General features: G+C 39.6%; 2 protein-coding genes across 2 annotated transcripts; both read right to left on the bottom strand.

Annotated features, from left to right (window-relative positions):
- Positions 1-18,435: 18,435 nt before the first annotated feature.
- On the bottom strand, positions 18,436-32,868 carry MSMO1 (methylsterol monooxygenase 1). Its single transcript, XM_079772600.1, has 6 exons — positions 32,732-32,868; positions 27,504-27,789; positions 23,919-24,067; positions 23,058-23,184; positions 21,215-21,369; positions 18,436-19,425 (listed from the first exon to the last, which is right to left on the bottom strand). Exons 2-6 carry the CDS (start codon positions 27,756-27,758, stop codon positions 19,233-19,235), a joined length of 879 nt encoding a protein of 292 aa, XP_079628726.1. The 5' UTR covers positions 27,759-27,789; positions 32,732-32,868; the 3' UTR covers positions 18,436-19,232.
- A 2,208-nt stretch (positions 32,869-35,076) lies between these two features.
- On the bottom strand, positions 35,077-116,676 carry KLHL2 (kelch like family member 2). The gene is made up of 15 exons (XM_079772550.1): positions 116,344-116,676; positions 102,940-103,065; positions 95,001-95,107; positions 88,345-88,466; positions 70,354-70,516; positions 63,741-63,850; positions 60,201-60,317; positions 58,317-58,466; positions 53,169-53,286; positions 45,548-45,745; positions 44,758-44,859; positions 43,379-43,507; positions 42,247-42,387; positions 37,344-37,487; positions 35,077-36,197 (listed from the first exon to the last, which is right to left on the bottom strand). The coding sequence occupies exons 1-15, from the start codon at positions 116,367-116,369 to the stop codon at positions 36,169-36,171; spliced, it is 1,782 nt and encodes a 593-aa protein (XP_079628676.1). The 5' UTR covers positions 116,370-116,676; the 3' UTR covers positions 35,077-36,168.
- Between the last annotated feature and the right edge of the window lie 10,004 nt (positions 116,677-126,680).

Raw genomic sequence — 126,680 nt, 5'->3', positions numbered from 1 at the left:
CGTTGTATTTACGCACGTTCCTGGATTCTTCCAGAAAAAATATATATAAAGTACAAGTCTGGGGGTGCGCTAGACAAAGGATTTAGTTTGGTATTAAGATTAAGTCTTTCAGGAACAGCTTATCTGGGTGGTTCAGAGTCTCTTACCGGGTTGTAACCAAGATGTTGGCCAGGACCACAGTCAGCTGAAGCTTGATTAGGGCTGGAGAACCTTCTTCCAAGAAAAAAGAAAGAGATTAAATCCTATTATAGAAAGAAAACTCTGATCATGAGAGATAATATCTCCATTCCCCTCTCAAAGTTACTATAACAATATAAATTCATTCACAGCTTTAATACGCAGCCTTTAGAGGGGATTGATGCTCCTGGAGCAACTCTGGAGCAGAAGTCATTTTGCTGAGGTGCTGTTTGGATTCAAGAACAGCACAAATCTAAACAAATAAATAACGCATTGGTAGTTCCACCGGGCAGGAAAAAACAAAACTTTTCTCTTGGAATAGGATCCAGATATTTAAATGATTTCATTGGATTTTTTTTTTTTAATGTTGCTATAGAGGCTGGCTCCCATCCCCACTGACTGTCTCCATTTCCCGCAGCTGCATGGATCTTCTTTGGGGGTATTTTGGGGAAAGCTGCCACTATAAAGACATGCCACTCAGTTGAATTTGGATCCAACCATGTTCCTTGTCAATGCAGGCAGAGCTAAGAACTGTGTGTTTTCCGCCATGACTAGCCTGTGTTTGATTACATGGTCCAGAAGTTTGAACCAGAGTTATAATTATGCTTCTAAAATCAAGCCCAAAAGAGCAACCTTGGAAACCTACAAAAAGAAAACAGAGTAGCTAAAAACCAATAACTTCAGAAATTGGAAGGCTAAGCTTTTCATGTTAGCTGTTTAAGGTCACCACACTCGTTTGTGGCTCGGTGGGCCGTATCAACTAGTAACTACACACGTAAACAACATATTATTCATTGAAGTCCTGTGCTGCCCTTCAGCTGTCTCTTTAAACAAAGGGTGTGTTTTCTATTTTCTCTCACATCTCAAGTTTAACAGAACAACGTTCTAATCCAAGCTCTATTGTTTTCAGAGATTGCTCAATAACTTCATCTGAAAATGAGGGACGCTGAGCATTCCATGAAATAGTGCCTGCAGGGGGAGGGCACAAGAGAAGTGAGTGGTCAATAGATGGAAGCCTTCTGTGTCCTTTCACTCCTTGTTGGGACAAACTCCCCAATCACTGTACCCTCTTACTGCCCACTGCAGTGCCCGTCCAGGCATTGCTGCTTCAGAATCCTTCCTCCTGCCTTCTGAACTCCAAACACCAGTGCCCGTCATTCCTTGTTAGCACTGAAGAAATTCTCTTAGCCAACCCCCGTTCACACTCTGAAGTGCACTGACGGATGCCCATGTACCTGACCAGGGCTGGGGCGGCTCTCTCATTTCTTTCTTTTCTCTCATCACTGCATTGTATACATACCAAGGGTCAGTCAGGCATGTCACCAAAATGTTCATACCACTTTTACTTGTACCTGTGTGATAAAAATTTAGGTAAACTGATAAATACAAGGGTAGAAAAAAAGTTGAATGCTTTTGGAAACACTTTAATATTTAAAATCAAATTAGGTATAGATGAGAAAACAGTGAAAGGCTGAGAAAAACTCATCAAAGTCTCTCAAGATTCTGTTCTTAAGTTGGTTAAAAAACCTGTCCTTTTGCCCGGCCTGTCTTGCTCAGTGGTTGAGCATCAACATATGAACCAGGAGGTCACGGTTTGATTCCCAGTCAGGACACATGCTGGGGTTGAAGGCTCAATCCCCAGTAGGAGGCGTGCAAGAGGCAGCACATCATTGATGTTTCTACCTCTCTCTCCCTCTACCTTCCTCTCTGAAATAAAAAAATATATATATTTTTTAAAACTTGCCCCCTCTAATTTGAAGAAACTAAAATTGATAATGATAGAAAATGCATTATGATTTTTTAAAAAGGCCATGTTGCTACAACCAGCAACCAACCAATGGATGAGTATATGCTTATGTTTTAAGTTAAAAGAAATTATTAAAATTGTGCTTGGACACGTTATGTTTTTTCAAATATATTTTTATTGATTTCAGAGAGGAAGGGAGAGGGAAAGAGAGATAGAAAGATCAATGATAAAAAAGAATCATTCATCGGCTGCCTCTTGCACTCCCTTTCTGGGGATCGAACCCACAACCCGGGCCTGTGCCCTGACAGAGAATCAAACGGTGACCTCCTGGTTCATAGGTCGATGCCCAAGCACTGAGCCACACCAGCTTATAATCTCTTCTTTCACTGTTTTGTTTTGTTTTTTCCATTAACCAACCCACTACCTATTCCAGTTGTACCACTTAGCGGGTAGATATTTACCATAGCAGACAGGTAACAACGAAATGCATTCTGAGCCTGCTGCTTGAATCAGCTGGGCAGCACTTCATTGACAAGTATCACTGCCTGCATTTCTGATTACCAACTCAAATTAAATGTGGTGCAAAGGGTTTATCATTGTTTTTCTACAGCTCTACCCTGTACCAATACTCTGTATCCCAGTGGCCACCCCAGTCTTACTGACCTTACAACCATACTGCCCAACAAAAATATAATATGAGCCATATATGTAATTGTACATTTTCTAGAAGCTATGTTTAAAAAGGAAAAGGTGAAATTAATTTTGATAATAAATTTTGTTTAACTCCAAATATCTCAAATATTATCATTTTAACTTGTAATCAATATAAAATGTATTACTGGAATATTTTTTCATGTTGTCTTTAAAATCTGTTGCATAATTTACAACATAGCATATCAGTGCAATTCAGATTAGCCATATGTCAAGTGCTAGTAGCCACACATGACTAGTGACAACTGTATTGGACAGCTGACAAATCTTGCTATTCTTATATTCTTATTTTCTAAAATGATTCCTTCTGCTTTATCTTCAGTTACTAACCAGCTATTTCTTGCCTGGACTGTGCCAACATCCTCCCCTGGAGATTACTCCTCTCCATCACTGGTTAAGACCACCTTCCCCATCATTCACTTTGATTACATTACCCACCCTCCTGTGATGTCCATCATTCAGTGGATCAGAACCAGAGCTGTGACCCTCTTCCTTAGGAAATCTTGCTTTTGCAGCTCCTCCTGCTTCTTTCCCAACTTCATTCTATCTCTCAAGCTCTTACTTCCAATTCCTGCACCACCATCCTCTAAACTACAACCATATTTATGTCTACACTAGAAGCCCAGTGCATGAAATTCGTGCACTGGGGGGTGTCCCTCAGCCCAGCCTGCACCCTCTCCAATCTGGGACCACTCGCTTGCCTGCCAGCCTGATTGCCCCCAACCACTCCCCTGACGACCCAATTGATGCCTAACTGCTCCCCTGCTGGCCCAGTCGCCCCCAGCTGCCCTTCCCTGCCGACCTGATTGCCCACAACTGCCCTCCCCTGCTGGCCATCTTGTGGTGGCCATCTTGTGATGACGTGGGGGTGGCCATCTTGTGATGATGTGAAGGCGTCACACGAGGGCACGAGGGCCACCTAGGCTTTTATTAGTATAGATGATCCTTACCTCCTAAGCTGTCTTTCCTCCTCCCAAAACCAACTTTATTCCCGAGACCCTGTTTCTATGCTCCTCTTCACCAGGCAATCTTACTCTCTCCTATTCTTTAAGGTCCTCTTTCTCTTCTTGCATTTCCCCCTTTGCACAATTCTCTCCTCTTGAAAAACAAAACAAAACAGAAATTCTCACTTGAATTCACTTTCCCCATTAATTTATCATCCAAACATCTCAACTTTCTCACCTCTCATTCAACTTTTACTCTGTAAGTTCTACTCATCTAGTAATACTTAATACTCGTTGACCTTTCTGGGGCTTCCTCGAGGCCCACACTTGGCCTTTCGTTCTGCTCCATCTTCATACTCTGACTCATGGTTTCAATTGTTATCTCTCTGCTCCCTATTCAGAGCTCCCAAGATTCAGAATCTTATATCCATCCCATCCCACTTAGAGACAGAGACCAGCCTGACTTGTGTGTTTGCCTCCACGGTCTAGCACAGTGAGGGGCACAGTCAGAGGTGCTCATTGTGTCTACAGATGAATGAATGAATTAGTAAAATCTGCTTCCAGCTTCCTTCTAACCATGGCACTCAGAATTTCCCAATGGTTTTAATACTCTGCTTATTCAAGAAGCTCCTCTGCTCCCACAGTCTCCTGCAGATCCCTTTCCTGACGTAACCTGACAACCAGTTTCCTCTTCACTCATCAACCACATTTGCCAAGCTGCTTTGCATGTCACATAAGTCACTTGCCAAGTTTCTTATTTTATCTGTGTAATTATTCAATGTACTTCTTATTTCTGTCTACATTCTTTTTTGTCTGTACTATAATTTTAAATCTACCACGCCACAGATACAATATTCAGAAGAGAAAACTGGATTTTCTATTATGCTCTTACCTTTAGAAATTAAATTACTGAAATGAAAATCAAATAGCCAATTTCCATTAAATGAACACTTCAGTGAATGATTGGTTTTCCCTTCAGCTGCTGGAAGCTGACCAACACAAACAATGCATAACAACTTTATGATGTAAAATGCTAACAATTTATGGTGCTCAGGAATATTAAGTATTATGTACATGTACAAAGAAGTATGGGAACTTTTCATTATAAATAATAACCATACCTTATCTATTATGTTACTTTTCAGTCTGATATTTCTTGTAGCTTTTTAAATCTCAAGTATCCAAGAAAGAAAGCTGTTCACCTCTTTGTTTTATACAACACACAAGACATCAAGGTAAAACAGTCTTTTATATGTAAAAGCTGCTCATTTCCCTGGTTACAAATATATAGGAATATATAGGAATATATATATAGGAATCTCTATATCCTATTCAATATACATAATAGCATAACAAAAAAGTAAAATAAAAAGTAACATTTATAAAATATTTCAGTGTTTACAGGCTGTTTCTAACTTTATAAATGTATGTAAACATGTTGTGTCCACACATATGTGTTAAAGAGTCTCCTGCTTTGACCAACACTTTGGAAGCCTCTCTGCTTCTAGATAAATTGACCAAGGTCCTGATGAGGTCAAAATTAAGGTTAATTAATGATGCATGTACACAAAATAGTCAATAGAGGATATAAAGTACAACATATGGAATATAGTCAATAATATTGTAATAGTTATGTGTAGTGCCAGGTGAGTATGAGAATTATTGGGAGATCAATTTGTGAATTATATAATTGTCTAACCACTATGCTATATACCTGAAACTAATATAAAATAATATTGAATGTCAACTGTAATTGAAAAGTAAAAATTTTTTAAATGATTCATATATCGAGAGAAAAATAACAAGTAACAAATCTCTTACTCATTACCAAGACTGCACCCTTAACATCAAAGAAGCTTTGTGGATGACAACAACCCCAACCCCATTGAATGAATGACAGCTAAAATCATCCTAGAGGTGGGTAAGTGGTCAATCTCATAATTATTTACAAAAAAAAAAAAAAAAAGAGGAAATAAAGAGAAATACAACACATTCATCAAGAGGATGCTCAAGCACTATTCATCAATAACTATGAGTTTAACATAGTACCATTACATAATTATCACTGTTGTGCACTTCAGTGTGGACTGATCAAAGTCTTTGAAGTTAAACCAGGATTCTCCTAAACCCTAAACACAACACTTACTTTGGCCATTTTGTTGAAAAGTAACTCATATGGAGATTTGCTCCAAGTTAATGAAGATGGCTTGGTTTGCTCCACACTTGGTTGCTTGATTTTCTCCAGGGTTGTTGGAAGCCAATTCCAGCATGTCAGCAGGGCTGAAATCATCTGGAGAAGGCTGAGGGCATTTCACCAAACCTGAAAAGGATGCACAAAATGATTGCTTGCTGCCAGACAGCTGAGGGCATCTTAATCTACATGTTATTGCCTCCTCCTGGCCAAACACCTGAACAGCTATAGGCAAATTCTCCAATCTGACAATGGATTCTGTGTACCAAACCCTGGCCTTTGAAGTGTATATCTACCTTGCCTTAGGACAATTTGTGCTAATAAAAAGCAAGGGGTCCTGAGACAAGAGAGAACCTGGTTTCTTCAGCCAAACTCCTCTGGCCCCCCAAGTGCCTTCCAAAATTATGTTTCATCTCTGTACTCTTATTTAGTTTACACACAGCACTTCTCCAGATTCCTGAACCCTTCTATATGCTGGATCAAGACCACCGGCATTACAGGGTCCTGCATCCAGAGATATGTAACTTGGGAGAGGGCAGAATCCAATATATTACTCAGTTGATGAGGGGCCAGGAGGTGCCAGGACTGACCAGCAGACCCTGAACAATGGATGAATGATTACCCTGACACACATTTCTGTGAAAGAGAGGTTAAGGGACTGCTTGGCTATAGGAACTAAGCAGCCCTGTTCATCTGCCTCCTTAGGCTTTTATTGTAACAACAACTTGAACTAAAATCAACCTCTAGATACAATCAGCAGGGTAAGCATCCTTGAGAAAACACCTGCATCTGTAGTGTCTTTCAAACAAGGATGTTTTAAAGTCTAAACATAAAGACTCTAGTAAAATACCCATGGTAGATGCACAGTAGAGTATTAGTGGGTTAGTCTCAGCTTAGGGGACTACTTTTGTCTTCTCATGAGTGATTTAATGGATTCTCTTTCAGGGTAGGATTTGTGTAAGAGAAGAAGATGGGGCCAGCAGGGGAGGGGGAGGACAAAGAGACAGAGAGAGAAAGGAAGAGGAAAAAATAAGAGGAAGAAGAGAAGAAAGGCATTTGTAAACCAGTAATATCTCTATTCAAGAGCCTTAGGAACTTTATAAATTTCATCTACTTTGGTGTGGATAAGTCTGGGAAATTTTCCTTCCTTATAAATGAGTAGTCCTAAATCAAATTGAGGAATCTCTATATCCTATTCAATATACATAATAGCATAACAAAAAAGTAAAATAAAAAGTAACATTTATAAAATATTTCAGTGTTTACAGGCTGTTTCTAACTTCATTCTTGCAATAACTCCATTTTATTTGCACATTTCACAGAGAATTCACAGAGGTTACATTCCAAAGCAAAGATACATGGGGTCAGAGAGAAATATGATTAACTCAAAGATAATGTTTTAGAATTACTCCATTTAGTTTTTTGGATCTGAGCTAATTCTATTTTAGGAAAACATACTATAAATTGAACATCTTACTATGTTAATAGGAGCCAACAGTGAATTGAATTTCTATGTCCTCTTCCCATCTGTGAAGAAATTATTAGTCCTGTACCTTTACCAACTATAAAATGTGATGTCTCTAACAACTATAAAATGCGGTGGTGGTGTTCATCAGATTTAACTTAAAATTATATACTCTGCTATTTAAAAACAAGATACCAAAAATGGGATAAAAAAGATAATATAATAATTTATGAAATGCTGTGCTAGGCCCTACTAGCTAGGGGAATGTATTGCTTTATAGGGCTTAATTTTTCCACTAATTGATATACCCATGTTTGGGAATAAAGTTACCAAATGAAAATCAAATGCCACACTCTCATCAAATGTCACAAAGGATGACTTGTTTTCTCTTTAGCTATGAGATGTTGGCCAACTTATAAATTTAAAAAACTTGTAAATAAATAAGACCTTTATTTATAGTGTGAGTTAAGTTGCACAGAAATCTATGGTGATAACTCTAAATATTACACACATGTGCACAGTAGTAAACTAATCTTTCATTATAATCAATAATCATATCTACTTGGATCTTTAATACTCTGGTCAAAGGCTGGATCACTGCTCATGCCCACTCCTACTCCTCCCCCTCACCCCCTGCCAAAAATAATAATAATAAAAAATAATCAGCTTTTCCTCCTAGGCTACTTCATCTCAGAAATGGCCTCATTATGTATTCATTTAATAAAATTTCAATTTACACCCTTAATCTGCCTCCTTTCCCCATGCCCCCATATCAGCACTTTCTATATATATTCCACCCCTTATTGCCAAGGCCATTGCCAGTACCCTAATCTAAGCCACCATCTTTTTCTCACTTGGACCATTGCAATCGCTTCCTAACTCATCTCCCTGCTTCTACACTTGCCCCCTACAATTTATTATTCACATAGCAGCCCATTTTCAAAATACAAATCAGATTATAGCACTCCTCTACTTAAAACTTTCCAGCAGCTTTCCAATGTTCTTGGAACAAAATCCCAACCTCTTACCATGGTTTTCAGTCTTATGAAATCTATCTCCTGCCTACCTCTCCCATCTCCTCAAGTACCACTCTCTCAGGCTCTGATGTGCAGTAGGCACTCCCAAGTACTACCTATCATATCTTCCTATTCATTTACCTCATCATGCTGATTACAAAATAATGTTTCTTCACTTATGTTTTTTTCTTTTCCTTCTAGAAGATGAGCACCTTGAGAGTAACCCATAAAAGAGAGTCTATAATTACTTGTTAAAAAAATTGGGACATATGTCCTAACATTTTAATTTGAGACTATAAGAATTATATGCCTTTTAAAATTTAAAGATATTTTAAAAATAACCAATATATCTCTAAAAGAATATTATTCCTAATAACCTTAATATCTTTGAACTAGTCATTGTACTAACTATTGGCTTTAATCTTCCACCTTCTGAACACATTTTACGAATAAGAAGACTAAGATTTAGAGGTTAAATAATGTGTACACTGTCCTATATAATAAAAGCCTAATATGCTAAATGTCCAGTCATCTGGCCGTCTGTTCAACCAATCAAAGTGTAATATGCAAATGACATGCTAAGGCTGCTCAACTGCTCACTATGACATGCACTGACCACCAGGGGGCAGACGCTCCAATGGATAGGTTAGCTTGCTGCTGTGGTCTGGCTGAGAGGGACTGAGCCCTCCCTCAGTCCCTCCCCAACTGCCCAACCTCCCTCGTTCCTCCCCAGCCCCAATTGTGCACTGGTGGGGACCCTCGGCCTGGCCTGCGCCCTCTCCCAATCCGGGACCCCTAGGGGGATGTTGGAGAGCCAGTTTTGGCCCGATCCCACGGGCCTCTAGTAATAAATAAGAAGTGATAAAGTCAGAATGATGGAGACACAAAGCATTATTTCCATGGTATATTGCAGAGCTTCTAATTCATTCTTAGTCATTCAGCTAAGTTTTATTTAGAACCTACTATATGTCAGGTATTTGGTAGTTACTGGGTGGGATGTGGTCGGTGAGGAATATAAAATGGATTAGCATATAGATCCTGCCAAAGAGGTGCTCAGAGTTCAGTCTCCAGTGTAGAGACTCAAGGCTGCCTTGTTCAATGACAAGTGTGTTCTCTCGGTAGAACCCATCACCACGCATAGGAAAACTTATTTCAATTGGGATTTAGCAGAAATGAAGTCTGGAAAAAACACACGCTGTTAAAAGTGACTTGGTGAGTATTTTAAAAACTTTGAACAAAATATATACAATAGATGTCCTAGAACTAGATTGGTTAAATAATCAGTTCACAGATTCAGAACACACCACACCCCAGCTTCTTGGAAACCCACTTTTGGCGAGAAGTGTTACCACGCACACTGAGTCATTACATCTTCCTGGTTGTGTAAAGAATTTAGGTTCGGCTGACACACTGCTCAGAATTCTCATGAAGGATTCCTCCAGGTTTCAACATTTTACTTGTTCTGTCTCTTTCCTTGCCTCAGCAAATAGTCTGACTCCTTGACTTGGCTTATAATTAACATAACACTTTCAGAAACTCTAATAGCCCAGCTGCTGTCCCTTCTTTAATCTAGTTTCACCTCTTCCTAGGAACTAGTTTCTTATCTCCTTATCTTGTTCAAGCTGCTTCCCAACCCCTCTGGTATTCATTATCCATTGAGTTCATCCATCCCTGGATGTCTATGACTGATCTATGCTTGGTTGGATAGCCAACAGCAGTGGTTCTCACCCTTTCTAATGCCGCGACCCTTTCATACAGTTCCTCATGTTGTGGTGACCCCCAACCATAAAATTATTTTCGTTGCTACTTCATAACTGTAATTTTGCTACTGTTATGAATTGTAATGTAAACATCTGTGTTTTCCAATAGTCTTAGGCGACCCCTGTGAAAGGGTCGTTCGACCCCCAAAGGGGTCGCGACCCACAGGTTGAGAACCTCTGGCCAACAGAGGCCAAGGCAACAGCACCACCTGGGAAAGAGGCCCAAATGGTTCCTTGAAGTGATGGGGATTACCTAGAAGAGGAAATAGAGAGCAAGTGAGAATCAATCACAGGTGCTCTGATGGAAAATAAGCCATAAATCCCCATGGTCCTCCATTCTTCCACCTGGGCTTGCCTCTTGTTCATGCCTTACAGCAGGGAAGCTCCCTCGTCTAAAATGCTTCAGAAACAAGCATCAGGAGCCAGCTTTATTTCTCCAGCTTCGCTCACCATCGTCCCATTCATGCAGTATGTGTGGTAGTCCATACTCTCTTACCACCAGTTCTCAGCACAAGCTGTTCCCTTTACTTGAATTACTCTTTCCTTTCTGCTCTCCTCCCTCCATTTCTGAGTAACTTTTGCTGTCGAGGTCTCAGATTAAACATAACTTCCTACAAGAACTTTCCCTAACAGCCTCCAATAAGCAAGAAAGATCCTGCTGCTATGTGATCCCAAACTCTCTTGTGCCTCTGTTCCTTCTCAGAGATTTTAGATAATTACCTATCAACCATGATCTCCCATAGACTAGAAACGCTGAGAGTAGTAATCATGTCTCTCACGCCCCCTAGTGTAGCCTAGTACCTGGCAGAGTTCATACATTGAAACTAATCCAATATTTATTGCTGAATGCATATATAAAGAGAGATCAAGTTATGCTCCTCAGTTAATATCTGATACTCCATCATTTAAGTCGAGCCTCAACAATTCAAAAACAACTGGCTCAAAATCAACATTTATTCAGCTGAACTCTTTTGAGCTTGAGGAAGAACCCATCACCACTGCCTACTTCTGTCGGTTCACATGGAAACACACCTTGTAACCAAAGGAAACCTGGAATATAGCTCTACTGACTTCAAGTCTTGAGCAAGGGAACCAGTCAAGACTTGCTTTGTTGCAACTAAAATAAACTAAATTCAAAATGGTATAATAAGAAGAAAGAAAAGGGAGAGAGGAAGGACCCTTGTTAATTTATGTAAAGAGAGCTGGCCTCTTTCCCAGTTCTTCCCAGGACTCCGCCAGCATTAGGAGTCTCCACCTGTCTAGCCATCCACCTAGGTTACTTTCTTGCCTCAACCTCTGTGTTAGCTTCAATCTATTCAGTGAGAGGAACATTCACAGGGTTTTCTATAGACACTTTCAGCACTCTCTCAATGTTCATACATAAAATCCCAAAGAGCCCTGGCCAGTGTGTCTTGGTTGGCTGGAGTGTACACTGAAAGGTGGTGGTTCGATTCCTGGTCAGGGCACATATCAGGTTTCAGATTTGATCCCCGGCTGAGGTGTGAGTAGGAGACAAACTATCGATCTCTCTCTCTCTCTCTCTCTCTCCTTCTCCCTCTCTCTAAAATATCAATAACTTTTTTTTAACCCCAAAGAAAGATTTTGGGATCAACCTGGCTGACTTGGGACAGGTCCCTATTCTCAGGCTAATCACTGGAGATAAGAAAATGGGGTATTATGATAGATTATACCTATAATTTGAGATCTAAAAGACAAGAACAAGTAAAATTTCAAACAGAATATCTCTAAAGGCAAGAAACATAGGTAAAGATACATTATTTCACCAAGCACATATTCAATCTATCTTACCTAATAATAGAGAAACATGTAAATTGACTGCACCTTCGCTATGCCCACAGCCAATCAGAGTGAGTATGCAAATTAAGCCGAAAACATGGCGGCAGCCCCGCCCCCTAGCCGCTCCAGGCCTGTGGGAGTCGAAGAAGTCACGCGTTAGCGCCTGAGGCTGGCTGCAGCCACGGAGACCAAGAAGCCGTCTGCCCCGTGATCCCAGGCTGCAGCCAACCTCAGAAGCCTCACATCTGCCTGCCCCACGTCCTGGGGAGACGGAGAAACCGGGCCCCAGCGCCTGAGGCTGGTGTGGCCCGGGAGACGAAGAAGCCACCTGCCCCATGTCTGCCTGCCCACGTCCTAGGGGAGACTGAGAAACCGGGTTATGAATTTCCATGTGCAGTCAACCAAAGCAGATGATCCTCAGTACCTGAGGCTGGGTGCGGCCCGGAAGAAGAAGAAACCGCCTGCCCTGTGATCCCAGGCTACAGCCAGCTGGAGAAGCCGCCCGCCCCATGTCCACCTGCCCCATGTCCTGGGGGAGACTGAGAAACCGGGCCCCAGCGCCTGAGGGTGGATACGATCTGGGAGACAAAGAAACCTCCTGCCCCCTGATCCCAGGCCTCAGCCAGCTGGAGAAGCTGCTCGCCCCACATCCTGGGGGAGATGGAGAAACCGGGCCCCAGTACCTGAGGCTGGCTGCAGCCCGGGACATGAAGAAGCCGCCTGCCCTATGATCCCAGGCTGCAGCTAGCCGAAGTCGCCCCCACTGCATCCCAGGGAAGATGGAGAAGCCACCCACCTGTGGTCCAGGCACCAGCACCTGCAGCTGGCTACAGCCTAGTAGACGGAGAAGCCACCTACCCCGCAGTCCCAGGCACCAGCACCTGCGGCTGGCTGTGGCCAGGGAGACAGAGAAGCCGCCCACCCTGCGGTCCTAGGTGCCAGCACTTGCGGCTACAGCACAGGCAAAGCCACCTGCCCTCCATCCCCTGAGGCTGCAGCCAGCCTGTGCACCTATGGCTGACCAGAGGGAGGGAAGCCCGGATCCTGGGTGCCTGTGGTTGGCTGGAGGAGGGAATCCTGGGTACCGGGTGCGGGCCGAGGCAGAGGTGGTTAGGGGCAATCAAGCCAGCAGGGGAGCAGTTAGGGACAATCAGGCTGGCAGGCAGAAGCAGTTAGGGGCATTCAGGCAGGCAGGGGAGCGGTTAGGAGCCAGCAATTCTGAATTGTGAGAGGGATGTCCAACTGCCGGTTATCCCACGAGGGGTCCAAGATTGGAGAGAGTGCAGGCAAGGCTGAGGGACACCCTCCCCACTGACCCCCGTGCATGAATTTCATGCACTGGGCCTCTAAGTATATATATATATATAAGCCTAAGTGACTGAATAAGCAGTTGCTATGACACACACTGACCACAAGGGGACAGACGCTCAATGCAGGAACTGCCCCTGGTAATCAGTGTGCTCCCATAGCCAACCTCCCGTGGCTGGCTAACCTCCCGCCGTCCCTCCCCCCCCCCCCCCAGGCCAGCTGCCCCGATGGCCCTGATCGGGGTGGGCTGGCCAACCCACCTTCCATGGCCCATCCCCCTGGCCGGCCCGATCGCCCTGATTGCAGGCCAGGCTGAGGGACCCCACCTGTGCACAAATTTGTGCACTGAGCCTCTAGTCTATAAAAATATCATCTTTTTCCAGACTTTTAGACTTCTTAATATGCTTCTTAGACTAGAGTTGTGCTTTTAAATAATGTTCATTATATAAGTAAAGGTCAAGATATTTTGGTGACTTTTTAAATTCTCACCTGTGGATATGTTTATTTATGAGAGAGAGGGAGAGAGAGAGAGATTGAGAAAGAGGGAGAGACATTGATGTGAGAAAGAAACATCAATCAGTTGCCTCTGATACACTCCAGGACAGGGGGTCAAACCCGTAACCTAGGTGTGTGCCCTGACCAGGAATTGAATCTGCAACCTTTTGATGTATGAACCAATGCTCCAACTAACTGAGCCACCTGGCAGGGCTTTTAGTGACTTATTTTTATCTTTCTTTGTTTTGTAAAAGAACCACTTTCCTCAACCATCCCTTGAGGGGTCCCAGATTGGAGAGGGTGCAGGCTAAAATTAAATGTTAATCATTGCCAAATTCTCAATCGGGGCTGTTCAGGCTATAAGCAAAGCTGTGGAGCTCAAAGGCTGCCATATTAAAAGGAATATTTCTTTCTTTTTTGTTAATCCTCACCAGAGGATATTTTTCCTTTTTTTTTTTTTTTGAGAGAGAGAGAGAGTGGAAGGGAGGGGGAGAGACAGAGAGAGAGAAACATCCATGTGAGAGAGACACATATATTGGTTGCCTCCTGCACACGCCCCCACCAGGGCCAGGATTGAGCCTGCAACAGAGATATGTGCTCTTGACCAGGAACTGAACCCTTCAGTCTGCAGGCTAACGCTATACACTGAGACAAACTGGCTAGAGCAAAAGGGAATATTTATTAACAATGAAGTCTCAAAATGCTGTTGCCATCCTATTTTTTCCCCTCACTACACTGAATTAATGCTTTCAAAACAATTATTAGTCAATCCTCACAGTCTTGTGTAAGAAATTTTAATGTGTAAGCTTAGTGCAGTAAACTAAGGGATGGCTAGAGATTTACCCTTAGACTAAATGGTAAAAATAAACTGGAATAGAATGAACATAATTTAAGAAGATCATCCACTTTGATAAACTAAATTATCTAGAGGAATGGACACCTGGACCCAGGTTATTTTATGCTTTCAATCCAGCAGAGTACTTCTCAGAGCAGGAAAACCAATTTAACAGATATTAGAAGATTCTGTAAAATAAAACATGTTTCATTTGGACTAAACTAAAAAAAAAAAAAACTGATAAAATGGCTGATAAACACCATTTCAATGTAAAATTTCCAATCAAGTTGAAAAAAATTTTAAAGTCTTTGTTCTTTAATAAATCTGCTAAGTTATTGTACTATGAACTACTAGTTATTTTAAGTTTAAATGTGCATTCGGTGCTTAATCAATTTATTTTATTATCTTTACACACATCTTACAGAAAAAAATATTTGTAAAAGCTGTATTTATCATTGGTATGCACATGGAAAAATACGTTTTCAAAGAAATGGATAAATATGGCTTCAAAGTTTCCGTTTCCTTGACAGTCCACTTAATAAAATATTGGTGAATTAATTCAGAAAAAACGAAACATTGGATGCCTTCTTTAATTTGCAGCTTTTTGCGGCTGCTGTTTCTATTATGTGTTAGGCACTTGGCCTGTTTTTGTTGTTGTTGTTGTTGTTGTTGTTGCTGTTTTGATAGCTGTGTTTAATCCTTGAAACCTTACAAGGTAAGCATTAATATTCCCATTTTACAGACAAGGAAACAGAGACTCAATTAGGCAACCTGCCCAAGGCCACCAGGCAGGCCACTCAGAAGACAGCAGCCTGGCTCCACATTGAAGTCTATGCAGCTCCTGTGCTGTCTCTTTAGGCCTCACAGCTTCAAGCAAAACAAATGTCATGAGCTGGCAATTAACTACGACTGCCTGGTGAATTTCCTTTCCAGGGCTCAGCTCCAAGTCCCTTTTCATGTCTATTATAAAAAGGAGATTCATGTCTAGGTAGATGACTAAATTAAATGGCCTTTAAGGTCATTTTGAAGGACACAGAAACATTCTGAAATTTCAAAAACCTTGGAAAATATCCACTTTTTTCAGGTAAGTGTTCAAGCTAACAGCAGGTGAAAAATATTATCTCTCTGTATTAGTGTTAGTCTTTTTTTTTTTTTTAATATATTTTATTGATTTTTTACAGAGAGGAAGAGAGAGGGATAGAGAGTTAGAAACATCGATCAGCTGCCTCTTGCACACCCCCTACTGGGGATGTGCCCGCAACCAAGGTACATGCCCTTGACCGGAATCGAACCTGGGACCTTTCAGTCCGCAGGCCGACGCTCTATCCACTGAGCCAAACCGGTTTCGGCTAGTGTTAGTCTTTTATAAACATATTTTTTTATTGATTTCAGAGAGGAAGGGAGAGAGAAAGAGATGGAAACATCAATGATGAGAATCATTGATTGGCTGCTTCCTGCGCACCCTACACTGGAATTTGCAACCTGGGCATGTGCCCTGACAGGGTTCGGGGAATCGAACCGTGACCTCCTGGTTCATAGGTCGATGCTCAATCACTGAGCCATAGAGAGAATGAGGTATGTTTTTTGGTTAATCTTCACCCAAGGATATTTTCCCATTGATTTTTAGGGAGAGTGGGAGGGGGAAAGACAGAGAGAAACATCAAATTAGGGAGGAACTTGCAACCAAGGTACACTGCCTTTGACTGAAATTGAACCTGGGACCCTTTGGTCCTCAGCCAATGCTCTATCCACTGAGCCAAACCAGGTAGGGTGATGGTGAGTTTTGTAATAAAGAACCAAGATTCTAGCATCATGGTCTATTATACATTTTTAAAAATATGTTCATAATACTTCTTAAGGGTTGAAATGTGTTTCCCCAAGATAGTCAAGTCCTACATGTACCCAGCTATATTTAATAAAGCTGCTCTACACTAGACCTCTATATTTACTTAAACTATTTTGTGTATCATTGCTAGATTTTAAACTATTCCTGGTTATTTTAAATATTAGTCAAAATATGAGATAGAAAAGATAATATGCTTTTCCATGTGCAGTCAACCAAAGCAGAGTAAAATGAGACCATTAACTTCTCTGCAATTTGTTTGCCAATAATTCAGCCTAAGATTGTCTATAAATGTTTGGGTATTAATAATCTACTAAAATTCTTCAGCTTTTCAGACATATTTTGCTATTAATTCAGGCATCCTCCACTGTGCAGCTGAACTTTAAATGAAGACAAAATGTTTGTTGAATAGTCATGTAGAAGAAATCTTCTTTCCCTTTGCCGTAATCATAAATTTGACTAAGCTTGCCTTCAGTGGCTCATCACAGGCAAAGCCTCATGTCACTACATGGGAAATTTATTAGTCAGGATAATCTGGATTCAGTTGTTAAACCAGCTAAAAATTTAACTATTCCTGGTCAAAAGTGGAAAACTATATTCCTAGTCAAAACTGATAAAGGAGGTACACAAGTTTTTGATCCAGGTAGTAATTACATGGTTGTGATCATTCATCAATCTGTGTGCCTTTCTGTTTGTAAAATACACTTCAATTAAAAATTTGACATGGTATTGCAAAATACTGAAAACCAGCACTGCAATCTCATTCAAAACTGTACAAAGTCTTCAGGTCACAGGTCCCTTCCCCTAATCTGTATGGTCCGTCACCCCTCCCATGGCATCAGATTTATTCTGTAGAGAAATTGAACAGAAGAGGCTCAGGACTCTTCAGATACTGGGAAAGCCCTTGGTGAGGTGGGCATAAATCTGCAAACAGGGATTCTGTGAAAGGGCACCTACTAAACTGGGGAATCTTAAGCCACCTTTTCATACTTGATTCCCAGAATTGATGGCATCTGGGCATATTCTTCCCCAGATACAGGAAGGTAACTCTCTGGAGAAACTGAACCTGAATCCAACCTACAGAAAAAGACAAAGTCTGAAATTACTAACGTGCTGCCTGATCATCTTAAATGGCTTCCCAATCACATTTGCAAATTCTTTCCCTCCTCAGCAATTCATTTGAACTTGGAAACTTCAAAGTTCATTTAAGGCTAATAGGCTCTTGACTAAGTATCTCCTCCTATTAGGATGTTTCCTTTTTATTTTTATTGATTTCAGAGAGGAAGGGAGAGGGAGATAGAAACATCCATGATGAGAATCATGGACCGGCTGCCTCCTGGACGCCCCCTACCGGGGATGGAGCTCACAATCTGGGCATGTGCCCTTGACAGAAAATCAAACTCGGGACCCTTCAGTCCGAAGGCTGACTCTATCTACTGAGCCAAACCGGCTAAGGCTGGTTTCCTCTTAACAACTATTTTGCTTCCTTTCAAAAAGAAGGGAGCCCTAGCTGGTTTGGCTCAGTGGATAGAGCAGCAACCTGCAGTCCAAAGGATCCCGGATTCAATTCCGGTCAAGGGCACATACCTCAGTTGCAGGCTCAATCCCTGGTCTGGGTTCATGCAGGAGGCAACCAATAGATGTATTTCTCTCACATGGATGTCTTTGTTTTTCCCTCTCTCTTATACTCTCCCTAAAATCAATATCCTTAGGTGAGGAATAAATAAATAAATAAATGAATGAATGAATGAATGAATGAATGGAAAAGGAACTTACCAGAAAAATAATTCTAAATTTCAAAATAACGATTCAGTAAGTTAGAATTATCAACTTTCGATTTGAGTTAGAATCTACATAAGGGAGATTAAATCTGCCCTAAAAAGTTTCTCTCTATTCTTCCATACATTTTCTAAGTACAGAAAAAAACTGCTTCAATACCCTCTACTGAAACAGGTAAATGGAATTTCCCACAACACACAGTCCGATAAATACATATTGAAACTAAAGAAAAGTTTAGCAAATAAAACACTTACAAAAAAATAAAATCATTCCTTTTATTGCAAAACAATAATTTAACGATCTCTGTGCTTTTCCTTATAATAATAAAATAAGAAGTGACAGCTGATGTTCAAAACTGGAAACCAGGTAATCAGACAAAAAAACAGACATTTATTTTAATAGCTCAAAGTGCAAATACAAGTCAGTTCACAAAGTTTCAAGATACAGCTTTAAGTGTAATAAAAACCTGATTTACAAAAATTAAAGGGTAAAGAGCAGAAATAAAGCTTCATTTTTTTAAAAAAAATTCAAGAAGCATGAAAACCTTTAGACAAAAATATTCCATATACATCAATTCAGAAATACCCTAATTTACAGAGGCCAGTAGTACATTGGAATCCCAAAGGCCTTCTAAAAGAAAGAAAATCACCTCAAACTGGTCAGCTCCAGAGAAGATTGGAAATTCTTGGTGCTGGCTAGTCCTAATTTTGCAGCCTCATTCAAATTGTATCAATTGATGTCATTCAACCTATGATATTTTGATCTTTAGGCAAACTCTAAAAAATGTCACAAGTTCAATATAAGGCCAACATCCACTATTAATAGTTTTTGAAGTGGTCTCTATATATTTAAAGGATTTAAAGAGCTATTTTCACTTCAGGCCTATGGTGTTACTGGGGAAAAGACACAGATTAATACTTCTTCTAAAACTTAAAACCTTTTGGTAAGGTTAACAACATGGCCTTTAAAACTTCCTTACTTATTCCTACACATACAGAACTGGAATGGAAAGTAGAAAAAGTTCCCACTAGGAAGTAAAGGTTGTTAATTTTTAAAATCACTCAGCGGCCAAGACACATGTTTATTTCTGCTCCCCAGAAGCAATGTTAGCTACTAGTTTTAATTCAGGAAGATCTATATCTTCAGGAAGATTTACATAAGTATTTATTCAGTCTTTTTCCCAATCTTCATCTTTTCAGTGTAGGCAACAAATTGAGTGTCTGTTCCAAAAATTCTGTCCCACCATGTGAATGTTGAAGCATAGTTTCCAATGAAGTTCATGTGGTGAAAGTCATGATGCCGAGAGCCAGCATAGAAAGGGATGAGGTTTAAAGGGTTGAGAGGAATATCATAACCACTGCAATAAAATTAATAAAGATTATGAAGCAATAATTGACACTTTCATTGATAGTCATATGTTTGTTAACTAATTCAAACAACATTCCACTTTACCTAGGTCACTTTATTTCTGACATGTTTACAAAAGACACAAACAACAGAAAATTGTGCAAATTCTAGAAAACACTAAGACATTTTTTAAAATGTAAAAGAAAATCTATGAAAATTATATGTTATCAGGAGATGAAAGAGAGGCATTATAGTAATGAATAGATTTTTCACAAATTCTTTTTCTTTTCTGTTTTAGAGGAGGAGCTTTCTTACCATAGCCTTTGGGGGAAAATTATATGAAATCAGTATCAAATCTATGCTTGATGGACCTGCGAATCACTATTACAACTTCTTTTACTTTAGTCAATGACTAGTTGGAATTAAATGTACCAGAATTAATGAAAATACGAGTGTGCTTTCTGTAGTTGGAGGGACACATGTGATTTTAAAAGAATATAATTTAGAGTATCCTCCTTTTTCCTAATATATATATGAAATCTGACAGACAGAATTATACCAGTCCAAATCACCCCAATCTCTCTCTTTAGAAGGCTGAGAGGGAATAAGAGAGAAAAGAACAATGAAACGAAAGAAAGAATGTAAGAGACATCACTCATAATTTATCTACAGAAGAATATTCTCTGCCTAGAATTAGAAGCATTGCTTTGCTAATTTAGTGGTTTAAAAATAATTCTTAGAATTTAATATTCTGCTTTCATGGGTATAGTAATAAGTCCCAGGTGAAAATGCAATGAATGTATAATTTTAAAATAATAAAAAATTAGAATATTAGGCATATTAAAAGGCATTAAATATAAATAACTTACCACAAAATATATTCCAATCGATAGAAAAAAGGTGAAATAATATTAAAAGCAGTGATTTCATCAGTGTTAGGCAGTGAGACTAGAAATATTCTTATTCAGTGAAGGCTAAATGATTCAATGTTTTTTTTCAAATAAGAGGCTTAGATTCATTACAGAAAAATAAAGTAATTGCTAATCCTGAATTATGGTATTTAACCAAATCTTTAAAAAAACCACACAAATAGTTTCAGTTGAACAGTGTTTCAGAAAGACCTAAGCAAGGTGTGAAACTCAAGAGTCATAAAAATGACTCATTTTACTACAGGAAAATTAAAACTAGAAAAGAATCATCGGAAGTAAAAATTCAAATGGCAGATGCAGAGAAATATTGAGAACATATATAGCCAATAAAGCTTACACAAACCAATAAGTTTTAAGACCTATAACAGAAAAATAGGAAAAGGACATAAAAAAGTAACTCAAAGAAGAAAAAATACTATTGGTTAATAAGCACACAAACTGATGCACAGCCTCATGGGTCCCTGGAGAAATACACACCGACATAGCACTCAAAGCTCTTTGCTCTCTTATTGACAAGCATGAAAAAGACTGTACTGCCCAGGTTTGGAAGGGTGTTGAGGGAGGAAAAGAATTCTTACATATTTCTGCTGGGAATGTAAACAGGGACCCTTTTAAAGAGCAGCTTTGGAGTACCCGTCAAAATTTCATTTCGTTTAACCAAAAGAACTTATTCTCCCTGTAAAAATGACCACAGCCATAGACAGGGATATAAAAAAAAATCTAACCAATCATTATGTTTCTTGTTTTCTTAAAAAAAAATAGCAATATTAACAAGATTAACTTCTATTAGCCTACTTAAATATAATCTTATGACCATGAAAATAAAGACATTTTATGATACCTCATGCCAGAACAGAAACTAGAGCTCACCTGTGGACATCAATAGTTTCCATCAAACGAACGGTCACCCATGCCCAGAGAAGAATTACATGATCACAAAAAAGCATGATTCCAATGAAAAACCCAGTTCCAAGAATTAGGGTTTCCAGGGGATGTGCATATTCAGCCTCCATTCCAAATGGAGCCTAAAATAAAGAACAATTCCTTAATGTATTGGGATGGTTAATGTTATACATCAGCTTGGCTATAGTGCCCAGTTGCTTGGGCAATCAATCTGGATGTTGCTGTGAAGGTATTTTTTAGATGTGGCTAACATTTAAATCACATTACCCTTCATCTAACCAGTTGAAGGCCTTAGAACAGTGGTTCTCAACCTTTCTAACGCCGCAACCCTTTAGTACAGTTCCTCATGTTGTGGTGACCCCCAACCATAAAATTATTTTTGTTGCTACTTCATAACTGTAATTTTGCTACTGTTAATGAATCGTAATGTAAATATCTGTGTTTTCTGATGGTCTTTCGCGACCCACAGGTTGAGAACCGCTGCTGTAGAGCCTAAGACCATCGGAAAATACATATACTTACATTACGATTCATAACAGTAGCAAAATTACAGTTATGAAGTAGCAACAAAAATAATTTTATGGTTGGGGGTCACCACAACATGAGGAACTGTACTAAAGGGTTGTGGCATTAGAAAGGTTAAGAACCACAGCCTTAGAAACAAAGACTTAAGGTTTCAGAGGAAGGAGTTCTAAAGACTGCAATACAGAAACTCTGCTTGAGTTCCTAGCCTGCCGCCCTGTGGAATTCAGATACAAGACTGGAACATCAACTCTACCTCTATTTCCAGCCTGTGGTCTCCCTGTAGATTTCAGACTTGCCAGCCCCACAATCTGAGTGTGTATGTATATTTCCTATTCTTTCTTTTTCTCTGGAGAACCCGTATACATATATTCTAATTTATTTATGAATATAGTTTTATAAATATATTGTTTCTATATATAAAATAGTATATCTAGCCATACATATGTAAATAATAACAATAATTCTCAATTTAAAAAAAAATTAGTTCCTACCAAATATCAAAAGGTCTAGTAGGGATGCCCTTAAAAATTTCTTAATGTCTTTGATGGTTTAAGATAAAAGCATTAAACATTGACTTCAACTCTAATTTTGGTTTATGCATTTGAATTTGTATCCAGAAAGGAATACTTTCCCTAGCTGGTTTGGCTCAGTGGATAGAGTGTCAATCTACGGACCAAAGGGTCCCGGGTTTGAATCCAGTCAAGGGCATGTGCCTCATTTGCAAGCTCCTCCCCGGCCCGGGCCCTGGTCATGGCTTGTGCGGGAGGCAACCAATCGGTGTGTTTCTCTCACACCGATGTTTCTCTCTGCCTCTCCCTCTCTCTAAAAATCAATGGAAAAATATCCTTGGGTAAGGATTAACAACAAAAAAAGACAGAAAAGGAATAGTTGATTTAGAATACTAATGTAGAACATAATAGAACCAGTTTGACAAATCTACGTCAAAAGCAGTTTTGATTAAAAAAAAAAAAAAGTCACTATTTTTAAGGCTCATAAATACAGAGAACAGACTGCTGGTTGCCAGAGGGGATGGAGGTTGGGGAACTGGGTGAAAAAGGTGAAGAGATTGAGGAGTGCAGATTGGTAGTTACAAAATAGTCATGGATATATAAAGTACAGCCTAAGAAATATAGTTAATAATATTATAATAATGATGTATGGTGCCAGGTAGGTACTAGAAATATCAAGGGGAACACTTTGTCAAGTATATGATTTTCTAACCCCATGCGCACACCATGACGTTTTGCCTCTAATAGAAAAAAGATTAAATATAATCCTAACATACCTGAAACTCATGATGAACTTTATGAATATACTTATATATTTTTTTGTGGTGTAAGAGCCTGTGTAGGAAATAGTGCCAGGTATCCTCAATCACTGCACAACCAAAGCATCTTGCCAAAAGCATATACCTATAAGATGAAAACACTATCATGAGTATGAAGTACAATCTAGACTTTGTATCACTGCTTGAGATATACATAAAACCAAATACCTACTTTACAGTTTGATCTAATTGGATATATTGATAAATAAATTCTCAAGTGTTTAGACACAAGGTAGCTATATTATACCACCCAGAAGAGTTGAACAGAACAGACTGGCCACTACATCAATTCTAACTCATTCAAAAAAAAAAACCCACACAAATCACAGGTATAAAATCAATCAAGAAACAAAATTCATACCCAGAGAATCAACGATAGGCTGCCTCCTGCATGCCTCCACTGGAGATCAAGCCCACAACCTGACCAGGAATTGAACCGTGACCTCCTGGTTCATGGGTCGACACTCAACCACTGAGCCACACCGGCCGGGCAACACTTTTTTATAAACCTCTCAAACTATTCTCAATGTTTTCATTCACTTTAGATTTAAAATGTAATTTTTTTCTTAGTATAAGCACCTTCAAATAAAGTATTGCACTAAAATACTAGTAGAGAAAGACCTAAAAATGGTAATATTCTAAGTTTCTACTACGATTTACTTTTCTCCATTTTATTTACTTCCAAAGTTTAGAACAAATGAACATTAAACAAATAAAGAAAAAAGATAAACATTAAGGATATTTTAATTGGACAGCAAACCGTGACTGAGCAAACAAATCAAATCTTTACATATTAAAGTATTGTTTATATCTACATACCATCTTGGCATTCTTTCCCACCCATAAGGAATGTTGAAATACTCTGTAAAATAGTAAGTTCCACAAATCAAAGGAAGCTGGATACAAAAGTGATTAAAGAGAAGTACTTTAAAGCATTTCCATTGGTTTTCCCATGTTTCTGGTTTATCCTATGGAGAAAAAGCACAAATATTTAGTGTTAGTCTGTTATCAGTAGGTTAGCCTGGTATCCAGAAGTAAATTCCTAATTTTTTCTCTAATGGTTAATGAGACCTTAATTCTGTTACTTAATTCTGTTTTGTGAATTCTATATTATAGTTACTATGTTACAGTAACTAAAGCCCAGGAATCACAACATCCTCCCCTCTAAATTCTTGACAACTACCATCACCAATTTAGGTGAAGAAGTTGTGAATAAACAAACTCTCGAATAACGAATGTAACATCTCAAACCTAAGAAGCATCACAGAATGAATAACTCTCCAGTCTTCCCTGCCCACAGATCATTCACTTCTCGTATCAGAAATGTCAGAGAAGAAATGTGTTATGCAAAGATTATGGTTGGGTCTTCCAACTATTGAAGCAATTGTATCAGCAGCATTGAAAGCCATTACTACACAGGCAAATTGATGCTTGCAGACATTTGGCAGTTTTCACTCCCCAAAATTAGTGCACTTTTATTTGTATACAATAACAGAATTATAAACTCTCTGAGCTGGAAGAACTTCAGAGATGTGTCCAGTGGTTTCCAATGGAGAGTAACTGTCCACAGAAGTTCTAAGATTAAAGTCAAAATGAGTGAGATCAATGTAGTAAAATGTTCACTTAAATCTCATCAGGATACCTACTCACCTAGCAACTCATTTTAAAAAACTAAATTTATTCAATTTAATGGGCTACACTTACAAAGGAAAATTGTTTTTGGTTTTATAAAAAGGTGATGCTAATAGTTACTACTTTGTTTTAAACGTCCTTACTTAAAAATTCAGAAAGGTGCTGATGGAATTTTTTTCAACTGACCCACAATATCTCAAGTATGGGAAATATTGTTCAGCAGAAGCCCAAAGAGGTCCACTACCTTGCCCAGAATGAGATAGGAACTGGGACTAACTAAAATCTAGGTCTCCAGTTCTGTTCTTGAAATTCTTTAAGAGTTATCTTCCTTGACCAAAAAAAAAGGAAAAGGAAAAGCATTAAATTGAGAAGCAATCCAGAAATCCAGAGTACTGGGTGGTCTCTAATCTCAGGGACACCACTAAGCAGTTATAAGTCAGTTTTATTAACAATAAAATGAGGAAATTAGATGAGATCATTTATAATTGTCTATTTCTGTTCTGAACATTATCACCCTACTCCTCCAAACTTTCAGTCTGTGATTGGGGACAAAATAAATGGGAGATTCCGGCTTGGGCCTGCAATGGCACTGTTTCCTATAGAAACTATGTTTAACAGACGTAATATCCTTACTAGAATCTGATACCTATGTAGTATAGAAATTAACACAAAAATTAATCAACTATAAAATCACTCACTATACTGTTTAAAGTATACACAAATTTCTTTAAAAGATAGTTAATCAAAAACTCACACGTAGTGGAATATCAGAGTTTACCATATAGTACTTTATATATAACTGCACCCTAATATGAAAATATATTAGGCCATAGACTTCAGGAAGAATATTTTTAGTATGTGTATACATATATATAGTAGTATCTATACTAATAAAATAATATGCTAATTAGACCGGGTGACCTATGGACGTCCTTCCAGACAAAGCCATGGTGGTGGGGCAAAGGCACAGGCGGTTAGGGGTGATCAGGCTGGGGGGGGGCAGTTGAGCAGGGCGAGCAGGGCGGCAGTTGGGGGGGCAAGCAGGCTGGCGGGGGCGTAGGCAATTGGGAGCAAGCTGGCCAGCAGGGGTGGGCATTTGGGGGCAATCAGGCAGGTGAGTGGTTAGGAGTCAGCGGTCCCGGATTGCAAGAAAGATGTCCGACTACTGGTTTAGGGTTGTACATCCCCCGAGGGGTTCCAGATTGGAGAGGGTGCAGGCTAGGCTGAGGCACACCCCCACTCCCCCCCTCCGTGCATGATTTTCATGCACCGGGCCACTAGAGTGTGTGTGTGTGTGTGTGTGTCTGTGAAGAAAATTCCTAGAGAATTATTAAAATGTGTGACTTTGTAAAAAGAAATAGATTCTACAAGGTATATTTTATTACTTGTTTATTCCTATAAAATTAATTCATAAATCTGTAAGTAACTTGCAGTGATTTTTTTTTAACTTGTTTTTAAATCCCGGCATATTGTGAGAACTTCTACTGATTTACCATTTCAATTTATTTTAGTATCAAAAAAGCTCAAAGCTTTTTGGTTATAAAACTTAAAGGAAGAAATGCTGAGGACAGACGTGAGGCCACACTACCCAGCCTTTTAATCTGTTTATAAATAACTACCAGTAATCAACTACTGTAGATGATTGCTTATCCTTTCTTTGGCCATATTTTACTTTCAAACCAATCATAAAACAATGACTGGAAAAGGTTTTCCTCTCTTTGAAAAGGTTAACACCTCTGACCAAAGACTCAACTATACAAGGATATAATGAATCAGCCATATGAACAAAGCAATGGGTGATACAGGGCGGCCTGAGTTAACACCCATGAGAACGAACTTAAGACATCCAAACTGAATCCTCCCTTTCAAGGCAGGACATTTTATAAAAAGCATTTTGGAACTTCTGTGTCCTCACTTTAGGGTAACAGTATACTCTCTCTTGGGCCACATTCCTTTTTATTCCTTCCCCCGTTTACTTTTGTTGTTCTGTCCTTTGGCTTGGAGTCCACAGGCACCTGACCCCTTGTACTTATCCCCAGAGAAGATTAATACCAGTATTGGCTTAAAGTGAGACTCACTGGGAGAGGCAATGAAACTGAGACTGTGAGAGACAGTGTGCATTGATTGCCAACCCACACAGATTCAGTGAGTGCAAATTTGTCTCTATAGATAAACACTCTCAACATATCTACTCTCTACCAAGGCTATGTGTGCCCTTAAAAATAGTTTGGCATGATATATATATATATTTTTTTTTTTTTTTGAGAGAGAAACAGTGACTTGTTCCACTTATTTATGCATTCATGTTGCTTCCTGTATGTGCTCTGACCTGAGATCAAACCCCCTTGGCATATCGGGACGATGCTCTAATCCAATTGAATTACCTGGCCAGGGCCTGGCATGACTTTTTAGAAAAGTAAACAGTAAGCATTAGAAACTATCATAGGTTCACCAAATACTGATAAATCCTTTCTTTAATAAGCTGGTCCAGATTCTTTCCTGGGAGCTATCAACTCATTAAGTACTTTTTAATTCTGATTACTTGTTGAAATAATAATAGTTTAGATTTACTGTGTTAAGTAAAATATTATTTTAAAATTAATTTTCCTATTTCTTTTCATGTATTATAATAGTAAATTTTAAATTTCATATGTGGCTTAATTATATTTCTATTGACAGACCTGATCTAGAGTCTCTCAAAATAAAGTTACAATTACTTTAAAAATATTCAACACTAATGATAATATTCCATTGCAAGTCCATCATACTCACCTTTTGAATTTTGTACTTTTTCATGTAAGGTATAAATTGAAACAAAAACCCAGGTAAACAGAACAAGAAATAAAGGGCCTCGTGAACTATCAGGGATCCCCATGTTGCTATCTGGAACTTTGTATAATTGTCCAACATATAGTTCCAAGCATTCTTAAATGGTTCTTGTAGAGGATTCTCAGGTAAAAGTGAATCTACATACTCCACAGCCAAGGATGCTGAACTAAAGATGCTGACACTTTCATTTGTTGCCATTTTTCAAATCTCTGCACACGGCCTTTTAATTCTGTAAATATAAATAAGTACACAAATAAATAAGCAAATTAAACAATTCTAAGAAAGTAGTTTTCAAAATACATCTTCAAATAATTTTAAAAATAACAATTAGTAGCACTAATTTCTCGGGTCCTAAACACGTAGTTAAAAAAAAAAAAAAGTTTACTGGATGTCATCACCACCTTCATTTGTAGATACTGCTTTAAAAGCCACATGTTAACTTTCCAGAGTAGGATCAAAGAGAACAACAGTGGATAACGAATTTCAAGCTATCCTTAAAGAGGCTTATCAGTGTGGTCCCCATGGAAAAACTTGTCATTTCAGTGGGGAGTTTAAAAGTGTCACTTAACACCAAAAGAACCTATAAAGAAAAAGCCTGCCAAATATGACTACACAACAATTATTTACTTCTGATTGAGGAAGAAAAAGATAACCTATAATAATAAAAGTGTAATATGCTAATTAGACCATACGACCTTCTGGATGAAGTCAGGGTTGGGAGGGAAGCCCAGGTCCTAGGTGGCGGAGGGAAGCCGGGGGAAGGAAGGCCTACTCTTGCACGATTTCGTGCATCGGGCCTCAAGTTATAAATAAAGTCAAAGATCAAATGACATATTCGAAAAATAACTCTACCACTTATGACAAAGGGCTATAAGGAAAAGTCAAAGGCCATTAAAACTGGTTCACAGAAGAGTAAATGCAAATGCTCACTAAAAAAACAAGCAGTTCAATTGGACTCAAATAAGGAAATGTACCCTAAAACAAAAATCTTTACGTTAAATAGGGCTCAGTACCCAGTACTGGTGAGGATGATAGTTTGAAGAAACAGGAATCATTACACATTGGTGATGGAGTGTGTGTGGGGGAAATCACAGTATCTATCACAATTCAAAATGAATACACCCTTTGACCCAGCAAGTTTCTCACTCAAGTGTACAAAGACTGGTGCACTAAGGCTGAAGGAAGTGCTGACTGTAATAGCAAAAACAAAGAGAAAAGTAACAAAATAAAAACAAGTCCACCAACAAGAAATAAGTTAATAAATTCTAAGTCCTTCCATAGAGCATTATACAGCCACTTAAAAGTAAGTTCTTTATGTTCTACATAGAAAGATATCTAAGAGTCAGTGTTAAGCCTTGGCCAAAGTGGCTCAGTTGGTTGAGCATCATCCCATGCACCAAAAGGCCACTGGTTTGATTCCCAGTCAGGGCACATGCCAAGTTGCAAGCTCCATCCCTGCCTGGTATGGGTGTATATGTGGGAGGCAGCTGATCGATGTTTCTCTCTCTCCCTAAAATCAATAAAAACTATTTTTTAAAAAAGATTAAGTATTAAGTGAAACAGCAAGTTGCACAATATATATAGCAAGATCCCCACTTATGTTTTTGTAAAAAAAAATATGTATTTTATCTATGTACTTTCATGTGTATATATGTACATACAGAGACATACACACACAAATATAGAAAATGAACGGAAGGATGCACAGGGAACAATTTAGAGTAGTGATCTTTAGGGAAAGGGATCAATAGGTATTAGGGGGTGTGTGTGTGCACACCCCTATTATGCACACACAATGAGGGGTTGCTATGAAGGAGAGGAAGGAAATTTTACTTATTTTATAACTTCTTACAGTTTTTTTCAGGAGCATGTTTACTTATAAAATAAATAAGCTTAATAAGTTACCAAATAAAAAAATAGGGAAACTTATGAAGAATATCACTCTTTTAAAAATGCTCACTGCTATTCCTGATTAATGAATAATGATGGACGGACCAATAAATATTTGACACCTCAGAAGCATTCTTATTAGTGTTTAAAATGCTTCCCACCCCAGTTTACCTCTTATCCTACTCCTCATAGAGGATATTGGGAAGCTTAGCCAACTTCCTCAGGTCTGACTTCACTTTGCATCCTTATTCTTTTGTCTGACTAATTCTCAAATGACTTATACCATGGAGACTATTGTGTTACACCCTGTGCGTGCCAAGCTCAAAATTTCTCTTAGGTCACTCACCCACTCCTCTAAGACTGACTAGGCTGTGTTAACTGACCTCATCAAGAACTCACCCATCACTCACTTTACCTTTTTCATCTTTTGTCTTTCCCTCTTCATAGAGTCTATCCCCCTTCAAGTTTAAAAACATATCCAAGTCTTCTTTCTTGAGGAAAGCTTTTCTAACTTCTATCACCTTTCCCCCAAGCCAATGTCCCATTTCTCTTTCTTTGAACCAACCAATCAACTTCTTTCTTAAAGAATTCAATAGCCTCTGACGGCTTAATTCTCACCCACACAACTTGCTCAACTACTTGTAATCTAGCTCCTAAATCATGTCAAAATCTCTTCAAAGATCTTCTATATTGCAAAATAAAATTCCAATCTTGTTTTCATGAGGTCACACTAGCTGTGTGACTTTGAGCAAGTTATGTAATTTCTCTGAGCCTGTTTTATCATCTGCAAAATATAAAGAATAGTAACTAGATAGAGGGAATCTTTTCCCAATGTCAAATCACCACAATGTACACTTAACATATCTTACAATTTTATCTGTCAATTACACCTCAAGAAAGCTGAAAAGGAAGGGAAAAGGAATAACAACAGTTCTTCCAATGAGTTCAAGAAAGAATGCATGTGAAACACTTAGCACAGGACCTGACACACAGTAATTCTAAGAAGCTACCAGTTATTGAGCATGTTCTATGTGCCAGGAACTGTATTCTAAGTGTGCTACATGTCCTCTATATATTAAAGACTTTAATCCTTACCACACTTTCATGAACTAGGTACTTTCATTATTCCCATTTTCTAAATGAAAAACTCAGGTTCAGAAAGATCATGCAACTTTCCCAAGTTACCAAAATGCTAAGTGGAGAAGCATATGCTCTCATCCATTAAGCTCTACTTTAATCATACATAATAATGCACACAATAAATATTATAGTAAGAGGAGAATTATTCCTACAGTTTACCCGTCTCCTGAAAGAGTATTCTATACAGGCTGTCTTCCTTTTCCCACGTCCCATTTACTCTCCAGCAACTACAGTCAGCTTTCTATTCTCATCATCACACTGAACTTACTCTTACTGAAGTCACTAAGGATCTTCTAGCTGCCACATCCAGCATACATTTCTTTGAGTTTATTTTATTTAACCAGTCTGGAAGATTTGGTACTTCTCTCCTTGAAATACTTTCCTTCCTTGGTTCTTGGAATTCCCAGGTATTCACTCCGACTGAATTTGTGCTACCAGCTGCAGCCACTGTGCTAGCGTCTGCTCTCACCTCTGACTTCACAAACATAAAATCTAGTGAGGAAATCAAGGAATTCACCAGACTATCATAAAAGTATGTGATGAGAACAATAAAGCGTTAGAAACACTGAGTGCTATGAGAACACGGAGGACCAGAAAGAGTTCCTAGAGAAAAACGATACTATCAAAACTGGACCTGGAGCATGATGGGAGGAGACCAGATTAAAAGAGAGTGAAATGGGGTGAAGTGGGAGGGAATAAGAGGATGCTTAGGTTAGAGGGAACTTCCAAAGACTAAACCAGGACATGAGCAAGAAGACAGCACTTTCTGGTTTGGTATGTTTGTGGTATAGCTTTTAAGAAAGGAAGACTTGAGCGTTGAGGCTGGAAAGCTTCCAATGATGCTTTCCTTACTCCTTTTTTTCTAGTATTCTTAACTATTTCCTGTTTTTAAAATCTCCTAATATCCAAAAATCTCTATTTCCAGCCCTCTCCCCTAAACTCCAGGTTCTACTTATCCAGGCCAGCTCCAAGGAGGCAGTCCAGAGGCACACAGAACTCAACACATCCCCAAGTTCGGCAGCTGCGCCTCAGAGCCCGGTCCAGATCCTCCCTAATTCTGTGAACTGCACCTTCACCTGGTGAGTCATCGCCGACAGAGTGCTCCGCGTCTTTCCCATCACTGCTAACTAGGGTAAAAGTCTTCTAACTCTCCCACTCAACACAGGGACACCTGCTTCAACTGACATTCCGGAGCGTGCCCTCCATCCACAAGAGGGGAAAACGGGCAAACTGCTGTCAACCGAACAAAAGCAAAATATAGGAAGGAAATAAAGAGGAGAGGGGAAGGGAAATCGTGGATTTCCTTTTGCTTTTTTTCTCTCCTCCTTGGACAACCGGATGGACTGTAAACCTGCTCTGAGCAGACTGACCAGGTCCTCAGAAAAAAACAAAAAATAAATAAATTTAGTTCCTTGTGGACTCTTTGAGAAACCTCGAAGTTTCTCTTGACCACCGTCAGCTAATGTCGTACCCTTTACCTCCGTAGGTAAACCCAGATTGCACCGGGTCCCCCATCTGGACTTGCCCTGCCTCCGGCTGGCCCTTCCGAACCCGACTTCTAGGGCACATGCCGGGGTCTATGGACACCGGAGAGTCAACCCTCGCACAACACTTCAAGTTCAAACAAGTGCCTGCCCTAGGAATGAAAGACCGAGGCCTTCAGCGGTGCACACCAAACAAAACGGCCCCGCCAGGCCTGTCCACTCTTCATGTCTCCTCCTCCCCAGCCTACACTTACAACTTCCACGACATCTGACTTCTCATGGCTCCTGTTGCTTCATTCCTCCCTGCCCACGGGAACAGCAGCCCTTTGCCCGCGGCGGCCGCGTTCCCACTCCTACCCACCCGCCAGTAACCTCCGCTCAGACGCCCTTCCCGGCCCCACTACCCCCATCGCACCGACACCCAGATCTCATCTCCCCTGCAATGCTTCCGTCTTGTAAAGCTTTCACCCTGTGCGGTAACTACCGTCCACCTCCAGTCTCCGGGGGACCGTACACTCTGAAAGGGCGAGAAACAAGCCTCAGCGCAGATCCATCACCATCTTTCCTCCGGCCCTGAGCGCGCACCCACGCCCGACCTCGCTCCCCTCAACCCCGCAGCGTTCAGGGCCGGATCCCCGACAATCCCCCCTTCCTCACCTCCGAGCCTCTCTTCCGGTTCCCTCTCCAGGATGCTCGCCCGGAGACTGCCGCTCACCGTATTCAACCTGGTGCTGGGGCCCAGGCAGGAACCCGCCTCCCCGGGTGAGGGAGTGTGGAGCGGCTCTTGCTGTGGTTATTGGCTTGCGAGGGCTCCCGTCCCGCCTTCTCCGTGCTGTGATTGGTCGGTATGGTTGCCGGCATCGTGCGACTCGCGCAAGCGAATCACTGGCGGTCCCAGCCATTGGCTCCCCGGATGGAGTGAGGATAGTAAGACCCACACGCCCAGCCAGTGATTGGCGCCGCAGCGCGCCTGGAGGCGGGGCAGAACCAGAGGGGACGGCCCTGACACCGCTACGTGCGGGCCGGGAGGAGTCGTCGCCATAGCAACTCGGGATTCCTCCAGCACTTTAGCGGGTGCGGGCACCGTTCCCGGGGAGGCAGGTTTATTAGCATATCACTCTGTAAGATTATGCTATCCTTTTACCTAATAAAATAAGCCTCCTAACTCATCATCAATTTAGATGATAAATACTTGGGTGCTCATGCTATTAGTTTTATAAGGAGAAAATAAACCTGTTTTAAAAGCAAAAAAATATATATATACATATATGTGTGTGTGTGTGTGTGTGTGTACACACACACACACACACACACACACACATATATGTATATATATATTTTTTTGCTTTTCCACACACACACACACACACACATATATGTATATATATATTTTTTTGCTTTTAAAACAGGTTTATTTTCTCCTTATAAAACTAATAGCATATATATATACATATATATATATATATATATATATATATATATATATATATATATATATATATAACCTCAAATAATTACATTAAATGACCTATTGAATTTGGTTTTTTTAACCCTCACCACAGGGCATTTTTGCCATTGATTTTCAGGTAGAGTGGAGGGGGAGGTGGGAGACACACACCCATGGATTGGTTGCCTGCCGAAGCACCCCAACCTGGGCTGGGGATCGAACTCACAGCCAAGGTATGTGCCCTTGAATCCAATCACAACCCTTTGATCCGCAGGCCAACACTCTAACCACTGGGAAAACTGGCCAGGCCAGTATTTTCCAAGTGCTGCTGAAATTTGTATGTGAAAAATGAAGATTTGAGTCTTGGCATACTTGATATTGGAGTGTTAATTTCTGAAGCAGTTGATCAACAGGTTACTTCTTGTGGTCTCGGGTCATTGGCAGAGGGGAGGGTTTTTGCATTGTCATCTTTTGTACCAGGATCTAGATCAGACTGTTTAGGTGTGGTTCACGGTGAGTGGAGCTTTGGAAACAGTTGTATTTAATCCCTTTGGGGGTTAGACTATGCTCTGGGAAGTGCCCGTCCCTTCCTACTCCAAACATCTCTCCAATGGCCAGACAGTATGTTTATGTTGCCCCAAATTCAACATAGGAATTTGAGGAAGACATAATCCCCAAAGTAATGGTATGAGGCACGGGAGCCTTTTGGAGGTGATTAGGTCAGGGGGGACTAAGAGTCCTTATGAATGGGATCAGTGCTCTGATGAAATTGACCACAGAAATTCCCATAGGTGCGAAGACACAGCAAAAAGACAGTCCGTGAACCAGGAAGTGGGTTCTCACTAGACACTGAATCTGCTGGTGCCTTGATCCTGAAATTCTCAGCTTCCAGAATTGTGAGAAATGCAATTTTTGTTGTTATATAAAATGAATAAAAAAATATTGTTCTATGTTTAAATGTGAATACTCTATATTAAATAGGTATTATATCACAGTTATAAATCTTTCCTCCCAAGTGTTCTAGCAACAAGCTCATGCTAACCTTTTAAATTCCTCTCCTGAGGAATAGCCACCATATCCCATCACTTCCCGGCCTTCTCGCTTTCTTCTCTGCCCCTCTTGTGTCCAGCACCTCACCTGTCCACCCCGCTCCCCAACTCCCGTTTCCTTAATTCCTTTTATTTTATATCAAAATTAGTTTCTTTAGAGTATATATTTTTTTCTTTGATTTTTTTTTGGTTCAATGCTATTTGTGTTATCTTTACCTTGTGTCCTGCCCATTTGAGGGACAGAGGAATATAAAAACTTAAAATATCACCAGTCCTTGGGAGACTTCTCCTTGATAGTTGAGGTAACTTTTTCTTGGAGAACAATTTTCAGTGACTTCAGTTATTGATTTAACAGACTCGCCTAAGACGTTACTTTGGCAACAAATAAAAAGTATTGATTTGTGAAGTTAGAAAATGCAAATTTTACAAAAGAACAGAGAAACTGAGCAGGCAACTTTCTTAAAATCAAACTAAATAGATAAAAATTAAGGACAATGTAAAACAAATAATATACAAACTTTTATTCAAAGGTAATTCCAGAAAGACATGTTTTGGTCATTTTTAAAGTGAGATTAATTGAAGACCTCAGAAAAATTTTATCTGATCAGCACACATGGCTACTCACAGAAAGTTCTCTCTTCTGGTAATAGCTGCTAAATTTATACACATGGAAAAAATTCTTAAGACCATGCAAATTCAATTGAATTCCATACATTCATTATATTCATCAAAAACCTGCAGTAATGATCATGCCAAAGTGTTACTTTAAGAAAAAAATTAAAAATACACACCGAAAACATGACCAAGATTAAACCAAAGGAAGGAAATAATAAATAAGCATAATTTACATTTTATTTTTAAAAAGTTTGGCATCACACATATTCAAGTGTGTTACACCATGTTCATTCCTCAGAAGTGGCATTTTAAAGTGTTAAGCATTGTTAAATATCAAAAAATACAACTCTGTTTTACAATGTAGTACTGGCATAATTCAAAGTACTGTGCCAATTATAAATAGTATAATCAAGTTTCAAACATCTTTTCAAACATATTTAAAGGAAAGCATATACACACACAGTTATATGCACACCATTTATTATACTCATGTAATCAAAGAATTTTATAAAAGCAAACAGTTTTATCCCTCAACTAGTTTGTATACTTACATAGAATTTAATACCTGTCCAAAGATTTTCAGTTCCTGTGTATACAGATTTTTAGGAGAAGGAATAAAGAAAAAATTAATTTTACAACACATATTCTTTTGTCCTCCTTCACAAAATAATCCATAGTCGTTCAAGGTTGATAATTAGTCTTTATGAAAGCAACTGTTGTCTAAAGACTGAAGAGTAAGTACTGCAGTCCAGATTTTTTATTAAAATTCAGTCAGCTGCTGCTCATTGCAGAAAAAGCCTACACGGTGCTTCTACCAAAAATAATCTTCAGAATCTGAGGCCTCTAAAGGCAGCCGATCTTATTTTCTGCGGAGACTTAAAGTGCAGCTACAAGTGGAGAAGTGCTGGATTCTCAAGTCACTTCAGAAATACTTGTTGAAGTCTGTTTCTCATGTATAAATATGCCAGAAATGTCCTTCGGGCTCATAACGGTTTATCAATAACTGTGACCCCTAAGCAAAGAAATGAAGAAATAAAACAGAAGTTACAGGCAGCATTCTGTATATCTGAGAAAATACTGAATTCTTTATTACTCAAGCAACAGGGTCTGAACAAATCATGCTGTATCAAAAGTACTATCATTTTAATTTAAATTGCAGTGAAATCTGTTTAGTTATAGACCAAAACGTCAGACTATTTAATCCAGATTACTCTTTTGCTCTTTGTAGTTACAAAGAAGGAAAAATAAATTTACTCAGGAGATACTAAAATCCACCTAACACCCAAAGGGCACAAAGAAACTTTCAGGGGTGATTAATACTTATTTTCATTATTTTGACTATGGTATTGGTTTCATGGGTATATACATATGTCAAAACTAATAAAACTGTATGCTTAAATATATGCTGTTTTTCCTATGTCAATTAGATATCAATGAAACTTAAAAAATTTTTCCTAATTTTCAGTCATGTTCTGGAATCCTATTATATATAGTTCTATTAGATGTTGTTTGGATGATACATAAACAATAGTGATGGTTAATTAGTATAAACTTCTTTTTTCTCCAACACTGGATCAATATTAGCATGTTCTAGAATCATTCTAATATTTAAAGTGATATAAATTCCTGTCATCAGAGTAATTAATATGAAACATACAGTTTTGGAGGCTCATCATTATATTTAATAAAGAGAATTACCATTTCTCTTACTAAGAGCATGGACAAAAATTATATTTTATAATTCAACCAGTGCTATTCTAAGTAAGAAAAATTATTTCACTATAATACTATCACACATGCCCTGCCAGGGGGATGTTGTAGGGGTCAAATTTCTTGTGTATCTGAGTAACGAAAGCCTCGCTACAGAGTGAATTCCACTCCACTGCACACAGATATTAGCCATGTTAAGTTTTAGTATATGATCCTGCAATGGAAAGACTTATAATTTTAAATACAAAGGATTGTAGAATGATAAAAGAATACCACTGCTTTATTTCAGAAAATACACATCCAATATTGTTTTAAGAACAAGAAATAAAATATACTTTGAGAAAAGACTTTCTTCTTATAACATTAAAAATTTTTAATGTGAAAATCATAATGGTGTTAATTTTCTATGTTGTAATAGAAGACTGTAAGAAAAGTAGACAATTATTACCTGCATAACTTCTCCCTGTGCTCATACAAGATGACACAACTGTCCATTTATCAGTTGTTGGGTTATAATATTCTACTGATGCCAAGTTACAGGAGCCATCATCCCCTCCAACTACATATAACAGACCATTGACAGCACAAACGCCTTTAAAAAAATTGGAGAAAAAAGCAATTATTTTAAAAATTTAGATGAATATGAATATCCCTGCACATTTGGTGAGGTGATCTAGAAACACTTCCTTAAAGGAGGCAAGAAAAGAAAATGGTGAAGAGAGAAGGAATTGTTTTTATATGGGAGAGTCTAATACCACTTCTAAGCTCCTATTGTGTCATTTATGCAGTAGCTGCTTTATTTTTTATATTTTTAAATTCAGATTTGCTGTTTCTTTTGTCTCTTTTGTTTTTGTGTTTGCTTTTTTAATTTTTATTGATTTCAGATAGGAAGGGAAAGAGAGAGAGAGAAACATCAATGATGAGAATCATTGGTTGGCTGCCTCTTGCACGCCTCCTACTGGGGATCAAGCCCGAAACCCAGGCACATGCCCTTGACCAGGATCAAACCTGGGACCCTTCAGTCCGCAGGTCGATGGTCTATCCACTGAGCCAAACCGGCGAGGGCTAGCTGCTTTATTTTTGCATACTTTATTTAATCTTCACAATAATCTTACTTATAGGTTAGAAACAATGTTAATCCACACTTTATTATTAAAAATAAAAAAATTAGGGTCAAATAAGTTTGGTAACTCAAAGTCAACTTGTTAAGGAAACCTAAGGAAAAACTATAGAGGGTATCTCAAAAAACATGTATACACACTTTAATAGCTGATGGCTCAATTGATATTTTTTTCTTTTCATCTAGACTAAGCTTTGAACAAAGGAAACTCATCCTAAAATGCTACAGGAAGTTTGAAAATGCAGTTTAAGTACTAACACTGCCTTTATAATTGTGTAGACATTTTTTGGGGACAGAGGGTATATACACACTTTAACATCTGATAACTCAATTTTTACTCCTTTTCATGTTTAACCGATTTGAAATAATGGGAGAAGCCAGACTAAGCTTTGAACAAATAAAATTTATCCACTAGACTTTTTTATGGGGATACATAAAAGATAAAGTTTATGGTACAAAACCAGCAATAGTTGATTAATTTGAGGGCATACAAATACCGAAAAAAACGATTCTTGATGTTTGCTATTCCATTGCTTCGTATTATCAGCAGTGCCTGGACCAGAATGGTCATCAGTTTGAAAATAGGAGTTGACAAAAATATTATTCACTTCTGTGGATTCTTTCAAATTTTGAAAATGAACTGTATGTTAAAAAACACTGACTTTATAATCATTCAAAGTGTTTATACATTTTTTTTGGATATCCTATGTTTTAGTAGGAGATAAAAATGATTCTAAATTTTAATTACTATACTCACTGGTTATTCTTTCAAAAAGTGAGAGCAATTATTATTTATTTCATTATTATTAGATAACTCATGGGTTATTTTTTTGCAAGAATTTAAAACATTTAAAAAAGTATAAAGAAAAAAAGATCACCTGTAATCCTATACTGCTTAGAATAATGACCATGAAATTGTGATCTCTACTCTTACCAACTGTTTTCTATGCATAAATACTCAGACACTTGTATTAAACCCCAAAGTAGCTCATAATACACATGCTATTTTATTATTCACCCATTTCCTCCAAATAATATACCTTGGACATCTGCCCAAGTTAATAAATATAGATCTCCATAATTTTAAGTGACTGCTTAGTACTCCATGTATGATAATACCATAATTTTATTAATTGTCTTTGATGGACATCAAAAATATTTACTAATGGATATTAAGTTATTCTTAGGTTTTTTTTACTCTTATCAATGATGTAGCAATGAATAAGGATCTCTCTTGCATACTTTTTTTTCATCCTTGTGCAACTATTTTCTTAATATAAATTTTTACAAAAAAATTGCTGAGTTAAAAGATAAACACCTTTATTTCCATCCTATCTAATAAGAGTAATATGCAAATTGACCATACCTCCACTACACCCACAAGCCATACCCACCAGCCAATCAGGAGCAAGTATGCAAATTAACCCAACCAAGATGGCTATGGCCACGAGGGAGCAGGAGGCTTGGGTTTCCGGGGCAATGGAGAAAGCCAAGCTTCCCACACACCCTGGCCAGCTGTGGACTCTACTCAAGGCTACAAAGTTCAATTATAGAAGATAAATAAATCCCAACAAAAATGGCTGCGGCCACTGAGCAAGCTGGAGGCTTGCGTTTCCCCGGCGATGGAGGAAGCCAAACTTTCCGCCCACCCTGGCCTGCCCTAGCCTCTGTTCAAGGCTACAAAGTTTCAATTATAGAAGATAGATAAATCCCAGATACCAGGGCCTCTGCTTGGGTCACCGGGGGGGGTGGGGGTGGGGAGAGGGGGCATGGCCGGCCTGCAAACCACCACAGGCCCCTCGCCCAGGCCACCCCACACCCCAAGGGAGTCCCCACCCTGATCCGGGACACCCTTCAGGGCAAACCAGCCGGCCCCCACTCATGCACCAGGCCGCTATCCTATCTAATAAAAGAGTAATATGCAAATTGACCATCACTCCAACACACAAGATGGCTGCCCCAATGTGGACACAAGATGGCCATCACAAGATGGCCAGCAGGAGAGGGACCAGGTCTACAAGGGAGGGCAGTTATGGGGGATCAGGCCAGCAGGGGAGGGCAGTTGGGAGGGGCCAGGCCTACAAGGAAGGGCAGTTGTGGGTGATCAAGCCTGCAGGGGAGGGCAGTTAGGGGTGACCAGGCCAGCAGAGGAGGGAAGTTTGGGGTGACTGGGCCTGCAGGGAAGGGCAGTTGGGGGGAACCCAGGCCTTCAGGGGAGAGCAGTTGGGAGGGACCAGGCCTGCAGGGGAGGGCAGTTAGGGGTGACCAGGCCTGCAGGGGAGGGCAGTTAGGGGTGACCAGGCCTGCAGGGGAGGGCAGTTAGGGGTGACCAGACCTGCAGGGGAGGGCAGTTAGGGGTGACCAGGCCTGCATTGGAGGGCAGTTAGGGGTGACCAGGCCTGCAGGGGAGGGCAGTTAGGGGCAAACAGGCTGGCAGGGGAGCAGTTAGGCATCAATCAGGCTGGTAGGGGAGTGGTTAGGGGGTGATCAGGCTGGCAGGCAGAAGTGGTTAGGTGCAATCAGGAAGGAAGGCAGGCAGGCGAGTGGTTGGGAGCCAGCAGTCCTGGATTGTGAGAAGGATGTCTGACTGCCCGTTTAGGCCCAATCCTATTGAGAGGGCCTAAACGGGCAGTCGGTCATCCCTCGAGGGGTCCCAGATTGGAGAGGGTGCAGGCTGGGCTGAGGGACACATCTCCCCACCCCCTGTGCACAAATTTCGTGCACCGGGCCTCTAGTATTTTTATAAAGTGTATTTAATAATTCTAAACAAGATTCAGAGCCATTACGAACTAGTACTAAAGGGCATCAAAAAATCTAGAAGAATGCTCACACACTGGTCTTTGTAGTTCCATAGATAGTTTTACTGGTATAATTAATAGATGTTTACAGATTTTTATATTAACAAAATAATGAGCCAACTCTACTTGTATATACAGCATTCAGAAGTGCAAATGGAGTGAATCTTCTGTACTAATACTAAATTGTGTTACTATACTAGTCTCTTGACAGGAAGTAAATTCATTCCATTTTAAAGTAGTTCAAATATTTGAAAGGCCAGAGCAGGGCAATGATTGTTCTACATAGTATGTCCTTATTCTTCTGGCTAGCAGAAATGAGCTTATTTTTATTTGAAAATACAACATGAGTAGAGGAAAATAATAAGATTATTCCAATCTTCAGGAAAATAATAATGAAAGTTCAAATTGCAGTATATGTCCTAATCTAGGAAAGGCATGTGCACATATTACTTTGATTTTTCTAACTTAATACCTATATACTGGGGTCAAGCACTCATTCTACCTATGGCCCAGATCTGTGGGTCTTACCATGATTCTGGATAATCTATAGCTGAGAGGTTTCTAGGACATTACCAAATACAAATGATCGAATGAGGCGCAAGTTCATTGTTGTAGACAGTCCTTGCAGTCCCATTTACTAATATTTAGTTCCCCATAGTAATCACATTTAAATTGAGAAATTAAGAAGAGCATTTTGGAGGGTGTGGAGCATGCATCTTACAACATCATCCAATGGTATATAGTGAGTTTGAGATTCGTCAGGAACATATTTTGGATTATGGGAAATGGCATGAAGATAATGGCATTTTAAACAAGAAAAGCATTTCCCAAAAGACTGGCTTTCCTGAATCTATTTCCATTTCCCTTCCATGGATTTTCTTTTCAAGGAGTTAGTTTCCTAATCTGGAAGACCCCAGTTTTCTTAAAATTATTTGTTGTTGTTTTAGCTTTTCCACTTCATAGAAATCCTGAACCGTATTAGATTAGGGTTAGCTTCTTTGGGCTTCCCTCCAGATTCAGATAAACACTAGCTTTTTAATCCGGTATGAATATTTACTCAACTGGACTAAATTTCCTAAGAACTGGGTTTTGTAGTACGTGATACATGGTAGGCACTCCAAAATGTTTGGGTGAGAAAGAGTGAATCAATGTCAAATAAAGAGGGCTCTTCTTCTAATAGAGTCTCTACATTCATCACCAAAAATAGCCACTAGGACAAACTGTAAGTTAACTGACGTGTCACAACCACCTGCTACGTTCCAGACCCTATACTAAGCATTTAGTATATAGGATTATTACATAAAATTCTGCTTTTAAAGACCTAGTCCATTAGAAAACCCAGATCAACAAAAGAAAAATGGAAACACACAGGGATACTATACAACTGTAAATATAATTCATATATATTTTACAATTGTGAACTAGACAGATACCTGCATTTCTTCTGCACATGTTCATATCTGCAACCTGTCTCCATGCATTGGTGGTGGGATCATATACCTCAACACTTTTTCGCACTAAAGGGCCATCATGACCCCCTACAGCATACAATAAGTTGTTTAACACACCAACACCTATAAAACACAAAGAACCAAACTATAGAATAAAAGGAGCAATAAATTTATAGCATATTAGGGTTTATTCAAATGATTTATAACTAAAAATTTTGAAATTATTATTCATAGTAAAAGTAAGTGGATATTTTTTAAAGTGGATATTAAAAGTATACAACCTAAAAAAGGGAAATAAATAAAAATGGACAAATGAGTATCACAATAAGAACTATTATTCTAAAAAGAGAGGCCATTAATCATTTTGAAAACAACTTTCATGATAAATGCAAAACAGTACTGTTGAGAGAGACTGTTCCCTGAGGTGACTGATGTTGGTGACCCTCTAGTCAGAAGATTACTTCTCATAAATTCCTTCAGGACTGCTGACCCCTCCCCAACACCCCAAATGTGCTGCCTCTTGGAACATGTCTGTAACCCAGCCCAGGCAAACATGTAAGGGGTAGGGGTAGGTCATGCCCCAGTAACCCTATCCATCCTACCCTGTCCTATATAACCCCTTAGTGCCTGCCATGTGGCAGGGAAGGTATCCATGTCCTCTTGCTGCAGCCCAAGACACACCTTGTATGTAACCCCCCTTAATAAACGCGTAGTGCTGGATTATCAACCTCTTTCTTTGGTCTCTCAACCCTGGGAAATTTTACATAACAAGTATTAAAGCACAAAATTTGTAAGAAATGGATATGAAGAGACTTGATGATGAAACAAGTTCTTCATGAGCACTAAAAACAAAAAACTAAAAGAAATGCCAAACAATGTAAATAATTAACTGAAACAGAGAAGAAGCCTTTAAGTAGCACTTGGAAATTTTACAAAGTGAAATTTAAGTGCAGCTACCTACTACTACCTGTGTAATTCAAAGGATACTTTAACAATGTTATTAGAATCAGTATATATTTTCTGAAAACATAAAAATATGTCAGTGAATCATTGCACTTGTTTAATTCTTTTCCATCATTTTCTACTTCAATTGCTAAATGAGGTTCCTATTCACCTGCTCCGCTCCGCCTGGTACTCATTTCTGCTATATAGGCCCACTCATTGGTCGTAGCATTATAGCATTCGACGGTGCTGAGACACTGACGGGAAGCTCCGTCATAACCCCCTACGGCATACAGCAAACCTAAACATGGGATCACAAAGAAAGCCATATTCATACAGAGCTTTTTTTTCAAGTCAGAAGGTAATATATTTCCCTCCATGGTAGCAGAGTTTCCCTTTAAAGTGTTACTGATTTGCCTAATGGTGATATGTAGAGTTACCAAATCATATTATGAAGATCTGAAGAGTATATATTATTGTATTAATGTAACATTTTCATCAGTAATCTGACAGACAGAACAGAAAGTACACTCATTATGTCTTTGGGTAACACTATTTGGTAAGTAAACAATACCCTGGCAAAAAATTAAATATCAAAGTTATCTTAGTAAATTAAAAAAAAAAAGTTAAACCAAGAGTTAGTAACAGTGTAAAATAAAATATTATTTGGCAACAAAAAGAAATGAGGTACCAGTAAATGCTACAGCACAAATGAACCCTGAAAACTGTCTAAGTCAGAGAAGCCAGTCACAAAGGACCAAATCCTGTGAAATGTCCAGAAATGGGAAATTTATACAGAGACAGAAAGTAGAGCAGTGGCTGCTGACAGCTAGAGAGGATGGAGGTGACAGTTAAGGGGAGTAGGGATGCTTTTGAGGGTAATAAAAATGTTCTAAAATGAATTGTGATGGATACATGCTGAACTGTACACTGTAAATGGATGAATTGTATAATAAAGCTGCTAAAGAAAAATAAGGTAGTGCAAAGAATTATATCCATAGTGGGGAGGGCATGGCCACCCAAAAATTTACCCAAGCTGGGGAGAGGGGAGACGCAGAATTCACACCAAAAAAATACTTACAGCCTTTCTTAAACTCTGCTGGGAGACAAAGTACAATAAAAATAAATAATTGTGGCAATCCATCCCTTAAACGTTAAACAGACCTTCTCTAGATATAGAATTTTGCATATGTGCCATCTGATTTGTTCTCCCAAATAACTGCATTAATATCAGTTAACAGTTTTATATAGGTTACATATGCAAAGAGACAGAGAAGGGAGGAAAGAAGAAGAGGGAGACTGACAGAGGGTGTGAGGGTGTAAGAGCGGCTAGAGTGGGCATGGGAGGGCCATATGTAGGTTATATAGACAAGCTAACATTTTTTTAAAAGGATAATTAAAATTTTACAATACTACGTTCCCTTTTAAATGACCACTTGCTTGCCCATTCAGAGACTGGTGTTTAGATTACTGGAAGAACCGAACCGCTCCTAACAACCAAGAAGCCACATGTACCTGAAAACGCTCCCCTGCAGAAGCGTCTGCACCTACCTCCAACAACGCCGACGCCAACACTGCTCCTCCTCGTGTTCATGGGAGCCACGTGAAACCACTCGTTAGACTTTATGTTATACGCTTCCACCGATGATAAGCCTGTAATGAAACACAGTGCTCTTCCTTCCCTCCTCTAGAAAAAATGTAAGGTGGTTGTTCTTTTATACACATGTTGTTAGGAAACAATAGTTCAGGTATGTGAAACTGGGTTAAAATTAAAAGAGAAAAATGATGAATGTCAACATATCGATTAAGTGATAAATAGGAATGACTTCTTTTCCAGAGGGCTCCTACCCAAACTAGTAACATTTATTAGCTTTTTAAACTTAGTGAGATGACTGATACTAATGCATAGAAGGAAATTTTACATACTTAGCACTCTTATATCACTTAAAGCAGTGATGGTCAACCTTTTGAGCTTGGTGTGTCAAACTTCGCCAAAAAACTGAGCATAACTCGGGTAGTGTGTCACTTTGAGGAAAAAACTAACTCCAAGACTCTAGTCGCAAATGTTTCATCCGCAGGAGCAGCAAATGTTTCATCCTCAGCATGCGGCCGCCTCAGCGGCCGCGTGTCATCAGAAATGGCTACGCGTGTCAGTGCTGACACGCGTGTCATAGGTTCGCCATCACTGACTTAAAGAAATTCTTGATGGAATTTTTAAACTTACCTTTATAATACCTGTTAAAATGCTCAGATATCTCATAATTGTGCCATGATTCGCTCTGTAAATGTGATCACTATATTAATTCTAACAGCAATGTGAAAAAAATGCAAAGGAAATCACCTGTACTCCCATCAAAGCCTCCCACGGCATATAACAATCCATTTAATACAGCAGCCCCCAAAGTGCTTCTCCGGTCTCGCATGTTAGCAACACTGGTCCACTGATCTTTCACGGGGTCGTAGGAATCCACAGTGCGGACTCGTAAGGAACCATTAAAGCCACCGACAGCAAAAACCAGCCCAGCCATGTAGACCATGCCTGCAAAAGAAACACAGCAGTTAACGATGACTGTGTGACCACACTACCACCACTACCTAAAGACTGCTTTCAATATGTCTACAGCTGTTATTAGAATAAGTTATTCTTAAGAGAATCCTGACTGAATAAATAAGGTCCTAAGAAATGCTATTCACTCGCAAGACTACATAATGAATAAATGGTCCTCCTTTCTAAGATTATTAAAATGCAATAGGCCTGGCAGATTGAGCATGGACCTATGAATTAGGAGGCCAGGTTTCAACTCCCGGTCGGAGCACATGCCAGGGTTGCAGGCTCGATCCCCAGTAGGGGCTGTGCAGGAGGCAGTCAATCAATGATTCTCATCATTGATGTTTTTCTCCCTCTCCCTTCCTCTCTGAAATCAGTAAAAATGTATTTTTTTTAAATGCTGAGGTCTAGGCTTCTTCAAAGACTTATTTACAGACTTAAAAATTGAGCCAACTCCTCTAACCTGTGTACTTATCCCATCGCTTTCAATTTTGAATCTTCTACTCTATATGTCTGTACTTAATTTGCAGAACGTGCTCCCAGTTTGTCCTGTAGTGGGCTAAATCAGGAGTCAGTAAATTACATCCTGCAGGCTATTTTTATAGAACCGGGGAGCTAAGAATGATTTCACATATTTAAATGGTTGAAAAACAATTTTTAAAAAAGAATGTTCTATGACACATAAAAAAATTATATGAAATTGAAGTTTCAGCATCCATAAATAAAGCTTTATTGGAACACAGCCATACCCATTCATTTATATAGTGTCTATGGCTGTTTTCACACTACATGGACATTTTAGTAATTGTAGCAGAGACCATATAACCCACAAACTCTCTGATTCTGTAAGAAAAAGTGTGCTGATTCCTGGGGCTAATGAGATGTTAGGTGATCTCTGGACAGAAAAACCACATTGCTAAAGTTTTCAACCACCTTTCCACTTCCTGAGCTTTTTCTTCTGTTGTCCTTATCTGAGAAGCACCTCTCACTTAGTGATCTTCAAGTTCAAGCCCCAGCGAAAGTCCCACAATCTCTATGAGGCCTTCCCCAACCACTTGTGCCTGAGGGATTACCTATAGCTCCTGAACCCCTACAGCAAATACACCTATTTTAAGTTTAATAAATCTTATACAGCCTACAATATCATTGCTTTAAATTGTTCAAGTTTTTGTTGTTCTTAAATTCTGTAATGTTTATGTTGCTAGCCCAGTTTGAGGGCAGGCACTGTGCCTCCGTTCTCTCAATCCAGTGGAGAAAACAGGAATCACCAGCGCTAAGTGTTTGACTAGCTCAGTGTTTCATATGATGTGATCAGGCAGGGTGTGCACCACTATCCGCGACTGTCTTACCCTCAGGTGATTTTTCTCCCCAGTCCCCTAAATTACATGGATGTGCAATCCTTTATATGCCATCAAGACGCATGAACACAGATGCCAAAATCCTCAACAATATTCTAGCAAATCAGATCCAGCATTACATCAGAAAGATTATACACCATGACCAAGTAGGATTTATCCCGGGGATGCAAGGATGGTACAATATCCGCAAATCAATATATGTGATACATCACATAAACAAATTGAGAGATAAAAATCACAGTCATATCAATTGATATAGAAAAAGCATTTGACCAAATCCAACACCCTTTCTTGATAAAAACCCTCAGCAAAATGGGAATAGAGGGATCATACCTCAACATAATAAAAGCCTTATATGACAAACCTACAGCCAACATCATACTCAATGGGCAAAAACTAAAATCATTTACCCTAAGAACAGGAATGAGACAGGGATGTCCACTTTCACCACTCCTGTTTGACATAGTACTGGAAGTGCTAGCCATAGCAATTGGACAAGAAAAAGAAATAAAAGGTATCCAAATTGGAAAAGAAGACGTAAAACTGTTATTATTCGCAGATGACATGATACTGTACATAGAAAACCCTAAAGACTCCATCAAAAAATTATTAGACTTAATAAATGAATTTGGCAATGTAGCAGGATACAAAATTAATGCCAAGAAATCTATGATATTTGTATACACCAATAGTGAACTTACAGAAAGAGAAATTATAAAAACAATCCCATTTACCATCACACCAAAAAAATTAAGATACCTAGGAATAAACTTAATTAAGGAGGTAAAGACCTGTACTTGGAAAACTACAGGACACTGAAAAAAGTGACAGAGGAAGACATAAACAGATGGACGAAAATACCGTGTTCATGGATTGGTAGAATTAACATTAAAATGTCTATACTACCCAAAGCAATCTATAAATTCAATGGACTCCCCATTAAAATACCAATGGCATATTTCATAGACCTAGAACGAACTCTCAAAAAATTCATCTGGAATGAAAAAAAGACCACAAATAGCCACAGCAATCCTGAGAAAGAACAACAAAGTAGGAGGAATCTCAATACCAGATATCAAGTTGTATTACAAAGCCACTGCTCTCAAAACAGCCTGGTACTGGCACAAGAACAGACATAGAGACCAATGGAATAGAATAGAGTCCAGAAATCGACCCAAACCACTATGCGCAATTAATATTTGACAAAAGATGCAAGAACATACAATGGAGTCAAGATAGTCTCTTCAATAAATAGTGTTAGGAAAATTGGACAGATACATGCAAAAATAAAATAAAACTAGACCACCAACTTATACCATACACAAAAATAAACTCAAAATGGATAAAGGACTTAACCGTAAGACAGGAAACCATAAAAATATTAGAGGAATCTACAGGCAGCAAAATCTCAGACTTATGCCGAAGCAGTATCTTCACCGATACAGTTCCTAGGGTAATGGAAACTACAGAGAAAATAAACAAATGGGACTACATCAAAATAAGAAGCTTCTGTACAGCAAAAGAAACCATCAACAAAACAACAAGAAAAACTACTACATGGGACAACATATTTGCCAATGTTATCACCGATAAGGGTTAAATCTTCAACATTTACAGGGAACTCATACAACGTAACAAAAGGAAGATAAACAACCCAATAAAAAAATGGGCAATGGACCTAAATAGATGCTTTTTGAAAGAGGACATAAGGAAGGCCCAGAGACGTAAGTAAACATGCTCAAAGTCACTAATCATTGGAGAGATGCAAATCAAAACAACGAGATACCATCGCACACCTGTCAGGATGGCTATCATCAACAAATCAACAAAGACAAGTGCTGGCGAGGATGCGGAGAAAAAGGAACCCTCCTGCACTGCTGGTGGGAATGCAGACTGGTGCAGCCACTGTGGAGAACAGTATGGCGTTTCCTCAAAAAGTTAAAAATGGAATTCCCATTTGACCCATTAATCCCACTTCTAGGAATATATCCCAAGAAGCCAGAAACACCAATGAGAAAGGATATATGCACCCCTATGTTCATAGCAGCACAATTTACAACAGCTAAGATTTGGAAACAGGCAAAGTGCCCATCAGCAGATGAGTGGATTAAAAAACTATGGTACAGCCGAAACCGGTTTGGCTCAGTGGATAGAGCGTTGGCCTGCGGACTGAAAGGTCCCAGGTTCGATTCCGGTCAAGGGCATGTACCTTGGTTGCGGGCATATCCCCAGTGGGGGGGAGGGGGAATGCAGGAGGCAGCTGATCGATGTTTCTGACTCTCTATTCCTCTCCCTTCCTCTCTGTAAAAAAATCAATAAAATATATTTAAAAAACAAAACAAAAAAAAACTAGGGTACATCTACACAATGGAATACTATGCCGCTATAAAAAAGAAGGGACTATTACCTTTTTTACAGCATGGATAGAACTGGAGAGCATTATGCTAAACGAAATAAGCCAGTCGGAGAAAGATAAATATCACATGATCTCACTCATATGTGGGATATAATGATCAACATAATTTGATGAACAAGAATAGATCCAGAGACAAATGGCAGGGGATGAAGGGGGTTAGAAAGCAACCAAAAGACTTGTACGCATGTATATTAGCATAACCAATGGACACAGACACTGGGGCGGTGGGGGCTTGCCCAGGATGGGAATGGCTGGTAGGGCGGGGGGTCAATTGGGGAAAAAGGAGACTTATGTAAAACTTTAGATAATAAAAAAATATATATAAAAACAAAACTGTGGTACATGTACACAATGGAATACTACGATGAGGTAAAAAAGAAGGAATTCTTACCATTTACAACAGCATGGATGGAACTAGAGAGCATTATGCTACACTTATTTGTGGAATATAATGAACAACATAAACTGAACAAAAACAGATCCAGAGACAGAGAAGCATCGATCAGACTGTCAAACCTTAGAGGGAAGGTAGGGGAGTATAGAGGTAAGGGGAAAGAGATCAACCAAAGGATTTGTATGCATGCATATAAGCCTAACCAATGGATACAGACACCAGGGGGGTGAGGGCATGAGTGGGGGTTGGTGAACAATGTGGGGATAAGGACACATATGTAATGTGTCCTTAATCAATAAAGAAAAGAAAAAAAAAGACTCTTCACAATTCAAATAAATCTGTGCATTGACAGCTCCCTTTCTGGGAAAGAAATGATTTTTCAGTCCCTGGTTCAATCAGGAAATGAATACTCAGGCCATTTCCAGGTAAATCGAGAGTGAGGGGAGCTGTGGGCAATGCACTATTTAGGTAGGCAGAGAACTAGCAAATGATTAAGGACAGCCACTAGATTTCCTGAGCAGCCCCGATAGCAGGAAATGGAGTAGATCTCCTCAGAGAGCCTGGGCACTAGTCAGCAGTGACAAAGCAAGCAGCATATTTCAGCACGAAAATGTTCTATATCCAAAATCATAAGTGACACTGGGGAATGTTCACTGTGAATCTGGGCCACTGAAATATTCATTTTATTTTCTCTACAAACAAAACAAAATAAAAATCTATCATAGTGACAGTATGGTATGCTTAGCAAGTGACAAGGAAAAATGAATCAATGAATCAATGTATGACATGAGATTCCCACCCCCCCCCCCAAACATTCTGGGTGGAGAGGGGTTTGAACTAGAAGAACTAGTTCCCCCAAAGTTACAGGGGACCAAAGCTCCCAGACGTGAGAGTAATTTGGCCAAGATTACAGTCAAAGGCATCAGGTCTAATGTGAAGGAGGCGGGGGCCTGATGACATAATAAGGGTGAAATTTACTCACGAGCAGTACACTTTGGAATGGGTCCAGTTCAATGACTTATGGTGCAATGAAAAACAAACTAATTCCTGAAACCAGGAATAAGATATGAATTAAGAAACCAATTATAAATATCATGGAAGATGCCATATCCAACAGTAACAATAAAGATAAAATATATAGCCCTAGCCAGTTTAGCTCAGTGGATAGAGCATCGGCCTGTGGACTCAAGGGTCCCAGGTTCGATTCCGACCAAGGGCATATGCCTGGGTTGCAGGCTTGATTCCCTCCAGTAGGGGGTGTGCAGGAGGCAGCCAATCAATGATTCTCTCTCATCATTGATGTTTCTATCTCTCTCTTTCCCTTCCTCTCTGAAATCAATAAAAAAATAAAAATAAAAAAAGATAAGATATATATAAGAATAAATCTGTCAAGGAACAACCAGAAACCATATGAAGAAAGTGTTAAAATTCTACTGAAGACATAAAAGACACGAGTCCTATCAATATTCCTTCTGACTGGCTTATTTTGCTTAGCATAATATTCTCCTGGTCCCTCGATTCAAGAGACATTCTTCAAAATACCTTCAAAAGAATCAAGGGAATGAAAAACAAGGAAAGACTAAGGAAATGTGACAGACAAGAAGAGACTAAAAAAAATATGACAACATGCAATGTGAAACCCTGAAACAATATGAACATTAATGGGAGAACTGTTAAATATGAATAAAGTCTATAGTTTGGTTAACAGTAATGTACCAATACTGATTTCTTGGTTTTGCAATTGTTTCACAGTTACATAAGAGAGGGAAAGAGTATACCAGATCTCATTGTACTGTATCTACAACTCTTCTATAAGTGTAAAATTATTTCAACACAAAAAGTATGTTTAAAAACATGTATGTATTAAACACACACACAAATACACATACACATATAACTTTGAAGTAAGGCTTTTTTACACAAGAAACAAATTCTTAAGCCCTAGGACAAAACTCTGATGTACAGGACTCCATAAAGTGATAAAAAATGTTATGTGGTAAAAATAACAAGTCAAAAGAAAAAAGGTTAATACAAATAAATATCCACAGCATATATGATAAACAAAAAGGCTATGTTCCTTAACATAGAAATATATCTGTCAAATCACTAAAACAATATAATTTTAAAAAATGACAAAAATCATGAGCTGACAATTCAGAAAGATGTTTAACTTTCCTCGTAATAAAAGAAGTACAAAGAAAAATGAGGTCACATTTTTCACCTATCAGATTGGTGAAGCTCAAAATATTCATGACAAGGTGTTGTTGGGAATGTAAGGAGACTGGTATCTTCATATTTTACTGTTAGTGTAATAATTGGTATATCATCTTAGGATACTTTTTAATTCCAGTTCTAGAGTGTTTTATCTTGCTTTAATATATTAGCATTTGTACACAATGATGCATGTATAAGAAACTCATTTTATCATTGTTTATAACATAATATTATAAACAACCTTAATGTTCAATTAAAACCCAGTAAAATTTGTACTACATCCAGATCCCCCTCCCCCCCAAAAATATTAGACGGTTCTTAAAGAATGTGGTAACTCTATGCTGATATGTAGCAGCCTCCAAGACGTATTGTTAAAAGTACTACCATGACAGAAATGTTCCATTACACTTAGAATTTATTTTGCTATGGGAACTATGAATAAGAGATCCAAATTTGAGCCTCAGGAAGACTCCTTAGAGTTTGCAACTGCCTTTTCTGATTATAGTTTTGCTAAATAAGGTCTATTTTAACAAATGTTTATAAAATGGACGCTGGGAAGAAGGCAACTGTGGCGTAGAGCTAAGTTGGGAATCTCCTAAAACTATAGGTCCCAACCTAAAGATTCTTTCTCAACATGCCAGCAAAAGTCATTAAGAAAATTCCCAGCCATTTAAAAATTTCTCCAGGATCTAAAGTAGATTATGTGTGATCATGTGATTCTGAAACAGAAAGGACCATTACAACTTGTAAATTCTTAAGCTTCAAAAAGTGGATAAACTAGTAAATTTTCAAAAAAAAAATAAAAATACCCAGCAAATTGCCACTTACTACACCTTATACTAGAGAATCAGAAAGATTTGTAAAGATACAGGCAGAGCAGCTATTCACATCAGTGAGTTGTACGAGTCTCCTGAATCACTATTTAACCATATAGCCACTTTATCAAAGCTTTTCTAATAAAGATTTTTCTAATGAATAAAACAAGACCTGAGCAAGAAGCTCCCAATGACCCGGCAGTAGGAAACTGCTTACCTGCCCTGCATCTCCTGGAAGGCAATTCTGCTACTTGGTGCCACCGTTCTTCTTTAAAGTCATAGCATTCCACACTTCTGATAGCCTTTGGTGCCTGGCCGCCAACCACCACCATCAACTGGAAGGGCAGAAAGGTAAGCACTTGAACAAACAACCATTGCACATTCTGGGATTTAAAAAGTCTTACAAAGACACTGATGTGGAGAGTGTTAGGATGAAGATGGAAGGGTGAGCTGGGGGATAACAACCACCTAATCAACATTTAATAAACATCAACAAAGGGGGCACAAGTTAGAACTACAATTCTATTCTGTAGCACATTTAGTCAAAAATAAGGATTTCAGAAACTAAAATAAGTTTCTGATCCTTCAAGCAAAAGCAGTATTTAAGCCAAAAAACAGCAGGCAGTCAGCACTGGCAAGGCTGCAATATGTCATAGGGCTTGCTATAAACCAGATCCTGGCCTTGTAACAATCAGGGATTAGACCTCCACAGTCCAAGAGAGCACACAGAAGTGAAATGTATGTTAGTGGGCAGGTGAGGTGCCAAAGACATCAGGTATTAAAAGAAAGATGGCAAGGGGTGGGGGAACTATTGAAAAAGAGAAGTTGAATTGGAGTTCACAAGAGAGCACAGACTCCTGGGGTGTCAAGTCAAGAGACCTCCCTTGATGCCCCACAAATAAACCAATAGGACAGATAATGGAGATACTAGAAATCATAATGGATGAATGAATGCACAATAATCTAGTGCTAAGAATAAATGAGGTCTACACATTTCTTCAATCAACTCAGTCCAACAACTATTTACTAAGGGTCTATCATCCGTAGTTGTCCAAACTGTGCCAGGTATTATACACAAGAAATATAAGACATGGACGCTTCCTACCAAGAGCTTCTAGGAGACAAGACACATAAAGTTACTCAAGGACAATATACAACTATATATGACGAAAAAGATATAAAATTACTACAGGCATTAGTTGCTACTGCTGATCAGAAAATGGAACACCGCCATAATTTAGTGAAAGGTTCTGGGAGGACTGGAACCTTGTGAGACAGATGGAATTTAGTAGTCACTGTGTTTGTCCTTTACTGAGTACAAGCAGGCACTTTGGCAACACTGAAAACACAGCCTTCTAATCAGAAGAACATAAAAGTTAAGGATGTCGTGTACGAAATACCGTAAAGAATGGCAAAGGACCTTGGGGGAAAGATGAGGTGATGATAGAAAAAACAGATGTTCAAAAGACACCAAAAAAAATCAAACAAACAAAAGATGGAATGAGTCACACATACAAAAAGGGGAGGTCTGCAACCTTGACTGAGCCATGACCTACCTGAACTTAGAACTATAGAAAGATGCACACTCAGAAAACATCATTCCTGAATCAGAGTCAATCCCGTTTCCAAAAAGAAGCCTATTTAGTAACTTATTAACTGGAGAGTAGAAGGAATTTTCAAGGTTTTAAAAAGAAGACAACATAGACCAAATTATATGATTATTTTTTCCCAGATCTGCCACTCTTCTAGTGTTGAATGAAAATAAATAAGAGAAAGAATTGCCAAAGAAAATCTGCACTACCCTCCTATCCAATCACCAAAGGGAAAAAATCACAGAGGTAATATACAACAGTAAGATGAACCCTGTATGTAGGGATTTATGTAAGATCTATCTGTGTATAAACTTCTAAACTCTGCTTGGAGGTTAGACAATAGTTGGCAGAGACTTGGTTAACATCTCTGATAAAAATCAACCTAAAAAAAATTCTGAAGGGAATATTTTTCAAAATAATCATTGAGAAACAATACTGATTCTATTTCTTTGGTTCTTAAGCTTTGAAGCTCATAATTTCCATGTAATAGTCCACTTTTGCAACATCAAAATGAGAATGGAAGGGAAAATGTGCTGCTGAGTACAGAGAATGGTAGTAATATCTGTCCTTCACTCACCCAAGAGAAGAAAACTGAGGTGAGGTTTTGGGACTTCAGAAATCAGAAATAACAGAGACAAGGAAGAATGTTTAATGGGAAGACAAGAGAGCAGGGACAGTTGCATGAGATCAAGAAACTGCTAAAAACCACTGTGGTACTACCATCAAAATAGGTTCCCATGACTTTGACACCCCAGTTATTTGTTAAATATACCTGATCTCATTTGTAAAACACCAGACTACTTATGCTAATTTAAAGGAATAGAGATTTGGGAAGACCTGTTTGTATGGAGAAACTAAATGTGACATACCTGAGGAAGGCAAGGGGTAGGGAGTTAAACATATTCAAGTGACTATCCTGAATGTAGGCCAATTGAACTTTATTCTTTTATTTTCTGCACCTAGCAAATATTAGTTTAAAACCTGTCCCCTAAAAAAAATCAAGTTCCATAATTTCCCAATTGCAAATCTCAATAAATATTCTGAGTAAAACATAAAAAAATATATGCAAAAATAATATTATAGCATTTGTAAAAATACAGATTACAAAGAGAAAAAGAAGCTAACAATGAAATCCAGTAGCAAAACATATATGGTTTTTCATTATAATGCCCAAATCCAAGAGTGCCTTATACAATCCCAATACTGTTTACTGAAGATGCAAACCTAATGTTTCATATAAAAAAAAAAGTCATCCATGAAAATTAGCATGAGTACACGGAATCAGAGCCTAATATAAAAGTACTAAGTCACTGTTGTGATAGAGATATCAAAATGTTGCAATACTTTCCTCAGCACTAATGCCACAGTTGGTCTGATTTGACTGATGATTACTATGAAATATGTAAGCATAAGAAATCAATCTTTGTTTCATTCTTACCTACGTCCTTAGAATTCATCTTGAAAATAACCACTCTAAAATGACAAATGGTGCTGTTGAAAGAGCATCTAACACAAGCACCTTTTCAAAAATACGTGTAGGTAAATAAATTCTGAGACGGATCATGCAAGCACAAAGTCACAGCAATAGTGTAGCTCACTGAGTGCTTTCTGCCACTTCTGCTGCTCCTCCTCCCTAGCCACCCTGAGAAGCAGAATAAAAGAGAACCTCATTGATCAGCATAACCACCACAAAATAAAAGCTAAGAACTGAGAAATCCAAAGGTGTAATATTGGAAGGGCCACTCCAAAGCTACAACTAGAGAAGCCCAGAAACAATGTCAACTTAACAGATGATCACCACTCTAAAAGGAGGAAACAGAATACATGATGGGATTTTGCCAAAAACTTTAGAAGGTTTCAAAAGTGACATGTTTATTTCAGAATTTAAAAAAGAATTAGTTTTTACCCCCAAAATCTGCAGCATAGCTAATGATAGATAAGCTAAAGATTCCATTAGAGGGAATATTTAAGTTAAGAAGAGATCTTTTACAAAGATGAACTGTTTAAAAAGTATTAAAGATAAAGCAAACTATTTAGAAGGAAGTTGAAAAGGCTAGCATTTTAAAAAAGGTCATTTAAATGAGCCAAAACTATGAATACTTTTTATAAATCTATAGATCTAGTTTTAAGAGCAAAAACTGACATTAAATAATATGGACAAATATGAAGTAATGAAGACTTATATAAATGGCTAATTATAAAAGCAGGTAAAAGGGTATTTGGAAAATGTAAACATTTATTAAATCAGCAGACCCAGATGGCATGCATACTAAGGTGTTAAGGGAACTAGCTAATGTACTTACTGAGCCACTTACAATTATTTTTGAAAAATCTTGGAGAACTGAGGAGAGATCAGAAAATTTAAAAAAGGCAAATACCAATTTTCAAAACGGTAGGAAGTGAATGCCTTGTAAATACCTTTAAAATTGATAATAATTGTCAGTAAAATTTAGAATATTTTGAGAAAAGCATTCAAACTTCTAGGTTCCAACAAAATGATGAACAACACACAGAGGGATGTTTAAAAAATCATGCCAAATTAGAATCTATTTCACCCTGAATCTCATCAGACATTATATGCCAAATCACTTCTTTTTGGCTTTGATAATAAACATAATCATATGGACTGAAATGTTCTATAAATGGACTATGTCAGTGAGTGGCTATTTTTAATGAGGTGTCACCAGGCAGAGTGTTAAGGTCTATTCTAAATTAAAATATTTACTAATGATATAGAAAAAGTAAATAGCACACTGGCAAAATATGCTGTTACTTCTAAATTGAGAAGTGTTGTTAACACTGGGCAAAACAAACAAAAAAAATACCATACTGATATAAATTTGAAGCAATTAAAAATGTAGATTCCAAAAATAAAAACTTGAAAAAACACTAAACAAAACATTAAAGTTAAATAATTTAAAGGACATAATTTAATGGAGAGGATAGAGTAATAACTAAAGATGAGGTTAAGAAAACAATGGGTAATAGATTAATTCTTATTTCTTCATCCATCATTGCCCAAACACACACAAGAGCTAAAAGTAAATGCATAAATAAAAGCATGATATCATGGATCATTCTGATTAGACCATACACAAAATGGTGCTTAGAGTGTTGGTCTTCTAGTACCAAAGAGAGGAGGAATTACAACCAGAGAGACAGAAATGATGGAGATTTAAAACAGTAAAACACAAATGGCTTCAATTAAAATATGAAAGTAGAGTATGAAACTTTCATACAGGAAAACATGAACACTGGAAATCTGAAAAATCATATGGGAAATCTACACTGAAATGGCAACATATGATATATGGATGAACCATCAAATCATATACAACAGGGAATAGGATGGAAATGAACTAAACAAGCTGTTTTAACATCCTTAGTTCTAATATGTAATTCTGTGAAATTACTTAGTTTTCAGTTATTATCCACCCCATGTAGCTTACAGAGAATTTCTACCTAGCCTGATTTTCCTTTCTACTATAACTAGAGATAATAAAACTCTACAGGGACAAAACCCAGCTGCCATCTATTCCAGAAGAGTGACATAATGCAGCTTATAAAAATTAAATGAACCAAGCAATCCCCAAACTCCAGAGACAAAATTAATAGAGAAGTTGAATTATATACACAAAGATGAATTTCTAGGTACATTGTCTGTTGCCTGGAAACTAAAACAATAAAGCATGAAAATCCAGATGAGTAAAAATATTAACACCTCACTAAGCCTTTTAGATGAAATAATAACAAGTATAAACAATAGATCCTACTTTGGGAAGGTTCATGGGTGTCCTCAGCCGGGTCCGGACACTCTTCATTAATATACGCTGCTCTGTTGGCAGCAAATGATACTTCATGGCTTCAATGAGGTAATCTTTGCAAGCACTGCTATTCTTGACCAGTGCTTCCTCTTCCACCCTCTGTGAGAAGAAATCACACAACCCCATGAGGGGACAGCTATTTCATAATAAAAACTGCCAAAGAAACAATAGTAAAGAGGAGGAAAAAAAGCAAGTAACTATCCTCTCTAATTCAGTCTAAAAGTTACAGTTAGAATATCACTGAGAGAAATAAATGAAGCCAAAAATATGCTCAAGTCTGCTCTGCAGAGGAAAACATATCCTATATACTAAAAGACTAATATGCAAATCGACCGAACAGCGGAACGACCGGTCGCTATGATGTGCACTGACCACCAGGGGGCAGACACTCAACGCAGGAACTGCCCGCAGGCCACAGGCCAGCCAAGGTGGGTGCCAGTGGGGGCCCCCCCAATCGCCCTGCTGGTCGCCCTGCAGAGGAAGGCGACTGGCGGCGGGGGGGCGGGGCTGGCGAGCAGATGGTGCCAGGTTGGCCAAGGTGGGTGCTGTCGGGGGTGCCCCCTGATCGCCTTGCTGCTCGCCCCACAGATCAGCCGTGATTGCCAACCAGGCCTAGGGACCCTACGCATGCACGAATTTCGTGCATCAGGCCTCTAGTATAAATAATAAAGAACTGTAATGAAAATTATATGTCAATATCAGTTATAGACTAATCTTTAGATAATGTTATATCCACCTATTTCTTATTTTTAACATCAAGCCAAATAGTACCAAAACAAGAAAAAATAATTTGGATGAGTCCTTCAGGAGGGGTAGGCAATAGTAATAAATTAAAGACAACCGTTTCAAACTCAAGATGGCAGCTATTCAGAAAAGGGATTCAAAATACTTTATAACAATGGGCCTACACCACAAATAAGTCTTGTCCTTGCTATCCTTGACCTCAAATGCAGAACAGGTTTTTTCTGTTCATTTTCTTAACAGCAGAGTACCAATGATTTCACAAATCACAAAAAATAATGAGGCTCTGAGAAAACCTAAAATGCTCAAATCTAATCTCTTAATAAAAAATGCTTCTTTAGATGGGTTCAATTATAAAAACGTGGAAATGTACCTAGTAGGATGCCAACAACAAAAAAGTAAACTTAAAATTTGTTTAGAGACTACTAACGACCCATTTATACCTATTTATTTCAAATAACCTGGTTTTTCTCAGCTTGGGAATAAAGATAGAAATCAAAGGCATGCCACTGTGAAATTACAAAGCAGAATTTAACAGTATCGGTATAGAGCAGGCGTCCTCAAACTACGGCCCGCGGGCCACATGCGGGTGTTTTTGCCGTTTTGTTTTATTACTTCAAAATAAGATATGTGCAGTGTGCATAGGAATTTGTTCATAGTGTTTATTTAAACTATAGTCCGGCCCTCCAACGGTCTGAAGGACAGTGAACTGGCCCCCTGTTTAAAAAGTTTGAGGACCCCTGGTAGAGTGTCGAAATTCCACTTCTGCACAGCAATTAGAAGAAGCTATCAAAGGGAAAAAACAAGATGCAGAGCAGCTGGGCAGAGCCATAGGTTTTTATTTACATATGTAAGTCAATGCCCACAAATACCACCTGGATAAGCTCTAGTACTTGTTTACCCAATTAGAGAGAGGGCAAACGAACTTACAAGAATGGGGCTGGCCTAAGAGAGAGCAGACCAAGGACTGCATGTGCCTTGACTGCTCTCTGTCCTTGGCCCCACTCTCACCATTTTGTAACAGGGATCTGCATGCAGTCAGCCCAGCGACACGGTGCCACGTGTATTCATGTGTTCTGCAAATGCTTTTACCTGAACTAAATATTCCCGAGGGAGCAAAGGTAACCGTACATGTTCCATCAGCCGAGCCATAAATTCTTGCCTTACATCCTTGTCGTGGTTTACCCAAGCTATTACTGCTTCAAATACCTTGTGGAAAATATGGGGAAAAGGAAAATAAGTAATGAGTTATGTACCAAGGCAACTGAATAAAATACGATAAGACTACATTTCATAACACAACTTTTGCATATAATCCAAGTTTAACCCATGGCTCAGTTTTTTCCAAAATCCTGACTTGTGATACTTAAAAAGCCATTCACTCGAATTCTTTCCTTTTTTTATTTGTGTTTAGCAAATACTTTATTTTTTCTGGATTTACTGAGATATAATTGATAGATAACATTGTATAAGTTTAAAGTATACAATCTTAAGGTATTGATTTGATATATTTATATATTGCAAAATGATTTATATATTGCCGTAGCTTTTGCTAATACCTCCATCATATAACACAATTACCATTTCTTTTTTTGTGGTGAGGACATTTAAGATCTGCTCTTAGCAACTTTCAAGCATAAAATACAATATAGTTAACTATAATCACCATGCTGTATATTATATCCCCAGAATTTATTCCATCTTTTTATAACTAGAAGTTTGTACACTTTAACCAACATCTTCCCATTTACCTTCCACCCAACCCCTTGTAACCTTCACTCTACTGTTTCAGAGTTCAACTTATTTAGATTCCACATACAACACAAGTGATATTATACAGTATTTGTCTTTCTGTGTGACTTATTTCACTTAGTATTATAACACTCTCAAGTTCCACCCATGTTGTCACAAAAGGTAGCAGTTCCTTTTTTCTCAGGGTTAAACAATATTCCATTGTATATATATACACCACACCTTCTTTATCCATTCATCTGTTGATGGACACTAAATTGTTTCCATTATCTTGGCTATTGTGCATAATGCTGCAATGAACATGGGAGTGCAAATACCTCTTGGAGACCCTGCTTTCATTTTCTTTGGCTATATACCCAGAAATGGGACTGCTGGATCAAGTGGTAGTTCTACTTTTAATTTAATAAGTACTTTAATAGTACTTTATATATTTAGTGAGTACTTTTCATTTGATATTTACTAAGCCAGACAAATGCATGAAGGAGCATCTTGGATATTCCAGACACAGGATGCAATGTGCAGAAAGGCTACAGCCCCAGATATCTGGCTCCAGTAGGACCATGCCAGACATCTGAGGCCCCCGACACTGTAGAGCAGGGACAAGCTGTATATGCCCTGCATGAATTCTGCCCACAGAATTGTAAGCATACTAAGACAGTTATTGTTTTATGTCACTATATTTTAGAGTGGCTTGCTATGCAGCAACAGAAAACCACAAGAGCCTTCATTTCTCTAACGCAAGTATGATGATGGTACTCTCCTAGTGCTTAAGCTTTTTAAAGGTTCTGCATCATTAGGATGAAGTCAATTTTCTTTAATATGCCTGAAAATACATTTTATTATGTCATGTTCCCATCTTATCTCCTACCATTTGGCCAAACATATTCTAAACTCTAATCCTACTGAACCAACTATATGAAATTATTCGTTCACACCTCTTTAAACCTACATGTTCTGTTCTCTCTACCTGGAATGTCCTTCCCTTTCCCACCCATCCTCATTTCCATGGCAAACTCATACTCATTTTTAAAAACTTGAATCATGTATCTGGACCAAGCTGAACTCTCACTACCATCCCCATCACAGGAATAATTAAATACTCCTATAGTACCCTCTACAGCAAGCATGTCAAACTCGCGGCCAAGCCAATATAAGGGTACATAAGAAACGTTTTAATAAAAATTTCATAACTTAATTTTTACAATATCCTGTTATACATAATCCTACCTAATAAAGTAGTAATATGCAAATTGACCACACCTTCGCTATGCCTAAGCCATGCCCACCAGCCAATCAGGGCGAGTATGCAAATTACCCAACAAAGATGGCGGTTAATTTGCATACACTGAGGGACAGGGAGTGAAGACTGAAGACAAGTTAGAAGGAAGAGGGAGGAAAAGCGGAAAGCAAGGTGGCTGCCAGAGGTGGGGCGGGGCAGGGCGGGGCAGGGCAGGGCAGGGCAGAGCGGGGTGGAGCGGGGCGGGTGGCAGAGGCCCGTGGGTGCGGCCGCTTGCAGGATTCTTCCTGCAAATGGGCTACTAGTTATTAATAATGAACTACAACGTTCACTAATGACTGATTACTACAATTGTGTTACATTCATTTCCCTTATGCACCTTACGCACAGGTGCACCATTTCTCTCCACTAATACTGACAGCGAATATTTTAGCAGCTGATTGCCATGTCACTAGTCTTGTACTGACTTGCTTGGTGTGCGCAACAGGAAATACTTCGCTTTTAGAGAACAAGAAGAATAGGTTTATTTGCAGTACACGTATTAATTTGTGCAGTTGTTCAGTGTCTGGTAAGTTAATGCTCAAGAGAAAAATAATTTTATTAAAATATTCTATTATTTTATGTTAACAATTACTCACATATTTCAGCCCTCTGTATTCAGCATATCTCTATCGAAATAAACCTATGTTTCTATGAAAATTGAAGCTTTTGTTTTTTTGTGGCCCACATAAACTTAAACGTTGTTTATTTGGCCCGTGTTAGCCTTTGAGTTTGACATGCTTGCTCTACAGCATTCTGTACTCATTTACCCCACTGGTTGTCCCTCTAATCTATAAGCCAAGAATTCTATTTTGTTCATCTTCTTGTACCTAAGATTCTATGACAGTTTCTGGTATGAGGAATAGAACTAAAGTTTACACAACTTTAGATGCAAAGTACACAAAGAAAAAGTTCCAGTTTTACTTCCTCCAAACATAGTATGTTCACAAACTTTTGTGCCCTGATTCCCCTGGGCTACAAAACCTACCCAAAGGGAAAACCCACTAGGAGAAGCTGCTCCCACCCCGCATAAGAACGGTGCAGGTGGCTGACAAAAACAACCCAAAGCGTGGAGAGACAGAGGCTACAAGCAGATGAGGCACTGCACGGTGCTCTGGAAGGGAGGGCAGAGCCCCGGGAGGGCTGGGGTGTAAGTGACAGGGGACCACTCTAAAGGAAGAGGACAGTCAAGGCTGTTCAGTCTGGAAGCAGCTAAACCTTGACACCCAGGGTAACTTCTTCCAACGTACATGATGGTACAATTACTTTGGTTTGAGAAATATTGCCTTTAGATCACAATTCTTACAGGCATCTAGCTGTGGGAAGAAACCCAGTTCCCAAAAGGCACTTGTTTCAGACAGTTTAATGTGTGCAAGTCCTTCCCATAGAGGTCAAGTACAAAACTCTAATGCCTAACAGTTTTCAAAATCTCCTAAGAGTGAAGAAACAGAGTAATTTACACAGACAATCAACAAATTTCTTAACTTTCAGATCAGAGATCACTGGCTGGCACTACACATACAGGATCACAAAGTTACCGAAGTGAAATAAAGAAAAGAAAAATACGACATCACTATACACTGGGGGGAAATATATATACTTACCTTCTCTTCTGAGGATATGGTAAGTTTGTCGCTTGAGATTAAGCTGCACACTTGTTCAATGCCGAGATTGAGAAATTCTTCACTAAGTACAACATCTGCAAAATGTTGCTCTGTTTGGAGGTTAAAAAGAAAATCTATTAACACCAATATTCCATTATCATACTTTCAAACTGTTGGAAAAAGAAGGGGTTTTGCTTAATCTAATCTAATAATGGAAAAAAAGAACTGTTCTTCCTCAAGGCAAATGATCTCACCGTGGGTGCCAAGACCCCTCAATGGGAAATGAATACTCTCTTCAACAAATAATGCCGGGAAAACTCGATATCCACATGCAAAATAATGGAGGAGGGCTCTTAGGATGAATTTGATTGGTGACTTATGAGCTCCATGAATTTGAATATCCAAACCTCTTCCCAGATTTGGGAAGCTGTCAACCATTTTTCTTTCAATAAGCTTTCTTTCAATAGCCTTCTACTTCTAGAACTCAAATGATTCACAAATTGGTCCTTTTGGTATCCCATAGGTATCAAAGGCTTTCTTACTAATTGTCAATGTTTTTTCTTTTTTCTCCTCTGACTGGAGTTTCAAAGTTCCTGTCTTCAATCTAACTGATTCTGCTTGATCCAATCTGCCACTGATGCTCCCTAGTGCAGTTTTTATTTCATTCACTGAATTCTTCAACTCCAGATTTCTGTTTGGTAAACTTGTCCTTTTGTCATGTACTGTTTTCCTAATTTTGTTGAATTGTCTTTCTGTGTTTTCTTGGAGCTCATTCAGTTTCCGTAAAATAGCTATTTTGAATTCTTTATTGGGTAAATCATAGATCTCCATGTCTTTGGGTTCAGTTACTGGAAGACTGCAGTGACTCTTTTGTGGTTATAGGTCCTTCATTTTATGTTCCTTGGAGATTTGCAATGCTATCTTTGCATTTAAAGTAGTAGTCACTTCCTCCAGTCTTCACTAACTGCCTCCGTGAGAGAGATGCCTTTCAACTGCCCTGTTAAAGATTCTGAGGCTTCCCCTGGGATTCAGTTCATCCATCTCTCTCAAAACATGTAACCTGAAAATGAACTCGATTTCATAGATATGGTCTAATCTGGGCAGAACAAAATGTGACAATCATTTTACACCTTTCGGGACACAATTACATTATCGATTTCTGTTGAATACACTATGAACTAAAACCTTAACATCTTTGGATTGGTTTGGCCAATTGAAGTCTAATATTTGTCACAAAGCTGAGATAAGAAATTCTTTCCTTTTACTAAATGAGTTTTTATTCAGCTTACCATACCTCAGTAAGGTACAGTCAAAATTAGCAGCTATTGTATACTGGCAATACATACACACAAACTAAAATGTAGCTAACAAAGCATTTACTCAAAATGTAATGCTAAAGAGCAAGTCATCTCAGCATTTAGTCTTTTTCCTTTACTTATATCCAGAGTTAGTTCCCATATCCACAATCTTGCTTCAGCCACCTCCTATCTTCATTACACCAGTTCTGTTACCAACCTCATCTATTGTTTCCACTCCTTTCACTCACAAGTTGACAGATTATTCTGTTTCTAGCACAGAGCTTTCATGGTGACACTAGTAATTTGCCTTTAATGGTTTACCACTGTCACTAAGTAAAGCCAACCTAGTTATACTACCATTCAATAATCAATTCCATCTCTCTGAACAAATCCTATCATTGCAAAAGGACATAATTCCCATAAATATGCAAAATGCATTAAATATATATATACACACATATATGCATTCTTCCTTATATAGAACAGAAGGCTTCTCTTTATTCTCTACAGCTGTTGAATGTTCCTGTTTGCTTCCCTTCTGAAAATAAGATAACCTTACCAAGAAATGTAAGACAGCCCTGGCCAGTTTTGCTCAGTGGAAGGGTCTCGGGTTTGATTTCCGTTAAGGGCACTTGTGGGAGGCAACCAGTCAATGTGTCTCTCTCATGTTGATGCTTCTCTCTCTCTTCCTCTCTCTCTCCCTCCCTCCCTTCCACTCTCTAAAGATCAATGGAAAAAATATCCTCAAGTGAGGATTAAAAAAAAAAGAAAGAAATGAAAGACAATCCCTAGGATTTATCATACCAAGTCAGGTCCCTTATCCCAAATTAAGTCAATGAATTCAACAACAGAAGTCCAAAGTTTTGCTTGTTCTGTTTTGTATATACCTGGTGATAAGGTACAAATACTCTGATTTCTAAGCACCTTTTTTATCAAAATTAAATGCCATGTGGGATTTCTTAATTCCTCTGTACTCCACCTAGATTCTCATCTGAGAAGTGAGGGTAAGTGCATGGATAACAACAGTATTTTAGACCCACAAACAGCTCACCTCTGAAAGACAAAGTGTTTGGGGGAAAATAAAGATATCTCTAGTATTCATTTTCCTAATTAATAAAATGTAAGTGTTAGACTAGATAAACGCTAAGGTTCCCTACAAGTGCTAACACTCTATAATTCTTTGATTCTGAATACTATTAGTTTCTAGGGGGAAAAAATGCATTTATGTATCTCTAGCAGTTTCATTAACACAGTTTTGGTGAAACCTGAAAACAGCTCACTCATCTCAGCTAGAAAAACTGTCAACAAAGAAGAGCAGAAATAATGCATGTGGTTTGCTAGGGCATAAATGAGTGCCATAATGAGTGAGAGAATATAAAAATGATTAATCCTTTTAAGAAGTGCCATTCAAGTCTACAGGAATTCAATCTAGAAGTGCTATATATCAAATGCTTTCACAGTTCTCCAAAGAATCTTCTGTATCAGTCAATTAACATTACAATAGACCCTTGAATAATCAGCACCTATTCTTTGGTATGCTGATTATTACTAATATCACACCATCAAGATCAGTAATGCTGTTATTAAAACCACTCTTTCAACATAGAGGGCAGCTTTCAAATGCATGAGCTTGTTTTGACAGGTGTTTACCTCACACAGTGGTTCCTAGACTAAATTATGGAAAGGTGGCACATGATTGAAGTAAATTGATTAAAGAAGAAAATGTTATGAGAACTGCTTTTACAGAAAATAGGGCACAATCTGAATATACTAAATTTAGGTGTGAGTTGACTATTACTGGCCTATAAAAATCCTTGTAAGCAGAGGTTAAATTGTATTGAGCCTGTTATCACCCACAGCCGTTTGGGTAATGCCAGGTACATAAAGAAGGTAGCTAAGAAATGACTGACCATTGGGTCCCGGCTGAGCAGCTAAGAGATAGCTGAGCACAGGTTTATGAAGAAACACAAGCCCGGGAGAAGGGAGGAATATGGTCAGGACAAAAGATGAGACCTTGGAATTCCAAATCCCAACCAGGTCCTTTGTGCCCTGAAACTGTGGTCTAAGGTGGCAAGTATGTTTGTGGAGGAAAGACGGTGGTCACAGGAACTAGGAAAGGGGCAAGAGAGCCAACAGTACAGATGTGGAAGTTGCTGATGGCAGGGGAAATCAAGTACAGCGGGAAAAGGCAATCTAAGCGTCAAGGGCAAGTATGCCTGGAGGCCTAGAGAGAAAACAGGCTGCAGAGAGAATGCTGCAGACTGAAAACCAGCCAGCCAGTGCAGAGCCCAGGATGGTGATATTGACAGAACAATAGACTGGAGGTGATACCCTTTGCCCACCTCCCCAGTACGTTAATATTATCCATGAGTTGACAACTCTTAAAATTGGATAATGAGTATTACTCTATTTTTTATGTGTTGTAGTTTTTCGTAATAAAAGATATTATAAAATATTGCTTGTAAACTTAAGAAATTCAAGCAAATTTAAGATTCTGGAGCAGCTTCCTACCTGGTGAACATGTGGCGATGTGGGTGCACCCCGAGAGGGAATGGAAAAACTCTGTGCCCTTTCCCCATAGCTTGCCCTGTGCATTTCCTCCATCTGGCCTGTTCCTGAGTCATATCCTTTCGTAATAAACTGAATTCTAGGACCTAACTCAAAAGATACAGACTCTGACCTTCAGGCATTCCAGCTCTGGGAGACTTGCTGACCTTCAACAGTAAAATCAGGATGACATGATGCACACCAGACCACTGCTTGACCAGTTTCGGGTCTTTCCTTATCCGAACAGACTATGCTGGTCTGCATGCAGAACTTTTCAACCCTCTCTCCTTAATCTCTCTGTCCTGTTTTCTCTCTCCCTCCTTATAAGCCTCTACCTGCATTGAGATGTTAAGATGGTCATTGGGACAAGAGTCCCCATCTTCTCAGGCTGCTGGCACTTAAATAATCATTATTCCTTACACCAAAAAAAAAAAAAAAAAAAAACCTCAGGAGCATGGTTTAATAGCAGCACATCCTTTAAGACTAGACTTTGATTGAAAAGAGTGCATTCAAAAAGAAAATCCAATTTTTCTTTATAATTTAGCTGAAAGTGACAATAATTTTTCCACAAAAAATCCTTGGCATAATTACAAAGAAGGACTCTAGAAACTAAGATATGGAGGTGTTTTAATATTGATGGAAAACTGTTCATCTTTTATAGCATACTGTAACAAATTTAAGATTTTAAATAAAAGAATTAACAAAATCTGTTTCCTGAAAGCACAGTACATGAGTTTTTTTTCTGATAGAGTAAAACTATGAGATTTAGTAAGTACATCATGTAAACCATGTATGGACATCTTTTGCATTAATCCTGCTTTATTCATTCTCGCCCTAGCCCCTCTCCCCATCTCTTAATAGTCAGTAATGTTTATCAAGCATTTTGGAGACAACTAGCAGCCCAAGGAAGATACAATGTTAAATAGTGATTACTTTATGAAGAAAAATTATCAAAAAATATATATGCTTCCTTGGTTTATCTGATATAAATCACTTAAAACAGGCACATTATGTCTAGTAGTTGATGGATCTTATGGATTTAGAAGAAATATTTTCTGTTTAGCTGAAGAAGAGAATTGGTTGTATGGAAGCACATCAATGGATTCTAATTTGTCTTTGGTTTTTCTTAAAATGCCTCATCCCACGGATTTCATGAATATCATTATACATTACAGGCATTCCCCAACTTACAAAAGGGTTGTGTTCTAAAAGTTTATCTGTAAACAAGCATTCTGGAACTCAGATCACATTTTCCTACTGAAACAATTTTTTAAAGGGCAGTCAGGCCAATCTATAGAAATCTATAAAGCTCAAATTTATTGGACCTATTATGTTTTACTGAAGCACTGTGGCTTTTGGTTTTCAACTAACCACCTTATACCATTATTTCTTGGATAAATGCAAAAGGAGTTCTGTGACTAATTCTCCTTTCCAATGCTCTGCATGTGCATGTGCACGTGCACGTACACATACCCCCAGACTCCCCCACACACATACCCCTTGCCCAGATCCATGTGCCAAAATGTCCCTGACTCATCAAAATAAACACGATGGAGCAGAGTTTAGATGAAGGGCTCTCGCCTTTGAAGGCTAGAAGAAGTAGGGGTTACAGAGCTAATTAAGGGGCAACGGTTACAGAAGGTCCTATAGTAACTGTCCCTATTGGTCTCACGGATACATAGGACTGATGGTGGACTGTAACTTCCACAAGGTTTATCTTCCAGAAAGATGGTTAAAAAAAATACAAACTTCCTAATAATCAATTTTAATGTTTATAAACTCAAAGCAAACTAAGTTATTGGTTACTTTTGTGTTCTTTAGCTACATCCAAAGCTATAACAAGAATCTCTCCTCCCCAGAGAGGGGGATCTGAGGGTCCTACATAGCAACCAATCTATGGCTTCCTTGACAACAGCAACAAGCCCTTCCTCTGCCAAGGGAGAGGATGCCAGCACAAGATCCTAGAAACCACTGTCTAAGGAGAGGGCTGCCTATGTTGGATCTACTTTTCTTTTCTTTTCTTTTTTTTCTTGTTAATCCTCACCTGAGGACATTTTTTCCATTGCTTTTCAAAGAAAGTAGAAGGAGGGGAGGAGAGAGAGAGAGAGAGAGGGAGAGAGAAACATCAATGTGAGAGAGACACATTGACTGGTTGCTTCCCTCATGTGCCCCGACTGGGTGGCGGGAAATGAACCCACAACCCAGATAGGTGCCCTTGACCAGGAATCGAACCCGATACCCTTTGGTAGGCGGGCCGACACTCTTAACCACTGAGCAACATGAACCAGGGCTGGATCTACTTTTCTTTTCTTCCCAGTTTTTTGTTTTTATTGGACTTACTTTTCTACTCCACCCAAAGGCATCTAGATCTTCATTGCTTTAAAGATTTTTAAGCAATAAGGTTGTTTTCGTGTAATCAAGAGGAGGGTGTAAAAAGCCACAGAGATAAAATGACTTCATTTCCTATGCAAACAATGACCATTAATTTGAAAATTTGAAAGACAAATACATAGGGATTTAAAACTTGTATAAAATCAGCTATTCTATTACTTAGGCCCAATACCAATTTATAGTGTTTTTCTTTTCAAGTTCAGAATTTTATGAGCATGATTCAATTATACTGCACTACCATTATAACATTTTAAATGTCTTCTTATAAAGTCCAGATCCAGAAACAGGACATGACTTTCCAGAAATCACTATAGATTCACTTCAAAATTCAAGTTTTCCAGATTCTTCCTGACTCAGCGGAGGTCTATTTGACTTGCCTGCATAGGTGTTGGCCTTGTTCAGGAGGTCTGTGCATGCATGCATATCAGCAAAAGCCCGGATTCCTAAGCAGTTGACAGGGTGAAGCTGAGATTCCAAAAATTCACAGCAAGTCTTCTTCACATCCTGTAACTGTAACAAACCAGCAGCTGGAAGAAGCACCTGCAACACACAAGTAAGCATGGTAAGGCAACTGGCTGGAGGAACACTGTCACTATTTTATTGCTTCTACAGAGGGCACAAGAGGTCCAGCCATAGCTTATGATTTGCATCCAGACCCATACACAAAAAAAGTAATCTAAAGATAATTTGCAACAAAAAGAGTGATGCCTCTTTATATTCCTCATAATTTTTATAGAATCTTTCAAAGGTCCTTTCTTAGTCATAAGACTACAAGAGCAATTAGATCATATTAGATTTAATGGTTCCTTTTATAAGCATACAAAATATTCTTTTGAATTTTAAAAATATAAGCTGTTAGGATGCTAGGGGGTGCTATGGTTCAGTGAAAATGATTTTGTTCCCTTGGTTGGAGCAGTCATAGGATGAGCTTCAGTGATTTGTGGAGCAGGCGTGAGCCCAGAGGAGTACGTACCATAACAAAGCCTCATTTTGCTCATCCACTGTCTGAACGACAAAACAAATTGCTTCCCTTGGGGGTAGCACAATTTTAAATTCAACACTCTCTAGCTATAAGCAGACAGTGTCTCTAGAATGTAATACATGTGCTAAAAAGGAAAACATAAAAGGTAAGTGCCTGGTAACTTTTTAATTAGTTTTTATTTGAATAACTACAAGGAATTTTCTTTAATTATAGGTTATTCTGTAGGATTTAGCTAGTATCTTCACTATAAGTACTATATCCAACACTACAACTGCTTTTCAAATAGATCAATGATGAAAAAGTTTTTCCTTGAAAGTGAATTAGTACAGTGTTATGTTAAGGACCACATTTGAAAGTCAAATTTAGGAGAAAAACTTCATAAAAAGAAGTTCTTGAACATCTGTTTTTCTTTTATAAAAGCCAAAAGGAAAGAAAAAAAACAACCAACCTCAACTGAACAATGGTCAGTTTTAGAAAAGATCACGTTAGCATAAAAATGAAATAAGACCTCCCTAGCTGGGTTGGCTCAGTGGATAGAGCGTCGGCCTGCGGACTGAAAGGTCCTGGGTTCGATTCCAGTCAAGGGCACATGCCCGGCTCGATCCCCAGTGTGAGGAGCGCAAGAGGCAGCCAATCAATGATTCTCTCTCATCACTGATGTTTCTATCTCTCTCTCCCTCTCCCTTCCTCTCTGAAATCAATACAAATATTTTAAAAATAAATAAATAAGACCTAAGTTCCTTCAGTAATTGACTTTCAGATATTCCACCGAAGAAAAAGAAATAATAATTTTGAATATCTTTTACAATTTTCCTAAATGTATGTTAGTCATCCTAAATGTGGGAGAGTGCATCGTGTCTTTCTGTAACACAAACCACTCTATTTTCTTAAAGAAACCATGTAAGTTTTAACTCTCAGATCTATAGACTGTGTATGTGCCCACATGAACTTAATCAAATGGTCATGAATTAAGGACTAAGAGGATAACTTATGTTTCAGTCCAAATCCATAAACTAATATTCGTTTTTTAAAAAAACACACATAAAACAGTATGTATAGGTAATGACTTTTCCTTCTAATTTAAGAAAAATAAAGTGCAAATAATGCTGTTTACAGCCAAACCTTTTGTGTAATATGGATAGTGTGTTTCATTATGTTATGAGAATGAATCTCCATGGAAGACTTTAGTCGAGATAATTTGCAAACTGGAGGATTTCCTACACTGGTATAATTGTGCTCTGAAGCAATGTAAAGTGCATTCCAAGATGCTTAACAAATACAGCCATTTAATTCAACCAATACGAATAGTTAAGAAAGTGGTCTTCAGCGTAAGATTCAATCTCTGTGAAATTTGCACAAATAGCAATGAATACCCATCTAGTCAGCATTTTCCCAGAAACAACACAGTGTAGTACAGTAGTAATCAAATTGTTTGGCAATACAGAAAGAGAGATATTGGGGGGTGGGGGGTGGGGCGGGGGGAAGTGGCTGAGCAGAAACAGGCTCACTCATACATTGCTGGTGGGAATGTATACAGGGGTTGGCAGAAATAGATTTACAGTTGTGAATACATGAAACACAGTTTATTCTTGTATTATTATTTCTTAATTATTGTATTATTTTCCATAAAAACAATTATAAACCTACTCTTGTCCACCCTATATTGGTTCAGCCCTCATGAAGAGCAATTTGTCCATTTCAATTAAAATTACAAATGCCTATATCCTCTGACCCAGCAACTTAACTTACAGGTACACTAACATATGGAGAAAATCTCACATGTACAAGACATTCATTAGAGCATTATTGTGGGTAATAGCAAAAGTTAGAAAAAAAGCCTAAATGTCCATCTTAAAGAGACTGGTTACTTATAACAATCTATTCAATGGACTATTCTGCAGTCATTCAAAATAATAAGAATGGGATATATGAATGAGATAATTTCTAAGATATGTTAAATGGAAAAAAAATCAGTGTTCAGTTCATAGTATACTAACATACACATATAGACCCACATTTACATATGTATCCATCTTTAAAAAAAGGCAGCTACAACGGGCTTTAAAATTTTTTATTCTGAGTAATTTCAACATCACTATCAAACCCAGGTCTACCTTATGAAGAGACTGAAATTTATAAAATTGTAGAATCTCAGATCTGAAGAGGATAAAACAAGTCAGGTAGGCCAGGAATATAAAAGTTATTTATCTGTAGGCCATCAGTCAGAAATTCACAAATAACTTTTTGTTGATGTCAATAATGAGTCAAGTGCCTCCATGCTTGGCAAACATATATTAAATATAATTGAAGTGTTAGTCAAAGGTATAAAACAAGTTTATTCATCTTTTCCTTTTGTCACTAAATCCTTTAAAAATGCCTTGGTTTTATGATGTGATTTTACTAGGACTAAACTTCAACAGCTCATAATTATGAAATTCATGACATACAGCTTCAAATACAATTAATAACTGGTCCAGGCTTACTAACATGACCCCTGGTGACCATCAGTCACTCATGATGAAAACAGGAAAGCAGCTGGGGCCACATCAAATTTCTAATTACTTTGCATATTAGTTGGATAGCCAGCTAAAGAAAAACAAAATAAAAAATGCTCCATGGGGGGGGGGGGGGGGTTGGGAGGGAGGACGGACATATGTAATACTTTCAACAATAAATATATTTTTTTAAATGCTCCAAATTTGAAATGACACATATCCCATAATCAGAACCACTCAAAACAGCTGGCAGCCTATGAGCTTGATACCCTGGAATCAAATAAAACCAAACATCCTACTTATGTCTGATAAAGAAACCAAACACTAGAGAGGCAAACGAGTTGACCAAGTCATGTAGCTGGAGTGGGAAGCTAGGGCTACAATCAAACTCACCAACTCTTCTGTCTATTGTTTGTTCCATTATCTTGAGCCCCTTCTCAAGGTGCAGAATAGAAGTGCTGACCTAAATTCTATTATTCTTTCAGCAAGAGTAATAAAAGATAATAAACACCTCCACAACACTTCTTACAGCAGTTTCCATTTACTGAGTATTTAACTGAGTTAGGCACTGTGCTAAGCACTTGGCAGATAACAATATCTCATTATTCCCATTGTATACAAGTGGATACAGAGGCTTGGAGAAGTTGGGTAACTTGCCCAAGGCCACAGACCTAGTCTAGGACAGGCCTGAGTCTGCTATGAGTACAGTATTAACCAAAGCAGGTAAAATGTTTTTAGAGGACACACAAACATTTCATGTTAATAGTTAGGAATAGGTTTTGCAGTTACCTTCTATTTATTTTAATAATATAAATTATTTCTTCAGTAGATTAAAGCAAAAATTGAGTCAATGTAAAGAAAAACATTATCTATGTAATAGTATCAGCAGTATAGAATACAGCAAAATCATGGAGGTGACACACAAATTATGAACTTTAGAGAGACCTGATTTGGTAGATGATGAAAGGAATTTTGGGGATAAAATAGGCAGGTTTAGGGAATCTATAATCTATAATAATAAAAGTGTAATATGCTAATTAGACCATATGTCCTTCCGGACGAGGCCAGGGCTGTGAGGGAAGCCTGGGTCCCAGGTGCCTGCCAGTGGCCAGAGGGAAGCCCGGGTCCAAGGTGTCAAAGGGAAGCTGGTGCCGGCAGCCGGGGAAGGAAAGCCTACTCTTGCACAAATTTCATGCATCGGGCCTCTAGTTTTAGGAATAAAGAGGGTCCATGGGGTAAGAATGCATAGGTGCGGGCTTAGAGCCACCAGAAAGCATACATTCACAGAGAATAAAAAAGGTGCTCACAGGATAAGGGGAGAGGAAGACATACATTCACAGAAGATAAGGAAAAGCCACAGAGTATGGGGGAAGAAGGAAACAAACTTTCACAGAGGATAGAGAAATGCTGACAAATGGCAGAAAGAGGAAAACAGGAGCTAGAGAAATGTTACAAGATAAGAGGGAGAGAAAGAAGGGAGCACTACATGGGTTTGGGGCTTTGAAGCTGATATTCTACAAAAAGAGTGACCAATTAGAAGAGGATCTATAATAATAAAAGCGTAATATGCAAATCGACCAAACGGCTGAACAGTGGAACAACTGTCCAGACGTCCTTCCAGATAACCTTCCAGACAAAGCCAAGGATGCAGCTGCGGGATGGAGACAGCCACCGGGGCTGCGAGGGAGGGATTGAGGCAGCCGCCACAGCTGCAAAGACCTACTCTTGCATGAATTTCGTGCATCGGGCCTCTAATATATATATATATATATATATATATATATATATATATATATATATATACACACACACACACACACACACACACACACACACACACACACACACATATATGGCTAATATGCTAAGTGTCCGACCATTTGACCGGTATCTATGATGCACACTGACCACCAGGGGGCAGACGCTCAACGCACAGGCATGGAAACATGGAACAGACTGATGAATCCAGAGGGAAGGGGAGAGGGGGGTAGACGAGAAGAGATTAACCAGAGATCTTATATGCATACTAGAGACCCGGTACACAGATTCGGCCTGCAGGGATCAGGCCAAAACCATGCACCGGGCCTCTGACATCCCCTGAGGGTTCCCGGAGTGTGAGAGGATGCAGGCTAGGCCAAGGGACCCCACTGATGCACAAATCTGTACACCAGGCCTCTAGTAGGATCATAAAGTGAGGAAGGGGTCCCATTAGAAGAGAGCATGAAGTGACAAAGAACTACAGCCTTTATAAACCTTAGCAAAAGAGAGCTGAAGTGTTTACCCCCTTGGGATTCCCTCCCTATGTGGGAGTCTGTATTTGCTTCCAATAAATTTCCACCCTTTTCATCTACCACCTTTCATCCCTGCCTTCATTCTTCGAATACATCTGGACAAGGACCCAGGAAAGAAATCACCCTTCCATCCTGCTCAGGAAAACAACCTGAATCAATTGATTCCCTTGAATCAATGAGATTTAGTATTCTAATCTTTCAATATCTGACATCTTCTGATTCCAGAAGTTTCTACATAACACTGGAAAGGAAGAATGTGCTTTAATATTGGACTATCATAATCCCATCACTTATTTTCTATAAAATACCATATTTTCTGGCGTATAAGAAGACTTTTTAACCCAGGAAAATCTTCTATACGCCCAGTCGTCTTATAGGCCGGAAAATACGGTATATTATTAGTAACAAATGTGGGAAACACCTAACATTGTAAAGAGGTGATTTCTTAATTTTCTATTTAGGTCACAAAAATATCTTGGGTACTGTAACCAAGAGGTCTGAAGAATTACAAAAAAATAGGTCTGAAGGATAATTTATGTCTTTAAAACTGATTTTTCTGAGCTCTGTAGAGCAAAGAAACAGTTGAATTAGTGCTGCTTCTTATAGGAGGTGGAATTATATTGATACAGTAAACCTCAGCCACAGAGCATTATGATCTAACTAGAGGCCTGGTGCACGAATTCGTGCACATTGAAAGGAAATTAATTAGAAGGTGGCTGGTGGGGCTATACTGGGTGAGACGAGCTTAACACACCCTGGAGCCACCTCCCGCTGTCCCTCCCTGGCTGGCTACACCTGGGGTGGCGCTGGGGCTCGAAGGGCATCTGCGGACTGAGCAGGGTCCCTCCGGCAGGTGGGGGTCCCTTGGCCTGGCCTGTGGAAATCGGGCCAAACCGTGCACCGGGCCTCCGACATCCCCTCAGGGGTCCCAGAGTGCGAAAGGGCACTCTGCAAAGTTGCTGCCACTGGGCAGCTCCTGCATTGAGCCCCTTAGTGGTCAGTGCACGTCATATTGGCCAGTCCCTTAGCCTTTTATATATATATAGATGGAAAGTTCCCATTGGCTTCATTTTCCATATGCTTCACTGGTATTAACCTTGAGCCTGATGAAAACAACCTTAAGGCACTCTAAGATCCTGAAGTGTATTCCAAAACATCAAAGAAAAAGCAATTATATTTGCTATGTATTCTGAATGTTAATGATATAGTCTAAGAATCAAAAAGTGATTTATTCTCATACAGTGTATATACTGAGGAAGGGAGGGCCACATTCCAAAAGCTAAAACATATCTCTCCAGTCTGTGGAGCCCTAAGAAAAAATGTAAAGCAGTCAGTTTGCCTTGAGGCCCAGCCATCATCACTCCTTCCTGCAGCCTCCTCCCCATAGTAGACCTTGCTGTTCTCACCATGGTCTCAGACACCTTCTGGTCACTACTAATAGCATTGCTCCATTTCATTTGCTTCATAGCACCACTCTCAAAACTGACCTTATGCATTTGCTCCTATGTTTATTGTCTCTCTCCCTGCAAAAGAATATCCACTCTATGATAGTGGGGCCACATCTATTTTACACCTAGGAGAATATCTAGGTGCCTAATAAATGAATCAACCTGAATGTAAATTAATTTGTTACTCTTGTGAATGTTTATATTTTAAGAGATACAATTTTAGATGTCCTTTGACCCAGAAACATAAAGTGGATTCCTAGAATGTATCCATATGAGACTCTGGTGTCCTACTGCAAAGCCTCACCTCCTACTCAAGTTGACACTACAGCTACCAGGTCCAAGTAGGCTTTGATCACCTGTGTGAAGAAGTCACCTACTAGTGACTCACCAAACCCCTACCAAACCTCTCTCTGGCTTCCCACCCAGAATGCACGGAGGATTCACACCTGCCCAATCTGGAAGCTCAGAGGAAATAATGCTTGTCGGACCACTCTTGACTAATCAAGAATAGTCCAAAGAAGATGATAGATAAATACTCCCCTTGGGGCCTTCCTTCGTTCCACGCCGCCCCCTGGAGGTCAGCGCACATCATAGTGAGTGATTGAACTTCCGGTCTCCCAGTCAAACTCCTGAGGGGACACTTTGCATATTAGCCTTTTATATAAATAGACTAGAGGCCCGGTGCACAAAATTCGTGCACGGGGGGTGGTGTCCCTTAGCCCAGCCTGCACCCTCTCCAATCTGGGACCCCTCGAGGGATGTCCGACTGCCCGTTTAGGCCCGATCCTGGTAGGACTGGGCCTAAACGGGCAGTCGGACATCCCTCTCACAATCCAGGACTGCTGGCTCCCAACTGCTTGCCTGCCTGCCTTCCTGATTGCCCCTATCCGCTTCTGCCTGCCAGCCTGATCACCCCCTAACCACTCTGCTGCCAGCCTGTTTGCCCCTAACTGCCCTCCCCTGCAGGCCTGGTCACCCCTAACTGCCCTCCCCTGCAGGCCTGGTCCCCCCCAACTGCTCTCCCCTGCAGGCCTGGATCCCCCCCAACTGCCCTTCCCTGCAGGCCCGGTCGCCCCCAACTTCCCCCCTCTGCCAGCCTGGTCACCCCTAACTGCCCTCCCCTGCAGGCTTGATCACCCACAACTGCCCTCCCTTTCAGGCCTGGTCCCTCCCAACTGCCCTCCCCTGCTGGCCTGATCGCCCACAACTGCCCTCTCTTGCAGGCCTGGTCCCTCCCAACTGCCTTCCCCTGCTGGCCATCTTGTGGCGGCTATCTTGTGTCCACATGAGGGCAGCCATCTTTGACCACATGGGGGCAGCCATCTTGTGTGTTGGAGTGATGGTCAATTTGCATATTACTCTTTTATTAGATAGGATAGAGGCCTGGTGCATGGGTGGGGGCCAGCTGGTTTGCCCTGAAGGGTGTCCTAGATCAGGGTACGGGTCCCCTTGGGGCGTGGGGCGGCCTGGGCGAGGGGCCTGTGGTGGTTTGCAGGCCAGCCATGCCCCCCAGCAACTCAAGCAGAGGCCCTAGTATCTGGGATTTATTTATCTTCTATAATTGAAACTTTGTAGCCTTGAGCGGAGGCCAAGGTAGGCCAGGGCTGCGGAAAGCTTGGCTTCCTCCATTGCTGGGGAAATCCAAGCCTCCTGCTCACTCCGTGGCCGCAGCCATCTTGGTTGGGTTAATTTGCATACTTGCTCCTGATTGGCTGGTGGGTGTGGCTTGTGGGTGTAGTGGAGTGATGGTTAATTTGCATATTACTCTTTTATTAGATAGGATATAAAAGCCTAAGCGACCTGTTACCACCAGTTGACCACTCGACCAGTCGCTATGACGCACACTGACCACCAGGGGACACTCAACACAGATGCTGCCCCATGGTGGTCAATGTGTTCCCACAGCAGGAGCGCAGCTACAGCAGCGTGAGCCTCTCCTGCCTCCATTGCAGCGCCACCACACAGTGGCAGCGGCAGGTGCAGTGGGGCTGGGATGAGCGGGAGCGGCGGCACCCGGCCCTAGCTTGGGCTCCTCCCCGGCTGCCTGCCACTTCACGCACTGCTACATCCCTCAGAGGATGTCAGACTGCCAGTTTTGGCCCGATTCACACAGGGATCAGGCTGAAACCAGCAGTCCAACATCCCCTGAGGGGTCCCAGATTGCAAGAGGGCACAGGCCAGTCTGAGGGACCCCACCGGTTCGTGAATCTGTGCACCGGGCCTCTAGTAGAACAATAAGTAAACTCTACACATTACTCTTCTTGTTCATGTCAATAGCAATATCTTAAGCGCTGGAGAAACATGAAGCAAAAGAACATGGCCAGCTAATTAAACAACTTCAAATGCTATCATTTTGTTAAATAGAAAAAAAATATTTTCTTCTAGATATGTTGATTTCCAACGTAAGGAGACACATAAAAGCCTGCAAATATCGTTCTATGGAGTTGTTTCCTGCAATGAACAAAGAAGTAGGGGGAAAGCTACCACTGATTAGTGAAGACAAGCTGAACATTAACATGGAAGGTAGCCGAGCCAAATGATTAGCACCCGGTGACACTCTTACACCAGCTGCACGTTGTAAAGTAAGATGCTTTCATCCTACTTCATGTTGTTTGACAAGCCAAATTACACATAAGATGTTTCACTTAGACAAGTACACTCCTTCTGCTTGGCTATTAGAATCTGTAGTTTATTTTCAGCTGGGGAGTTTATTTAATCCATTGAGGGAAATAGTTTACATAGTACGTCTTTTAAATCCTGAGCCATAAGCAGTATATTTAGAGAAGATCTGACCAATGGGTCTGAGTGCTCCATATGTAAGATTTCCAGATGTCTATGAAAATATGCAAACATGAAACTAACAACTCAGTCACTGTTAACTTTACAGTAAGTGCAGATTTTTATTAATTTCCAAGCTATTTTATATTCATATCAGAAGCACCTGTTTATTTAAAGTGGAAGGACCTTGGAGCTCCAGTGGCGCAATCGGTTAGCGCGCGGTACTTATAAAGTGGAAGGACCTTGCATACCAGCAAGGACCTGAAAAGAAACAAGGAAATAGCTGTCCAAAGAGCATGCATGAGCAGAGGGAAGAAATTATCCCCACATTTAAAGAAGCTATTTGTCACTGAAGTGAAAAAGTCTCATTGTGAAATATAACCTATAACTTTCATTAGCATACATCTTCTAAAATCGGCATTAGGTCCCCAATTTACAAATAAGTTATGTTTCACAAGTTTATTTTCTCAATTGACTGCTTGATGCTCATTGCACACTTACTCATAGAAACCGTATTACAAACAGTCATAAACTGAAATATCAATGAACATAACACTGCCACCTGACTGCTGTGACCTCAGGGGGTGCAGCGGAGAAGGAAGAAGAAAGTTTCCTTCCTCTTTCTGGGATGTAGGCCTTGCCGAGTACAGTTTTGAAATAGGAAGTGTCTGTCCTTGGCATCCGGCCACCTCACTCGCACTTGCATATCTCACAGTCCTAAACCTCGGCCACCAGGAGCCAGCCCTCTGCTCTGTGCACCCAGCAATGGTTCTCTACTCAGATCTGCCTTTCCTGATTGCAAGGGTTTCATCCTCTAAATACACCTACCTCACCTTCCCTCCCCAACACCCGTACCCAATGTCCATCCCTCGGGATAGCTGCTGCCAGCAAGGTCAGAAAGAAAGCCATCTTATTATTCACTCACAACAATGGTTAACAGCGCATCACCTTCCAGGACAAATCCCTTCCAGAGGTATTTAAAGTTTTAAGAGAGACTAACTCTTACGCAGAATACATCTGTAATTAATGTCATTCCCAACAGTATAAAAATGAAGGGGAAATGCCAAGGAAAAAGTGGGGGCCCTGCCTGAAAGCCACCTCTCCAATATTATCTTTTTACAGCTGTTTTTCCATTATTTTTAACCCAAGGTTTCTCTAAATCTCCAACTTATTCAACAGTGGCTCAAATGTATATTGAAAATAGCACCGACCTTATAGAATGTTGAAAAAATTAAACAACATGGTCAACCATTCAATACAGTGCCTGGCACATGACCAGAGTAGTGCATTAGTTCTAGTTCAAAGATTTGTTTCTTGGATTGAATTGAACATTCAACCCTATGACAATGAATGCCAGGATTTCCTCTCTCCCTCACAAGGTGATATTCTATGCTGGTTCATTCACAATAAACATAGATTGTTTTCTTTTTTGATCAAATATTACCAAAGTCAAAGACATAATCAGGGCCAATTTGGAAAAAAAGAAACACAGAATACAAACATGGGGAAAATACTTGATACCTCACTAATTATCAGACAGATATAAATGAAAATAACGAAAGAGCACATTTGATCACTATAGATACAATTTTTTTTTTTAACAACATCCACTCAGGTCAAGGTATAGTAAGCCTTGGCCCCTAGCACATTTTTTGCTACCATTGTAAACTAGCCAACTCTCCTAGAAAGCAAACAGGCAACTTTCATTATGGGCTACCAAAAACATATATATACTAGAGGCCCGATGCACGACATTCGTGCAAGGGGTTCGGCCCTGGCAGCGGCAGCGGCTTGCCTCTGCCCTCGCAGCCCTGGCTTCGTCCGGAAGGTCGTTCGGCTGTCCGGTCTAATTAGCATATTACGCTTTTATTATTATAGATATAGCTAAAATGCAGTGTCCCCTCAGGAGTTCAAGAAAGGAGGCCCCGGGTGGCAGCCAGCAGCCGGGAAAGGGAGGCCCCAGCAGCCACTAGGGACCCTATCCATGCACAAATTTCGTGCACTGGGCCTCTAGTAAAAGTTGAAAGCCTTTGACCCTGGGAGTATGTTTCTGGAAATCTACCCTGAGAAAATAGTTCACAAATTGAAATAGGCTACAATCCATGAATTTTATTTTAGCATTACTTATAAGGGCGGGGGAAGGGGGTGACAGGAACAACTAAAGATTTAAACAATGCAGAAACACATGCAGCAAAAGCACACTTTACCAACCTTTGCTTATCTACCCACCTGATTAACCAACTCTCCCCATGTCCTCTGTAAAGTATACTCTGTAATATGCGTGCACACTTCTGCCCCATCTGAGTTGCACTTTATTAATTCATACGTGTTGAATTTGCTCACAAATCTGTTTATGACACTTGCACTTGTTATTGAAATTATATAACTTAAATAGATATGTATAATCCAATAAAATGTGAGTGTAAAAAGAGAGCTGTTCCTATGGAGACTAAGTTGATTGCTTTATAATCACTTGACCAATGTGTTAATGCAAAAAGAAATGTTTTAATCAAATTAGACATGTGAGTAAGGAAACAGAAATTGTGTAATTTGAAGATGACTTCACACTGATATTTCTTTTTAAGTCTCAGTTCTTGCTGTACTTAAAAAAAAACTAGAAAAAGAGAATTGATGCATTATTATGATGTGGTATGTGTGTAAGAAAGAGTAGCTGACCATACTTAGTTTTACAAGAAAAGATTGGCATGCAATTGTACGGTTACATGTTTTAGGTTAATATAAAATATTTAGCCTGGCTGGCGTGGTTCAGTGATTGAGCGTCAACCTATGAACCAGGAGGTCACAGTTCGATTCTGGTGAGGGTATGTGCCTGGGTTGTGGGCCCGTTCCCCAGTGTCGGACATCCCCAGTGTGGGATGTGCAGGAGGCAAATAATCAATGATTCTCTCTCGTCACTGGTGTTTCTAACTCTCTATCTCCCTCTCCCTTCCTCTCTGAAATCAATAAAAGTGTATTTTTTTAAAAGAAAGAAAATAAAAATATTCAGAGTATACAGTACATGTATTATTTTTTAAGTGGTTTCTCCACTTTACAGCCTTTTTTGATTAAGTGGTCAACCATATCAACAGGCCTCCTACCAAGGGAGTCCCTCCCTGGGGTGCCCTGCTTTTAGGAATGACTCATGGTTTAAAACACTATAAACCAACATACTACTGGCACTTCCTGTCTACAACAAACAAAACCAACCTGTTCTACACCACCAATAAAATGGACACACTATGTTGAATTTTCTACTGTACTGAGATTGTGCTCCTTACCAAAAATTATTTTTAAAGGTCTCTTGGAAAACTCTCATTTAAATACTGTTCCTTTTCTAAAAGGATGAGATTTCCTGCCTCAAATCATTTCAATTTATGCAACATATAAGTTTCATGAACTGTTTAAAACTCATCCATTCAAAATTACAAGATGCTTATTAAAATCCTCTGAGATGATAAAAGTTCTAATATAGATAGAACCTGTGGCTGAACACTCAAAACACTTGGGCATAAGAGCATTTACTTACATTTTTCATTGTCTATTAACATCCTTACCTTTGTTTTTCACACTGACATCAAGTGAAAAGCTTGTACCTACTTTTAGCAAGCCAAAACAAATACCCAAAGCTGAGAAGTAAAAACATATGTTACAAAACCACAAATTTAGCAATGAAGTAAATGTTTTTAAAAATTCCAAGCTCCTTTAGAATTTTCCAAAAATGTTCATCAGCACACCAAATAAAGAAAAGTAAATTTTCAATAATTTTTGGAAAATAAAAAATACTTTTTAGTTATGAAAGTATTTTTATTTTTGAATTTATAAGCTCTCTTTTTAAGCAACACTAGTTAATTACAACTTAATAGTTGTTGTCTGATTTGAACTAATAAACCTTCAGAGCTTCCTCATTTGCAAAATAGAATAATACCTACTTAATTTGGTAGTGAATATGTAAAATGCCTAGCACATAGCTGAAAATAAACCCATGTGAAAACTCTTCAGATGTATATAAAGCCAAGTATTCTTAATATTGAGGGACACAGAGAAACAACCAAGTACATGAATTCTCTCAAAGTGTGAGCAAACCTTGTGATATGCTTACGTGCACTTGACTTGGGAAAGGATCCAGTTTTTCTTCAGATTCTCAAAGGAGTTCATGACCCCAAGAAGTTTAAAAGCCTGCTTGATAGTTGCCTTTGGCTTTATTTCCTCTGTCCCCAGATTCATAAAGTTTACAAAATTTGACTGAAAACTCTAGAAACAAGCTAAATTTAAGTTACTCATAGCAACAACAACAAAAAGTTCAATTAAAAGCATGGTCATGGTAAGATCTGTATTCTCCTTTTATTTCTCTCTTAAAAATAAACTTATCTGTGAAGCTGCACCACAGCAACAACTGTGGCAATTCATCTGCCACCCAGAGGAATGTGTGATAAGGACTCAAAATCCAGGGTGTTGTAGCCCTCCAAAAGATATGTTACCCCAAACCTGTGAATATGACCTTATTGAGAAAAAAGGGTGTTTTCAGATGTAATTAAAACCTCAAGATGAGATAATTCAGGAATTAGGATGCCCTTATAAGAGGCAGAAGAGGAGAAGACATACAGGGGAGAAGGTGGTGTGAAAATGGAGGGAAAGATGGAGTGATGCAGCCACAACCCACGGGATGCCTGGGGCATCTTTCCCTAGAATTCTTAGAGCGTGGCTTTGCTGACACCTTGATTTCAGACTTGTAGCTCCAGGAACTATAAGATAATAAAGTTCTGTTGTTCTAAGCCACACAAAAAATAAAATAAACAAACTTAAACTCACTTGGCTCAAATTATTTCCCAGCCTTACCATAAATAAAATACCCAAGTGCTAAGCAAAAGAACAGCAACACACACACAAACCTTAAATTGCCAAGAATTAATGCCCAGTATTTGTATAATACAGTAACGTATTTTAATGTGCTGTGATACGCAGAGTATAAGTATCACAGAAGGCACCCTAACCTAGGAATCAGGAAACCAGGGTTATGATCCTGCTCTGTCATTGACTGACTCTCACAGCTGGCCCTCAGTATTCTAGGTACTGTAATCCTACATAAAACATGTAATCCCAACCTGAAACACAGATACCTGCTATCCTAAAATTGCAATTTATTACTAAAACAGAAACTTATAAAAGAGAGGTCACCTGACAGGAAGTTTGATTCTAGGTCTAATGAGAAAATATACCTAAAGTCATAAATCTTTGAATTACAGACTGTTCTGTCCCCACTGTCGGCACTCTCAAGGCAGAAATACTCAGAGCAGGGTTTATGTTGGGGCCATTTCACGCTTTAGCTTAACATGAATAAGAACACCAGTCACCTCCCACCACACCATGCCTTTCCTTAAGGTGAACAGCACTTACAAGGAAGACTTAACGAAGTACAGACAAAAATATTGATAGGTAAACCCTTATTCACATTTCACTGAAAAATTCTTATTACAGAAAAGACAGCTTATTTTAATCCATCTTATTTCCAAGCTGCCTTTTCCAAAACAAGTATTTTTCAATGGAAGATAAGTTTTAACATACCAAGATATCCCTATGTTGAAGAGACAACCCTGTTCCCACAAAAAAAAAAAGCAACTCTATGAATGTTAAGTATTTAATAAGTGGGTCAAATACAACTCTTTGAATATATTTCTGTAAGAGCTACAAAATATACACAAAAGGCAAATTAGCATGGCAAGAGATTTTTCTGAAAGGCTGTGGTGACTAATATTTCAGGACTAGAACATCATACTTATTAAAAGAAACATGAGAGTCGACCTCCACCACAAGAACTACTACAAACAGCATTCAGAGCTGAATTCGCAGTTTAGTCTCTGAGACCTACATCATCTATTCCAATTTCCCCCCATGTGGCACATTGTGTGAATCAAAGAAACCAAGCAGTAATTCATTTGTTGGAAGGCCAGATATACAACACAATCGAGGCCCACGCACTCAATTTTTTTAAAAAGAAGGAGCAAAAAAACACCCCAAGATAAGATCTTATTGAAAATAATGCCATAGAACCCAGCAAATAGCATGACCGTACAGAAAAGACCTGACTGAGATTACATATCGGTGCTGCTATCGCATGACATGTCCCACACTCTTTCCTCCCTGTTAAAAAAAAAAGTTCACCTCGCACCTAATTCACAATTTCATACACAACTTCAGTATCAACCAAAGTTTTTCTAATGCTTTACCTCATGAGCAAGACTTCCAAGCAAAGGTTAATGAGGCCACCTGGGAAAGATCACCACTGCCAATATTTCAGATCTAATAACAGCAGGTTTTAGCAAGTTAAAGTGCAAAGATTTCAGTCTCCACATTCAAATATCCTGCAGCGCATTTCAACTAGTTACAAGGGACTAAAGACTGAAACCACAACTTCCTATCTGTGCAAGTAGAATTTAGAGATTATTTCTTAAGAAGTTAGTCCTGCCCTGGCCAGGTGGCTAGTTGGTTGGAGTGTCACCCCATACACCAAAAGGTTGCGGGTTCGATTCCTGGTCGGGGCACATACCTAGGCTGTGGGTTCAATTCCCAGTAGAGGAACATAAGGGAGGCAACCAATCGATGTTTCACTCTCACATCAACGTTTCTCTCCCTTCCTCTCTCTAAAAATCAATAAAAAAACATATCCTCCAGTGAGGATTAAAAACAAAAGTTAGAAGTTGGTCCTAATTCTTTTTGTGGTCCTTAAAACACATTTACCTATTGGAAGGGGTACAAATAAATAAAAACTTTTAGATAGCAATTTAGCATATCTATCAATAATTAAAATACACATGTACCTTTTGGCCCACCAATTACATTTTGAGGAACTTATCCTATGAAATTTTTTAATGCAAATTTTAAAATGTTGATCCACTACAGCATTTTGTAAAGGTGAAAAATCGTACATGCTGATTAACATTTGGAGTACCACACAAAAGAAAAAGCTGGACCCATATGTATTGATGTGTAAAGAATTCCAACACACTTTGTTCAGTGAAAAAAGCAAGTTACACAACAACAGGGATAGTAAAAATATATTTATGTCAAGAAAATGGTGTGTGCGTGTGTAACTCCATAGACAATGTGTGAAAGAATTCACAGTAAACAGGTTACCCTCTGAGGAAAGAGAGCAGTAGGTCAATGTGTGTGGGCTGGGGTGGGCATGAAGGGAAGGGCAATTTTTGTTGTTGTTAATCCTCACCCAAGGATATTTTTTCCATTGATTTTTAGAGAGAGTGAAAGGAAGGGAGGGAGTGGGGGGGGGGGAGAGAGAAACATCAATGTAAAATAGACACATCGACTGGTTGCCTCCCACACAAGCCCCAGTGGGGGTGCAGGATCAAACCTGCAAACCAGGTACGTGCCCTTGACTGGGAATTGACCCTGCAACCCTTTGACCCTTCGGTGTGCAGGCTGGCACTTTAACCACTGAACCACACCGGCCAGCACAAGTGCAAATTTAAAGACGCATTTTCACTTTCTACTTCATATACATGTGTATTATTTAAACATTTACATTATACACATAAAACATTTGTTCTTTATAGAAAGTAGGAACGATGCAATGTCTAACTTCAGCTAAACTCTAGAAGTACTTAAAGAGAATCCTATATAATAAAAGGCTAATATGCAAATCGACCGAACAGAGGAACAACTGGTCATTATGACATGCACTGACCACCAGGGGACAGACGCTCAATGCAGGAGCTGCCCCCTGGTGGTCAGTGTGCTTCCATAGGGGGAGCGCCGCTCAGCCAGAAGCCGGGCTCACAGGGTGGCAAGCACAGTGGCGTTGGCAAGAGCCTTTCCTGCCTCCGCAGCAGTCGGACATCCCCCAAGGGCTCCCGGACTGCGAGAGGGTGCAGGCCGGGCTGAGGGACCCCCCAAGTGCGTGCATTTCATGCACTGGGCCTCTAGTGGTACATTAATACAAGAAGTAAAAAAGGCGGTTGGTAGTCAAGAACATCCTTTGTAGATTTTAACCTTCAAGAGAATAAAGACAAATGTGGGCAGCATCAATCAGTAGTTATAAATGAATATGACAGTGTTTTCATAAAAGAATGAGTGTCATTCAGATAACAGAAAAATTTGTGTCTTAGAACTTTAAGAATATAAAAAATACTGAAATCAGAAACATTACTAAAGAGATATAATTATTCCAAATGTCTCTCAGAAATACAGTTTTAACAACGAATTGTATTACTTTGGTACAAAATGTATTCTGGATGGTTATGCACTTTTGATTTTAAAAACTGGCATGGAAAATGGAGGACAACTGCAATAGTGTCAACATTAAAAATTTTTAAGAAAAGAAAGAAAAAACCTGTCATGTATAAAGCACTAAATGGTATCTTACCTGTACGTTTTCTTCTGTAACCTGGATTTCTGCAGTGTAAACATAATCGATTAGCATCCTCAGGGTCCAGCCATCTACCTCTTTTATTCGGACTCTCTTTGCTCGGCTCTCACTCATCTCACCTAAAACACAAAGGAGTAAGAGTGACACTACAGCAAAACACTGCTTCATTGCAGCATAATTCATGGTGGCCAAGACCTGGAGACAGCTTGGATCCTTCAATAGATGACTGAATAAAGAAGATGTGGTACATATATACAATGGAATACTACTCGGTCATAAGAAAAGATGAAATATAGCCATTTGCAACAACATGGATGAACCTTGAGAATATTATGCTAAACAAAATAAGTCAGTCAGCAAAAGCTAAGAACCATATGATTTCACTCACATGTGCGCTATGAAACTGAAACTCACAGACACAGACAATAGCATGGTGGTTACAGAGGGAAGGGGGTGGGGGTAAGTAAAGGGTAAAGGGGCCCAAATATATGGTAATGGAAGATTATTTGACTTTTGAGTAGTGGGCACATAATGCAAAAGATCATGTACCATAGAAATGTATACTTGAAATTTATTTTTTTTTAGAGAAAAGCCTAGGGAATCCATAATTACACAAAATCCCTTTGCAAACACAAACCCTGGGAGAAAGGAAAAATAATAGTGACATACATTTAACTGCCTGCTTTCCGGGGGATTATCTCTGACAAGAGCTCAGAAAGAAGCTGTTCTCCTAAGAGCTAAAATACCTCAAAAACTTACCTGCTACTTCCCAGGGGGGAAAGCATACATCAGTATCACAGGGAAGGAGAGATAGTTAAGAGAAAAAGGTACATATGTCTATACAGCAGGAAGACAGGGAACTGGGTTATGTGTCTGCTGTTATAGCATGTTTCTCTCCCCCACTACCCCCGCTTAAAGAAAAAGGGCGGGGAAGGAGGATTGAGGAACATGAAAAAATAATCCTTTATCTGCATATAAATCACCCTCCCCTATCCTACGCTCTCTGGATCTTGTGGATAGACTAGATTTGTATAATCTGGAAGCTCTTTTGTGTCCAAAGTGAAGATACTTTGGTGATTCCCATGAGGACTTTTAGAATTAGCCACATCTAACTGATCTATAAGTGAACTTTTAGAATTAGCCATGTCTGATAGACCTATAGGGCCCCTGTGATGTGCAAACCCCTGCAGGGCCTGGATTCATACAAGCATAAAGCCATAGTTCTCAAGGAGTGAATTCACCCCCTGGGATTTAGGCATCACTTAGCTTAGGCAAAAAGAAGTCTGACTTTAATTTATACATATAACTGAAAAACATGTGCAGGTAAAGCTCTGCCAAGCAGTTGTTAATATTAAAGTTTTTAAAGTACTGCTCTAAGCTACATTTTACTAATTCATATATTCCTTATGTCATATAAATTATCTCTCCCCAGAAAAATGTGTCACTGTCAACAAATTCAATGCCAATCATATACTGCCTCAGAAACTTTTTAATCTTTATTTTTCACATTAATTTACAAAAACAGTTTGCCACAAATTGCATTACAAGTTTAAAAAATTCCAGTAACCACTAAGAATCAAAACACATACTCAAGAGAGTTGTAAAAGCTATTTCGATCTAATTCTAGTTGTAACATATTACGTTAGTTACTGCCCTTTGCTGTGTTCATAGAGGAAATCTTTAAACAGTATGGTTTTGTGAGATGTATTTCTGATAATGCATTTTTAAAAAGATATCCAATGGTACTGTACAGAGTTCATCTTGTGTCAATTTTAACGTCCCACAGTTTCTCTCTCTGATTAGTGTTTGGTTTCTGTGTTTTGATCATGTAGCACTCTGAAGCTGTTAACTAGGATATCCACACAGACACAGTCACTGACAACCTGAGGGTCATTTTTGACTCTCCCTTCTTTATTTAGCCATCCATCCCACTGTTCACCAAAACCTGCAGAATTAACCTCAGACAGATCTCAAATCAATCTCACCTCCCCATCCCTTCTGCCACTGAGCCACTGGGGCTCCCATCACCTCTTGCCAACCCCTCTGCAGGAACCTCCTAATTCTTTCCTTGCCTCCAGAATGGGCTCCACAGACCTGACAGTGGCACCCAGAAGCCCTCAGCAGCTCCCACACAGACATGCAAATGCAACCCCCTTCCACGTCCACCCTTGCTTCGCTATCTGACCTCCTCCCTCTCTCCTACTTATAGTCTTAAAATATACCAAGAAGGAACTTTTTGTACTTTTCCCCACACACCAAGCAATTACCTACCATGATGCTTCTGATGAGCTTTGTCCTCCTTGTCTCCCCAAGCCCTCCTTCCCCAGGCTAATCCCCACACCTTCTTTTAAGATTCACCTGGAACCTCTCCAGGTGGCCTTACCTATGGGTGACCTAAGGCTGGGTTAGGCTCTCACCATGAGCACACTTGAGTACTTCCTGCATGTCTACTCGTCATAATAATTCCTAGGTCTCCCCATCTGGATTCTTTTTTTAAAATATGTTTTTATTTATTTCAGAGGAAAGGAGAGAAACATCAAATTGGCTGCCTCCTGCACACACACTCCCTATTAGGGATCGAACCCGAAACCCAAGCATGTGCCTTGACCAGGAATTGAACCAGCGATCTCCTGGTGCATGGGGCAATACTCAACCAACTGAGCCACACCGACGGGGCCTCACCTGAATTCTTGACATCCGGGAGAGCAGGGATAATGTCTTTCTTATCTCTGTATCTTATAATGCCTGACATATGGTAAATACCCAATAAATATTGGTTTGGTGAATGAATGACTAAAAGAATGAAAAGTAAAACAAGTGCCAATTTAAGATGTAGCATCATTACTTAATATAATTAATAACACTTAAATTAGTCTTGAACAAGGGCATTCTTGAACATACACCAAACATTCTAGGCTGAGCTAAGCACTTTCACTAGTGAACTCATATTCTAGCAAATCTTAAATGAATATAGTATGCACACTAAACTACCAAGTCTCCATATCTTCTCTACCTAATCTCTGTCAAACTGCTGACCATTCAGTGGATTCAGAAGAAAACATACAAAGATTGCCAGAGAGATAAACAACATTTATTACTGAAGAACCATAAAAGTCTAGACTATTGAGCACATGAAAAGATGCTCAATATCATTAGTTATTAGGGAAGTGCAAATTAAAATTACAGGAGATGTCATTTCACACTCATTATAATAACTACAATTAAAAAAAAAACAGAGGGTAACAAGTGTTGGCAAGGAAGTTGGAGAACTGGGAACCCTTGTGTACTGTTAGTGGGAAAATAAATGGGTGCAGCATCATGAAAAACAGCATAGCAGCTTTTTTGTTTTAATATATATTTTTTATTGTTCACAGTATTACAGATGTATCCCCTTTTGCCCCGCCACCCCCCAGCCCCTGCCCCACCTCAGGCCTTCACTACACTATTGTCTGAGTCCATGTGCTATGCATATGTAAATTCTTTGGTTAATCTCTTCCTGCCCCGCCCCTTCCCTTTGAAATATATCAGTCTACTGGATGCTTCAATGTTTCTGGATCTTTTTTGTTCATCAGTTTATTATATTCATTAAATTCTTCATACAAGTGAGATCATATGACATTTGTCTTTCTCTGACTGGCTTATTTCATTTAGCATAATGGTATCCAGGTCCCTCCATGCTATCTCAAAGGGTAAGAGATCCTTCTTTTTTACAGCCTCACAGCATTCCATGGTATAAATGTACCACACTTTTTTTTATCCACTCACCTACTGATGGGCACTTGGGCTGTTTCCAGATCTTAGCTATTGTAAATAATGAGCATAGCAGTTTTTTAAAAAGTTAAAATACAAATTTACCATACAACCCAATAATTCTACTCCTAGATATCTATCCCTATGAGAAATTAAAATATCTGTCCACACGAAAAACTGCACATGAATGTTCACAGCAGCATTACTCGTAACAGCCAAAACCATTTTGGAAACTACTCAAATGCCCATCAACTGGTGAATGAACAATCAAAATATGGTATATTCATACCACAGAACCTATTCAGCAATAAAAAGGAACAAACTGATGATACATACTGTGACATGAATAAACTTCAAAATTTTTATGTAGGGATAAAAATGTTCTAAAATATATCTATGGTGATGATAGTACCATTCATTAAATTTACTAAAAATCACTGAACTCCACACTTTAAATGGGTCAATTCTATGTAAACTATGCCTCAACAAAATTGTTTAAAAAAAATCCACACCCAACGGAGGTAATCAGTTCACATTTTATATGTGCCAGAAATTAACATAGTATCCCTGTTTTGCATCCACCTTAGCACACAGCAGTCTAAAATTTGACCAAGTATTCTCAGGCAGAAATAGATTGAACTGCAAGAAGTACCCACCTGTAAGTAAACTGAGATACACTAGGAATAAAAGACTCAAATGTCTTATCAGAGCTTTGAATAATTAATAGACTCAAAGCTCCATATTCATAAATTGCATGTCAACTAAAACATGAAGAGTTGAGAACCACTGGACAAAAAAAAATTTTTAAATAAGGGAAACTGAAGTGTAAATTATAAAGGAAACAGAAGAAAGATAAAGACATAAGAATGCCATCTCCAGCATCCATGTCTCTGGATATCTAAGGCTGAGAAAGTGTTGCCTTTTAAGAGGAAAGGAAACTAACCTTAATCTTGTAGTTTTAAGTTGATCATTGTATTTCTGTAACTATGGAAATGACAATATTTATCAAAATTGTCTAAGACTTTCTCAATCTTCAATTCTTACAGAATATCCCATTTAGGAATTGAGAGTAAATAATATTCTATGTAATAAAGAGCTAATATGCTAATTAGACCGAACAGCCAAACGACCTTTTGGACATCCTTCCAGACAAAGCCGGGGCTGCGAGGGCCAGCTGAGGCTACGAGAGGCTGGGAGGGTCGGCTGATGTAGCCGGGGCTGCAAGGGTCAAGCCCCTTGCACGAATTTCGTGCATTGGGCCTCTAGTTAATAATAATAGGCATGATAATTACTACCAACATTTTCTATGTGCCAAGCAAAGTGCTACGAAATTCACATATATGATCTCATTTAATCTTTGCAAAAACCCTAAGAAGTTAGTAATTTTGCAAAGATTAAATGAGATCATATATGTGAAAATCATCCCAATTTTCCAGATGGGAAAACTGAAGCACAGATTGATAAAGCGATAGAGTCAAGCACAGACTGATAAAGTGACTGATGATCGAAAAGGTCTGGTAATTCTGACAAGGAAGTGGCAATAGCAGTGACATCTGAAGGAAGGACACTTACAGAGAACAGCATTTTATTAGGGAATTCCTAAATTAAACCAGCACGTTTCAAATCGAATCCTCCTCTTATAAGCCTGGAGATTCTGTTTACTAAAGTGTTCAAGAGATGTAAATCAAGAGACTGAAGGAACCACCCCCTGTCCCCGCCCCCCCCCCCCCCCCCCCCCCCCCCCCCCGACATAAAAATTTGACTATTCCACTTTGTAAGTATTGCCTTTTCAAATCACTCAGTAAACGCATCTTTCCAAATCACTATCCCAACCTGGCTCACAGCTGCTCAGCCATCCTTCCTACGTTCTGGATTATTTGACTCAGTTCAGGAACAGCAAGACTTCAATAGGCTGAAAAGTGAGGGGACCTCCAGACTTCTCTCTATACCCAAAACACTAAGCCCATTCTCTCCACATGGCCTTCTACACTCATCTTCAGCTGTGTAAACCCTTTATTTCCATCAGTTTTCAGGTAATGTCAGATCCCCCTCTCAATGCTGCCCATCTCAGTCCTCCCCATCTGCATCACTGCTCTGGGCACACAGATCTTCCTTACACTATTACGTATTTAACTGTGCACACCTCATCGCCCCAGTGACACAATAAGCTACTGGGGCAGGAAGCACTCTTACATCGTTCTGTAACCTAGTAACACTGTTAACCACAGGAATTACATAATTTCTAAAGCATGAATAACTTTGTGTTTGTCCTCTTTTGTACTGCTACACTTGTATTTATAAGTACTTTATTGCACCTACCAGCACTCTAAGATTGCATGCTCATTGTTGGAACTTCATTTATTTGTTTAAAATTTTTTATGTTTAAATTTTCTTAAAAGAATGAAACTAAAGACTTTAAGTGTGGCAGGCACAAATTACTTTTTTCCCAGAAGAACTAAAATCATTCTTTATATATTTTTACAGATATCTAAGTATACACCCTATTTTCTAAGTTTTTCCAAATCAAAGGACATTAAATAATCATCTCTTTGGAGGAAACTAACATGAGAATCAATTGAAAATGTGTAAAATAGTGAAAGATTTTTTTGCCAAAATAATAAAATGCCAAAAGCTGTTATAAATGGCAAGAAGGTAAACTGAGTTGACATTATGTAAATATAAATGTACAGGAAGAAAATGGAGGGTAAAATTGTATGAGTATGTAATGTATACATACACAACATGATTACAACAATGAAAGATGAGGAATCTGGAAAAAAGCAAGAGTTCTCTTGCATTTCAATGCTTCACTTCATAAAAGTAAATGTTAATTAAAAAATACAGAAAGAAAAGCCCAGATCTGCATACATTTTAAAAATACCCATAACTAAAATATCTCATACCTGTAAACATGGCGTGAAAATAAGGACTACAGGCGGCCAGCACCACTCTATGAGCAGAGATTTCCATGTCTTCTGCCACAATTGTGACATCACACAGCAAATTTTGACTGTTTACAAAGCAGAGAGAAAAAAATTTAATGATACCAATAATAAATGTCCTGAGCATCCTATGCAAAAATGTTACAGGAAAAGCCCTTTTTTTTTTTTAAAGTTGAGACTAACTAAAAGCTACCATCCTTTAGAAAAGGATTCCTAAACAGGAAGAACGTAGAAAACTCTTGTGGCAAAGGCCCGACATGCCTTGGCCCTTACTCAGAATCTTGCCTTTGTTTAACAGAGAAGTATTTCCAACCTTGATTACTGATTCCACAAATTAAAGGAAATTACTGGCAGCAAACCATCAATGGACTGTACAAAGAGAGAATGTTTAAATTAAGAACAGCATCAGCAGAAATGGCAAATGGCAGTCTGACATTAAGATAAAGACAAGATAAAACACATGTAGAAAACTAAACTGGGTCGAAGTACCAAAAATACACACATTCAAAATGACCCTGGGTCATCACGAAGGTAGAATTAAATATAATTTCACCTGCTGCTTTAAAGGCATTTGGACATTTGAAACTTAACTTAATCAATGCAAAATATCTCATGCCTCAAGGCCCGAAAATATTTCCACATATAAAATTAAAAAGCATTCTGTTATCCTAAACCATTATTTTGCCTTAAGCCATTATTCAGCAAACCTACCTCCAATTCTAAACTATCCATTTTAATTCATTCACGGGTATGTGGGGTAAGCACTTTTTACATGCTATACAAGCTGCTCGGTGAGATTCTTTTGCTAAATAAAAGTGTCTTTTTGGCAAAAAAAAAAAAAGAAAGAAAGAAAGAAAGAAAAAGAAAGGTTGCTGATGCTTATTCCAGAACAAGCAAGAAGGCACCAACTCTAAAAGTGACTCATAGTCATGTTACCAATGGCTGAAACAGGTGTGGGGAAACCAAGCCTTTCATGGCACCTCAACTCTCTGAGCACTGAATTTGTATGAATAGCATGCATAAGTCACACGTGGCCCCACCTCTACTATTCTGCCTATTTCCTCCAAGGGTGGCCTGCCTGCTTCTGTAAGTTTCTAGAAGCGTATAAGCAACATTTTCACAAGAGTTTAACCAAGTCCTGTTAGTTTTCCACTTTTCCACACTGTTTACAAACTTGTTTCTGTGGAGTTCATGCAAAAAACTTTCAGAGAACTTATTCGCATCTATTCTCTTTACAGGAGAAACTATAAGAAACATCACGGCCCCTGGCACCGGTGATGACTGCTGTCGTGGGCCTCACCGGTGATGAGCCTGCTCTGCCCTTCAGATTGAAGTATAGCTCATGGGTGGTGCTGATGTAATGGCTCACGATGCTGTATGAGACATCAGGCAGGTCCCACGTTAGAGTCATAAAAGGTGGCATAATGTCTCACGAAGCTGTCATTCCTCCACATCACTAATCTGTGATTCTTCCGTCAGTGCGGAGAACTGACAACGTCTACCATCTGCTCTGAGAATATACAACCACTCTGCAATTCTACGAATTGCATGGGTTCACAAATAACCAGGGTGAGAAACATCAGCAGTGTTTTCAGGAAGATGTTATGCAAGAGCTTTACCTGTACATATTATCTCATTCAGACCCCACCACAATCTTATGAGGTAGATAGGACTGATTTTTACCCCAAAAATGTACAGCTGGGGAAGCCAAGGTTAAAGATGAATAAGCAGCCCTAGCCAGTTTGGCTCAGTGGATAGAGCGCCGGCCTGCGAACTGAAGGGTCCCAGGTTCGATTCCGGTCAAGGGCATGTACCTTGGTTGCAGGCTCCTCCCTGGCCCGGGCCCGCGTCAGGGCGTGTGCGGGAGGCAACCAATCGATGTGTTTCTCTCACATCGATGTTTCTGTCCTTCCCCCCTCTCTTCTACACTCTCTTAAAAATCAATGGAGAAATATCCTCGGGTGAGGATTGAAAAAAAAAGATGAATAATCAGCCTAAAGTCTATCTAGTGGCAATACCAAGATTCAAATCCACACAGACAAGCTCCAGAGGTCTCTTAACCACTATACAAATCCATCTAAAGTTGTGTGGTTTTAAGATGTGTTACAGTTTGAATAAAACAGGGAATAGAAAGTATAAATTAGCCCTCGCCAGTTTGGCTCAGTGGAGAGTGTCAGCCTGAAAACTGAAGGTTCGATTCCAGTCAGGGGCAAGTGCCTTGGTTGCAGGCTTGATCCCCAGTCCTGGTTGGCGCACATGTGGGAGGCAGCCAACTGATGTGTCTCTCTCATGTTTCTCTCTTTGTCTCTCTCCCTCCCCTCCACTCTCTTTGAAGATCAATAGAAGGATTTCCTCAGGTGAGGATTAACATAAAAAAGAAAGATTGTATGAATTATAAATGTGTAAGTTATAAATAACACCAATTTATTATGTGACACAATATATACTAAAAACTATTTTTAAAGTTGTCTATACAGTATAGTTTATAAAGGCCCAATTTTAGGCAGTTTTTAGCACTACCTCTACAAGAATATTTAGAAAAATCGAAGTTTATTTGCTCATTCAACAAGACCTTGCAGGATCATCTCTGCTTGAGACTAGCAGAAAGGACTGAGAATCAAAGATTACAGAATAGAGTAGAACCATTGTAAAGATGCTTTGGAAATAGGGGAGTATCTAAATCAGACTGAGGGGCAGAAAAAGCTTCCTAAAGTTACTGACCTTAAGCTGAGTTCTAAAAACAAGTCAGTGTTAGCTAGATGAAGAAGGAGCAAGAGAACTCCAAAAAGACAGAACAGAATGTGCTGCTGCATGGCGACCTGAAGCAGTGGAGCCCAATGGGGACGTGTGGAACAAGAAGTGTGAAGAGGCAGAGGGTGTGAACAACGGAGAGGAGGGGGTGGGACGGCAGGCAGTCCGCAGAGCTGCACAGTCTCTCAAGAGGGTCACCTGCATTTTCCTACTGTGGGGGGCGGGAGGGGGTATCTGGACACAACTCAAACATCAGTCACGTGCATCTTTATGCCTGTCTTCCTCATCAGTAATCCCACTTAGTGCTCTAGCTTCAAGATGGAACTTAAGTAGAATTACATTTGAACACCTCAAAACCACATAATTAATTATATTCAGTTTCAATTACAATTACTCATTGATCCAATCCTTGTAGCATAACACCTGCTGGGTGTCACACAATTAGCTTATTAACTGATGTTAACTAGTAAGGTAAAAACATTCCCAAACTAGTAGTGTTAAGCCACACCCTGGGTGAGGTCACATGGAGTCTAAGGGCCACATTGCAATTCAAAGACATAGTTTCAGTCCTAACTGGTTTGGCTCAGTGGATAGAGCATTGACCTGTGGACTGAAGGGTCCCAGGTTGATTCAGGTCAAGGGCATGTACCTTGGTTGCAGGCACATCCCCAGTAGGGGGTGTGCAGGAGGCAGCTGATCAATGTTTCTCTCTCATCGATGTTTCTAACTCTCTATTTTTCTCCCTTCCTCTCTGTAAAAAATCAATAAAATATATATATATTTTAAAAAGACATAGTTTCAGTGTTCAATTTTTGTTTTGTCTCTAGATTTTAAAACTGCACACAAAGACGAGAGAGATCTGACCCATCTTCTTAGATTTCAGCCAGTTTGTGTCGACTGAGTCTGGCCCTTAACTCTTTCCAAATGTGCATGCTCACAAGTTGAATGACTCTGGGGTGAGGAGAAAGGAGCAACAAACAAAAAGTCTGGCAATAAAAATAAGAGAAACTTGTTTCAGCAGCCCATGCCCAGTCTACATGGTGAGTTTATGTTCCTCTATTTTATGTTATTACTTAAAATCTAATGAGTGAATGGACTGTGGAAGGAAAAGGCTTTCAAAATAATGAGATACAGTTGCTATTTAGCATAATTTGCATTTACCCATTCATATCCAGTGTGGCTAACTGGGTGCCAAGCACTATGTCAGTTTACCACAATAAGCAAGATAATGTCCATGATAGCAAGGAATTTACAGTCGAGCAGGGAAAACAGACAAGCTAACAGGTAATTACACAGTAAACCGATGACTATTAAGATGGCGCAAGTTTGGGGTGTTTGGGAACACACAAGAGAGGCCAACTCTATGGGGGCTTTGGAAAGAAGTTGCTTCTAAGCTCAAATCTGAAGAACAGGAGTTACACAGACCTTATGTAAAACTCAGATGGCACAGAAAAATAAAAGGCACTCCATCTCCTAAATGAAATGACATCATGAGAATGGGTCCTTCTCGGGGGTGGGGGGGGGGGGGAGAAATAAAACTGCTTTGAAAATTAATAAAACATGCCTAAACATACCAAGACATTCTTCGATTTTCTGATATAAAATGAATGAATTCTTAAGACTAGAAAAACTTATCACTGTTGTATATATATCTTCTTAAAGTAAAATGTGCCATCAGGCTCTGAGATATCAAAAATAATTAGTAGTCACATGAAACAAGAATTTACTTTCCACTGGAAGTGGGGGTGGTGGGCAGCTGACATAGCATCTGTCCACCTTTCTTCCTTGGGTGCCAAAGAAAATCTGGAGGCACTTCCTGCCACATGGCAGGGAATTCAAGTAACAATCGAGGTGCCAGGCTGGTGAAATGTGCTCTTAGTCAGAGTCCACAAGGCAAACACAGACCACAGCCTAGAAATGTGCCCCAGGACATCTTGGAACAGCATCAGGTGTTAGGACAAAAAAAGAAGGCAAGAAATTAAAAAAAAAAAAGAAGAAAAAAAAAAAGAGGCAAGAGCTCATTTTGCTGAAAAGCATTCTCACAGGAGAAATCCACCACCTCATCCCCTTCTCTGACATCTCCTGAAGTACTAGACACTGGAAGGGGATGGGCAAGTCTGACACTGTTTTTGGCTCCCATGCAGCCTTTTTGGGCATGTTAGCTGATTTCGAAGGAGAACTGTGCTTACAAATACTTGTTGAATGCACTGTGTAGTAGTGACTGCAGGATTTCTAAACGAAGTAATTTTAAGTTATTCATGCTCACATGGGGCTGGGAAAGAGAGCTATATCTGGGCCTCCTGTCTAAAAAACCTCCAAAAACTAGTCTATATTAATTCTTTAACTTAAACCTTACAAAACTCCTGTTCTCCCACTCCCACAACCACACTTTACACCAACTATAATTGGAAGAAAAGTGACTTTTACTCCTCAAATTTCACTTCCATCAGGCAAAAATTCACAGGACTCTCTGGCAGACAACTGTTATTCTACCAATTAGAGGGGCAGCCCAAGAGCAGAGTGGTGAGAACAAGGAAGCTCTTTCCCAGAAGTCAGGAAACCACTCTCAGCCACCCTTTCCTGGCAGCAGGAAGTTGATGCAAGGACAGGAAATAAGAAGTGATTTTCAGCTGTACAAGGAGTAGGCCTCTTCAGAGATTTTTTTTTTTTAAAGAGTTACTCCAATGCCTATAAGGGGTAAGAGAGAAGAGAATGGCATCAAATACAAAAAAAAAGCGGGGGGGGGGGGGGGGGAGAGAGGGGAGGAGGGATAGTGAATCCCAAAGAGAGTTCATTTTTTAAAACACTAGCAGTTGATGACTTCTTTATACAATCCTGGCTATACACCTGGCAGCCAACACTCTCCAGCTATTCAAAGGTCATTCTTTGTTCTGAAAATCAGTATCAACTACCCGACTGGTGATACACTAGCTACTGAAATGGTGCAACACAAAAAACATGAAGGTACTACTTCACAGCCATATAGTTCACGCCCAAAATGAAACAAATAGGCGAATGAAAGCTACAGCTAAATAATCCTAGCAGGAGGCAAGGACACTTGGCCTGCAGGTAAGCAGGAAAAAAATCTCATGGGCTCCGGGAATGTCAGAGTCACAGTGAACCTTAGGCTGCATCCCGTCCACGCCCCTCACTTTATAGTTAAGGCTCAAAGAGAGGCACTCACACAACACTGGTAAAGGCCACAGCTACCACACGCCAAGGAAGTGGGGAAGAAATGTGAATAGGACTATTAAAAGTCAGTCTTGCCTGGTTGGCATGGCTCAGTTGTTAAGCATCGATCTATGAACCAGGAGGTCACAGTTTGATTCCCAGTCCCCCAGTAGTGGGTGAGCAGGAGGCAGCCGATCGATGTTTCTCTCTCAATGTTTCTCTCTTATGGATGTAGCTATCTCACTAACCCTCTCCCTTCCTCTCTCTCAAATCAATAAAAATATGTATATTTTTTAAAGCCAGTCTTTCTAGACTTTTCAAAGGAAAAGAAAAGCCACTAAAGATCTGTCTTAAAATAACCTATATTCTTACTTTTCTTTCAATTCCACTTAGGAACCACTGCATTTTACATTCTAATAATTACTGTTGCAATGGGATTAAAATACTGAAACAGCATGGCCAAACCTGCTGGGTAATCCCAGCTACATTTTTTTCCCAAAGACTAAATGAAAACCTGCTTATTGAAAATGTTGTCAGAGTAAGACTAGGAAGGAAGCAAATCAAACATCCAATATTCATTTTAACTTTCTCTTGTCCCTCTCTCTTCAATCCACTCTCCACCCAGAAGCCAGTGTGCTCTTTGCAAAATACAACTCTGATCATGTCACATCACTACTTAAAATTCTTTAATGGCTTTCTCCCAGGAACTCCTGATTAAGAACAAAATGCATAAGGTCCTAAGAATGCTGGCCCTCACCTACCCACGCAGCCTCCTCTCTTGCCATGACCTCCTGGCCATCTGTGCCCCAGCTGCTCCTGAGTCCTCCAGTGAGGCCAGCTCCCGTCCATCATAGACTTGAGCACTGCTATTCTCCAGCTAGAACACAGTTCTCTAATCTCTCTCACTCCATCTAGACTTTATTTCCTTACCTCTATTTCTTTTCAGATCTCAGCACAATTATGCCCATCTTCTCAGGGAAGCCTTCCTTCATAGCCTTGTTATCTGCCTCCATATCCCTTCTTATAGCACTTACTGCCACTGGAATTATTTATATGATTCTTTGACTGATTAATGCCTGCTTCCTATTGTCAACCATAAGCCCCATGAGGACAGCAACCATGTCTGTTTTGGCTCACCATTGCATTCCCACCAGTAGATAAAGTTATTAACTCTTTAATTTAATTAAAGAACAAATGAACAAACAAGACATAGCACAGAGACATTAAGGGAACGTTTAAGTCACTCCCTTTTTAGCCCAAACTTTTAAATATGTGGGGGGAAAATGTCTTCCACAAAATGCTAAGAAAACAAAACCAATACTGTTCATACATACATTAGTCTCTTAATTAAAAAAAGAAAAGCTACTCATATTTCAATCCACTTTTAAAGTCACTCTTTTCATTACAGTGACTCTTAACACATTTGAGAATTACCTAAGCAATGGGTAGGTTCCTAAAATTACTACCACCACCACCAAAGAGAGAGTTACATTCTTCTCTAAAACTTTTCTTTCCATATTCTTTGTGATAACAAGTTAGGAACCCTAGACTACCACTGTCCAACAGAAATATAACACAAATCACACTTTTCTAGTAATTACATTTAAGAAGAAACAGTGAAACAAATTTCAATAATAATTCTATTTAACCCAAAATATCCAATATATTATCATTTCAAAATGTAATCAACATTTTAAAACTTATTAGTAATTATTTACCATTCTTTCTTTTGTACTAAATCGTGGAAATCCATTATGTATTTCCTGCTTACAGAACATCTCAATTCATAATAGCCACAAGGTCAATATGGCTACCATTCACACTTCTAATCAATTATTTGCTCTCTTTCTTCCTTTAAAACACTTGCAGAAAAGGCTTTTAAAAAGCAACAATGAGGCAAGAGGAGTGTATTTACTATAAACAGCTGAAAATTAAAGGGAAGACACCCATGTTTACATGTATGTTAATGTAATGATACCTTCTTAATTCGTTCATGACTTTAAAAGCTTTCTTCACGTGCCAAGGATTCACTGTCACTGGGCAGTGTTTTTCAGTACTATCATCTTTTGAATCGACAGGCTTCTGGTGACCCTGCTTTGTGCATCTGTAGATAAAAGAAAAGAACAAAAAACAGAAAAAGACTTTATTAAAGATAATTTAGGTTAGGCTTTTCAGGCTGCAATACAGATACAGTGAATGCCCCCTCCCACACTTCTTTAGAAGTCTCACAGTATAGTATATGCCAATGTAGGATTAAAGGCAATTCAGAACTTTCTGATGGTCACTATGAATTTAACAAAAAAGTGGGAAATTACCTCCCTGGTGTCAAAGCTCTGTCAAAGATGAGCACCAAAAATTCAGTAAACATGGTTCAGCAGACACCTCCAAATAAAATGCTAAGAAATGATCTCCTCTGTTGGATAACTTGGTAAATGATAGAGCCAGATAAGAGGCATGTCTGACTCTCAAGCTCATCTTTTCATTAAGTTTCCACATCATTTCCTGCATTTAGCAATGAATATTTAATTTCATGTTTAAATTTATAATTTTTAAGAACACAAGGCCATATTGGTATTACTGTATAAATTATTCTTCCGAGACTTGGAAGCCAAAAAATAGCAAATAAAATCAGGGTACCTAGGAGAGGAGGTGAAATTAACTGCTAATGGACACAAGGGAACTTTGATAAAATGGCTGTACAACTTTAGAAATTTACTAAAAATCACTGAAGTATACAATTATGTGGGTGAATTTTATGACATGTAAATGATATCTCAGTAAATTCATTAAGTAAAAAAATCAGGTTACCAAATTAAGCCTTACAAAACCTCTCTCTATATATATATCATATATATCACATAAGAACAGCAGGCAAACATCATTAGTTATTGTGTTTCTCTTCATAACTCTTTCCTGACACATTTCTGAAAGGCTGATTCATTTTTAAAAATACTATCTTTCACTAATTCATTCGGCAAATATTTCTTGATGGCCCACTATGTACCAAGCACTGTTCTAGGCTCTTGGAATACATCAATAAACAAAACAAAGATCCCTGTCCTCATAGAGCTTGGAGTCTACCGTGTGGCGTTGGAAGAGGGGGAGGGGGATACACATAACAAATCATGAAAGTATGAGGCACGTTAGACAATGGAAAGAGCTATGGAAATAAGAAAAGGGGCAAGGTAAAGAGAGTAAGGAGTGCATAGTGAGACCAGGACTGGGGCAGGCAGGGACAGGGGAGTGCAGATCATGTAGGGCCTCATAGGACATTGTAAGAACTTTGGCTTTTACCCTGGAGTGAAATGGGGAAGCACTGCAGAAGAATAACACAATCCAACTTACATTTTCAAAGGATCATTTTGGCTGCTGGTTGGGAATAGTCTATATGGGTAGAAGATGAAAGGGGGAAAGCTATTTAGGAGAGTAATGCAGTGGGAGATGAAAGTCACTCAGAGCAGGGTAGTGGCAGTGGAGACAGGAGCAGTGATGAGAAGTGGCTCAGTTCTGATATATTTTAAAGGTAGTGTCAATAAGATTTGTTCATAAAATGAAAGATTTGTTCACAAATGGCATGTCAAGAAAGTCAGAATGACTTCAAGGTTTTTGGCCTGAGCAACTGGAAGGATTGAGTTTCTGTTTATTGGATGGGGAAGGCTGTAAGTAAAACCGGTTTGCAGGTAAGAAAATGAAGAACTCAGTTTTAAACATGTTGGTTTTAAGATATCAGACCTTGAAGTGAAGATGTCAAAAAGATATCAGATGGATACTGGAGCCTAGAATTAGAGAGAAAAGTCTAGCTGCAGCAATGTGGACATCATTGATTACCTAGATCAGAGATTTTCAACCTTATCCATCTCATGGCACACATAAATTAACTAGAGGACCAGTGCACAAATTCGTGCATGGGTGGGGTCCCTTGGCATGGCCAGCAATCGAGGCCTATTGGGGGGCTGGCCGGCCAGAGGGGAGGGTCTGCGGGAGGTTGGCTGTGGGAGCGCACTTACCAATAGGGGGAAGCTCCTGCATTGAGCGTCTGCCCCCTGGTGGTCAGTGCGCATCATAGCAACTGGTCAACTGGTCGTTCTGGTCTTTCAGTCATAACGATCACTTAGGCTTTTATATATAGAGATTACTAAAATTCTTTTGCACACCAAAAATATATTTTTTTGCCAATCTGAACAAAAAATAGGTATAATTTTGATTCATTCACATGGGATGGTTTTGTTGTGTTGGGTGTTGTCATTTTTTTTATTTGACAATGTAGCAGAAAAAGAGGCCAGTGCCCCTAACTAGTCAGGTATTGTATGTTTTTAAAATTCTTGTACCAGTTGAAAATCACTGACCTAGACCAGCAGTCGCCAACCTTTCGGACCTCACGGACCACCAGTGGTCCGCAGACCACCGGTTGGCGACTGCTGACCTAGACGGTACAGGAAGCCATGAAACTCAGGCACTCAAACATTCAGGTAACCTCCAACATGAACCACATGTTATCCTTGCTCATTCCCACATGCCCCCAGAATCTACACTGAGACAGCTGATTCTTCCAGAGCTTACCTACTAGAAGGGAGCATCAGTCCTGCTTCCCCACCATGTGAGAGTTTTTAAAGGGGCCTTACAAATGACTTCATGCAAGGCATTGCACCTAGTGGATGAGCCCACAACTGGAGTGCACTCTACTCCCCGTGGCCTCGTGTGTGCATGTGTGCGTGCGTGCATGCGTGTGTGTGTGTGTGTGTGTGTGTGTGTGTGAGAGAGAGAGAGAGAGAGAGAGAGGAATGAGTTACACCTGGCCTAAGAAAAAGAACTAGTAAGTCTAGAAGTCAAAAGATAGCAGAACATCTAGATCTGATGAGATGGCTGAGGAAATACTTTATGGTATAAGACATATTCTCAGAATGCCACCTCCTTTCTTTCTTTCGTAGAGAAAACAGTAGGAAAAAGGAGAAATGTGTAGATATATGCAACCTATACAAACTGTCTGACCATGTAACCCTGAATGTTCACATATACAACAATTTAGTAATATTTACATCAGCTTCTAGTTTAATAATTTGGAATTTACAACACAGAGAAAATATAATATTGAGGATCAGCAAACTACAATAGAAAGTTTTTCAGAAAATGCTCAAAATAGAAAAGCAACTCTGCCCTAGAAAGAATATCATTAAAAGTCAAGAATGCTTATATTTACTGAAGAAATTAGAAATTAAGACTTCTAGTATTAGAGAATTAACTTTAAGACAGCTACCACACAACCAATAATGTCTATATTGGTGCTTTCTGAAAGCTATTTTCAGCTCCCACTTTCTTTATGTATTCCAGGAACTCTACAAAGAAAAGGCTTTATTCAAATGCTTAAAGAAATAAGTAAGAAATAACATTAAAATTTTTTTTAGTGTTCTCTGTACTGACAGCCACTTAAAAACAGCACCCTGCTGCACAAGTCTACATCTGCAACACTAAAGCCCTTTCCATATTTTTCCATTTCCTATGTGGTTTTGTGTTAGATGGTCTCTCATTCAGAAACAGAAATGAGTAACAGAACATTACACTTCATGTCTAAAACTACAGATATGGGAAATGAACACATACTAGGAAGCAGCTAAGTGGAAGGTAACCCTTTAAGTTATACCATTGTAAGTGCAGAATTATATCTTGTCCCTGCTTCTTTTGCTCTTCATTCTGAGAACTGTCTTCTTTAAAATATCTGGAGGAGATACTTTTCCAAGGTTTTTTGCTTTTAAGTCTTTCCCTAACTCTAATTCCAAAATCAGCCTTAAAATTATCCAATGGTCTATTGTTACAAAACATACTCTAAAATAGTTGAGCCTTCCAAGAGTTTGGTTTCTAGCACACTGCTATGTTTTGTAATAGATAATCCTAAAGCCTTCTTTCAATGACTGATTCTTCTGCACATTCCCAGCTGTGGGCAAAGGTGGCTTCTCAGACCAGCTAACTTTCTAACTCTGGCTGAGAACACATTACTGACAACAACTGAATTCTCCAAGAAGAAGCAAATAGAGGCTGGGCTGTCCCCTTCGAAGAGTCCAGACTCCACAATGAGGCAAAGGTTTAAACCTACGGCAAAAATTTTGAGGGCACTTTAAAAATTAGGTCCAATTTCTTTAACATGTGCATCATTTACTTGAGCACAGTGATGTCCAGTGGAGGGGGACAGAAGGATCACAATGACCCTAGCAATTTTTTCAAACTACACTTAACCATCCCGCTTCGCATGAAGATTCAGGCAAGCCCTTTTTATAGGACTAAGAATGACAGCATCTCCAGGAGTAGGGGTGAATGGAGGCTATGCATAATTTTTTTTTAAGTGATGTAATGTGCCCCACCACCTACTTAACTCCCACTCCAGGACAATCATCTCAGATTGAGAACAAACACTAGAAAATATGGGTTGGTTATGTTTTTTACGCTTTCTGGCAGAAACAATGCTATAATTCATGTGAATGATGCAGCTGCAAAATTTAACGGGGGACTAGACATTTTCACATTCAGAACACAAATACTTAGCCCCTGGGTGACCACCATCTCTGCTCTCCCTTTTGCCTGTTCACCTCAAAAGCTGCAAGACTCCCCTGCCTGCAATGAGTCACCCACCATTACTCACAAATTTCTGCCCAGTTCACGTCAGCAGCTGTTGTTTTCAAAGTCAGCACCCATGCTGTATGGCTCTGAAGTTTCTCCATTACTTTATAATATCGCTTTGGTTTTCTTTGCTGTCTTCCTGGCTAAACTTGCATTCTGATGCTGGTTATAGTACTAACATTGCTTCCATACACAAGTCCAGGATATCAGAACTATAACTAATATTTCAACTAATATGTGTCATGTCACTACAGTTTTCCAACAACACAGTCTCACATCCTTCATCTCACCCAAACAACCACCACACTATTATAAACTTTTACAGGTTGTAAAAGTAGAGGGCTTTCTCTCTTGCAAAACCCTCCGTGAGGTAGAGTTGTGGTTTCAGTTTTTGCAATTAACTAAAGGCAAAGAGATGTGCTTTGCAAATTTCCTACAAGCGTTTAGAATTTAAACTTTTATTAGGTCCAGAACCAGTAGACTAACTGTGACCTATAAACATATGGTGCTATTACACAAATAAATATAGCTTAAAATGTTAATGTCTGGCCCTGGCCAGTTTGGCTCCGTGGATAGAGCATCAGCCTGCGGACTGAAGGGTCCCGGGTTCAATTCTGGTCAAGGACACATGCCAGGATGTGAGCTCAATCCCCAGTGGGGGTGTGCAGGAGGCAGCCGATCAATGATTCTCTCTCATCATTGATGTTTCTATAGCTGGCTCCCTCCCCTTTCCTCTCTGAAATCAATAAAAATATATTTTTTAAGTGAATATCTACCCTAGACATGTAAGAACTTGAACTATACCTTCAATATATATAGTTTTAGAATTGTATATGAAGCATCTTGTGAGATTAGCAAAACTTCCTATCCAGACACAGAACATCTTACAGACAACATCAAAATAATGCCACTGAACAGTTCAGTATAATATATATATCGCTAAAAGTTACCTTTCTGATTTCCCAGAACTGGAAAAGAAACATCTAGAAAAACTGGAAATGTCCAATGTTACTAAAATGGATTAGCCCTTGGCCTAGGCAGTTTGGCTCAGTGGATAGAGCCTTGGCCTGCAGACTGAAGGGTCCCAGGTTCGATCCTGGTCAAGGGCACATGTCCAGGTAGTGAGCTCGATCCCCATTAGGGGGTGTGCAAGAGGCAGCCAATTAATGATTCTCTGTCATCATTTATGTTTCTATCTCTCTATCCCTCTCCCTTCCTCTCTGAAGTCAATAAAAATATTTTTAAAGTAAATAAAATGGATTAGCCCTTAAGGTAGAGTACTGAACCTATTGGTGGACAGAGGGAGGTATTACATGCCACCCCTCTTCAGCTCCCAGGACTTGGCTGTGTGGCTTTCTGGTAAGCTGTGGGGAAGCTTTGGCAGGAGGAGGTGGTTGGGATGTCTGAGGTGGAGAGGTTGATGGAAGCTGGAGCATAATTGCTCTCAGATAGAACAATAGAGCTGTATAAAGCTCTGCTTCAGTTCAATTCGGCTCTCTCTCCTTCTTTCCCTCCCACCTACATGACAAACAGAGCACAATCAGGCACTTTTTGTCCCTGACAGTGCCTGTTACCAGGAAAGGGACCAGGGTAAAAACATATCTTATGCAAGATCATTCTTATTTTAAAGAATATGTTATAAACAATTAACAAAGCACTGTCAGAGTGGGATATTTATGAGGTTCTACAAGAGGAGGAGGTTGATGAGCCATTTCAAACATTTTCATGTCTTTTATCACTCATATTTCTGATATTGTTTTGCCACTTTTCCTAGTATTGCCATCACTTGGCTGGTAAGAGAGGGCAGCAATATGACTTGGCAATTCAGTTGAATGGGCTACATTTTCCAGCGCTTGAATGCAAAGGCACTAGAAGAGGGCCAGAATCAGCTGGATGACCCGGATTGTACTCCTGCCTAAGCCAAATACTAACCAACTGACCTTGAATTAATTACTCAGCCTCTCTGGGCTTCAGACTGTTTAATTATAAAAAGGGTTTTGTTATTCCACAAATATGTCTAATATAAGCCATAACATGAAAGTCAAAGGTAATAACACCTCCCCCACTTGCCTCAGGGAACTATCCAAGTACTAAACACTACCGAATGTAAACAGAGTTCAGAAGAAAAATGTTAAAGTAGGGAGCTAAACTGAATATGGAGAGATATTTTTACGGATTTTATGGGTCTTCCTCATCTTTAATTGCAATAGTCAATTAAAATTATTAATAATACTCCAGATGACCACCACTGTTAGTAAATCAAGGTGGTAAGCCCTGACTAGATGCCTACTGCGTGCCCTGTACTAAGCAGGGGAAGGGATATAAAGGAGGCTGAACACAGCAGCCTTCTCCAGTTACCATCTAATCGGGGAGGCACATCTGAAACCATCGAGGAAGGGCACAACCATACAGGTGCAAGATTACAGGCTACTAATTATAAATACCATTGGAATGCAAAGAGAGCTGGAATGAGTTGAAGGAAATAAGCAAGACTTTTTGAAGGAAATGGGGCTCCAACTCAGTTATTTTAACTGGGGGCAGGAAAAAGTCTGGCAACTCCTGGCTTGTGATAAGGCACACACATAAGATATCTGAACACATAAGATATAGCCCAAATGATGAAGGGTTGTGACTACCTGACTGAGATAGCTAGTTTTGACATCACTCTAAGATATTGGGGGGAGGGGGGTGTCAAATAGTAGATGGACTAAAAGGTGAGGAGAGAAAACAGAGCTCAGTAGGAGAAAAATCCGGTATCAAGTGATGAAATCTGTTCATTAAAATAGTAGCAGTCAGAATGGACACTTGAAACCAAGGCTCTACAGTTCCTGGAAGCCGATAAGATGTGGAGGGTGACGAAAGACAGAAATCAAAGACCACTCCAAGGATGTGGGTAGATTGATTATTCCACTGAATAAGTAGAGATGTTATAAAGGGAAATCAGTTTTAGAACAAAGATTATGAACTCAGCTTTAGAAATGTTAAATCTGAGATATGAGCTAAGAGTAGATTCAAGTTTGAAGCACAGCTCTTGAGCCCAGTCTTAAGAAACAGATGGAGCCACAACTTAGCAATTAATAGTTGATTGAAAAGAAGTGGCCAAGGCCTGCATCTGTGAGGAACAGCTACTGCCAATGAACAGTGACAGAAGAGAAGCCACCGAAGACAAAAAAAGTGATCCACAAAGAGAGATTAGAGACCCAGTTTCTCCTCTATGATAAGCTTGGGAAAGTAATTTAACCTCTGAAAAAAAGGTAATTATAAGAGACCTGCCCAGCCGGTGTGGCTCAGCATTTGGAACCAAGAGGTCGCTGGTTCAATTTTCGGTCAGGGCACATGCCTGGGTTGCAGGCTCAATCCCCAGTGTGGGGTGTGCAGAAGGCAGCCGATTGATATATTTCTCTCTCTCATCGATATTTCTCTCTCTCTATCCTTCTCCCTTCCTCTCTCTAAAAAGCAATAAAAATATATCCTATATAATAAAAGCCTAATATGCAAATCGACCAAACAGCGGAACGACGGGTGGAACTGGTTGCTATGATGTGCACTGACCACGAGGGGGCAGACACTCAAAGCAGGAGCTGCCCCCAGCCTCCAGGCCAGCCAAGGCAGATGCCAGCGGGGGGTGGGGGGGAGATGACAGTGATTGCCCCACAGAGGGTGGCAACCAGCAGCGGTAGTGTGGGGCAGGGCCAGCGAGCAGGAGGCGCCAGGCCGGTCAAGGCGGGGCCAGCGGGGGCCCCCCGGTTGCCCCACCAGTCGCCCCACAGATCAGCCCTGATCACTGGCCAGGCCTAGGGACCCTACCCATGCATGAATTTCGTGCACCGGGCCTCTAGTTTTAAATAAATAAATTTGCGAAAAACAATTTTAAAAATTATAGGACCTACACTACAAGGTAGGTTGTTGATAAGATTAAATGAAATAAAGTGATAAAATAAAGTAAGTCACATTTAGCAACCTAAAAACTAGAGGAGAACCCAAGAAAAGGTAATGCCATGGAAAGCAAGGGCTTGTTTTTCAAGGCAGAATCAGTGAAAAGAACTGGTCCAAAAAATACATTAGCAAATGCCAAGAGTCTGAAATGAAAAAGTACATAAGACAAAGTATATTAACCCACCCACTACAGTAATTGTGTTATATATTTGTTCCCTATCAGTTTCAACCACGAGGAAAAGGACTTTGTTTTGTTTTCTGAGTTTTTCCCAAAGCCGGGTCATAGTAGGTACCCAATAAATCTGAACAAAGCCTGAACTCTCTCATTTCGAACAGTAGATACATTTAGAATTTGGAAGAATTCTATCAAAAAGCATTCTGAAAGGCAATTTTCAATTCTTCATATCACCTTGATCTTAAGAAAGAAAGAAGTTGAATTGTTTTCATAAACACTCCTGGTGCAGTTCCATAACAATCACAGATGAGTACATTTAGAGTCACCTTCACAAAAGCATAGTTATTAATATTTATTAAATGCCAACTAAGCGCACTAGAAAATATTAACCAGAAACAAGAGGTTTTGGGGGTTTCTGATGGGAGGTGGAGCAGTGATTTTCCAGCGTCAGAAAATTTTAAGACTGCTACATAAATGCTACTATTCCAGAACCCACTTTTCAAGTTCCCAAATGTAGTTAGAAATTTTCTTTATATATTACACTTCCTTCAATACACAAGGATTCACTTGTCTTCTTTCAACATTACGTAAGTATTTTAAAGATTTTTGTCTATCATTGAAGAGGTTCACCTATAATCTGAGAGATGCCCAATTTACTTAGGACTAGTTAGACAAAAAACTAGTTAAACTCTTAATAGCCAGAGGGCTATAAAAGACAAACAAATGGATATTGGGATAACCAATGGCAAAGTTCCAAATTCACAGGAATTGAATCTTAGAATTAGAAAGAGCATTAAAAGGTAATCTGGTCCAGTGGACCGCAAATGTCAGACTTCAATGAACTTTTAACTGGTCTGTGATAAAATGAGGGCAATGTAGTAAGTTTTCATAAAACTAAATTTATTCCACTTAAGAACTATCCTTTATTCTGAGATGATGTCCTTCTTTGAATTGGGAAGGGGTACTAAAATGTCCTTTCTTTTACAAAAAGATGGTAGTTGATCATTAGTTTATCAATAATTTCTTTGCTTGGCAAAACAAAAACAAAAAACTCAGCAATTCTATGTTGGACTTCAATTTTACAATCTAGTGCTTAAATCCCTTAGAACTCAGTCAACAAGATGTTTGCCAGCCTATGCTTGAACACCTCCAAAGTTCAAGAGTGTCCAGTGATGTGGAATCGACTGAAAAAAGGTATGGTTGCATCTGAAGCTTGTTTGCTTAGTTTTGAAAAGGAAAAGCAAAAAAACAAGGTCTGTAGAGAGAAAGTCAGCTTGTGAAAGAAGAGCCAGCAGGAAAACAAAGGCCAAGAAAACTGTTCAGTGAGGGGAGGTCAAAGGATGAACTGTGTCCTATACCCACTACCTAGTCTTCCCTTAACCATTAGGAAAATCCTCTCAAAAATAACTCTGAAAGTTAAAACATATAAAACATTCCTGAGGTCAGGGCTTATCCTTTTACATTTCCTTTTGTACATCTCAGTTGATGGCCTGAAACGCCTTTACTAATTTCCACCTAACTTAGTTGCACACCTTTCAGATTCTGAGGCACATGTCCCATGGTCATACTATCACCCAGAACTCAAAACGCAACAGCACCTAAATACTCTGTGTACCCAAGGATGCAAAAACACAATAAGCAGAGATATTAAAGCCCAATAACAATCCATATGAAAATCAAAAGGGATGAGGAGTGGAAAAAAAGAGAAGAAATCAAAACCTAATTTCAACAAGCCCATGGTGAAGGAACAAGAGAACCTGGGGCACAGTCGCCTCCATTCCTCCAAGACAATATGCCAACAGGCAAGAAGAGAGCAAGGTGGGATTTGAAAGCAATGTAAAACTGACTGTTAAGAGAGAAGTATGAGCAAAAGTACCACACACTGCCAGACAGAGAGACGGGCACTCTAATATTGGCAGAATGAATGAAATAATAGACAGACACTCGCACCAAGAGGATCTGAGTCCCTGGTTCCTACGACATCATCCAAAGCACTTGAAGCCCGCGTCAAACATCTTTCTTTGCCTTAAAACCCAGGCTACCAATCTAACCTTATGAAAGGCTGAGCCCTCCCAATAACTTTCACCGGCCTCTGTCCTAGTCTAGCTCTAGCCCAGTGAGGCCCAACGAAACTGCCTCCCAAAGACACTGCCTGCATTTCTCAAATCCAGCGCCCATGATTCAGAACAGAAGGAAAAAACAAGTTAGTGGGAGTGGAAGCAAACAGGCCAAGGGGCGGGAAGGAAGACTATTTCTGATTTACAGAAAGGTAAACAACACTCTTAGGGACTCTGGAATGGGAATTAATCCTAGTTAGACCAAGAGAAAATAAAACCTATTTGTATGTATTATCAAATGAACAGAAACAATGCAAAAGTCTCACCAACTCTGGCCACCCATGATGTAAAGAAGTTTTAACAATGCTTTCATCGCTGTGGGCATTCCAGGTTTTCCATTACCTCTCAGCCTATCATTGTTAAGGCACTACTGACGGAGTCTCAATACCAAAGAATTGTGCAAGACACCAAAACTATGATTAGCTGATCCTTCCTAGATTCCATTTATCAACATTTGCATGCAAACATCTATTTCATTTTTTTTAAATTACAGTTTACATTCAGTATTGTTTTGTATTAGTTTCAAATGTACAGCATAGTGGTTAGACCATCATACACTTTACAAAGTATCCCCCCAACCCCCGGTTATTTTTTATTATTTATATTTAAATCATTGTTTATGTCTCTACGCCCTCCCTCCAGAGCCTGCTTTTCCACACGCATTCTTTTCAAAGAAAGGATGGGAGAGGGATAGAAACATCAATGATGAGGTTCATCCACAGGCTGCCTCCTCCATGCCCCCACTGGGTATGTGACCACCTGGTTCGTGGGTCAATAAACACTGAGCCACACTGGTAGGGCTTTCTCTTTCCTTTAGGTCCCTCTGCTCAAAAAGCAAAAAGGGATTGTAGAGAACTAATATAAAGGGGGCAGCTTTGCTACAGAAAACATCTACGTGGTTTATTGTACATACTATGTGTTGTCTATACACAAGTAGCAATTGCTGCCTTCAGTGCCTCTAAGCCTGGACGTAACTTGTGCTGGTGCTATGCTCACGCTGCTGATGTTAACAATCCACCATCATGTTTCCTAGGAATCAGGAGCTTTCCTGAACCTGCTAAGGGACAAAACCAGACCCCAAAGCCCTCAAAGCCACAGTGATCATGAAGCAACTGAGCCCTCATATCTATCAGCCCAGGAGGGTCAATTCAAGAGGCTTATCATCTGCTCCTTAGATCCCCACGACCTGTTCCACTCAAGCTAAAATCCACAAGGCACTTTTAAAAATTGTAATTCCAGAATCCTATTAGATTTCCTAAAAGGGTTCAGCATCAAAAAAAATTATTAAGCAGAAGCCTAATTAATATCCATATTTTGTCCGGAATGCTACCAAATAATCACAAGAGGCGGATGAGGCACAACTGCCATGGAATGAAGCTGGCAAAAATCGAGGTAAAAAAAAAACACGGTAAGACTCCATGAATAAACTCTCATGAAAAGGTAAGCCGTTCTTCAGAACGAGGTGTGTCTGCGGTTTGAAAAGTCAGATTCAAGGGGCTCTGGTTCCTTCAGAAAGGTTCAACAAAGGAAGGCACATCAAATGTGAAAATGTCAGAACTCGGAGATTTATAGTTCACTTTTTACCAAAAATGTTCTTTAAAAATCGTGTACTCAACAATGTAACATCTTCCATATCATTGTTCAGCTGTGATTATTCCTAAGAAGTAATTCTGTTGTAGGTGATCTTGAATGAATCTGGGTACCAAGAAGAAGAAAAAAAAAAAAGACACCTGTGCCTGGCAGGTCGCTACACCAGGGAGGTGTCCAGGGTACCAAGGAGACAGAGGATGCTCTGATTTCTGGATACAGTGTTCTGCAGTGCCAGGTAAGCGAGGTCACATGCCCTGAAACAGCCCAACGGCTCACTCCGCGCTGTCAATGCTCCCTCAATTAATTTTACTAGAAATTCGGAGAAGCAAGCCACCGAAGATCAATCCATTGAGACGCCGGGCGTAGGGTACTTCCCAGCACCCTTTGGCCAGCGGGCTCGCGAGCATCCTCACACCTCCATGCCCGAGGAAGGGGTCGGCCAGCTGGGCACCGGCAGCCCGTGCATCTCAGGGAGGTACCCACGGTGGGCATCTCAGGGAGGTACCCACGGTGGGCATCTCAGGGAGGTACCCACGGTGGGCATCTCAGGGAGGTACCCACGGTGGGCATCTCAGGGAGGTACCCACGGTGGGCATCTCAGGGAGGTACCCACGAGGGGCAGAGTCCCCAAACACAGCCCCAACCCCGAACCTCCCCTTCACTAGGGACCGGGGAGACCCTTCCCAGGAAACCCTGGGCAGCGTTTTAAGTCTCCGCCTGGCCAGGCTGAGTTTCCGTCCGCGTCCGCCTCGGGACTGCGGGAACCGCGCCTCGTCACGCCCCGCCAGCTCCCACCGCCCGCCGCCCCCGGCGTCGGCTCCCCGGCGGCTCCCGGCGCTCCCACGCCGGCGAGCACCCGGCGGCCGTCCCCGAGCAGCGCCCGCGATCGGCGACACGCGCCGCAGCGGCGCCCTCGCCGCAGCGGCACAGCCCGCCCGCCCGCCCGCTCACTCACGCGGGAGGCAGCGGCGGCGTCTCCATTGTGGCTCCTCTCGGGCTTCAGAACGCAGGCACCGACCGCCGCCGCCAGCACCATTCCAGCCGCGGACGCCGGCACTGCCCGCCCGCCGAGCCGCGTTCCATCCGCCCCGGGCGGGGAGCCGCTCGCCTCACCGGGCGCCACCACCTGCGGCGGCGGCCCCCGCGGCCATGGCCCGCTCGGCCGGGCGCGCTCCGTCTGACTGCGCGGCTCCCGCGCTCGCCCGAGTGCGGGGCGGCGGCGGCGGCGGCGGTGGGACGGGCGGGCGCGCGGGCTCGGCCACTTCCGGGTTCGGCCCCGCCGGCGCCGACGCCGTGACGGGACGGCGGTGCGGCCTCCCGCGGCGGCCGGGGACCCCTCCCTCGGCGCCTCCTCTTCCTCCGCCTCCTGCAGCTGCTGGGGCGGCGCGGGCCGGCGGGGCGGGACCGGGGCGGGGGCGCCTGCAGTGGGTTCTGAGGGTCACCGGGCGGGAAGCTAGGAAATGGGAGGTGGGGTGTTGTCTGTGCAGGAAAGGGGCGCCCGAAAGCACAGCACAATCGCGCTCGCTATCCGCTGATTGCTCGGCTTCACACGCTTGTTCACATGATTCTCCTCTGAGCCGAGCCTCTGCCCAGGGAGGTGGGAAGGCTAAGCATAACCAACCCAAAATCCTGTACAAATGGTGACACTGAGGCCAGAAGAAATGAATTTGCCTATCTCGTGTCCCAGGCCTCCTTCCTCAGTATAGGGTCCACTCGGGTGAAGTGAGCACCTCCTCAGCGAGGTTTCCATACCGGGGATACCAGGTCTGCGAGTGTGTAAAGCTGGCCCTCTAGGCCGATCAGAGAGACAAGAAACGACGCCTGCTATGAAGAGTGAAGAGATGGGATGCTATGTTAGGAGTGCTCAGGGAAGGCCTCTCAAAAGATGCCATTTAAACAGAGATGACATAAAATGAACCTTGAGTGATGCAGAGACACTCGGGGCATAGGGAAGAGCAATGCAGAGACTCCTAGGCAAAATCTTGCCTGGCCTGTTGAGAAAAAAAAGGAGAACAGTGTAGCAGGTGGATCTTCAAGTACGCCCGCTGGACAGCAATAGTATCTGGGAACTTGTTAGAAATACGAGTTCCCCAAGCCCACCTCAGATCTGCTGGATGGGAAGCTCTGGGGGTGGGGCCCAGCGGTCTGCGCTGTAACCAGCCTTCCAGGTGATGCTGATGGCAGCGAAGGTTGGAAAGTCTGGAGTAGCTGAAGCCCAGTGAGGACAGAAGAAGGTGGGCGGAGATGGTGTGGGAGGAGCGGTGAAAGATTACATAGGCTTTATAGGACCACCGTAAAGGATTTGGCTTTCATTGAGAAAAGAAGCAACTAGGACGTGGTGAGCAACTTGATCTGATGATTAAAAGGATGGCTTTGCTGCAATTTGTTTTAAACTATTCTACAAAAAAAGTCGGGGGGGGGGGAATAGAAAAAAGAGAAGATAGGCAAAATGTCAATTTTGGATGCTGTGTGATGGGTGCATGGAGGTGATCACCATTTATGAGTGTTTCAAAAGGTGCATAAGTTTTATGTGTTTTTTTAATATATTTTATTGATTTTTTACAGAGAGGAAGAGAGAGGGATAGAGAGTTAGAAACATCAATCAGCTGCCTCCTGCACACCCCCTACTGGGGATGTGCCCGCAACCAAGGTACATGCCCTTGACCGGAATCGAACCTGGGACCCTTGAGTCCGCAGGCCGATGCTCTATCCACTGAGCCAAACCGGTCTCGGCGGTTTTTTTTTTTTTTTTTTTATGACTGCTTGCTATATGAGCAACATATGTAGGGAAGCAAGAAAGCAAGCAAGGAGATTAGCCTGGTGGGATGAAAAATAAGCATGACCTGGAATTAAGTCAGAGTGATGGAGAGGAGTGGTCAGATTCTGATTCTATTTAAAAGATAAAGTACACAAGAATTGCTGATAGATTAGCTATAAGAGAAAGAGCAGAGTCAAAGATGATCCCAAGGGTTTGGTCTGGGCTCTTGGGAGAGTGGAGTTGACATTTACTGAGACTGGGAAGATGGAGAAGAAACAGATTTGGGGGGTGGGGGGCGATGGGAAGGGAGTATTTGTACACTGATTTAGACATGGTAAATTTGAGATGCCTATTACACATCCATGTGAAGATAGGTATAGACAGATATGTATCTGCGGTGGACTGAAATGTGTAGGTTGTCAACATATAGGTGGTATTTAAAGTCAGGGACTGGTTGAGATCAACTAGATAATGTATCCGGAGAAAAGAAGAGAACCAAGGAGTGAGCCCGGGGCACTCCAACATTAGGATGAAAAGATGAGGATTCAGCAAAGCAGACAGAGAAGGAGCAGCCAGAGGAGGATCAGAAGTGTCTTGGGGGCCTAGGCTTACATTTAATCAGGCATCTCAACTGAGCAATTTGAAAATGTTAATTAATCTACACTGAGCTTTTGTTGTTTTCTGAAAAGACAGTGAGGAAACCTCTGGCTTTGAGACATGAGCAGGCCTGCCTAAGATTCCTAGCAATTTATGAGGCCAAAGTTTCCATTTTCATCTTTGTGTGGGCCAAGTAAGTCCACAAAACTGGCGCTTGGCCACATGCAGCCTCAGCACTTCATCCTGTCTCACCATCCACAACAAAAATGCTTGTCAGGATGAACAGAAATCATCTGTGGGGGGGAACTTTTCATACGTCTTCTTTTGTGTGTCAGCTCACCATTTTCTCAAGTAAAGAACGCAGATGATTAGGAATAGATACACTAAGGTATTTAATATAAGGCACCCAAGGCCACCAAAAATGTCTTACTTTTATTTCCTTTGGCATGAGAACTGATTGGACAGATACAGGTGTTTGACCTCTCGATGCTCAGGTTATTAACTCCACCTACCTACTAATTATTCTTTAGATGAGTTCTTCCCTCCCCATTGAGGAATGAGATCTTAGAAAAGTCCATCTATTTCTATAAAGTGAAATAGAATAATTCCTTAGGTAAATTAGTAACCATGACCTAAAGCTAATGTAAGTAGCCAGGATATCAGTTGTGAAAAATGGGGGAATAAATGGTGATGGAAGGAGACTTGACTTGGGGTGGTGAGCACACAATTCAATATACAGATGATGTATTATAAAATTGTACCCCTGGAGCCTATACAATTTTACTAACCAATGTCACCCCAATAAATTGAACAACAATAAAAAGAAGATGGGACCACACAGAGGGACAAGTCCATGACAGTAGCTGATGGCAAAAATTACTTAGACTGAGTTGAGATCAGATGCTGTAACAGAAATGCATGATATGACATGGCAGGCACAAACATATCACATGGCAAGAATCCCGGAACTGAGAATTGCTTCTGTAAAGAAAAGACTTAAATGTCATCAAAGAATATAAAAGATCCCATTTTTTGTAATTCCTTACAGTATAAAGATAGCAAGTATAAAAAGCATCACTCATTCAAAAATAGGGTATTAAAGAAGATGGAGCCTGGCTGGCATGGCGCAGTGGTTGAGCGTCTGCCTATGAACCAGGTGGTCACAGTTTGATTCCTGATCAGTGCACATGCCCAGGTTGCAGGCTTGATTCCACTGGGGGGTTGTGCAGAAGGCAGCCAACCAATGATTCTCATCATTGATGTTTCTCTCTCTCTCTCTCTCTCTCTCTCCCTCTCCCCTCCTCTCTGAAGTCAATAAAAATGTATTTTTATAAAAAGAAGATAGATGCCTTCAAAAAGTCTTCTTTCCTAAAGAGTTAATCTGAAATGAATTACTTGAGTTGTTTTTCTAATTTTAAATTGAGGTTTTTGCTTTTATTCTTTTTATTTGGAAGCAGTTTAGTGTGCATAAAATATTATGAAGTATTTCAAAATAGTCTTGTGAGACTGTGCTATTTAGCAAATGGATGTGTCGATACACTAAGGTATTTAATATAAGCTTTGTGGTGTTATATGGGGTGATGTGAATCTTCTGCTCCCAATGAATAGAAAATCTTTAATTGTAGGAGTCCTTCATTTATATGAATTCAGTTTACAAATACTTGCTTCCTTTTATTAGTACTTTTTAAATGTTTGCTTCCTTGTATTTATTATCTTTAACCCTTTGCACTCGCTTGCTTTTTTCTCGATTCCTTTATTCTGATGCTAACTGTGTCGAGTCACACTCGACATCCGAGTGCAAAAGGTTAAGATACCTTCCTTACTTCCAGGGCAGCACACCTGCCCATCGTCCTGTATCGGAGGTTCCTGGAGAAATGAAAGCAAGTTGTTTGCTGCAAAGTTTAATTGGAAATCTGTCGGAAGTACTGGTACAGGAAGCATCCAAAAATAGACTTCACACTAACATATATCAGGTAAGCAGTTTCTCTGTGCTTTTTTAAGAAAAGGAAATTTACTTAATCTACTTTTACGTATATATAGTTATATGATATCTATTTATGTAGTCTGGTGATGTAATACTTCATTACAGAATTATCTAGGACTAAACATCTTTCTACACAGTCAGCAATGCTGGGGTGTGGGGAGAAAAAGCAAGTACAAGTCTTGACAAATAATGGGAGCCTAATTAGGTTGTTGCCATGCACATACACACAAACTTCTACACACAGCTTCAGTTTGTCCATCACAGCTGTTAATAGCATGGACTCTAAACAAAATTATGAAATGTTTGCTTTTTGGCGTTGTCACCTTCCCCAGTCTTTCCCCTTGTTTCTTTCTGGCATCAATTTATCTATCACCTCTAACCTTCACCATCTGCAAGTCTTCAGTGTTCTCCATTCATCTTTTCAACCAAACTTAGAAATTATCTACTGTCAGTTAACAAAATGATCAGTGGCTTACATATTAATATAATGGGGTAACTTCCCTTGGGGTTATTTATACCCTATCCATGATTATCCCTCCTCCTAGAATGTATTCCAATGCTTTGTATATTATTTTAATTACAACATTTTTGATGATAAAGTGTGACATTGAAATGTCTTTTTTATTAATAGAAGTATGACCATACTTCTAATGAAGAAGAATGATTTACTGTAATAAAGGACAATGCTGAGAGAGGAGATGAAAAATATTCTTCTTAAACTCTAGACCTTTTGAGACTAAACCTCTGGGGGTTTGTATTATTTGTTCAAATTGTTTCCACAGTAATCTGAAAAGATAAGTCTTGAATGTCCACATAAATCCTAAAATTTGAGCTCAGCCCAAGTCTTGGAATTATTTTTACAAGTAAGGATCCTTTGCAAAGAAATCCCTTCTAGTTCTTAATCTGGTTCTAGTTAGCTTCTGGAAGCAAAGAAGCATGTTTAATGTAGGTATAAGTAGATAGTCAATTCCTCAGCCATCCATATTTCTTCATTTTCCTTGTTAAGATCTTGGTAATAATCCAACCCCAAAAATAGAATTGAATTCAGGCTGCATATGTATGAGAAGTATTCTTCATTGAACTAAAATTGAACCCAAACTGCCATTTTGAAGTCTTTGTTAAAAGCCAACTAAAATTAAATCATGAGAAAAATATTCCTAGTCACATTTTCTGAGGCAAACTGATTCAAGCCAATCTTAATTGTGTACTTAGGTATTATATCAACTTTTTTTTCTGTGCCAGATATGGGAAATACTAATCCTCTATTTTAAGTTGCAATGACCCCTGGCACCCTCTACATTCCCTAAACTCCTTTTGTGGTTTATTTTTCCCCAAAGCACTTATCACAGTTTGACAAACTATATGTTTTACTTCTGTATTTCATTTATTGTCTATCTTATCCCTTGGAATGTAAGCTTCATGAAGGCATCAATTTTAGTATGTTTGATTACTGCCATATCCCCAGGCCTTAGAAAAGTACTGGCACATATTATGCATGCAACAAATATTATTGAATGAACCAGCTGGCACAATTCATATACACCAGCTAAAACATTTACCTCCAGAAGCATACATTATAACTCAAATTCATGCATTTTAACAGCTATATTACATCTATATATTAATTTTACCCTTATTTTATTTTTGGAAGCATAAAATCAGTGCTCCCCAGAAATAAGGAAGGTATAGAGAAGGTTTCTTTGATTTTAGTCAATCAGCCAACACAAGAATGACATCTTTGGTGAATACATTATAATAGATGAGGAATTGTATAGGGGTAGAAATAATGAAAAGCTTAGGGCAAAGATTCTTTAACTTCAGACACAAGAAATAAATCCAAGAAATTAAATCAAATTAATTAAATAAAAACACCAGACAACAAAGTCTTCACAAATAATGTAAATACTTACTTGAGCACTTGGGAAAGAGAAAGACTCATAGTGGAAAAAGAGGGCATGTTCAGTGGACAGTAAAAGAAGATTTAAATAAATGATTCCAAGATGGGGTAATAAGAAATAAAGCCTAGCTGTAAATGTTAAGATCAGATTCTAGAAATCCTTGAATGGATTGTAGGCTTTATATGAAATAAGTAGACAAGTATGGGAGTATGTCTGTGTGTGTGTGTGTGTGTGTGTGTGTGTGTGTGTGTCCATGTGCATGCACGCATGCATTTGGCTAGGTAGTGGAGTAAACAAACTCTGCTCTTAAGATATTTAATCTAGCATTGATGTGCAAAATTAATGACAGATGGGAGAGACTGGAAACAGGAAGATTAGTTGGGAAACTACTACAAAAGTTCATGTGTGAGATGATAAAACTTGAAGTAGGGTACAGTTGACCCTTGAACAATGCATGGGTTAGGGGCACCAACTTCCAGCACAGTCAAAATCCGTGTATAACTTTTGACTCCTCCAAAACTGGACTAGTAGCCTATTGTTGACCTCACCAATAACATAAATAGTTGATTAACACATATTTCGTATGTTATATTATTATATACTGTATTCTTACAATAAAGTAAGCTAGAGAAAAGAAAATGTTGTTTAGAAAATCATAAAGAAAAAAACCACATTTGCAGTACTGTATGAATTTATTGAAAAAGATCCACATATAGGTGGACCCGCTCAGTTAAAACCCTTGCTGTTTAAGGGCCAACTATAGTGTGCTATAAATGAAAAAGGGAAGGCCAAATGGCGAAGACAGAATAAACATGACTTGATGACTAGTTGGATGTGGGGACAAGAAAGATGAGGTAGTCAAATATCCCAAAGTTTTGAAACTGAGAGTATGGTGATAGAATTGATAAAAAGAAGAAAATCACATGGGATAGATGATGATGTGTCTGTTTTTAGGCTTGCAGAGTTTGCAGTAATAGCAAGATACATGTGTAAAATGTCCAGCAGAAAGTTGTAAATAAGCCAGGACAAGGACAAAGATAGAATCACTCATGAAGTCATTGACCCCTGAAGAAACCGGTACTGCAGCTTTCTGTGGCAAGCTGCTTTGTTACAAGACACAAACTCTCCTGTGTGATTTCCACATTTCTCTTTGCATAGGTTGGCATCCCAGTGTTGCTTTCTTAATTTTAAGTTTTAAAATTAGGCAAATAATGCACGATTATATTGTTACAGTAAAATTTCAAACCATCAAGTGAAAGGACCCATTGACCTCCCGCTAACCCCGTCCTGAGAGATAACACATGTTTTATGTGTTTCTTTTCAAACATTTGTCTATGCAGTTACATGCATGTGTGGTGTATATATAGAAATGCATGGGTGTGTATTCGTTTGTTTTACATAAGTGAAATCATGCTGTCTGGTGCCATCAGCCCATTAGCAGCTGCTAAGGAAGTCTTGCTGCCAATTTGCTGTAGCTGCGGGGAACCCAGGCAGGGAGAGCTCAGCTGCCAGTTGCCAATACCTCCAGGATTCTAACCGAAACTAATTTCAGGAAAGGTTTTGAACACCAGAAGTCTGGCTGATGCAATCGATTAAATACGACCCTGCAAGGTAGATACTCCCATGCACCTTAGTACCACAGACCATTTTTCTCTCCCCTCTCACCAAACTACACACACACTTTTGGAAGTCTTCTTTTTATTCTAATCCTTAGGGAGCAAGATTCAAAGTCACTACTTCTCTAGTAAAAACTGGTTATTTAGAAATGGATTTACTAGTACATGACCAGAAATCCTTAGTATTGCTAAATTCTCTTTTTCTGTTTTCTCATATCTTTTGTTTCAACCTGTACTTTTTCCTCTCCATTACATTTCATTTCAGTTACCTTGTCCAAGAAGAAGGCTTTCCTTTGAAAATTCAGGGGATGAGGGAGATCTTGAAGAGCTGGGTTGTGGTGAATATCTGTTCATTGTATGTAGGTCAAAAGCTGTTGAAATTATTATTTTTGTGTGTTTTACTTCCTGGTTAAACTTTCCTGAAACCATAGTAATTACATGCCTGCTTATAATTATTTACTTTAAAGCATATTTAAATATTACAGCAACATGCATTTTATTTAGCACAATCTATTTTTAAAGCTCTAACTGTGGGAAGATTATGTTCATAATTACAGTTGATTTGAATGTGCAGTATTTTTGGATCAGTGAAGTACCATACTTTGGGGGGGTGGAAGAAAAACAATGTATTTTTAAATGAACTAAAGTTGGTTTTCTTAATGTTCAGTGTCTAGAATAATTTTAAAACTCATTGGTTCTATTTTATAACATAATCTGTGAACAAAAATATCCTTATACAATGGAATCTCACTGAAGTGGTTTTCAAAATCCATGTCATGTGGCCATCACTAACTACTTTGGTAACTGTGGTGATTCAATCATCTTTGAGACATATTTCTTTTATCCTGATTTCCAGCCCATACAATTTTTACAAGGAAGTGGAGATGTATTTCAAAGAACCAGCAGAAAATTATTTATGTTTCATCAATGACTAGTTATAATTATGTTATTAGCAAAGTATGGCTGAAACCACTTTGAAAATTTATGAGGTCCACTCACTCGATTTCATATAGGAGTATAACTGATTCTAAAGGCACTCAGGGAATATTTCAGAACTTTCTCCAGTAACTCATCCCACACTTTTACAGTTCTTTTCAAGATTCAGCACCTAGCACGGTGTTGGCTTTGGAGAAAGATTAAAAAAAAAAAAAAAAAAAAGAACATGCCTGGAAGAAGCTTGCCTACCATGAGGAAATGAGATATATGTGCAATCCTAACTTTATAGGGGAATATGATACATGCATGAAAAGATCATTTTAGATAGGTCATCCCAGAAACACTTTCTGGAGAAGGTATAATTTGATCTGGGCTTTAAAAGACATATAAGATTTAGATTAGTAGAGAAGAAAAGGGAGAAGGTTCCTCATATCAGGAAGGAAAAAAGTAAATGGTGGGCCTGGCAGAATTTATAGGTCTGCCTTAATTGGAGTTGAAAAGTAGTAGGTGAGGTTGGACAGGTAAGTCAAGATGTTTTCCCAGGGGATTCCCTATGCCTAGATGAGATTGGTTTAATATTAATTAACCAGCTAGAAGACACTGAGGCTTTTTAACAAGGAAATAAAATATGCAAGCATTACTTTAGTGACATTTACCTGACTGAAATGGATGGACCAAGACGACAGTTAGAAGAATTTAGAAGGGAGAGCATTGATTAAGGAGACATTACATATGCATCAAAAGTGTTATGAAATAGTCCCGGTTAGGTGGCTTGATGGCTCAGTTGGTTGGTTTTATTCCTGGTCAGAGCACATAGCCAAGTTGCAGGTTCCATCCCCAGTTGGGGTGGGAGGCAACCAATCAATGTTTCTCTTTCTCTCCCTTCCTCTCTCTAAAAATCAATTTTAAAAAATCATTTAAGGAAGTACTCATAGATGCACACAATGGGTCAGCTACCAGAACATTTAATGCAATATATTTCTATAACAATAAATTGAAATTTTAAGTTGACCAACAAATGACTGGCCAAATATTATTATAATACCACTGTGTAATGGATTATTATGGAACATTAAAATTGACACATTATAAAACTACTTAATGTCATAAAAAGAAGACATACTATTGAAAGCAAAAGGGAAGTTACAAAATACTGTGTATAGTATGATCCTATGCATGTAAAAGGGGGAAAAAAGTGTGTATGTGCATCTGTCTATGTGTAACTGCTAAGTTGAAGATATATGACACATTTTAATTGCCTAGAAAATGCAATTTTTGTCCTTTTAAATAAACATGTATTCATTGGTGTTATCTGCTTCTACCCTAAGATTAAGTGTGGAGTCCTTCGGCCAATTATAGTCCTAAAAAGCCACAATTCAGTCTTAAGTAATAGTAAAATTTCAAACTTAACTTTGTTTAATTTTTCTTCCCTCCCCAATCTTTGACTACTTCAGTCTGAAATCTTGTAGTGGGGAAAGTTGGGGTGGGGTGAGATCCCGCTGC

Source organism: Cnephaeus nilssonii (assembly GCF_951640355.1).
Source record: "Cnephaeus nilssonii genome assembly, chromosome: 5".
Classification (NCBI taxonomy): Eukaryota; Metazoa; Chordata; class Mammalia; order Chiroptera; family Vespertilionidae; genus Cnephaeus; species Cnephaeus nilssonii.
The sequence above is the reverse complement of the archived record's forward strand: the minus strand, read 5'-3'. Positions and strand labels throughout refer to the sequence as shown.

Coding starts and splice junctions, on each gene's coding strand:
- MSMO1 (XM_079772600.1), bottom strand. CDS start 27,758: ATGGCAACAAATGAAAGTGTCAGCATCTTTAGTTCAGCATCCTTGGCT. Junction 21,370..23,057: donor AAGTTCATCATGAGTTTCAG/GTATGTTAGGAT, acceptor TCTTTATTTTAG/GCTCCATTTGGAATGGAGGC. Junction 19,426..21,214: donor GAAACTATTGATGTCCACAG/GTGAGCTCTAGT, acceptor ATTTTATTGCAG/TGGTTATGATATTCCTCTCA.
- KLHL2 (XM_079772550.1), bottom strand. CDS start 116,369: ATGGAGACGCCGCCGCTGCCTCCCGC. Junction 60,318..63,740: donor CCATATCCTCAGAAGAGAAG/GTAAGTATATAT, acceptor ATTTTCCACAAG/GTATTTGAAGCAGTAATAGC. Junction 37,488..42,246: donor CATGTGCAGAAGAAATGCAG/GTATCTGTCTAG, acceptor ATTTTTTTAAAG/GCGTTTGTGCTGTCAATGGT.